General features: G+C 37.1%; 6 protein-coding genes across 8 annotated transcripts; 3 read left to right on the top strand and 3 right to left on the bottom strand.

Annotated features, from left to right (window-relative positions):
• The first annotated feature begins 3089 nt into the window (after window positions 1–3089).
• On the top strand, window positions 3090–4860 carry LOC128226212 (uncharacterized). The gene is made up of 4 exons (XM_052936104.1): window positions 3090–3272; window positions 3381–3701; window positions 3817–4050; window positions 4345–4860. The coding sequence occupies exons 1-4, from the start codon at window positions 3090–3092 to the stop codon at window positions 4858–4860; spliced, it is 1254 nt and encodes a 417-aa protein (XP_052792064.1).
• Window positions 4861–7667: 2807 nt separating this feature from the next.
• Window positions 7668–27207, top strand: LOC128229235 (uncharacterized). Its single transcript, XM_052941001.1, has 24 exons — window positions 7668–7834; window positions 11929–11959; window positions 12234–12350; window positions 13663–13780; window positions 14218–14283; window positions 14503–14568; window positions 14787–14968; window positions 15227–15303; window positions 15615–15688; window positions 16046–16203; window positions 17377–17581; window positions 18054–18115; window positions 18970–19029; window positions 19529–19640; window positions 19888–19935; window positions 20137–20244; window positions 22096–22140; window positions 22461–23126; window positions 23401–23523; window positions 23792–23909; window positions 24197–24350; window positions 24680–24742; window positions 26437–26509; window positions 26840–27207. The coding sequence occupies exons 1-24, from the start codon at window positions 7675–7677 to the stop codon at window positions 27062–27064; spliced, it is 3111 nt and encodes a 1036-aa protein (XP_052796961.1). The 5' UTR covers window positions 7668–7674; the 3' UTR covers window positions 27065–27207.
• Window positions 27208–29953: 2746 nt separating this feature from the next.
• LOC128227519 (ribosomal RNA-processing protein 8-like) lies at window positions 29954–40422 on the bottom strand. 2 transcript variants are annotated; one of them, XM_052938149.1, is made up of 6 exons: window positions 40373–40422; window positions 36869–36963; window positions 33565–34802; window positions 32838–32967; window positions 31665–31771; window positions 29954–30394 (listed from the first exon to the last, which is right to left on the bottom strand). In XM_052938149.1, the coding sequence occupies exons 2-6, from the start codon at window positions 36947–36949 to the stop codon at window positions 30187–30189; spliced, it is 1764 nt and encodes a 587-aa protein (XP_052794109.1). In that variant the 5' UTR covers window positions 36950–36963; window positions 40373–40422; the 3' UTR covers window positions 29954–30186. The 2 variants fall into 2 exon arrangements, with proteins under 2 accessions (XP_052794109.1, XP_052794110.1); XM_052938150.1 differs by having other exon boundaries at window positions 40338–40413.
• Window positions 40412–53954, top strand: LOC128227520 (integrin-linked protein kinase-like). 2 transcript variants are annotated; one of them, XM_052938151.1, is made up of 10 exons: window positions 40412–40758; window positions 45480–45645; window positions 46686–46878; window positions 47167–47443; window positions 47800–47921; window positions 49741–49862; window positions 50234–50305; window positions 51065–51164; window positions 51433–51563; window positions 52835–53954. In XM_052938151.1, exons 1-10 carry the CDS (start codon window positions 40670–40672, stop codon window positions 52985–52987), a joined length of 1425 nt encoding a protein of 474 aa, XP_052794111.1. In that variant the 5' UTR covers window positions 40412–40669; the 3' UTR covers window positions 52988–53954. The 2 variants fall into 2 exon arrangements, with proteins under 2 accessions (XP_052794111.1, XP_052794112.1); XM_052938152.1 differs by lacking the exon at window positions 50234–50305 and having other exon boundaries at window positions 40413–40758.
• A 3995-nt stretch (window positions 53955–57949) lies between these two features.
• LOC128228872 (uncharacterized) lies at window positions 57950–63081 on the bottom strand. The gene is made up of 4 exons (XM_052940404.1): window positions 62934–63081; window positions 62772–62801; window positions 60371–60634; window positions 57950–58296 (listed from the first exon to the last, which is right to left on the bottom strand). The coding sequence occupies exons 1-4, from the start codon at window positions 62971–62973 to the stop codon at window positions 58289–58291; spliced, it is 342 nt and encodes a 113-aa protein (XP_052796364.1). The 5' UTR covers window positions 62974–63081; the 3' UTR covers window positions 57950–58288.
• Window positions 63082–75964: 12883 nt separating this feature from the next.
• On the bottom strand, window positions 75965–84015 carry LOC128225642 (zinc finger protein 180-like). Its single transcript, XM_052935545.1, has 5 exons — window positions 83851–84015; window positions 83397–83672; window positions 82777–83267; window positions 79363–79513; window positions 75965–76546 (listed from the first exon to the last, which is right to left on the bottom strand). The coding sequence occupies exons 1-5, from the start codon at window positions 83909–83911 to the stop codon at window positions 76248–76250; spliced, it is 1278 nt and encodes a 425-aa protein (XP_052791505.1). The 5' UTR covers window positions 83912–84015; the 3' UTR covers window positions 75965–76247.
• Between the last annotated feature and the right edge of the window lie 24004 nt (window positions 84016–108019).

Genomic DNA, 108019 nt, shown 5'->3' with positions numbered 1-108019 from the left:
AGTGTAAGTGTCCCTCATGTTAAGCGGGTGTAGTGCGACTGTGGTTAGTGTTAAGTGTCCCTCATGTTAAGCGGATGTAGTGCAACTGTGGCCAGTGAAAATGTCCTTCATATTAAGCGGGTGCCGAGCGACTGTGGCCAGTGTTAGTATGTTAAGCGTGTGTAGTGCGAGTGTCGCCAGATTAAGTGCCTTCGTGAAAGGCTGGTGTAGTGCAACTGTGGCCAGTGTAAGCGTCCCCTATGCTCAGTGGGTGTAGTACGACTGTGGCCATTGTAAGTGCCCCTCATGCTAAGCGACTGTAGTGCAAATGTAGCCATTGTAAGTGCCCTTCATGGTCAGTGTTAGTCGCCCTCGTGTCAGAATAAGTGCCTTTCATGGCCAGTGTAAGTGTGCCTCATGCTCATCGGGTGTAGTAGGACTGCGGCCATTGTTAGTGCCCCTTATGGCCACTGTACGTGCCCCTCATGGCCAGGGTAAGTGCCCCTCGTGGCCAGTGTCAGTGTCCATCATTGCCACGGTCGTTGCCCCGCATGACCAGTGTCAGTGCCCCTCGTGGCCAGTGTCAGTGCCTCTCATTGCTAGGGTCGGTGCCCCTCATTGCCAGGGCCAGTGCTCCTCATGGCCTGTGTCATTGTCCGCGTGGCGAGTGTCAGTGCCCCTCATGGCCTGTGTCAGTGCCCACATGGCCAGTGTCGGTGCCCCTCATGGTCAGTGTCGGTGCCCCTCATGGCCTATGTCGGTGCCCCTCATGGCCAGTGTCAGTGCCCCTTATGGCTTGTATAAGTGCCACTCATGGCAAGTGTTGGTTCCCCTCATGGCTTGTGTCAGTGCCCCACATGCCGGTGACCCTCATGGTCAGTGTCGGTGCCCCTCTTGACAAGTGTCGGTGCCCCTCATAGCCAGTGTCAGTGCCCCTTATGGCCAGTGTCAGGGCCCCTCGTGGCCAGTGTCAGTGCCCTCATGGCCAGTGTCAGTGCCCCTCGTGACCTTTGTCAGTGTCCCTCATTGCCAGTGTCAGTCCCCCTTGTGGCCATTGTCAGTGTCCCTCATGGCATGTGTCGGTGTTCTCATGACCAGTTTCAGTGCCCCTCATGGCCTGTGTCATTGCCTCCGTGGCCAGTGTCAGTGCCCCTCATGGCCAGTGTCAGTTCCCACATGGCCAGTGTCAGTGCCCCTCATGGCCAGTGTCATTGCTCCTGATGGCCGGTTTCAGTGCCCCTTATTCCCTGGGTCAGTGCCCCTCATGGCCAGTGTCAGTGCCCCTCATGGCTTGTGTCAGTCCCCCTCATTGCCAGCGTAAGTGGCCCTCATGGCCAGTGTCGGTGCCCCTCATGGTCAGTGTCGGTGCCCCTAATGGCCTGTGTCGGTGCCCCTCATGGCCAGTGTTAGTGCCCCTCATGGCTTGTATAAGTGCCACTCATGGCAAGTGTTGGTTCCCCTCATGGCTTGTGTCAGTGCCCCACATGCCGGTGACCCTCATGGTCAGTGTCGTTGCCCCTCTTGACAAGTGTCGGTGCCCCTCATAGCCAGTGTCAGTGCCCCCATGGCCAGTGTCAGGGCCCCTCGTGGCCAGTGTCAGTGCCCTCATGGCCAGTGTCAGTGCCCCTCGTGACCTTTGTCAGTGTCCCTCATTGCCAGTGTCAGTCCCCCTTGTGGCCATTGTCAGTGTCCCTCATGGCATGTGTCGGTGTTCTCATGACCAGTTTCAGTGCCCCTCATGGCCTGTGTCATTGCCTCCTTGGCCAGTGTCAGTGCCCATCATGGCCTGTGTCAGTGCCCACATGGCCAGTGTCAGTGCCCACATGGCCAGTGTCAGTGCCCCTCATGGCCAGTGTCATTGCTCCTCATGGCAGGTTTCAGTGCCCCTTATTCCCTGGGTCAGTGCCCCTCATGGCCAGTGTCAGTGCCCCTCAAGGCTTGTGTCAGTGCCCCTCATGGCCAGTGTAAGTGCCACTCATGGCCAGTGTCGGTGCCCCTCATGGCCAGTGTCAGTGCCCCTCAAGGCTTGTGTCAGTGCCCCTCATGGCCAGTGTAAGTGCCACTCATGGCCAGTGTCGGTGCCCCTCATGGTCAGTGTCGGTGCCCCTAATGGCCTGTGTCGGTGCCCCTCATGGCCAGTGTCAGTGCCCCTCATGGCTTGTGTAAGTACCCCTCATGGCAAGTGTCGGTGCACCTCATGGCCTGTGTCAGTGCCCCACGTGGCCAATGTCAGTGCCCTCATGGCCGGTGTCAGTGCCCCTTGTGGCCATTGTCAGTGTCCCTCGTGACCAGTGTCAGTGCCCCGTGGCCGGTGTCAGTGTCCCTCATGGCCTGTGTCAATGCCTTCATTGCCAGTTCCGGTGCCCCTCATTGCCAGTGTCGGTGCCATTCATGGCCAGTGTCAGTGCCCCTCATGGCCAGTGTCAGTGCCCTTCGTGGCCAATGTCAGTGCCTTCATGGCCGGTTTCAGTACCATCCTCGTGGCCATTGTCATTGTTCCTCATGGCTAGTGTCGCTGGACCTCATGGCCAGTGTCAGTGCCCCTCATGGCAAGTGTCAGTGTCTTCATAGTCAGTGTCATTGCCCCTTATGACCTGTGTCAGTGTCCCTCGTGACCAGTGTCAGTGCCCCTGATGGCCTGTGTCAGTGCCCTCATGGCCAATGTCGGTGCCCCTCATTGCCAGTGTCAGTGCCCCCAAGCCAGTTTCAGTGCTCGTCGTGGCCAGTGTCAGTGCCCTCATGGTCAGTGTCAGTGCCCCTCGTGGCCATTGTCATTGTCCCTCATTGCCAGGGTCGGTGTTCTCATGACCAGTTTCAGTGCCCTTCATGGCCTGTGTCAGTGCCTTTGATGGCCAGTGTCAGTGCCCCTCGTGGCCATTGTCAGTGCCCCTCATTGCCAGGGTCGGTGCCCCTCATGGCCAATATCAGTGTCCTCATGGTCAGTGTCAGTGCACCTCATTGCCAGGGTGGGTGCCGCTCATGGCCAATGTCAGTGTCCTCATGGTCAGTGTCAGTTCCCCTCGTGGCTAGTGTCATTGCCCCTCGTGGCTAGTGTCAGTGCCCCTCGTGGCAAGTGTCAGTGCCCTCGTGTCCAGTGTCAGTGCCCCATTATGGCCTGTGTCAGTGCGCTCATGGCCTGTGTCAGTGCCCCTAATGGCCAGTGTCAGTGCCCCTCATTGCCAGTGTCAGTGCCCCTCATGGCCAGTGTAAGTGACCCTCGTGACAAGTGTCAGTGCACCTCATTGCCAGGGTCGGTGCCCCTCATGGCCAGTGTCAGTGCCCTCATTGTCAGTGTCAGTGCCCCTCATGGATTGTGTCAGTGAGCTTATGGCCTGTGTCAGTGCCCCTCATGGCCAGTGTAAGTGACCCTCGTGACCAGTGTCAGTGCCCCTAATTGCCAGGGTCGGTGCCCCTCATGGCCAGTGTTAGTGCCCTCATTGTCAGTGTCAGTGACCCTCATGGCCTGTGTCAGTGAGCTTATGGCCTGTGTCAGTGCCACTTATGGTCAGTGTCAGTGCCCCTCATTGCCAAGGTCGGTTCCATTCATGGCCAGTGTCAGTGCCCATCGTGGCCAGTGTCAGTGCCCCTCATTGCCAGGGTCGGTGCCCCTCATGGCCAGTTTCAGTGTCCTGATGGCCAGTGTCAGTGCCCCTCGTGGCCAGTGTCAGTTCCTCTCATTTTCAGGGTCGGTGCCCCTCATGGCCAGTTTCAGTGCCCTCATGGTCAGTGTCAGTGCCCCTCGTGGCTAGTGTAAGTGCCCCTCGTGGCCAGTGTCAGTGCCCCTCATGGCCAGTGTAAATGACCCTTTTAACCAGTTTCAGTGCCTCTCATTGCCAGGGTCGGTGCCCCTCAAGGCCAGTGTCAGTGCCCTCATTGTCAGTGTCAGTGCCTCTCATGGCCTGTGTTAGTGAGCTTATGGCCTGTGTCAGTGCTCCTCATGGCCAGTTTCAGTGCCCCTCATTGCCAAGGTCGGTTCCATTCATGGCCAGTATCAGTGCCCATCGTGGCCAGTGTCAGTGCCCCTCATTGCCAGGGTCGGTGTCCCTCGTGGCCAGTTTCAGTGTCCTGATGGTCAGTGTCAGTGCCCCTCGTGGCCAGTGTTAGTTCCTCTCATTTCCAGGGTCGGTGCCCCTCATGGCCAGTTTCAGTGCCCTCATGGTCAGTGTCAGTGCCCCTCGTGGCTAGTGTAAGTGCCCCTCGTGGCCAGTGTCAGTGCCCCTCATGGCCAGTGTAAATGACCCTTTTAACCAGTTTCAGTGCCTCTCATTGCCAGGGTCGGTGCCCCTCAAGGCCAGTGTCAGTGCCCTCATGGTCAGTGTCAGTGCCTCTCATGGCCTGTGTTAGTGAGCTTATGGCCTGTGTCAGTGCCCCTCATGGCCAGTGTCAGTGCCCCTCATTGCCAAGGTCGGTGCCCCTCATGGCCAGTGTCAGTGCCCCTCATGGCAATTGTCATTGTTCCTCATTGCCAGGGCCGGTGACCCTCATGACTTGTGTCAGTGCCCCTCGTGGATAGTGTCAGTGCCCCTGGTGGCCAGTGTCATTGCCCCTCATGGTCAGTTTCAGTGCCCCTCATTGCCAGGGTCGGTGCCCCTCATGGCCAGTGTCAGTTTCCCTCATGGCTTGTGTAAGTGCCCCTCATGGCAAGTGTGGGTGCCCCTCATGGCCAGTGTAAGAGCCCCTCATGGCCAGTGTCAGTGCCCCTCATGGTCAGTGTCGGTTCCCCTCATGGCCTGTGTCAGTTCACCTCGTGGCCAGTGTCAGTGCCCCTCGTGGCAAGTGTCAGTGCCCTCATGGCCAGTGTCGCTGGACCTCATGGCCAGTGTCAGTGCCCCTCATGACCAGTGTCAGTGTCTTCATAGTCAGTGTCATTGCCCCTTATGACCTGTGTCAGTGTCCCTCGTGAACAGTGTCAGTGCCCCTGATGGCCTGTGTCAGTGCCCTCATGGCCAGTGTCAGTACCCCTGATGGCCTGTGTCAGTGCCCTCATGGCCACTGTCGGTGCCCCTCATTGCCAGTGTCAGTGCCCCCAAGCCAGTTTCAGTGCTCCTCGTGGCCAGTGTCAGTGCCCTCATGGTCAGTGTCAGTGCCCCTCGTGGCCATTGTCATTGTCCCTCATTGCCAGGGTCAGTGTTCTCATGACCAGTTTCAGTGCCCCTCATGGCCTGTGTCAGTGCCTTTGATGGCCAGTGTCAGTGCCCCTCGTGGCCATTGTCAGTGCCCCTCATTGCCAGGGTCGGTGCCCCTCATGGCCAATATCAGTGTCCTCATGGTTAGTGACAGTGACCCTCATTGCAAGGGTCGGTGCCGCTCATGGCCAATGTCAGTGTCCTCATGGTCAGTGTCAGTGCCCCTCGTGGCTGGTGTCATTGCCCCTTGTGGCTAGTGTCAGTGCCTCTCGTGGCAAGTGTCAGTGCCCTCGTGTCCAGTGTCAGTGCCCCATTATGGCCTGTGTCAGTGCCCTCATGGCCTGTGTCAGTGCCCCTAATGGCCAGTGTCAGTGCCCCTCATTGCCAGTGTCAGTGCCCATCATGGCCAGTGTAAGTGATCCTCGTGACAAGTGTCAGTGCACCTCATTGCCAGGGTCGGTGCCCCTCATGGACAGTGTCAGTGCCCTCATTGTCAGTGTCAGTGCCCCTCATGGCCTGTGTCAGTGAGCTTATGGCCTGTGCCAGTGCCCCTCATGGCCTGTGTCAGTGCCCCTCATGGCCAGTGTAAGTGACCCTCGTGACCAGTGTCAGTGCCCCTCATTGCCAGGGTCGGTGCCCTTAATGTCCAGTGTTAGTGCCCTCATTGTCAGTGTCAGTGACCCTCATGGCCTGTGTCAGTGAGCTTATGGCCTGTGTCAGTGCCCCTCATGGCCAGTGTCAGTGCCCCTCATTGCCAAGGTCGGTTCCATTCATGGCCAGTGTCAGTGCCCATCGTGGCCAGTGTCAGTTCCCCTAAATGCCAGGGTCGGTGCCCCTCATGGCCAGTTTCAGTGTCCTGTTGGTCAGTGTCAGTGCCCCTCGTGGCCAGTGTCAGTTCCTCTCATTTCCAGGGTCGGTGCCCCTCATGGTCAGTTTCAGTGCCCTCATGGTCAGTGTCAGTGCCCCTCGTGGCTAGTGTCAGTGCCCCTCGTGGCCAGTGTCAGTGCCCCTCATGGCCAGTGTAAATGACCCTTTTAACCAGTGTCAGTGCCCCTCATTGCCAGTGTCGGTGCCCCTCAAGGCCAGTGTCAGTGCCCTTATGGTCAGTGTCAGTGCCTCTCATGGCCTGTGTTAGTGAGCTTATGGCCTGTGTCAGTGCCCCTCATGGCCAGTGTCAGTGCCCCTCATTGCCAAGGTCGGTGCACCTCATGGCCAGTGTCAGTGCCCCTAGTGGTCAATGTCAGTGCCATCATGGCCAGTGTCATTGCCCCTCGTGGCAAGTGTCAGTGCCCCTCATGGCCAGTTTCATTGCCCCTCATTGCCTGGGTCGGAGCCCCTCATGGCCAGTGTCCTCATGGCCAGTGTCAGTGCCCCTCGTAACCAGTGTCAGTGCCCCTCATGACCAGTTTTAGTGCCACTCATTGCCAGGGTCGGTGCCCCCATGGGCAATGTCAGTGCCCCTTATGGCGTGTGTAAGTGCCCCTCATGGCCAGTGTCGGTGCCCCTCATGGCAAGTGTCGGTGCCCCGCATGGCCAGTGTAAGTGCCCCTCATGGACAGTGTCGGTGCCCCTCATGGCCAGTGTCGGTGCCCCTCATGGCCTCTTTCAGTGCCCCTCGTGGCCAGTGTCAGTGCCCTTCATGGCCGGTGTCGGTGGCCCTCATGGCCGGTGTCAGTGACCCTCATGGCCAGTGTCAGTGTCCTCAAGATCAGTGTTAGTACTCCTAATGGCCTGTGTCAGTGTCCCTCGTGGCCAGTGTCGGTGCCCCTTATGACATGTGTCAGTGCCCTCATGGCCATTGTTGGTGCCCCTCATGGCCAGTGTCAGTGACCTTCATGGCCAGTGTAAGTACCCTTCATGCTGAGCGGGTGTAGTGCAACTCTGGCTAGTGTAAGTAGCCCTTTTGCTCCGCGAGATAGTGCGACTGTGGCCAGTGTAAGTACCCTTCATGCTAATAGGTGTTAGTGCGGCTGTGGTTAGTGTAATTATCTCTTGTGCTAAGCAGGCCAGACGTGTAAGATCCATTCGTTTTTTACAGCTAGTGTCGTACATACACACATGTTAACGCAAACGAGTGTACTTCTAGTATTCTGATTCTGCACCGAAAACAACAACAATATATAACTTCTACGGCAAACAGGAGGTGTTAACAAAAAAATGGCCATAGTATATATAATAGTATATTTTGACTAAAAACAAAGTTTCACGTCAGTCAACTCTCTATTTTCTCTGTTAACAATTGTTCTGCTCATACAATCAATCATTTTTTATTTAGGCCTCTAGAAACATAGGTTAAATACCCATGAACAGCCGCCATGTCCCTCCTCCGGGTGGGAATCATTATATTGGTCAATTTTTGGAAAAAACTTATCAAGCTGTAAACGTTCATTCTTTTGTATAATAATCATAAGTAGCAGCAGCAGCAGCGGCGGGAGCAGCAGTATTATTAATAGTGATGGTGGTGATTTTGTAGTTTGTATTGACTGCTCCGTTAGGCAAGAAATTGCCGTTTTGACCATATCAAGATCTTTATACAACAGATGCTTGTATGAAAGCGTCCACTTGAACAATGACTGCTAGAGATAGACATTTCTACGATATTCCTCTCGTTCAAGACGTAGGAGACCAAAATCAAACGTCAAACGAAAAGGATGTCTTATTAAAATATATCAATAGTAATTTGATTGGAAATGGAAAAGCGTTTAGTGGTCCTTTCGGACTAAGAAAAGGTTTGTCATATAAATTCGCGTATGTCACTCGGTGGAATTACAATTTACAGCCGATTCTCTTAAAGCTCAGAGATCGAATTTAAACTTTTTTCCTACTTACAATTTTTCAAAGGTGGGTAATATTTTTACTCGCATTTTCAAAAAGTTTCTTGCTTTTTTCCTTAAACTTTCAAATGAAGTTAATTTAGGGTAACTGGACAATTCGGCACCAAACGAATTCGGCATAGTCAATTTGGCACCAACACATTCGGCACCCAGTCGACTCGGCACCATAAAGCATAGTCATTTCGGCACATAATTCACATTATCTTTAACTCAACTTTTCTCACTTTCATTCGTTATATGGTTCGTTTATTTCAATTAAACTACCTTTCTAAAAATATTCGATCATCCAATATGAGTATCATGTATCGTTTTTTTTCAGTAATAACAGATGGCTCAAGATTATGAACATCTGGGTTTTTTGTTATACAGTGTATTTTCTTGTGTTTTCTATATCTTCCTTTACGTCTAAATGTATTTCTGCGGTTCTTATTTTAAACGCCTACGCATGCATTTGTTTATTGGAGGATATTTTGTTACTTAATTTTTGAACTATAATTAAAGTCAGTAGAATGCGTGCGCTCTGGGTAAGTAATGATTACAAGACACGTTCATTATCAAAAGTTTTATTCAAAAAAACTTTAAGGCAATTCATAAATTATCATATTAAAATAGTCATTTGTAAATACAATTTCTTCAAGGCACTGTTCATGTTGATTTTTTAACATGATATACATGTCCTTCCCTTTTGCCTAGGCCTCACAAGACGGCGACACTTTATGCTCAAATCGTCGATCATTGTTTAATCCAAATACAGTTTTCAACACCTAATCGAAACATTTAACAGTTAAATAGAAAAATTCTACAACTATAACTGAAAATCAGTCTGTCTGAATATATACGCCCACGAATATCATTTAGAAATTTGCCACGCGACCCCCGTGTACTCATTTAAACCATATGGTTATCAATTAACAATGGTATGTTAAAGATTATTATTAATTTTCACACCAGGATAGGGTTGATTAACGAGACACATGCCGACACACTATGACATGCGTTTCTACAGCTAATAATCTCATCGCACAACAAATAACTCTGTAATAAATTTAAAGTCGTCTGTTTATTTTCATTATGTTTTTAGTAGTTCATGAAGATATTTGATTTAAGTATTCTGTGCATACGGAATAAGAAAGCAATTTGTCAATAAAATGATTTAAGTTTAACTAATAATTATATTCCTTTCCGTGTAAATGAATTTACGTTTAAAATCAACTTTAACGAGTTTATTTTCATAAAAATCACATTAAATTGGGCATTATATCATAGCATCTTTATTTCATTTTTGCAAAATACTTTCATATGTTTTATTTTTATTTTTTGAACAACGAGTTTCAGCATAAAGTTTTTATGTTAACGTTTTTATTATGTCACGTATATTGTTTGTTATCTCGAACATTCCTTTTGAATTCAGTATAACAAAAAAAACCCGGATTTAAATGCTTTTAAAATATTTGTACAAGTACTTAAATTTTAGAAAACGGTACGGTATATTAATGACAATGAATACAGAAATAAGAATGGAAAACAGAATAAATATAAAGTAGCTCTATAAATATTTCGGGGAATAATTATTTTTCTTGAAAAACATGTAAACCCTTAAAGCTTGAATACACGAGCAAAAAATAAAATAAAACGGTGCCGAATTATTTTGGTATCCAGTCGGATGGTGCCGAATTGGCGGTGCCGAATTAACATAGGGCCGAAAAGGTATGTATGCCGAATTCGTTTGGTGCCGAATTGTCCGGAAACCTTAATTTAGCATTCAGCCATATAATAAAGTAACATAAGTGAATACAAGTGAGTTCTAGTAAAATGTTTAATGAACAAGTATAGGAGCTGGGGCCGCGGCCCCAATATTCTGGCTAATAACGGCAATGGGGCCGCGAATATTTGATACCGATTTTCTTAATAATCATATTTTAAATAAAGCTACAAGCATACCGGTAAATTATAGATCAATACCAGTCTGACACGATATTGAATAAACAGGTCACCATGTCATAATTAAACCTGTGACCATCTAGCTAATTGGCGTGTGAATGGCGTGAAAACAGTCAGCGGATTATTAAAGACGGGCAAGTGGAAGAAGAGGCAATAAGACAATAATTATTTGTATCCTTTTTGATAATTGCATTGCATAGAATTGTCATTAAATAGCTAGCAATATGTATTATTTCAAACTCGTCACATTAAAGTCAAAATCAGCACTCGCAATCAGTGTCAAAAAAGTGTTTTATGCCTACCTGTTATGAGTTGTTAAGCATCTATGCGACATGATATTCGTTGTGTACTCATTAGCGTTCGTCCTCTGGTATTTGTTTTGAAATTTGGGACTCGCAAATTTCAGCAAGTAGGTTTTTCATGAGGTCGCTATCGGCAAAACTGACTCGCATTTAGCGAGTGTGCGAGCGTAATTTCCTATATCAAACATTTCAATTTGATTACTTTCAATTTGTTTCATGTTTAACTTAGTGCTGCTAATTAATTTAGTTGTATATTGAAAGGGTGTCTTATCATTGCAATTATGAATTTAATGCTGTATGATTTTTTTCATAATTTATAATTAGTTCACTGTAATTTATCACAAAAACCGATTGGGTCAAGTTGGTGAAACATAAATGACAACTATTTAAATTCTGTTTTCGCTTTAATATTTTCCCCTAACAATTATATCAATTTATAAGCTTTCAAAATTTCATTTACCTACATTATGTCAATGTATTTAAGTAATTAAGGATATATACTTTAGTATCAGAGTTTCTAGAAATATATATTTTGGACCCTTAATATCGCATATGTACACAGTGTCTGAAATTCGGATTTGAAGCTACTAGCCCGCTCAGGCTACCCGATAGGAAATAGTAAACGGGCACGGGTCTGTTTCCTGCACATTTAAGACAATGTTTGTAGAGAATGATTATTTTCTGTCCACATTAAAAACTTAAAAATATCTTTCTTTTTATTTTAGCTAATAAATAAAATTTATTTAAACAAAATAAATAAAATATCAATGTTGATATTGCTATTTTAGCATTATTGATTTTCATAGCCATCTTAGTTAGCGAACTGCCGAAGTTATCCGTTAATTTACATAATGGGCAGAGTTATTGACATCATTGGGGTTGACTTATGCTTATAGACATAGTGACTGGTTAGAATCTGATCGATAATCACTTGTCACTTTGGGCGTTAATTAATTTTGATATGTGTTTGTATTCATTAATTGAATAAACAAACATTCAGCACATGGCTTAGAGGCCGCCAAATTCGAACACTGTACAGAGCCAGATGTCACGAAAGTTCTCAAGACTTTAAATGTTTTATTCTGTACAATATTAATAAATTAACATTGTGAACTTTCAAATACCCTAAATCTATCACAATGCCTTATTAATCTAAGCCCAAAGTCATCTTATAAAGCCATGAGCAAGATTAAGAGTCGATGTTTATTTTTGTAAACATTCCAATTTGGCTACTGGCTAACAGAGAACACTACAGCGCATGCGACAATATTATAGTCCATCTGTACTTCACATAAACAAAGTCCGATTTTTGTTTAAATTTGTCTGCACCACTGTGTGAGACAACTTTGGACTTTATTTAATTGGTGTTGATGTTTCATAGTGAAGAATTATCTTTTTGTTATTGGCATTGTTGCTCAACAACTTTTAATGTTTTATACCTCGGATGATTGGCCATAACTCAAAATTGAGTCATGACCTCAAATGAAACTTACTACATATGCTTTGGAGGCAATTTGGACATGTGTAGCAAGGCCCATAACTCTGACTTTAATAATCGTAAAGTTATGCCCCACGACCATCTGAATAACCCCTGATGAGCGATGGCGCTCTCTTTTTGGTGCTCTTGTTTTAATTGTATGCCATAAGTTATTAATATTTAATCAAACTATTTAACAAATTAAAAAAAATATATAATCAAAATACAAATTTTTTTGTAAAACCCCCCCATCTTTGTTGTCTTTTCAGTTCTTTACTTGGATTACACTGCATCTGGAAGGTAAAACATTGACAATGCATATTAAGAGACAATTGCCTTTTTTAGGTTATATTATTTTCAATAAGATTCATATTCCAACTTAATTCATGGTGAAGATGTCATATCTATATTTGTTACACAAAATGTATATCTTGATGAAAACCTTTTCAGTTAAAGTTAAATAAAAGCTAAACTTGCATCCCAGTAATGCTTTTCAATTATAACTGTGTTTTTATCCCAAAACTTGTCTTAGTGTTATTTGTACGTACAAAATATAAGCAAACTATTTGAACAGATCACTTGAGTTTATAGAAGATTATATCCGGGATGAAGTTCTGCCTGAGTATGGGAACACACATACAACCACCACTGTCACCTCGCTGCAGACAACACTTTACAGGCATGAGGCAAGGTAGGCTACATATATTGAACCTAGGGACAGATAATTAGCGAAAAAGAAAATGATGAAACCATTGAATCTTTGATTGTGGTTCCCTTTGTAGGTTGTCTTATCCGTGATATAAAGTGATACTACAGTGCATTGCACATTATACTTAATAATAATATAGTAACACGTTGTATGTATAATCAATATAATTCTGTGTTATTTGACACATTTTCACATTTAATACATTTCACATATTAGCCAGTATGCCATTAAATGTATTCTTGGTTATGTAAAACTTTATGCATATATAGATAATAATTTTCATAGATGGTGTAATTGCAAAGGGATGCAAACGAATGGCAAACTTGATATTCGCATATTCGGTAATTCTTTCGATCGAATATTCGAATATTCGATTACCGAAATACATATTTTAGAAGATGTAGTAAACTACTATTATTACTCGCTAAAGTAATAGCCGGGGTATTTTTATCCCGTAATGTGTTGTGATCCCTGATTTCCCCAGATGAGTTTTTGAAATTCTCCATTTTCAGGAAGAAATAAGCAATTCATTTTAATCAAACAAACAATAATATCAAAAAATATAAATTCTGTTGCCTTATTATTTGTAAACAATGTGAAATTAGATAAATTCGTAGTCAAATAGTAGTGCACCAATGGAGGGTCTTTCCGTAGGATGTGCAGCCTTGTTCTGTGATTGACCTCTAAATTTACTAAATATAACTATGGAAAACCAAAACCAACTCGGAAACTAGTAAAATAATAAATCGAAAATATATTTGGATTTGACTCATCTATTGTACAACAATAGAGGAAATATATCCTAAAACGCTATACTATGCATTTACATTTCAAAGCACGAACATTGTATCCAAACATTGAAAACAGTTTAAAGCACATGTTACAACATTATTGTAGCACATGGCATTCATATCATCACGGCGATTTGAGTTACGTTGCACAGCTTAATTTGCAGCCAAGACAACACATTGGTATTAAAGCCGATTCCTAGCCAGATATTGTAAAAGTAGGGGGACTTTTTATAGTACCCGAGGATAAGTCCCTAAATGACATATGACGCGTGTTAAATGTATTGTCATTAAATTCACACCTCTGGCATTAGGGGCCAATCGTTGTAAAAACAAGACAAACAAACTTTATAAACAACAACAGTGTTGTAGGCAAAAGGTTTTTTATTCTCTTTATTGATTTTTTCCCCCGAATATTCGAATACCGATTTTGACATTCGAATACCAAACGTTTGATCGAATATTCGTTTGCATCCCTAATTTTTATATGATTCCTTTAATTTAAGAGATATAGTGCGCAATGCTGTGCATGCCAGTGAACACGACGCAGTGATCTTTGTGGGCAGTGGGACAACTGGAGCTGTACACAAACTTATACACTGTCTAAATCTTGATCATAAACCAGTAAGTAGTGGTACAGAACTTATATGTCATGTGATCAAGAAACAAGTGATTTGATAGTGTGTCCTTTTTAAATCAAGTTATCACTGATCTTGTTTTATATTGCTGCCCACTGTTTCATCACTGATAATTGACCAGGTAGTGTTTGTCAGTCCATTCAAATATCCTTAAACACAATGTGTACTCTATTTGACCAGCTAGTGTTTGTCAGTCCATTCAAATTGCCTTATACAATGTGTACTGTATTTGACCAGGTAGTGTTTGTCAGTCCATTCAAATTGCCTTTAACAACACAATGTGTACTGTATTTGACCAGGTAGTGTTTGTCAGTCCATTCAAATTGCCTTTAACAACACAATGTGTACTGTATTTGACCAGGTAGTGTTTGTCAGTCCATTCAAATTGCCTTTAACAACACAATGTGTACTGTATTTGACCAGGTAGTGTTTGTCAGCCCCTATGAACACCACTCAAACCTCCTGCCTTGGATTGAAGTAGGAGCTAAGGTATGTCAGTTAGCCTGGAGAGATTGAAATGCTTTCCGAGTTATATGTGTTCTATTGAGAGTTATATTGTTATCACAGGCTGTATTGGAGATGTCACTTAACATTGTATTGGTAACCTCAAATTCAAAACTGTTAACATGTATGTCATCATGCCACTAAATTTATGATAAATGTGTAAAGAAGGCAATTGCTATTAACGTACATCACTTTTTCTTGCAGGTAATAAGAGTGAAGGGCAATAAGGAAGGATGTCTGAGTATGAACCACCTGGAGACTCTGCTCAAGGTAAACCTTTTGCTTTGATTTATCGAGTTGTCTCTTCAAGAAGGTCCATGCTTGTTATTTGAAAACTGTTATATTTACTTGAAGGAATTTGATAATGTTCAATCTTTGCTATGTACATTTTATCAGTAGATTTTGACTATTCGATGAATATAGGCTCTACTGTAAAATGTTATTTGATCAAAGGTTATCCCTGTATGTTAAAAGGAATTCATTTCCAGCGATGGTCGGGCACTGGGCGTCAAATGATTGGCTGTTTCTGTGCAGCATCCAATGTGACTGGGGTGCTGGTGGACGTTGATCCAGCCACAGTTCTCCTGCACAAGCACGGAGCTCTCGCCTTCTGGGACTACGCTACTGCTGCTCCCTATGTTAAAATTGACCTGAATCCTGTGATTGCAGGGTAGGCAGTTACAGTCTTACATTAGGTTGTACTAGTAGTTAGTTTACATCATGAGCAATTCGCATTTATATATGATACAAATGTATTCTCTGTTTTTTGCTTATCATTTTAGTGTTCATTTATTAATTTGAATACAGTCATAGAACATTATTGGGGAAAAATAACAATCATCATACTTTTAGTTTAGTTTTTGAAAGCTTTTATTGAAGACCTTGAAGGCTACCTTAGAATCAATTTGCAGAAATGTTAACGTTACAGACCAGACCAGCCATACCTGTCCAAAGATGCTGTGTTCATATCTTGCCATAAGTTTGTTGGGGGCGTGCAGACACCTGGTATGTGTTCACATTAGTCTTATCTATTAGAAAACCATGCCTTGTTTGAAGTGGGGTCCAAGTTTACAACTGAAAGTACAATAACACCACAAGAAATGCTATATGATGTGAACAAACAGGCATTAATTATGAACTTTCCTTTTCTCATGATTTTCGAAAAAAAAAGAACCATATACATCTATGAAGACAACATCAAAAAAACAAGATCATAAAACCTTTTTTATCCCAGTAAACCACAAATTGTTTGCCAATGACTTTAAATGAGAGGCAGTATCACAAATGGCAATTTCAATGCAATGAACTTCCTACAGGTGTGCTGATAGCGAAGAAGAAGCTGTTCAAGAACACAGTGCCAGACGGGTGTGGCGGGGGATCTGTCTTCTTTGTATGTTAAACCTTGCTACTATGCTGCAAAAAGTACAATCTGACTTAAGATTAAGATTTATGACTTTTCTAAAAATTCTAAAAATCAGATGTAAAAGTGAACTATTAATATTCGTTTTCTGGAATAACAGGAACTTCAAAAAGGCAATGTTTATCTCAGCCAACAAAAAAAACTCACTTCAACATCATACTTACAATTGTTAACTAGTAAACCCATGTTTGGATGTATTTGGTAGAAAATTTACTGAATAATTGCTTTTTTAATGCGGCCTTTAGTGTTAATACCTTCTATGTCTTCATACTTTCACCAAGATATCATGCATAATACCATTTCTGAATTCTGCTGCTGTACCCCCAGGTACGTCGTGATGGTCATCGGTACCTGCAGGAGCCAGAGTTGAAGGAAGAGGGCGGGACACCAGCCATTGTTGAGGCTGTTAGGGCCGGGCTTGTATTCCAGCTGAAGCATGCCGTCACACCAGACCTCATCATGCAGAGGGAGGAGTACATGCTCAGGTGAGTTTTGTCTCCTGATTTTAAGCTCGACTATTCGAAGAATATGGAGAGCTATACTACTCACCCAAGCGTCGGCGTCGGTGTCACACCTTGGTTAAGGTTTTGCATGTAAGCAACTTTAAGTCAATATCTCAGCAAATACATCATGTATTTCATTGTTACTTCAGATATGTATTCCCAACTATCTAACCTAATAATTTAATGAAGTTAGATAACACTTTTTGGAATATAATGCAAATTATGGGCCTTTATTATTTGACTATCTGGTTAAGGTTTTGCATGTAAGCACACATAGGTTAATGTCTCAGCAACTACTTGATGTATTGCATTGAGACTTAATACAATGGTACTCAACCATCCAATCTACTTAACTAACCAAGAAAGATAACTCTAGTTTGCATTAAATTCAAATTATGACTCTTTTTAATTGGACATTGAAATTCAAATACATCATGTATTGCATTGAAACTTCATACACAGACTCCCAACCATTCAACCTTCTTAATTAATCAGGAAAGATAACTCTTGCATATTATATATTTTTTGCCCAGGCTTTATTATGACTTAGAAATTATGGTTAAAGTTTTGCATGTTAGCACACATAGGTTAATATCTCAGCAACTACTTCATGTATTGCATTGAGACTTCATACAATGGTACTCAACCACCCAACCTACTTGAATATCCAAGTTAGATAACAGTACCGTGTATTTTGCAAATAATGGCCCTTTATTATTGGACTTAGAAATTCTGGTTTAAATTTTGCATGTTACCACATTTATGATAATATCTCAGCAAATACGTACATCATATATTGCATTGAAATCTAATCTAAGTTTTCAGTGATCCATGTTTCGCCAAAACTTTTCAATCCTCATGCTGAAAAGCGGCAGAATAGTTGAGCGCGCTGTCTCTGTGACAGCCCTTGTATTGTTTCTGCTAGTGCTACTAAATTTGGTAAAAATATTGCTCATGTTTGTATATGTCTTCTTTGATACAGAAGACATGAAAACAATTAATTAAAGATCTTTTCTCATATTCACATGAATTGTTAATATATTCACAGCAGTAAAAAAATCAAGGCCTTAAAATGTGGTTTGTTCAGGATTAGTCCTACATATGGTTATTTAAACTATTTTTTATTTTATTCTAATACTGTGTTGTAATACTCAGGAGAGCAAAGAAGGCATGGCAAGATGTCCCTAACCTAGTGTTGCTAGGTAACTCTGAAGCCCCGAGACTTCCGATATTCTCCTTCCTGATTCTTCACGAAGAGACTGGTCGGTTTCTCCACCACAACTACATTACTGCTCTGCTCAACGATCTGTTTGGTATCCAGGCCAGAGGAGGATGTGCATGTGCAGGGCCGTACGCCATGGTGAGAAACTGTTTATAGACCGTTTGTTAGTACATTCCTTAAATAGTAAATAAATGAGAGTTGTATTATATTGGTGATACTTGTGTTAGATCTACGTGATGTTTGACATGTCTCCGTTACAGACTTCTTTAAATCGTATTTATATTGTTTGTGTGTTTGAGGATAAATATGGGTGACTTATTTAAAGAACTACAAAAAAACTGTGGTTGTTCAAAAACTGGCCGTCAAATGAAGCTAAGTTCTGACCATAATTCCTTTTGTTTTAAAATAAAGTATACTTACGCTCGAACAGAACTGAAAGTTAATGATTTGAGCTGGAATGCCGGTCCAAAATACAATTATGTGCAAACCTTTATGTTTACCGCAAGGTATTAATTTCACGCATTTTACCACAAGCATGTTGAAATAAATTGAGTATTTTGAATACAATAAAGAAAACTTGTGTACCCTGTTTCGTCTCCTTTACATCTAGGATATCCTGGGAATGGACGAGGCTACAAGCAAAAATTTTGAGGATCTTCTGGCAGAGGACAGGTTTGACATTTTATTTTAATACTTTATGTATTGTACCAGTTTTGCCATAACTACATACAAGTACTTTTGATATCAATTAGTGATGAAACAATTATCGAGTACAATCGATAAATCGTCGCTGACAATGCTATGTCGGCGACAATCGATAGTGTTGTCCAAAATTGATGTTGCTAATGTAACTTCCGGTAACTACGTTATTTTTGTTATGCGGAAAAAGAAGAGTGCGGTGAATGTAAATACTTTTGGTTAAAAACTGACAAACTCCCTATACTACAAATTGTATATATATTTCATAAAACCGCAATAATCTATCGCTATGGTGTTGTTAACAAATAATTAAAATGCTTTTACATGGATAAAATGCTTAGATAACTTTCAAGATGCGGTGTGCATCATTTTGCGATTGATGTACAATTTTAAAGACAGAAAAAGGTTATGTATATTTGCTTACTGTTGCAAAAAGCATGATTATAGAATCACACATGCTGATTCCAGGTTAAACCATTTAAATCATGATTATACTATAAAGAATGTATCCTAAATGATATTATAAGCTTTCGATTATTGTCCGATAGTAAATCGAAATACTTGGTTCGATTCGATTTGATTATCGATAGCAAATGGGAGTCCGATTTTCAAACACTAATATCAATTTACCATCTGGCCTGAATTAAAAGCTATTTTGAATTACATAATTATATATGGTAAAGAAAATTGTTATAAATGAATATTAAGATCAACACTCAACAAATCACCAAACATGTCTGAATCCGCCCCAGAGGCTTAGTAGGTAGACAATCTGAAAATACTTCCATTTCAACAAATGTATAGACTGATGCGTTCTTTTATTTTAGTCGACTGGACAGAACCCATTTAAGGAGATACCGAGAATATTCTCAAAGAGAAATCATCAGGTAAGTTTGATATCAAATTCATTCTTGGTCAAGTATATCACAGATACTAGTACTCTAATATTTGTTAATATATAATACATTGTATTTGTTTTCTTGGTATTATGGAAATAGTGACATTGTTCATTTCTATAATCTGATGGCATCAGAAAATGTGACCCATATTAAATCTGCTGCTCTTTATGTTCATAAACTCATGTTAGCTATCAATAAAACATAACTTTGTTAACCAAGAGACACAACTCTTATTTAGTTACATTTATGTATTTTGTTATATATAATTTGCATTGGAACATTTAATATTGTATAAATTTTCGTTTGTTAGTTAATTGTTCATAAAATATGCACTCTTTCGATAATTAAAGTACATCTCTTTTTGATTTAGTTATTATGTTCTTACTTTATTGGTATTTAAATTAGAAGAGACTTTTATCATTTTTATTAAGTTTTCATCACCAGTGACATGAGGCCATTCTATGCACTAAATCGGCCATCATTACAGGCCTGGGTTTGTGCGGATAAACTTTCCCTACTTCCTGGATGAAGAAAGTCTGAACTTTACACTGGAGGCGGTTAAAATGGTTGCCAAACATGCATGGAAACTACTGCCTCAGGTATGGGGTAGATTTTTATACTCAGTTAATTTAAATTCAGTTTTGTGATGTATGAAAACATCAGTTTATTTGTTCTAAACATTCTTTAAGGACAAACATGTTATTCATTCAGACAGCTTTTCCATTCTTGCAAACAGCTTCTTTAGACAGTTTTTTCATTCTTTCAATTTTTTTTTATTTTTCAGACAGCTTTTCCATTATCCATGACAGCTTTTCCATCATGCAATGTAATTGTTTTCATTTCCAGTACATGTTTAACCCAGAGACAGGAGAATGGAGGCAGGTCAATTTCCAGGTAAGATACTTTTTGGGAGTATTTTGAACTATTTATAAAGATCATTGGACTCAATTTTATACCGGTAGTCAATTATCATTCATTTTAATGGAGATGGTTATCATTTATTTTAACGATGAAGGTTATCATTCATTTTAACAAAGAAGGTTATCATTCATTTAAAGGGAGAATTGTTTTTAAGAGCTGTTTCTCCTTCTCTAGGTGTTCAAGGATCGCAAGTGGCTGGGCCATATATCGTACAGCTCAGGAGAGATGACATACAAAGTGCCACCCCTTGTGGAAAAAGGACCACTGCCTGAAAACCATGAGGTATTTGGTTCTGTAGCTATGAAAAGAGAAAACATTTCAAATTAATAAGAGCATCATTATAGACAAAATTATTCTCTTGTCAAAAAATAAGTATATGCAGTCAACTGACATAAGAAATATGATGTCAGGAATTAATATCAAAATGTTCTTTTATGACAAATCAAAAACATACAATTTGAAAAAGTTACTGAAAATATAGGTAAATCTTGAAAGTTTCAAAACACTTGCATAAGTCATATATCAATTAAATATACTCATATGCCTTAGTTTTGGGTGTTATTCCAACAAATCTGTTGCTTTTTGATTATATAATAAGGCCAATATAAATTAATTGCTAGATTGCTAGATTTTCATCCCTTTTTTAAATGGGGGGGGGGGGGGCATTTTTTTGTTCTTTTTTTCTTAGATGAAACTGAATCTGTTTTATTTAATTAAACACATATTTTTGTACAAAATCAGATTCAATTGCGTTGTACATCAGTATAGAACATGCAAAATAATAGACATAATACATAAAAACAGAGAATTTAAAAGCATATGAAAGAAACGACAATAAAACCAATAAAATATACACATGTCTCAGTTATGTAATTAGAACAATGTCGAAAAGTCTCTTACATAATGAATTAACTGTTATTGGACAACTACATCTAAAACAGCACATAAAAGTCTCTAAAAAAGTGCGTTTTCAGACTTCTCTTAAAAGTGTCTAAAGACGCAGACTGTCTTATCATTAAAGGCAGTTTGTTCCAGAGCTTTGGGCCAACTGTACTAAAACTTCTATCATGAAAGGATTTTCTTTTGTTAAAAGGTATCTCAAACTGTAACTCTGTTGAATCTGAAGACCTTAACCCCGATCTCTTTTGGGTGTGTTTAGACAAAAGTTCTGTGAGGTAGGCAGGTGCATCATTAACAGAACACTGGTACATGAAACATGGCAATTTGAAATGAATTCTGGCCTTGATAGTCAACCAATGAAGTGCATATTTAGGGCTTGTTTAGAACTTTCGAATTTGCCACGTTTTAAGACAAGTTTTGCACACATATTTTGAATACGTTGCATTTTGTATAGATTACATTCTGCTATGCCAAACAGTATAGAATTACAGTAATCTAAGTGTGAGATGACTAATGAAAGTACTAGGATTTTTGTTGCATCTGCAGTAAGAAATTTACGGATTCCCTTAATTCTGAGATAGTTTAGCATTGCGGATCTGCATTTGGTTTTTACATGCTCTTTAAGATTTAGAATTTCATCCAAGTGAGAACCTAAGTACCTTATAACACTGTTTCACCGTTGAATACGAGCTCATGCTCTTTCTTATTGCATAGGAACCATATACATGTGTTTCCAGTTGAACCACCAACAGAATCTTAACAATTCTCCTTTTTACATGTGAATAATATACATCAACACTGTAGGTATAAATAAACGTTGTTCCCAGATAGTACCGGACAGATACACAAACACAGACCATACCTTAACATCTTTATTTGAGTCAATGAAATTGAATAGGCGAAGGAAAAAAGAGGAGGCTGGCGGGGATGAAAATCTAGCAATTCATTTTTAGTTGCGAAAGGAAATCCATAATTTTTTAGATCTTTTAGAGGTCTTTATGAGGACATTCAATAGTGGACTAAGGTGAACCCTAGCACATTTTAGGTTGTCCAACAATGCACTCTTAGATGTACTATGTCTTTATGTATGAATTTCATTACACATGTTAGAAAAGTGAATGTTAAACATTATATCTTCTCCGTGCCAGTGACATTGTAACTACACACAAAGCTGTTTATCTGAAGTGGTTACAGCTGATATCGAAGATAACCCCTGTACCTCTGATTTTACAGGATTGCCTAAAGAGAGCAGAGGAATTGTTCATGCAAGCAGCAAAGGTAAATCATTTTAATTACATGACTTACAATAGATGCATTTATTAAACAAAATGATCTTTTTCATTTCATTGTCATATTGAATAATTGTATATCTAATGTGTTTAATCTTTGGAAATTACTGACAACACTTAATCTTGTCACTATAATACACAACTTATGCATTAAATAGAGAGCTGGTTATTTCTTGCTTTAATTGAGCTAAGGATTTTTCAGTTGGAATCCAACTTGAGTGGCATTAATATCAGCTCAAAGTTTTTTTTTAATCTTATGCAATTAAACTTAAAAGTAACATGTACATTGTTCTTCTTCTAATTATCCAGGTCAAGCACCAGTTGACTGATCACACAGTTATGTTTGATGAGGACTCCAAGCCTCTAAGGTGGTTCCTGCTTCCAAGTGAGGCTGCTTCCTGTCTACAGGGGAACCAATCCCAGAATTCCTACACTCTACCCTTCTGTCCTCCTTCAGTTAGAGAACAGTTGGGATTATCTCCCTTTGAAGAGCATAACAGTGATGAAGAACCATCAGAAAAGGATATGAGGAAAAACAACATGTTGAGAAATGTTTTTTATACATTTGATGAAGGTGAAGTAAGTGAAAATGTGGGAAAGGTTAGTGATAGAAAATTAGCAAAGAATGAACATTCTGATAACACCAAAACATCAAAAGAATCAGGGAATTCTCCCAGTTCAAGCTCCCCAGAAAGGTCAGAGACGGAGAAAGGTGAGTCAGGGATATGTGCATTGAAATCTGTGGATAAGTTGAACAATAGTCAGAACTGTGATAAAAGTGAAAAAGTAGACAAGGATTCTACAGACATTTGTGTGAGAAAAAGAGCAGGCAGTGAAAATGTTGTTGGTAATAGTAAAAGACAGAAGGACGTGGCAGAGAATGATGGTGCTGGAGAGAATAAGGGCAAACAGAAGAAGAAAGGAGGACAGCAGTGGTTTTCTCCACCCAAATCCATCTTTACACCATTCCTCAAGGTAAATTTGTTTTTGTTGTGATCTATCTTTTAAGTTGATATGCCTAACAAAAAAATATTTGTTAAGAGTAGCTCGACCCTACTTACTAAAAGCCACTGATCATAGTAATTTTTATGCCCCAGAAGGATGAGCATATTAAAATTGCACTGTCTGTCCATTCATCTGTCTGGCTCAATGTTACAATGTAGATTATTATTAAAACACTCTTATCAATTTGATATCGCAATCAGAAATACTGATCAATAGATGTATCAATTTTTTTCATTAACGTTAGGCCATGGAAGAGTATGGCATGTTGGTGGATGGAGACAGGGTTCTGGTGTGTCTCAGTGGAGGCAAGGACTCCCTCTCTCTCCTCCACACCATCAGACAGTACCAGTTCTACTGCAGGAAAAAGGTATAGGGTCTAGACACAAAGGACTATGCAGGAGATAATATGCTCCTTTTACCATACTTCTAGTTGATTTTTAGAGCTAAAAAACAACTTGGAACAAGAAAATCTCTTATGTCAGTGAAACAAACGACAAAACTGCTGTTACTATGCTTTGTTAAAATCCACAGTTTTAAAATCTTTGTCTCTTAATGTTTGCTTATAAATGTGTATGTCATGATACTGCCATTAATTATATCAATGCTAGTCTGTACTCAGCAATTGTGGTTTTCAGAAAATGAGTTTTGATATAGGGGCAGTGACTGTGGACCCACAGACCCCTTCATATGACCCCAGCCCTCTCAAGAAATACCTGGCCAGTCTAGGAGTGCCTTACTTCTATGAGTCACAGTGTAAGTCAACCTGGGTGAAACCAAACATTGTTTGCTTTTTTTTTAAATAAGTGAAAATTGGTTTGAAATGAAATACTGGCTAATATATAAACTGGGAATTATTTGTATTTTTTGGATTAAAGATATATACAGATAATGCTTGGAATACACTGGTAATCGAGTTTACTAACCAAAATACAAAACATCGCAGTGAATATGATAATGGTGACCCTTATGATGAAAGTATAAAAAATTATATATTACTGTTATACTGATTTGCTAGAAGAAATTCTGTTTTCATGTTTAAGGTATAATGGATCAGGCGTCAAACCTGCCATACGAGTGTGCCTCAATCTGCAGTTTCTGTAGTCGCATGAAGCGGGGCATTATTTACGCGTGTGCACGCAGGGAGGGGTACAATGTGCTGGCACTTGGCCAACATCTAGACGACCTCTGTGAGAGGTCAGTGGTACTGTTCGAATGATTAATCTTTTATCATAATATGGAAACAAGTTTGAAGGTGAACTTTAATAAATCATGATTATATCCAAAAAAAGTGCTTGTTCAATGTTTGCAGAAAAGGGATTAACAGTCTTATTTGCATGTGCTTGTAGCCCTTTTGGAAATCAATCACCTATGTACATCCGATTTGGAAATTCAAGGTCTTCAGAAATTTCAATAAGTGCTGTTATTTCCCTTTCATAATTCTGCCATCTGATGTAATATGTACAAAACACCTATCTTGTCTAACATATTGGTAGGTTGACATTGTGTTTTGTTGCTGTTTTCAGCTTTTTGATGTCCATATTCCACAATGGCAACCTGAGAACAATGAAGGCTCACTATACTGTTGAGTAAGTGATTTCAGTTGACACCAAATCACATTTTTATGCCCCCGAAGGTGGGCATATTAAAATCGCACCGTCCGTCCGTCCTTCCGTGTGTCCGGCTCAATTACTCGTGTCCGGGCTGTAACTTTCCCATGTATGGACAGATTTTAAAATAACTTGCCACATGTGTTCCACATACCAAGACGACGTGTCGCGTGCAAGATCTGTGCCCCTACCTCAAAGGTCAAGGTCACACTTAGTCTTTATTCACAATGGAGTGCTGCATATAGGACATAGAGTATAGGTTGTCGTGTCCGGGCTGTAAATTTCCCTTGTAGGGACAGATTTTAAAATAACTTGCCACATGTGTTCCACATACACAGACGAAGTGTCGTGTGCAAGACCCGTGTCCCTACCTCTAAGGTCAAGGTCACACTTAGTGTTTATTCACAATTGAGTGCTGCATATAGGACATAGTGTATAGGTTGTCATGTCCGGGCTGTTACTTTCCCATGTATTGACAGATTTTAAAATAACTTGCCACATGTGTTCCACATACCAAGACGACGTGTCGGGTGCAAGACCCGTGTCCCTACCTCAAAGGTCAAGGTCACACTTAGTGTTTATTCACAACGGAGTGCTGCATATAAGGACATAAGAGTATAGGTTGTCGTGTCCGGGCTGTAACTTTCCCTTGTATGGACAGATTTTAAAATAACTTGCCACATGTGTTCCACATACCAAGACGACGTGTCGCATGCAAGACCCACGCCTCTACCTCTAAGGTCAAGGTCACACTTAGTGTTTATTCACAATGGAGTGCTGTATTTAGGACATAGTGTATAGGTTGTCATGTCCGGGCTGTAACTTTCCCATGTATGGACAGATTTTAAAATAACTTGCCACATGTGTTCCACATACCAAGACGTGTCGCGTGCGCGACCTGTGTCCCTACCTCTAAGGTCAAGGTCACACTTAGTCTTTATTCACAATGGAGTGCTGCATATAAGGACATAGAGGTTAGGTTGTAGTGTCCAGGCTGTTACTTTCCCTTGTATGGACAGATTTTAAAATAACTTGCCGCATGTGTTCCACATACCAAGACGACGTGTCGCGTGCAAGAACCGTGTCCTTACCTCTAAGGTCAAGGTCACACTTAGTGTTTATTCACAACGGAGTGCTGCATATAAGGACATAGAGTATAAGTTGTTTTGTTCGGGCTGTAACTTTCCCTTGTATGGACAGATTTTAAAATAACTTGCCACATGTGTTCCACATACCAAGACGACGTGTCACATGACAGACCCGTGTCCCTATCTCTAAGGTCAAGGTCACACTTGGGTGTTTATTCACAATGGAATGCTGCATATATAAGGACATAACAGTGTCGGTTGTCAAGTATGGGTGGTATTTTTTTATGTTTAGAGGCAATTTATAATAACTTGCCATATGTATTTGACATGTAAAGGCAAGATCAACTTTTCATGTACTGACCTTGTTCATAGGTCAATGTCACAATCGGGGGCATTCGTCACATACTGTGACAGCTCTGGTTTTAACATTATACTTAAAAGATTACATGTAAAAAAATATGCTGACACAAAACAGTAAATGAATTTACACAAACTGACTTTAATATCATATTGTTCGTGAATGATGTTGCTTTACCCTCAGAGATTATATAGTTGATTTACAATGTTTACTCTCTATATATGCAGGGAAGGAGACTTGCGAGTGATCAGGCCTTTAGTGTATGTCAGAGAGAAGGACTTACGAGAGTTTGCAGAAACAGTAGGTGTCATTTATATTTTTGTTGTAATAAAAAGTCAACATCCAAATATTTTAATCATCCTTATCTTTATTTGGGAAAAAATCTACACTTTCAAGTACCATTACAACAAGAATGTTTCTCTGTTAACAATGGATAGTTTATATTTCGGTTCCATTCATCCAACATTCATTTATCGTTAATTGTTTAACTCTTGATGTGAAATAATCTTCCATTTATATTAACCGAAGAGAGCAACACCTTGAACCAAAAAAGAACATAGCCATAGGAATTTAATTAAAACATACTTGTATTTATAAATTCGGCAGTTCACATAATGTCCATTATTTCAGAACAAGCTTCCAGTGATAGCGGAGAACTGCCCAGCATGTTTTGAGGCCCCGAAGGAGCGTCACCGTATCAAGCAGCTGCTTGCCTCACAGGAGATCATGTTCCCACGGATCTTCCCGAGCCTCAACGCTGCAATCAAACCCATCATGGCCATCAACAGGACGCAGCTCAAGCTAGCCGATATTCTCCAGGCTGCAGATGGGGATGGGGATGATATGGACATCTGATTGTTACAAGTTTTTTCAATTGTCCTATGATGTGTTATTTTGGATGATAAATAAAAGACTTAGACATTGGGGTTCTCATGTGATCATTTGGTTTGTTTGCTATATATATTTATGTACATAGTATGCTGAAATAAAACAAGAGATGTTTGTCAAACATTATGCCCCCCCTGAGCGCCATGTTGTCAGGATTATATGGACAATTTAATGAAATATGCATGGACCGAAATGACAGCTGATTTGTTGCTGTTTTAAGATTATGACCATTAAAGTGCGAGGATAAAGTGTGTTATGACCGTGATGACCTTGAATCCTAAAATCAATAAGGGTGGTCTACTGGTCAGGCTTAACATCCATGTCAAGTTTAATGATCATAGGTTCAGGCATTGTTGAGATATCAGTGGGGGAAGATTTGTTAACTTTTTTGCGTTAAAGGTTACTGTGACATTGACCTTGGCCTGATGACCCCCAAAGTGGATAGGGGTCATCTACTGGGCAGGCCCAACCTTTATGTCAAGTTTGATGACCATAGGTCCAAGAATTGTCGAGTTTGCTTTCAAGGTCACTGTGACCTTGACCTTTGACCCCTAAAATCAATAGGGGTCATCTACTGGTCAGGCCCAACCTCCATGTCAAGTTTGAGGGCCATGGGTGCAGGCATTGTTGAGTTATCACTCGGACAAGCTTTAAAAAAAAATATGGACAATCAGAAAACCTTTTTTCAGCTTACAGTCACACTGACCTTGACCTTTGACCCACTGACCTCAAAATCAATAGGGTTCATCTGCTGGTCATGACCAATAAGCCTACCTAGTATGAGGTCCCTGGGTCAAAGCGTTCTCAAGTTATTGATCGGAAACCGTTTTTCATGTTAAGGTCACACTGACCTTGACCTTTGACCCACTGACCTCAAAATCAATAGGGTTCATCTGCTGGTCATGACCAATACACCTACCAAGTATGAGGTTCCTGGGTCAAAGCGTTCTCAAGTTATTGATCGGAAACCGTTTTTCATGTAAAGGTCACACTGACCTTGACCTTTGACCCACTGACCTCAAAATCAATAGGGTTCATCTGCTGGTGATGACCAATACACCTACCAAGTATGAGGTTCCTGGGTCAAAGCGTTCTCAAGTTATTGATCGGAAACCGTTTTTCATGTAAAGGTCACACTGACCTTGACCTTTGACCCACTGACCTCAAAATCAATAGGGTTCATCTGCTGGTGATGACCAATACACATACCAAGTATGAGGTCCCTCGGTCAAAGCGTTCTCAAGTTATTGATCGGAAACCATTTGGTATTCCGACCGACCGACAGACAGACAGACAGACAGACAGACCGACCGACATGTGCAAAACAATATACCCCACTTTTTTCAAAAGGGGGCATAAATATAAAACTTTTGAAAAACTGTATAATATTGACCTCTTATACTAAAAATTAAAAATACTACAAATTGACTGAAAGTGACACAGACAAACCCTTCTTATAGTTACGCTAGCAAGACTGAAGCATATAGCTCTCCAGCAATAGGTCAACATAAGAAAGTCATGTTTTAACAACTATTTTAAAATCCAACCACGAGACACCCTAAATGGCTATATGTCAAGTTATTGGATTATTGGACCTTGATTCATGGTGGTTTGAACAGAATCCATGTTGCCTGCATGAAAAGAACATATGGCCCAAGTTTCATTAAAATCCTTCAAAGGGTGTAAGACAGATGGAGAGGAATCAAAATCACAGCACAAAACATTGACCTTGTACTTTAACCTTGACCTGGTGAGGGTCCAACATGGGTTTTGAATGTCCCCTTGATGAGAAAATCACGTAACCAAAGTTTTATTAAATTGTTTCAGGGTTGTAGGCAGTACGTCAACCATACTTTAGTCATTCAGTACCGAACAGTTATTTAGTTTTTAACAGTGACCTTGGCCCTAGGGACCCCATAAACTCTTCCTATTTACCAAGTTTGGTCACATAATAACTAAAATCTATCAATGACCAATATTTGTATTTATGGTTAATACCGAATTCTGTAATCTAATTGTGTGATAGCAGTTACCAACCGTGTGATGTATTAAGTCAATAGAATGAAATGTATAGAAGTTATTAGTGAATGTCCAAACTTGCCCTTAATCTTCACCTGGACACAATGAGCAGATTGTTAAGAAATTTGTTAAAGTAAACAATGTTGTTAACTTCGTCGTTGTTTACCGCTGTAAAGGTTGAATGGTTACACTAGTAATCTGCAATATTTCCAACAAGATTTGAGACAACTGTTTAGCTGTACTTGTTTCTATTTCAATCTTACAGCACATCAACAAACTTTTCACGTTTAAAAGTAAATGTCGTTGCCGTTAATCATGTTGTTAGCTTTAATCAAGTTCTGAAAAATCGGTCCAATGTGCCCTAAACCTTTAACCTAAGTTCCAAAGTCAATCCGGGGCAATAATTTGTATAAAGGATGAAATGGTGTTATGTTACCTAATTGTAAGATGGTCGTCGGTATTTGTCTGAAGTATTAAGTCAAGTGAAAAAAGGGTATAGAAGTAAAATCCCCACTTTTCCTGAAACTTTTACCTGACACAATGTGTCCTAAAACTTTAACCGAAGTTCCTAAGTCAATCAGGGGCCATAATTTGTATTAAGGATTATATGGAGTTTTAAAACACTCATTGTGTGATGTTCCTGAACAATTGTGTCAAGTATCAAGTGAATTGAATGAAGGGTAACGGAAAATGCCAGCTTGCCCTAACACTATAACCGGACGCAGACACCGACATGAGTAGTAAAAACTCCTTATTCTTTGATTAGTCGAGCTAAAAAGGGCATTCTTATGGTTACTTTGAATAGGAATAAAGATTTGCAAAAAATGAAACTAAATATAACTTTTTTGTATATTTATTATAAGTCTCCCTATAATTTCCCCAAATACATTATTCTAAAGCAGGATAAAAATATCTCACAATTACTTCTTTAACATAAAATGACAATTCTTTAAAAAATAATCAACAATGAAAACATGCATATGAAGGATAAAGCTAAAATGTTTATTTGACAACAAAATGACTTCAAGCGTTATACACTTAGGCCTGACTCAAAGAAAGTGCTACATGTACTATCTCTTCTTGTACACACAAGGCTTTAACTTGATATCTTCAGTGTTGCCTGACTTGACTGGTGAGGTTTTCATGAAGTCCATGAGCACAAACATCTTGTTGCTGTTATCCTGTTTGCGAACCTTGAAGCCCATTTTTTCAACTTGAAGCACAAATCGGCCTGGGTTGTCAAACCTGCTGGTCACCTCGGCTACAAGGAGTGTGCCACTGAAATGAGAATTTAAAGTTCAGAAACAATAACCTTCAATTTATATTAAAATCATTGATTGGTGAGACTTTCTAAGGATAGTATGAACATACCAGCTTAGCTGTCCTATCAATGAGCTACAGTGTAGACAATGAAAAATATCCCAGTTTGAGAATAAATGGGTCATATATGCTATTGAATGACCATACCTCGTTTAAGCACAATCAGCAGTATGGCTGTATTTTCATGTAACCGCTTTTTAGCTCTACTGGCCAAAGGCCAGAAGAGCTTATGCGATGGTAATGTGTACGTAGTATGTGCATCCGTGCGTCTGTAAACAATTGCTTGTGAACACGATACAGTCTTCAGTTTTGATTGTATCTCGATAAAACTTGTACAGTATCTAGATATCCATTAGAGCTCGGTTCCTTTCGAAAACCAGCAAGATCCGCCCATGAATGCCTAGATTATGGGCCATGAAAGTTTTAAAGAAATGCTTTTTATTTTTAGCCAGGTCTGCATGAGCGAATTCTATTTTTAGCCAAGTTTACATGTACATGTAAATTCAAGTCTAGAGTTAAGGGAGACAATTTGCAAGTCTAGGATTTTGAGAGACAATTTGTTTTTTGCTTTTGCAGTTGATTTTGTGAATTACTTTGCCTTTTCTTAGGCCATTTTTTAGCTTTAAGTTTTGTAGTTTGCGCATTCATCTAAACAAAATTGGTTGTGAATGTTTAAGTTATGCACCTGGTGTCATTACTGGCCACACCCAGGGTTCACAGGTTTGGTAAACATAAATCTGGAAAGGTTTGAAAATCTTTTTGTGTGTTCGTGCATCCATCTTAGCACAATTGATTGTGAATGTTTGTTGTTCAAATTGATCAATGTTGTCCTAGGATGCCCTATACTTTGACCTTTTGACCAACTTTTTTTAACTTTTAAAACTACAGACATTTTTACTATGAGTACAGTTTTGAAAGCATTTTTTTTTTGTCAGATGACTTTTACTTGGCACATATTAAAATAGTTCATGCAACTAATCTGCTTACAATACTTTCTGGGCTCAGATGTTGAACGTGCTACGTTTTCAGGTAACCCATACACAAAACATAAACTATATGTCTGTTGCCTTTTACCCATACATACATGGCTCTGGATTGATATGACCACAAAAGCCATGCCAGTAGAGCATAGGCCCTTTTGGGCTTCTTGTTTATAAATGTTTATGTACTTTTAGAAGGCACAGACAAGCTTAAAGGTCTAGATTACATTAAATGCAAGCATCTGTACCTGTGTTTGAGGATCCTGTTAGCCTCTAGCAGGTAGGAGGAGAGGTTGGTACCCATCAGAGACAGACAGAACACAGCTATGTCAACACTGCCGGGATCCAGTGGCACCTGCAGGTAAAACAGAACTCAAGAGGTAAAACAGTCACTGAAGTTTATCTGTCCTAACTCCAAATCTTGAATGTCAATAATCAAAAACATTTTAAGATGCACTATTACTCCCAAATTAAGATTTAACACATTTAATACAATTGTTTTAATATACGGATGAACAAATGTCGAAAACAATGGTTCTTATGAAGGATACTGAGTTTATTTTAAAAGAAATGTACAGAAAACACAGTATTGCTACCTTATGAGACTATAGTAGACCGCAGTATATCTTTTAGCATTTACCAATCATTTTATATTTTTGCATTTTCAGCTATTAAGTACACGGTTATAATATTGTTAATAGACATTGATACTTTCCATAAATGCAATATTTAATAAGTAGTTGAGGGTGTATTACTCAAAATTTATGTTTGTTCTACATGTGTATGTACTGATTTTGAATAAGAGTGTCACTTTAATAACATTCCTTTTTTATGCAATGTATTTTTAGCGCATATCGCCAGGTGATTTTGTACCCAAAGGTTGGAACATTTAGGCACTGAACAATACAGCTATAACATTTACTGTTTGTTGAAATAAATATAAGTATACAAGGGGTGTTTCTTCTCCATGTACTTTTTCATGTGTTTGTGATGGAGCTCACATGATCTGACAAATGATCAAGAAGTTTCCAAACTGTACTTGTTTTTGTTTCAGACAACACAGTTACATTTACTTAGCAATGCTTTAAAAAGGGAAGAAACGGTAATTACTATAATCTGTCATGGACATCCTGTGGCATGAAATGTTCATACAGGTACTAGTGGGTGGTGGAATATCTGGTACACGGCAAACTATTCTACCCGTCAATGCCATAGTATTAATTAAATGATGTTGCAAATTATATTGTCAGAATTTATTTGTTCATTAAGCATCAGAAAGTAATTTAGTATAATCCAACCATTTCGGGGTTTTAATCACCATTTTGGAATATTCTTGCACTCACCAGATATATACATTATAAAATATTGTCCAGGATTTTAGCTCCACAGTAAATAAAAAAAAGTCACCATTTTAAAATTACCTTTGACATATCACACACAGTCACATGGTCGTTAAGAGCCACTAGATCGAAGGAATGGACCTTGTTTGCTACACTTTGAGCAATCTTAGCATCACCACACCCAAAGTCAGCAATCACCAGCTTTTTAGGCCTGAATATAACATTCAAATATCAAATTTATAAATATGTTTGACAATCATGAGATGTGTTGGATTACAAATGGATTACAAATGCTACCATTTTCTGTATTACAATGTGTTAACTTTAACCATATCATTAAATATTGAAGTACAAAAGGAAAATTTTACTCGCATAGAAGTTATAAAAAATATTTAAGACTTATAAAAGTATCTGGGGTCTCTTAATATAATAATGATCAATTTTTTTACTAAAGTATGTATAAAGTGTTAAGCCCCTGTTCGTCGTACATGAGGTATACAACAGGTCTCCCACAGGAAATGAGGGGAATTTGTGTAGGGTCATAAGCTTATCATATGAAATTTAGGTGTTAAACACAATTGCATGTAATTCTAAGGATCATTTTGTAGGTTGTTGCTTGGTGGCCTTCCATTTTCTGATAATCTGAGGCCCTCAATATTGTCAGAATTTCCTGCAAAAGCCCGACATTAAATCCACAGATGTCTTACATCATCAACTGTTGTGGTTAATTCTATCTTATAATTGGATAGTCTTGAACAATTTTCCAACAACATAACAGCTTTTTGTAATCACAGTAAAAGACACCTACTTTGACTTTATCTGTTTGATGATGATGTCCACAGGGTTTGTGGGCCATTTCTCCACCTGTCCCTGGAACCCCTCATGGTACACACTGAACGCATCCCTGTCTTTCTTAAACAAATCAAGGGCCTCCTTACCAGTGCTCGTGTACAGCTGTTCATTCAGGTAGCGAAACCGTGCTGCGCTCAATCGATCCCTACTTTTTTCCAGTAATGTTTTTTCACCACTTTTACTTTCTTTCATATTTGCTTCTGTGATCCTTTTATCACTTTCGTTATGAGATATATTCTTGCTAAATTTACCTTCAATGTTTTCAGATTTATTTGAACTACTTTGCGCTCCTTGTCCTTTGGCTGATAACAAAGCATTTAGTTTTACAATGTCAAATTTGGGTTTGGTTTTACCACTCTGACTACCTGTTGTGTCCACAGGTTTAGAAATGCCTTCATTTTTATCTACATTCTTCTTCTTTTTTTTCTTTGGTTTCTTTGGTTCTGAAGAACCATTGACAGTTTTACTATGTACTGAAGCATCTTTGTCCTTGATTGCATCCTTTGTCCCTGATTTTTCCAAGTTTTCTTGTCCACTCAATTTCAATGTACTTTCTGAACCAGAATTAGTTTGTGAATTATCTTTAGAATAGTCCTTGAATTTATTCTTCTTACATTTTCTTTTCCTTTTCGTTTTACTTGAATTATGTTCAGTGGATTCCGTTTCCAGATGATTAACCTGACTAGTTTCTTGACTTGAATTGAGTGAATTACTGTTTTTACTAGCATCTTTTTGTTTTTCATCACTACTTGCTTCCATTTCATTTATTTTCTTCTGTTTCTTCTTTTTCATTTTACCTTGAGATGGCATGGACAAATGTGCATTGGTGTCATCTTTTGTACTGGTATCTCCATCATCTGAACTCTTTTTGTTAATGCCATTATGATCATTTTTCTTCTTTTTCATTTTCTTTTCAGGACTGCATCCACTCTTGTCGCCAGTGTCTTCAACATACCTTTTCCCTGTACTTTTCCCCAATTTTAATCCAGGGTTTATGTCAATTTTTGTTTTAACACTACTATTTTTATTCATTTCATGATTCTTGTTTTCTGTCTTCACTATCCCCGTCTGTGCTGTACTATCATTCTTTATCTTTTCCTTCTTAGAACCCATAACTGTGTTAGCACCAACAACAGCAGGGTGATCTGAACTGGCAACATCTCTGTGTTTTCTTTTCTTCGCTTTGTTTAATCTCTGAAATAAAAAATGAATTGATCACAATTAATTTGTCCATTCTGTAATCTGCAACCTTAGTAATTTACTTCCCCTTTTCATAAGTAGTCAGTAATGATGTTCCCATGATCGATTATAATTGAAAATGAATTGGTTGGGCCTGAAATCAATTGTATTTGGTTATAATTGATCATAATTTTTTTTTTTTTTAAATATGAGTTAGTGTTCAAATGTTATCTTTAACAAAATGGCTGATGAAAGCACAATGAGCAAGAAAATGAACTATTTTTTATACAACAACACTTAATAACATCAATCATAGACATATAAAGGTATATGCATATCATGATTAAGAGTTTAATACTGTACATGAATAAAACTTCAATTCAGGTACTATCTAGTATTTAAAAAAAAAATGATTGTACTATCGATAATCAGTTACTTGAGTGGAACCATTTATCGATAGTAAAATTGGAACTGATTCCCACCACTAGTAGTAAGAGCTACAGATAATGGTCGATATTGCCGTAAATACACTTCAAAATGCCTCAATTACAATATTAAATCTATATTCAATCTATCAAATTGTGCTTTTAGGATCAAGCATTTGTAAATTACATGCATGTTTGCACTTCAATGTGCCAGTTGACATACACAATTTCCATAACACTTTATTGATTGAAACTAAGGTGTACACTACACTTTACGAAATTACATATGGGCATACCCTTTTAAGTAAAAAAAGTTATCTTTGCTCTAAATGGTAACCCAGTGATTCAGAAAAAGGTGATAAATGACAATACACATACAGTTATACATGTATTAAGTGGCTGCTTAAGACATGTGACTACTTAATCCAGGTGGAAAATTAACACCACTTCAGTTTCTTTAAACAGAGGTCTATTACCAGTATATATCTTTCAAATGACTCGCACATCAATTACATTGTATTCATATCATCTATTGTTGTTGTGTTATCATTTTATTGCTTACCATTAAGACAGATTGTGAGTACATGCATCTTTTTGATGAAAACTTGAGAAAGCTGTCTCAACACTCTTGTAGGGATTCAGCTAAGGAGTTATGGAAGGGTGCTTGACCCTGTCCTTTTTAGAATTAATTGATTAAGATAATAAAATATTTCTTTTGTTTTGATTAAAACATATTATTATTATTATTATTATTTTTATTATTATTACATGTATGTATACATGTAAAAGTACAAACAAACTTTACATACTTGGCATTCAAACCTCACATTAATTCAATTAAGCACACTTTCTACTATTGTCTGTCAAATTCATAAAGTTCCCAGTTCTTCCTAATGTGCCCTTTTCTCCCTTAGCACCCTGTTCCTCTTCTGTAGCATCCTGTCCCACTTCTGTAGCACCCTGTCCCTGTTCTGTATCACCCTGTCCCTCTTTTGTATCACTCTGTCCTTCTTCTGCAGCACCCTGTCCCTCTTCTGTGGCACCCTGTCCCTCTTCTGCAGCACCCTGTCCCTCTTCTCCAGCACCCTGTCCCTCTTCTCCAACACCCAGGCCCTCTTCTCCAGCATCCGGTCCCTCTTCTGCAGCACCCAGACCCTCTTCTGCAGCACTCTGTCCCTCTTCTGCAGCATCCTTTCCCTCTTCTGCAGCACCCTGTCCCTCTTCTGCAGCACCCTGTCCCTCTTCTGCAGCACCATGTCCCTCTTCTGCAGCACCCAGTCCCTCTTCTGTATCATTCTGTCCTTCTTCTGTATCACCCTGTCCCTCTTCTGCAGCACCTGTTCCTCTTCTGCAGCACGCTGTCCCTCTTCTGCAGCACCCTGTCCCTCTTCTGAAGCACCCTGTCCCTCGTCTGTAATACCCTGTCCCTCTTCTACAGCACCTTGTCCTCTTCAATACCTGGCTCTAACCCTACTCTCGTTTCTGGGCAACATTAAATTAAGATTAGCCCCAGTCAGACATGGCTTATTGTGGGATGAATTGCATATATACTAAACAACAAATTGGCCGAATGTTGCTTGGTAACTTTTTCAATAACCTCAAGTTATGAAATCATTGTTTCACTGTCAACAATAGTAATTTTTTTCTGTGACATACCTGTGCTGACTTTTCAAACAGGTTACTGGCAAGCTGTTCTGCCTCTCCCGATACATCCCAACTTTCACACTCAAAATCCATTGGAACTGCTTAACCTGGAAAAGAGAATCCTTGTGTTAAATCTATTGCAGTTGTGGATTTGTAAATCACTCAACTTTAACATATCAATTCTGACAATTATAACCAAAAAACAGTCAAGACTTTGAAACCAGATTTATATAGAAGTAAAAGAATGTCTACTTTGGGGAGGTGGAGAGGGTCCCAGGTTAAATCACTAGTCAGATCGCACCATGCCAAAGAGCATGGAAATTTTTAGAACTTAATCCTGATTAAACCACGGAAAATTGTCTAAAATCAAAAATATGCATAAATTTCTCTGTTTTATACATATTTTATTTATTAATCATTTTAATTTGTTATATTTGTATCAAATCACAATATATTTTAGTATATCAGGCTATAAAAGGTTATAATAAGAACAACAAATAGCATTTAACAGTTTATTACATACTTTTGTTAAATACATAATACATACATTATATATAAGTCTTGATAATGTTTGGATAGACACTGTGTGAACAATACACTCACTAAAATTTAAAAGAGACCCATACAGAGAAAGATTCATCAATAGCTCAAATAAATGTACAAGTCAAACAATAGGCAATTACATATTTGGAGCAAATCACTTAACTATATCTCATGGAACCACTATCTTATATAATAACCTATAATAATTGGTCCAATTTGTTCATTACTAAATAGTAAATATGAAACCGACAACATTAACTTGTTGCATATCATTAAAACGTATTTTTTCTTTACAAATTGCACAAAACTTTTAACTGCACTTCACAACATAATATATGTTTTCGTAGGTAAATGCACCTTCCAGATAGACAAGACTTTTAGTCTATTATGCACCAGTGAAATGCAACAGTTTGCGGGATTATACCAGCAGTTTGTCCCTGAAGGACAGGGATTTTACCTGGGATTGGCTGGACCGATAGTCAAAGTCCCCACTTTTCCCTGGACCTGGGGGACCATGGTTACAACTAGAAATGTGTCCATAGGACACGGATGCCCCCACTTCGGTTTTTTGTCACAGAAAATAAGCCATAATGATTTTTGAAGTATTTTTGGCAAAAAAGGGCCGTAACTCCTAAATGACTAAAGCGATTTCCATGACTATCGAACTTGATCAAGATATTATGGTCACAAACATGTGTTTAAAGTTTGGTGAGGATTGGACAAACAGTTTTCAAGAATTAGATCGGAAACAATCTTCGGGACGTATTTTTCAAGTATTTTTTTTGCAAATAAAGGGCCGTAACTCCTAAATGACAAAAGCGATTTCCATGGCTATCGAACTTGATCAAGATATTATGGTCACAATCATGTATGTAAAGTTTGGTGAGGATTGGACACATACTTTTCAAGAATTATATTGGAAACATATATTTTTGAAGTATTTTTGGCAAAAAAGGGCCGTAACTCCTAAATGACTATAGCGATTTCCATGACTATCGAACTTGATCAAGATATTATGGTCACAAACATGTGTTTAAAGTTTGGTGAGGATTGGACAAACGGTTTTCAAGAATTAGATCGGAAACAATCTTCGGGACGTACGTACGTACGTACGTACGTACGGACAGACGTACGTACGTACGGACAGACGTACGTACGGACAAGGGCAACCCTATATGCCGCCACTTTGTGGGGGCATAATTAACTAGTGCATTATAGCTGTCTTTTTCTAATGCACCAGTTAATTGTAACCACGGCCCCCCAGGTCCGGGGGTATACCTGGGATAGCCGGGGAAATAGGCCGTGTTTTTCCCTTTCAGGTGGCCCCGCAGTGCCGGGTGAATGAGGTGGTTTTGTCTTCGCTTTAAATATAGCAGGGAATCACCCTTACCTAGGGTCCCTGGGGTGCAGGGGCATTTGGCGGGGATTTAACCATCTGTTCGTCCCCGCAGGGAGGGGATTTTATCCGGGTTGGCTGGACCGAAAGTCCCCGCTATTCCCCAGACCTGGGGGTGGGGGGGTGGGCGTGGTTACAATTGACTGGTGCATTAGCCACAATAATGCGCGTATAGGGAACTTTTTTTAACATTTGGATATTCAGTTTGATCCCTAAACGCCACAAGTTTGATTCAAACCAATGCAAAATATATTCTTCAACTGTAACTCCACAATATTTAACGCTGCATTGTTAAATAAAAACACAAAAGTTAAACATAAATTATTTTTAGCCAATACCTTTCTCTTATTACACTTAAGTGTTTTATGAAACACAAATTTAGATCAATCTGTCAACAAAGCATCGCCTTTTTTAGTTCTGGCTTCCATAACTTAAATGTTGATATTTATTTTTTTGATGTTTACAACACATTAAAGTTATGGCGTAACCCCCATATAAAAGTCAACCAGAATCAAATGAGTATGATGACGCAATTGAATGACTCTGCAATCACATGACCATGATGACGTCGCTGGATTTTATTTATAGCATCGGATTCACATTGTTCATTTAGTTGAAACCAATTGCAGTAAGGTTAAAAATACCTTTTGATAAGTAAAAACAATTAATTATTCCAAATTTGTTATTAGTTATTTACTTATTATTCGAAAAGGAAAAAATAACAGCAAAATAAATACTACATGTGTGAGGTAGGATGTAGGTCACATGGGTATTTTCTGAAAATCTTGTTATCACGTGACTAAATTTGAATACAACTATGACCTAGTTAAGGAATGCTTATAATCAGATTTATTAAAATGATAAATTAACTATCTATAAAGCGTTTTTTTTGTTTGTTTTGAAAATGTGTTTGTGAACTACATTTTATTTCATTTACCTGAAGATATAGTTATTTTGTCTGTCCAATGCATACAGATGAAATAACAGCGTGACATAAAAATGTCACGAATTCTGGTAGGGTTTGGATATGGTGTTCTCTTCAGCTAACACGTCCAAAAAGGTAATATATAACGTGTTCGCTGAAGTTCTTTAGCTACGCCTTTTTTAACTATCTAGGAGGTGCCCGTTATCTTTCCGCTCAATACACTTAGCCCTGAGATCTGTCATTCTTGGCTAGGAAAACAACAAGTGGGATATGGACACGTAGAGTCGCCAACACAAAAATCGTCAAAGACCCTGAAGCAGCTGTTTATATGGACTATCTTTTCCTTTCAGGACTGGTTAGATTTCCGTTGATGCGGAATTGGTTCATAAGGGGCAGTCTTTCATAGAATTTTCAAGTGTATTTTAAGATGGAATCTTAATTTTCTAGTCAAATTAAGACAAACGTTTACTTGCATGGGATAAATCTACCGATACATAAATAATAGTCACACCAGATACTGGATAATGTGAAATTTACAGTAAATAACTGATATCAGGTGATAAATTGGTAATTTTAAGTAATAAAAAACATAAATTTAACTTAAAGTCAATGCATACCGTCTGCCAAAACTGAAATATTGCTAAAAACCGACCTTTCCTTTTTCGTTAAACAGTACACATGGGCGCAGCCATATTGGTTCAGGGAATTGTGGGATATGAACTCTTCAATGGCCATTTCGGGGATTGTCAAAACTTGGTGAATTATTTTGCCTTTTGATGGCGTTTCGAACCTAAGAACATTTTTCTTTTCACCCATTTGATTAAAACTGTAATAAAATTTGTGTCTACCAATAATAACAGTTGTTTTATCTGGAGAGATGTGTGAGAAATAAGTAAATCTCTGATAGAAGGTCAATACAGGGACTGTTTTGGTTTTGACAGCTCAAATTATGGATGATATTTTTTCTAAAGTCCGGGAAGGAAGCGCCTTCCACGTCCGTGTGTGGTTAGACAACACGGAGAATGATCTAAATCAAGGGTAAGTGTTTATTTTCCCATTTTAGAAATCTCGTTACTGACAATTATCAGAAATGGTAAAAGCCTGATATGTCCACAGTTTTGATAGTCATAGACTCATACCAGTAGGCGAGTAGTTCTTGGACACTTTTAGAGGTTTTATCGATAAAGTATCCTTATTTTAAAAGAAATATGATATTCCAATGTATATAACAAACTTCAGCTCTTCTTATATTGAAATAATGCAAAATCAAATGAAATTATACAACTTAAATCCATTCTCATAGGCTCCAAATGTGGTGCTCAAAAGGGGTTAAATTTTAGTTCGACAAAAGTAGTTCTCGGACACTCCCTTAAATGATCAACAAAACCGGGAAACATGCGCTGAAGTGATTTTTTTATTTAATATATTTAAAAGTGGAATTTTCAAACCAGTAGGTAATGTATATCTTATTATTTTTCATTAAAAACTCATCTAATTGTACATGTAAACATATTACATGAAGCCCATAAAAATGACATAAATGGTATCTATTTTTAGCATATGTGTACTGTAATGCAAACGCTCTACTTAACATAAATATTTTAGTAAATGCAGATGGTTGTCTGCGTCAAAAAAGGAAGTGTACCAAACAAATTGTTAAATCTAACTGTTGCCCGTATCTTAAGTTGTGCTTTTTGCGCATGCGCACTACAATTGTGATTCCAAGCGGAGGTAAAATGTGATTTTGCAAACAACTGGAAACTTTTGGAATTTATCATCTTATAATCCTTACCTAATGAAAAGATTTGGTACCTGCTGAAACTTTTCAAACACCTGATTGATTTAAATCATGTGCTTGATATGTAACCTCCAAATTGAGGCGAAAATCTCGAGTGTCCGAGAACTACTAGTGTCCGAGAACTACTCGCCGACTGGTATAGTCTTATAGATGTATCAAGTTATGATAGCCATATAGATGTATCACAGTTTTTATAGATGTATCACTGTTATAATAGCCATATAGATGTATCACAGTCCTAAAAGCCATATAGATGTATCACAGTTTTAATAGCCATATAGATGTATCACAGTTTTAATAGCCATACTGGTACATATGTATCTCAGTTTTAAAAATCATATATATATGTATCACAGTTTTAGTAGCCATAACATTGTATCACAGTTTTAATAGCCATATATATCATGTATCACAGTTTTAATAGCCATAACATTGTATCACAGTTTTAATAGCCATACAGATGTATCTCAGTTTTAAAAGCCATATAGATGTATCACAGTTTTAATAGCCATAACATTGTATCACAGTTTTAATAGCCATATAGATGTATTCTAGTTTTAATAGCCATAACATTGTATCACAGTTTTAATAGCCATATAGATGTATTCTAGTTTTAATAGCCATAACATTGTATCACAGTTTTAATAGCCATATAGATGTATTCTAGTTTTAATAGCCATAACATTGTATCACAGTTTTAATAGCCATATAGATGTATTCTAGTTTTAATAGCCATAACATTGTATCACAGTTTTAATAGCCATATAGATGTATTCTAGTTTTAATAGCCATAACATTGTATCACAGTTTTAATAGCCATATAGATGTATTCTAGTTTTAATAGCCATAACATTGTATCACAGTTTTAATAGCCATATAGATGTATCACAATTTTAATAACCATACAGATGTATCACAGCCATATGATTATATATATGTTTCACAGTTTTGATAGCCATAAAGGTGTATCAGCTGGTAATGTTGGTAATGCCATTTTAAGTTCTGGGGTACATTGCTTTAAGTTGTTGGCTATTGAGTGCTTTCTGATGAAAGTACATGTACACTGTTCACTACACTAGCTGCTGCTCAATCTGATAAAAACTTGTATCCTCCATATGTTTCCACAAGTACTTAAGTCAGAATGCAGTATTGCTTTAATAATACATTGAATTCACACATCATATAAGTAACCTCATGAGATCCAGTGTGATAGGTTTCCATTGTGTGCCTCCTTTTGGAATCTGCAATGCCAATAGCATGATATCAAAGACATTTTCAAAGAGGAAATCATCTGGGATACTTACAACTGTCAGCACCTTGTACCCTGGCAAAAATATTTTAAGTTGGAAATTCTAATCAAGACATTTTAATCATATAATGGTTCAGGTCATTTTTGAACCAATAAGATGTTAGTATTTCTCAAAATATTTGTCTTTTAAATTCCATTTTCATTGACACTTTATGTGCCGTACTTATTACCTCAAGTTGAAACGTAATGGTTTGTCTGATTATTTTGTGACATTTTTGTCATACTTCTATAAAAATATACAGTGCTGTTAGATTTATGAAGGTATTTGCCATACTGTGATTTGGCATAAATATGTATGCATATGATTAAGCTTGTCCGTTAGTCAAGGAGCACAAGTCAACATATATTTTTGCCTGTTAAAATTATTATAAAACAATGGATATGTTATCATTAGTTTAAGATTCATATTCTGGTATGGGAATCATCTTAAACTGTTCTTAATTGAAACATTTTGTCATGGCTGCAAAAATGGCACATGCTTTTTTTTCTGAATACAATAACCACAATAACAATAAGGACAAACTGATAATAAAGGCGGCAAAGTGAATATAATTATTAATGTAAAACTTGTTTTAATGACAATTTCTCTCTGCCATTGAACAAAGAAGAAAACACCTTGTCAAAAACTGATAGTCCACATGAATCAATATTGATTCAATTTCTTATGCGTACATATTTCAATAGTAGGGGCAACAATTTTTCAACCACTATATATATACGTAATCATTTAATTGGATGTCATTATGAAATTCAAACGTTTGCCTAGCTGCGTAAAGCTTGAACGATTTATTTCCATAAATAATTAAAAATAAGCAATAACCTATTACTAATGATGCACTTTACCATTGCACTATCAATATGAATAAAAGATTCACCTCATTACCAGTCTTCTGCATTTATTAGTATACTGAAAGTTTCATGATCACTTGCGTTCAAATCCTCATATTATTGACATCCAGCTATCACTCAGTGATGTATGTAAGTTTTCAGCAATATTTAATTGCTGGCAATGCTCTTATGACCTTATTAAAATTTGGATTTTTTGGAATGCCCTATCACTGAACTTTATATATATATTTTCCAAATAATTCCTACTGTGTCACCAGTAGATGTTATGAGTTATATGCTTTTATTCATTCATGTTCTATGTTGACACTTAATAGTAATGTATACATATGTATAGTCATTTGTTGAAAAACAAACATTTAAATATCACCCTTTTTCAAATGAAATCATATAGTAGCAATGAGTGGGCTACTTATAACTTGCTAATTTTAAAAATAATATTCAAATGAGCTCAGTAAACCTGTAATATGAACTGGTATAAAAATAATATAAAATGCAATGTATGTACTCCTGTGATGATCTAAGGTTGAACAATGGTTGTCAGTGTGTGGGGAGAAATATGCTATTTCCTGAGTGTTGTATGAGTCATCCCCCAGGTATTTCACCACTGGTTGCAGTCAGCTGCTGAGTCTGTGTATTGTATAGCGGTCTGCCAACCCCAATTCATGTACCTGGATAAATGGCTTATGTTCAAAGTTGTTCTCATTTCCAGGAGTAATAATTTGACTGTCTTGTAATAAAACTGTTCTAATAATAATTTTAGCCTTCTAAGCAGGTGCAATTGTATTCCCAAGAACATATTAAACAGAAGTAGATTGTTTTGTGTATAACCAGTGTAGCTGATACATTATTCACTGAGGAAAAACAATGATGTTTAAAGGTCATTGAACCAACTATGCATGTTTTCATTGTGAACAGTTTCCCCGTAAGCAGATATATATATATATATATATATATATATATATATATATTGTTCTTTCGCTTTTCTATGAAAGATGAGGAAGAAAAGCTCTGACTTTAAGATTGATTTTATAATTTGATCAATGTTTTCAACAAAATGACCTAAAGTTACTTTTTAATGATAATATATAATTTAAAAATTGATGCAAAAAGATTGATGTCCATGTTTCAGTATCATACCAACTGGACTTTGTAATTGTATCTTGGTCATTATTATTTGTATATTATTTATACACAAAAACCTAAGTTATGCTTTTCTATTTGTGAAAGTCAGCTTAATATCTAACAGAAAAGAAATATAAGCAAAATTTAAATTTGGCTTTAATTCAATTTAATCTCCCGCTGGTTGATAAAAAGGGAAACTCAGTAACTGATACCCGCCATACATGAAATTGATAGGTACCTGGTCTGCCTACATTGAATGTTGTTTATCCACATGTATGCTTGTTGCATATCCAGAACAGATTTCATGACGTTGAAGTAACCTAGATTTTGAAAGAACATTTCAACAATATAACCTGTGTCTGTTTAAGAAAAATGATATCTATGATTATTGTAGTTTTTAACAATTGAACATTGTACATTGTAGCTGTTACCCTGTATAAAAATGTATTAACAATTGAACATTTTCATGTTGTACTTATTATCTACCATACTGTATCTCACTAAAATTGAATGCTTTATCATTATATTTATAGTATTTCTTTCTCAGGAAATGTCTCTTGAGTCTCTTTAAAAGGGCAAATAAAAAGGGTCCACATATTTTTTTGGTCCAACATACTACACTTAATGTATTAGTAAGTTTTTGTTGAAGCAAGGCTTTATGTATGTCTGTTTCTGTTTCAGAGATGACCACAGGTTTAGTTTACTTCACTGGGCAGCGAGGGAGGGCGGAACCAACATTGTTGACATGCTTATCCAGAGAGGGGCTCGCATTAATGCCACAAACATGGGTGACGACACCGCCCTGCATCTGGCTGCCAGCCATGGACACAGGGACATAGTGCTTATGGTAAAAATGTTGTTGTTTGCCCCATTTAAATATTGAAATAATTCTCGAACTTTCATCATTCATTTTTAAGTTTACCTAATTATAGACCTCAAAAATTGAGAATTGCATGGTAAGGTATAACATTTTGACTCTGGTAACCGATCGACAATACCTCTTTATGAACAAGGATATTTACCGCCGCAGAATACTTGACTATTTCCCATGAAGTGACCATCTCATCTTAAACACAAACAATTGTTTGTCAAATGAAATAAATCAAAAAATTATTACAGATATACACTTTTCTTTATACCTTTGCTTATACTATAAACTTAATATTATTTTGTAAGGTGCTCAATAAATGATGTCTTAGGAAAATACTTCTTTTTAGCAAGTGTGACATTTCTACCAAATATGGTTATCAATTGTTCATAGCTTTATTGTGAAATATTTTTATACATATATCATGCATTCAGAAATGAAAAGCATATTCACTAATGTAATGTAATTTCTCTACACAGTGATGTTCATATTGTAGTACATTCTTACAGTAGTACATGTAAAATATACTAGATCAAATGAATTTTTGGTGAAACACATGGAGGAACCAGCATTGACATTATGTCTATGATTTTTTAGCTGCATTGCATAATTAATTTCTGTCTTGATGAGGTACCAGGTACTAAAATTGTACCCCATTGCCCACCCGTAACCGGCTCCCAGGTATCCCTATCCAGGCCCTTATTTCCGCATGCTAAAAATTATTTTAAATGTATTCATGAAAAGAAAATATTCTAATAATTGTTCCTTTCTAACATTTTTCTTTTACCCATGGATTTGTTGGACACCGTAATATATATAGCTAATTAAAGGAAGGATGTTTGATGCTAGAAATGTTTCGTAAGTCATCATAAAGAGAAAAAATGACAATTACATATCTTTAATCTTCCGAAAAATATAAAAGTTAGTGTGACAGGCAGTGTTACAGATCAAAGTAAAAAAGCTTTTGAGCTTTACCATTATCATAAACATCAAGATTCAAATATAAACCATTTTTGCAGTTAATGCACAACAAAGCAAACATCAATGCCATCAATGAACATGGGAACACCCCACTCCACTACGCCTGCTTTTGGAACCAAGATCTAGTGGCTGAAGACCTCGTCAATAACGGGGCACTTGTGGCAATGGCTAACAAGTTTGATGAAACACCACTGGATAAGGCAAAAGATTACCTTTCTAAGAGATTAAAAGGTGAGTGATAGTATAGTGGCTTAGCCTTCATCCAAGTGTTTCCAGATTCTATGAGTAGCAGTCTAGACTCTAGTATTGAATCTAAATATGTTTTAGCTATGCCTACGGGTATGTGCATCATGATCCTATTTGCATTGTTTTGTATAATGGCTGTTATTCTATTCCAACTGTTATAATACCTTTTCAAGCAAATCTTAGTGCAAGCTGAGCAAAAGAAAAAAAAATATTTTGAAGATTTGATATTTTGTAATAAATAATTTCTAAAAGTATGACTATATCTCTCCCTAGAACGAGCAGCATCACTGGGTCAAGACCTTCAGAAGATCCCGTTCAAGGATCGCAGCTGGCTCGGGTACAAGACAAGGAGTCGTGATGCCCTCCTCTCCCGACACACAGGCATCAACATTGATCAGCTCCAGCTGAATGGTCACATGGCCACAACCCACTCGGGAGAGGTGTGGCGTGGCCTCTGGCAGGAGAACGATATTGTTGCTAAGGTGCTTAGTCTTCGAGAGTGTACTGTACGTAATTCACGGGACTTTCAGGAGGAGTTTCCCAGACTCAGGTTAGCAGTGTTGTCCTTCATAGATTAAAGATTGAAGTTATTCTAGTTTTGGTATTTGATTCAATGATAATATGAGCCTAAAACTGTTTTATTATAAGAATTTTCTAGACAAAGTTCATTGCATTGTAGAAGTAAGAAGTGGTATTGCAAATACCGATACCTTGTGCAGTATTTCTACAATTCTTTACTATTCACTGTTAGAATTGACTACTTGTTTGTTAAAGATTTCAAACCTAAATTTCTTTAAAATATGAAACTTAAATTAGATACTGAATTCAGAAGTAGTCTGTTTCTATTGGATGCCACATTTTGAATTCTGATGCGCATATTCTATATCATCGTTCGTTTTTTTAAAGAATTTTCAACCACCAAAACATCCTGCCTGTACTGGCCTGTTGTAACCAGCCTCCCAATCTTGTGGTCATCTCACAGTTCATGCCATACGGATCACTCTTCAACGTCCTACATGGAGAAACTGGTAAGATTTTTACCAGAATGTTTTTATGAATGGTAGGTACAATGTAGTATTGAATAAAGTAAAATTGCATATATATACTAATATAGTAAGATATACAGTGATTTTAAAGTAGGGATGCAAACAAATGGCAAAATTGATATTCGAATATTCGGTAATTCTTTCGATCTAATATTCGAATATTCGATGATCAAAATGAATATTTAAAAAATGCAGTAAACTACAATAAGTATTCGCTACAGATATAGCTGGGGCTTTTGTCATAGTTGGTACACGCGACGGACGCTGATTTTCCCCCAAATTAGCCCCTGCAATTCCCTATTTACAGAAAATAAATCCAACAAAAAGCCAAATATTCCTAACAAACAAAAACCCTAATTAATTTCAATTTAACAGCATTTGTATTTGTAAACTAGGCCATGATTGTAAATTTTCGGTTGAATATCGTGATGCACCAACAGATGGTCGTTCTGTAGGACGCGCAGCCTCGTTCTGGGATTGATTTCTACTAAGCATAACTATAGAAACACCAGACCTACTCGGGAATTATTTCAATAATAAAACAAAAATAACCCTGAATTTTGACTCATCTACTGTACAACAATGTCCTAAAATGCTATTCTATACAGTTACATTCTATAGCATGAGCGTACGTTATGTTGAAACATGGAAAACAGTTTAGAGCACGAAACCAGCACATGTCATTCATATAATTACGGCGATTATTGTACAGTTAAATTGGCAGCCATGACAACACTTTGGTAGCTGTTTCCGTATATCATTTATTGACATGGTCATTAAAATTTACCGAAAATAATTGAAACTTGTTTGATGTCATTTGTCTAATAGCCAGATGTCGTAAAATTAAGGGTACTGTTTACTGTCCCCGACGATGTGTTCCTTATGTGACGCGTGTATAGTGTCATCACGTTCACGCCTCTGGCATTAGGGACCAATCGTTGTAAAAACAATGCAAGCGAATATATACAACAACACAGTTGTATGGAAAAGGTTTTTTAATCAAACAAAAAACATCGAATATTCGAATACCGATTTTGACATTAGAATATTAAACGTTCGATCGAATATTCGAATATTCGTTTGCATCCCTATTTTAAAGTCATATTGTTGTGTACATGTACCATAAACTCTGAGGATATTTTTATGATCAAATTTGAGTAAAGCTGAAGAGAATTGTTTCTAAAGTAAATTTTAAGTTTGTCTTATTAAAATGGACTCGTTCATCGTTTGTAAAATGCAATTCATTTTTATTTATTAGAAAATAAAGTGTGGTAAATCATTAAGAGTGTTAACACTAAGATACTGACTGCGGGAACCCTTTTACGAATGATGATATATGCTCAAATATTGTCTTTCAAGTCCATGAATTTGAATAGCATTACTTACGTGCTTCAACATAAAAGCTGTAGCGTGATTGGTTAATTGAAAGAAGCACCTGATGCTAGCAATGTTTTTAATAAAGCTTTAAATTTCCATCAACTTTGTATGAGTCTCTGTGGTCGAGTGGATGAAGTACAGTTTTCTTTTTTTTTCTTGACTATTGCGTTGTCGGTTAATTCCCCACTAATACTAGGTTGTTTTATTAATACTTTTATTACATTTTTTCTGCTTTTCTGTATCAAAGAGGAGAATAATCATATTATGAGTGTTTTCTTATGCATTACCAGGAAAATACTTGTTTTGTGCCAAAACATGAGGGAGTCCCTTTATAGTAACAGTTTCAGGTATTTTTGTTCATAGATTCCAGTATGTTAAGCTCCAGGATTGTTGTTACGGTGAATTTCATTTCCTTTATAAACAGGTATAGTGGTAGACCAGAACCAGGCATTGCGGTTTGCCATCGACATTGCCCGGGGCATGGAGTTCCTGCACACCCTGGAGCCCATGATACCTAACTTTGTCCTCACCAGCAAACATGTCATGGTATGATGTAACCTCTAGCACTGTTAGGTGGTGGATTTTTATTTGTTGAAAATAGTTAACATTATGCTAGAAATACTTAGGTTGTTGAATCTGGTGATTTTTAAATACAAATAACTAAATATCAGAGCAGTAGGTTACTTCACTTTAACATTCACATTGCATACAGTATTGAAAAGTACTTTTTCTTTAAACAAGTTCCACTATGATTTTGATCAATTTCAAGGAAACAATATATATATGTTTGTGTTTATACTATAAAGAAATATACTGCTGATACTATAATGTATTTTCAGCATCAAAAATGGAATTTTAGTATTAGAAATATTTGAAGAAACCTTTCAGTGAGTTTAGTTGCTAGCTTTGCCTTCTAGATTGATGAAGACCTGGCCAAAATTAATATAGACGACCCCAAGTATCGGTCACCTGAGGGTACAATTATCGGGGTAAAGGGAATGCCATGTTTGAAGCATCCATTTGAACTAGACTGTACTGCGAGTGTTACATCCCTTGAATCATTTTGACCATCTCTCTGCATTGACCAATCCTCATTACCATTGTCATCAATTTCATCATCACCAGTCATTTTTCTACCATCACAGTATATAAGAGTGTCCACAGTTTAGTACCTATAGTGTTTGATGTTGATAGCCCGATTCTGTTGTTGAAAATGAATTGATAATTTAACAAAAGTTACAGCCCTTACTAACACATTTAGGTAGATATTATTATTCCTACATATTATGAGTATAGCAGAGGAAAGTATTTAATATTTGTTTACGTGCTTTCAGTTTATAGTGAAATTTAAGCATTGAATTTCTGCAAGTTTCATTTTGAATTATTTTCTTCATGATTGTATATGTTTATTTGGTTGATGCATGTTTTTTTTCAGTTTTATATTGCTTTAAAGGTTTTGTTTGATAAAGGCGTTATGTTGATATAAGAAGACTGTAAAATACATGCTTCGCTGTGCATGATTTAATGCAGAGAATCTTATTGTCTTATGGAATTTTTATATGAAATATGAGATTAAGATTTTTACTAACAATTCTTTACTTGTCCTTTGTTAGTTTGGTTCCACGTTCTTATGTCTGCCTAAATGAAAAAATTTACGGTAACTTACACAATTGATTTTGATTTTAACACGAATACATTTTGCCACTTTATTGACACCCCCTGATTACCTGCCCCTGTATTTAACCCAGATTGATGAGGACTTGACGGCCCGCATCAACATGGCTGATTACAGCTTCTCCTTCCACGAGAAAGGCAAACTCTACTCCCCCGCTTGGATGGCTCCGGAAGGTAGGTGGAAAGTGGGACAATTCTTGTGTCATTGCTTTACAGTGATGAGTGTAATACAAAACTGGTGAGTCCTGTTTGGCACTGGTAAACTTTAAGAGTTACATAAGTGTAGAATGCCATTTAGTCACATTGTATAGGAGTAAGTGACAATGAAACTAATTTCCGATTCTTTTATAAAATTTCCTTCAGATGAATAAAACAGACATTTTATCATTAAGTGTTGTATGTCTAAATGCCTTACACACATGTGTTTGATTTGCTTGTATAGCCATGCAGAAGAGGCCCGATGAGATCAATGTGCGAGCTTCCGACATGTGGAGTTTCGCTATTCTGCTGTTCGAGCTGGAGACACGGGAGGTGCCCTTTGCCGACCTCACATCCATGGAGATTGGCATGAAAGTATGACTTAAACAAATATTATCAACAGGGTTGTTTTTTTGATAACTGCAGTTTATTCTATTTCAAGAAATCCTTTTTCAGTCACTTTTATATAATCTATGAAAAACATTGAACAAAATTAACATATAGCTATTACCAGATTGATTTGCCCTCATCTGACATCCTATATTGAAAACAAGAAATGTCATGAACATTACTGATGTACATGTATCCTATTTTTTTTTACAGCTCAACAAACCATTAGTGTAAATGACATACACATAGTATTTAGTTTTTGTCATTTTCTTTTGGTAGTGTAACGGTAGTATTCATTTTTTACTTCAGTATATTTAGGGTTTTAGCTAGAAGGTTATAGGAGCATGCTGCACCCTATTCTTTTTGGAAGCACCCTTCTGCTCTCATGGAGACCAGAATGTGCACCCTCCTGCCTTCGAAGAATTCAAAGCTTAAGATAATCAGAGATTTCTTTTGTTTTGACTAAAACTTGAAATGTCATTATGAATTCAAACAAACTATACATTTTTGGTAGTTGAAACCTAATATTTCTTCAAATTTTTAACATTTTCTATGAAATTAATAATGCTTTAATTATTCACTGCCCATCAAATTGTGACCTTTTGTCCCTCAGCACCCTGTCCCTTTTCTGTTGCACCCTGTCCTTTTGTCCCTCAGCACCCTGTCCCTTTTCTGTGCACCCTGTCTTTTTGTCCCTCAGCACCCTGTCCCTTTTCTGTTGCACCCTGTCTTTTTGTCCCTCAGCACCCTGTCCCTTTTCTGTGCACCCTGTCTTTTTGTCCCTCAGCACCCTGTCCCTTTTCTGTTGCACCCTGTCCTTTTGTCCCTCAGCACCCTGTCCCTTTTCTGTTGCACCCTGTCCTTTTGTCCCTCAGCACCCTGTCCCTTTTCTGTTGCACCCTGTCTTTTTGTCCCTCAGCACCCTGTCCCTTTTCTGTGCACCCTGTCTTTTTGTCCCTCAGCACCCTGTCCCTTTTCTGTTGCACCCTGTCCTTTTGTCCCTCAGCACCCTGTCCCTTTTCTGTGCACCCTGTCTTTTTGTCCCTCAGCACCCTGTCCCTTTTCTGTTGCACCCTGTCCTTTTGTCCCTCAGGACCCTGTCCCTTTTCTGTGCACCCTGTCTTTTTTAAACCCTGGCTTAAACTCTGTTATATTGTTGTACACACACAGTAGTAGATAAGATGAAGAAATTAAGCATGGAATTATTGGCATTCACATTTCACCAAGGTCAAACAATTTTATGTCATTTTTTTCAGGTTGCGTTGGAAGGACTGCGTATCACTATCCCGCCCGGCATTTCCACCCATATTCTCCGACTTCTCAAGATCTGCATGAACGAAGATCCCGGAAAAAGGCCACGTTTCGATATGATCATACCAATCCTTGAAAAGATGAAACATGCCAGCTAAACTCTCAACCTAGCTCCTTTGTGTTCTAATTGTAGACCATCAATGCTTAAACTTCAGGTGGTTATTTGCAGACATGCAACTGTTTTCGTTTCATTTTGTTTTTTATAATTTTTGAAAGAGTCAAATTATCATTTTCTGATGACTGAAAGTGTGTGTTAATTCAAAAACTTGTATTACCAAGATAGCAAAGAAGATATATTTGACAGATTATTGTTGATAAGCAATTGTGAAAACGAAAACTGAGATAAATCTGACAGTTCTTTCACTCAAACTTTGTCATTGTAGAATAGGATATTGAAGAGCTCATTGCAATAGCCGTACGTTTGTATGGTGAAATAGTTTGATTTTTACTAGAAAAGTAGTTTTAGGTGATACCTACTACACCATTGGCAGTGTTCATATTTTAGTGGTTTTAAATAACAAAACAGTAAAATATTCTTTAAATACACCAATACTTTATAATTGTAAATACTGTATTCTGTAAAACTATCCCCCTTTTTTTATAAAGTTATCACAAGTGCCATGATATATATTTACTCTTATTTTGTGTACACATTTGTTGTTATAGGAGTGTAAATTACGGTTGTCATATTACAACTTCTAAAATATGTAGTTGGTATTCCATATTACTATAGTATGTTATCAGAAGATACTCTCCTATTAAGAGTAAACTAGGCATTCAGTCATTAAATTCAATTAGTGGTTATGCTTTTATTTCCACCAATGAGATAGCTGTAAAGATTCTGATTTGATAGTCAAGAAATCTTCTGACGAAAGTTCCATTTAGTCATTAGTTTTGATTTATTAAGATATTTGTTCATTGGGTCCGTTTTTTTCGTCAGCTAGTAAAGGGACGGTTCGTGCAAACACTCGGACAGTTATTGTTAACTTGTGCCTTGCTAAATGGGCTGTACCCGTCTAATGCCAGTCTAATGATTAAGTAAAACAATAAATAACAATCACATTACTAGTGCCTAATTTCAACAGGTCGAGAGTTATCAAATGGTGTAGTCGTTTGACTGCGCACCCAAATGAGCCAGGTGTTCAAGTCCTACAAGGGGCTAGGGCATATGTTCTTTGCCTCTCAAAAAGGCCCCAGTACTGGGTCTGCCCAGGATAAAATAATATAAGATTTTGTTGTCTTGACAATGAAGATAGAATTAATTAGTATAAACTAACTTTAAACTGACTCTCAATGTATTTTACTAAACTTATGGTTAGTCATAGTTCTGAAAGATGATCTGTTTTGTTACTCGTTACGCTTATATGGTGCTGTTTTATTTACTTCTGTATAAGTTACATTTAAACTTTTACTTGTGTTGAAATGCTTTCTATAGCCCAAATACATCATGCTCTTTTGATATTGTATTAACCTCTTTGTTTTCAGTAAACCTGGTACTCATTCTTGTAATCAATATTATCATGGGTTGAAAACTGCATAAACTGATATTCAGTATTATTTAAACTCAAAACACACCCATTTTCTTTTCATTAAACATACTTATGCATGGGATGCATCTATCTAGTTCATAATTGGAGGTGCATTAAGCATTTGATGGATCTATCCAGTTCATATAAGGTGATGTATTAAGCTATCTGTTGTGCAATAATGTGAAATTTTGATGCTGTAAGGGTTTAATGTATAGTCCATAGAGGAAGAATATGTAGGTAGTATACCAATAACACTAATGCAACCACACTGTTTTGACCTTGATACATTGAAAATCTGTCACTTCACTTGAAATAAAGAACAAAAATACAAAGTGCCATAACATTACCTGTAATGCTTTTTCGGCCATTTATTTTATATATATTTTTACATTTGAAATGGGGCAATGGGCAGCAACATTTCACATCAAGCACTGGGCAGCAACATTTCACATCAGGCACTGGGCAGCAGCATTTCACATGGGGCACTGGGCAGCAACATTTTCACATTATTGCCAATGGGTCACTGAAATGAAATGCTTATTTCTACAATGGTTACGTTTATATATTTAATTTAGTCCATGTGTGTAAACATGTTAACTATGAACCAATTAATTAAATAACTGGATGTGTAGTTATTTCAATAAGAATGTATAGATTTATTCTAATAATTTGAAAAGACTTTCTAAATCCCAGAGAGCATTTGTTTTCATTAGCAATCACACTATGATGTTGACAAATCAGTGATAATTAAGGTATATTTGGTTGAATCTCACCATTTCAAAATACCAGTGATGAATTAGGATTTGTTCATGTTTAAGAAATGCCTTATTGGTATTGCCACTGATGAATTTACATCAAACATATTTTCATTATAGATGCCTTATCTTTAGCTGTGAATTATTTCAATAAACTTTTATAAGCTAATCTACTTTTCTCTTATATTCGGATCCCATTCTTTGTCATTTTAACATACCTGATAAGCCCCATCACTTGTAATGATGCAATGTCTGTTCTACTTTTTGTTTCTTTAAACTCTTTTTATGGCACTGTACTACCATTATTTTTAGCAAGTCGGTATTAGTGAGCTCGACCTAGCTGCCGAGTTAACCGCTTAGCTTTTCACCTAGGTGATTCGGGTTCGATTTCTGACCTGGGCGCCATGTGAGTTTGGTTTGTGGTCACCCCGGTTTCCTCTACAACACAAAACTGAACTCGCGTGAAATCCTGCCAACAAGAGATATTAATTATTATAAAAATGTTGTGTAACTAGTTTTACACTCGTTGTAAAATAATTTCAAACTAAACCTAGTTGCAACAATGGTGGTCGGTCATGTGTATGCTAGTGCGTTCGTCCGTCCGATGATGGCTTACTCGGGATGTAACTTGGCCATGCATTGGATAATTCTACAAGTGTTCACCATGAAACGACTGCGTGTCGCATGCAAACCAAATCGGTGTGTCAAGGGTCGGCGGTCGGTGGTCAAACTTCCATGTTGTTTGTGCTCTTTACACTGTCACACATAGCTGCTTCATCAAGGTTTCACCAAAGACAGCATGTACATTATTTTATCACGTATGATTTCGCTATACTTCCACTTTTTTCATTCACGATTTTCCTGCATATTGCGGTATGTCTATGACATAGGATTATTTAAGACTTATGAACAATCTATGGACCAATTATTATACATTCTTTGGTCGAGTGACTTCGAAAAAGCCCGGTTGATGTTGTTTTTAACATGTTGCAGAAATTTAATTCATCTGCCACACGGAACAGCAACAAAATATGAGCATAAATTGATACAATTCACGTTTCAGATAACGATTATTTTTCTTTTGCTGAGCTAACGATATATTCAAGTACATAAGAATGTTTATATTATTAACCTTAACCAGCATCCAGTTTTTCTTTTATTTCGGGCGACATGGCAAAAAGATGAGCTGAATCTGTAAACCCATTAGTCTCAAAGGCACGAGATTGATCCGACTGTTAAAAGTTACTACGTAGTGTATAATCATCACAGGAAGTTGATGTGTCACCTACATATCCAAGGTGTATAGGTCAAGGTTACAGGAGTGTATGATCATCACAGGAAGGTGATGTGTCACTAACATTACCAAGGTCTATTGGTCAATGTCACAGTAGTGTATGATCATCACAAGAAGGTGATGTGTCACTAACATTACCAAGGTCTATTGGTCAATGTCACAGTAGTGTATGATCATCACAGGAAGGTGATGTGTCACTTACATTACCAAGGTCTATTGGTCAATGTCACAGTAGTGTATGATCATTACAGGAAGGTGATGTGTCACCTACATATCCAAGGTGTATAGGTCAAGGTTACAGGAGTGTATGATCATCACAGGAAGGTGATGTGTCACTAACATTACCAAGGTCTATTGGTCAATGTCACAGTAGTGTATGCTCATCACAAGAAGGTGATGTGTCACTAACATTACCAAGGTCTATTGGTCAATGTCACAGTAGTGTATGATCATCACAGGAAGGTGATGTGTCACTTACATTACCAAGGTCTATTGGTCAATGTCACAGTAGTGTATGATCATCACAAGAAGGTGATGTGTCACTAACATATCCAAGGTGTCTAGGTCAATGTCACAGTAGTGTATGATCATCACAGGAAGGTGATGTGTCACTTACATTACCAAGGTCTATTGGTCAATGTCACAGTAGTGTATGATCATCACAAGAAGGTGATGTGTCACTAACATTACCAAGGTCTATTGGTCAATGTCACAGTAGTGTATGATCATCACAAGAAGGTGATGTGTCACTAACATTACCAAGGTCTATTGGTCAATGTCACAGTAGTGTATGATCATCACAGGAAGGTGATGTGTCACTAACATTACCAAGGTCTATTGGTCAATGTCACAGTAGTGTATGGTCATCACAGGAAGGTGATATGTCACTTACAATAACCAGGTTTATTGGTCAATGTCACAGTAGTGTATGATCATCACAGGAAGGTGATGTGTCACTAACATTACCAAGGTCTATTGGTCAATGTCACAGTAGTGTATGATCATCACAGGAAGGTGATGTGTCACTAACATTACCAAGGTCTATTGGTCAATGTCACAGTAGTGTATGATCATCACAAGAAGGTGATGTGTCACTAACATTACCAAGGTCTATTGGTCAATGTCACAGTAGTGTATGGTCATCACAGGAAGGTGATATGTCACTTACATTAACCAGGTCTATTGGTCAAGGTCACAGTAGTGTATGATCATCACAGGAAGGTGATGTGTCACTAACATTACCAAGGTCTATTGGTCAATGTCACAGTAGTGTATGATCATCACAAGAAGGTGATGTGCTACCTGCATTACCCTTTAGGCCAGATTCAGGAAACACAGTTAATTTCACCGACTGTGCACATGTTAAGAACCGGAACACAATATATTTGACACCGCAACTAGTACAATATGGGTAGGTTTCATTGTATGGGTTCATTATTCTTATTGTGTTATGAAGCAGGAAATTTTGGTTGAATCGAACAACTTTACTTTTTATCATCTTCTTGTCTGTAAAATATGCGTGTCTCCATAAGCGACAAGAGATATCAAAATGTCATATACATACCCCGTCGAGGGTACTTCCGCTAAATTAATACACTTATTACTGTTTTTTTTTTCTTTCAGATCAACACTTTTAATCAACTTCTTTCATTTACGCATACGCGTATATTTATATAGTCGTATCAATTACAAAACAGTTCTTCATATTTGTTGATTAAACATTCCTGTGGCGTAATAGGGAAACAAACATACAGGAAAACAGTTTAAGGAAAAGAAAACGTCAGCTTCCGATGGCGACTTGGTCAGCGGCATTGGTCTGTTTTAGTAGCCTGCAAATTAAAGTAGAGTATAGTTCGATGAGGACATATTCGTAATATTCGTATGCTTGTAATGTCCTAAAATAATTGTAAACTTTTTATCTTTTTGGCAACTACCTCACTTTGATGCTTGACATTTGACTCATGACTATTGACTTTAAATTCATTTGCTGTAAGACAATGATACTAAAGAAAACACATGGATAAGCATATAAACGTATAAAAAGTATTTGAAATTGAATATATTTTTTTTCGAGGGAACACCAGCGCACATCATATTTTCAAATACGTTTAACTTGATTAAGTGCAAACGAGCCTTTTAAAGGAGTTTTGATACCAGATACAATAATTATAAACTTTATTTAAAGCTGCACTCTCACAGATTGAACGTTTCGACAACTTTTTTTTATTTTATTTTTGTCTTGGAACGAGCCAATTTTTGCGAAAATCTATGGAAACCAGTTATATAAGACTGCTGACAAAAATCAGATCGCAGATTTTTAGATTTAAGTTCAAAAATTGATGTTTTATTCATTTTTCATAAACCTTTGATAACGGTTTAAGCCATAAAACATTAATTTTCAAACGGAAATATGAAAATCTACGATCTTATTTTTTGTCAGCAATCATATATTATTGGTTTGCAGATATTTATGCAAAAAATGCTCTTTCCAAGACAAAAAAATATGTAAAAATGGTGGTGAGAGTGCAGCTTTAAAGTCGGGTATATGATTACAAGAAACTTAAGTTCAAAGAGCTATTTTCCGACATGAATAACAAACATATATAACATTACAAAACTTAACAATGAACATGTGACCTTGAAATAAAAGCATATAGTTTTAAATAGGCAACGCATTGAAAAAGTATTTTCAAAGGCCGTTTCTTATTGTATTCATGCAAAGAATGTTCTCCCACCTCAGATAAGTAGATCCATTAATTTAAACCTCGGTAAACCTCGTTTCCGCAAAACACCCTACGCTCGGGTCGGAATGAACCTATCTTACACTCTCGACCATCGAAGATACTTATATTCTCCCACCTCAGATAAGTAGATCCAATAATTTAACCTTGCTAGAAATTATTTCCTCCCACCTCAGATCAGTAGATCCAATAATTTAATCATGCTAGAAATTCTTATCTTGCCCACAGGCGAAGATAAAATGCCCGTATTGAACTCCTTTTTAATGGTCACACATTGTAATTTCCTCCCTTGTTGAAGAATGTCGTCTGTAGCATCATGGAAACCTTGTCTTGTGACAATATTTAGAACGCTAATTAATTATTTCTCGCTTCAAATGTCACCATAAAACAGTTTTAACGCACATTTCAAGAAATAATGCTTCACTCTCCTTAGAACTATTTAAAAACCGATTTGACTAGTAACATAATCTGAATCACTGCGCGCATATCCATGACAACCACGATTTATCGCATATCCATACGCAATTATTTTCACCCAGCACAAACAAGTTCCAGCAAAATATACATGTTTACTTTATTTTGTTTAACTGAGGTGGGAGAAAAAGCATCTACCATAGCTGCTCGTATAAGATAGGTTCATCCCGACCCTTGCGCAAGGTATTTTGCGGAAACTCGGCAAACCTCGTTTCCGCAAAACACCTTACGCTCGGGTCGGAATGATCCTATCTTACACTCTCGACCATGGAAGATATTTAAATTCTTTGATTAATCTGAGCACCAGCTGTATACAATGATTACATCAACTAGTCTCCCGGCTTTACGGTCAGTCCATACGAATACGTAAAATGGTTAGTTTAAAGTTTAAATTAAGAATAATTATAATCATATTAAATTCAATATATACATATTGTAATGTGCGACACCAAAGTCGCAACAGCTCCCTTCAGAGAAAAGCATGTTCGACCCTGACGGGGTCCACTGGTCTGTATATACAGTAAATTCTCAATCCACACGGAATCCTGGCTTTGCTAATTTGCATATTACCAACCAAGTAAACATACGTACTATGAACGTACTTATGTCTATAACGGAATGTTATATTATGAACGCACATCCGCCTACAGCGGACCGTTACATTATTATATAAGTATAGGTTACTCACCGCCAGGTCGAGATGGGCAACAGACGCCTAGACCAATCTGGTTATTTATTGCCTTAACACAGCGCCCGCGTCTGCCGCAGCTCCTACTATTCCGGCATTTCTGCGTGGGTTGGGAAACGTTGGGACCACACCCGACACAGCAGTTGCCAAAGTCGGAATTCGGGAGATACGGACAGTCATCAGTGTCGGAAGGGCACCGTGCTCCCACAATTCCACCGCATTGGGTAGGATGTCCGTTCTGGTCAACCGAAGAAACCAAACAAGCTGAAATGCAAGAGAGAATTGTTTTAAATGCACTGTCAATTAAGAGTGTGAGACAATATTTTAACATGTTATAAAGATATTTTATACACAGATGTAGACTTGTCTTACGCGAAAGGGATGGGTTGCTTCAGTGATTTGAGTCTGTGGCAATTAATAATGCAACCTTTTGCCTTTGTATGCTGTATCATATTTTGCCATGTTGCTCTGAAGATTGAATACAGTGATGGTGCGATATGGGGATTTTAAGCGAACATTGCGTTATTGTACATATATTCATTTAACTACTCAAACTAACAATCGATTCCACAATTACATGGTATTTGAACTGCATTTTTGGCCAGTCGAGCTATCTGATTCGAGCGATTCGGTCCCTAGGGTGATCTCTTGGACTGAGAATTATAAAAAAATGTGTTATTGTACTCTATGATACACATAATAAACAAATAATCCAATTTTGGTCGTATATATATTTTAAGCAGGCAAGGGGAACAAAGGCTAAAGTGATGTTGAAAGAAATAGTTTTTACACAAAGCTGGTTCTGTTTTTGAGCTAAAACATTTTGAATAACAGTCTGAAGTATCGAAATAGTTTCAAAGTTTTACAGACTTAAACCTTTCCGACGAAGTACGTCGGTATCTCTGTATGTAAAATTATTTGTGTTCCTAAAACAGATTTAGGACATCACAGTGACGTAGCATTCAATATTAAGCCCGATATTCAGAATTCTTACTCGTCAATACAATTTAATAAATTATTATAAAATACGTGAGAGCCGAACATTTGTCTAATTTCTTTCGCTTTCGTCTCAATTAGGCAACATATTATTGGCACTAAACATTTTATGCCAATCAATCAGATTACACGGACTTAATAATTTATTACAAATCATAGTATGATTTCCATATACTAGCATCCACGTCTAGAATCATTTTCGCTTTCGGCTCAATTAGACATTAGGTTATTGGTATTGCAAACAATTATAGATTAATGAAATCATTATATGCACTTGTGTTATTATATATTAAGCAGGCGCTTTGCTGCCTATACGCGAGTATGCGGCTGAATCCACATGCTTCTGACAAAAAATAGCCAAAGTTGCAGTATGCGTACTTGACTACATGATCTTTAAATTGTTCATTTTACAGTATTTTAAATAAAGCACCCCAGAATGCCCAGAATGCACCAGATTGCACAATGGTTTTCAAAAACGTCCGAGGTAGCATGTCCCTGGATCCCCCTAGCACAATTATAAATTCACATGATAAGAGGGCTAGCTACGCCCCTGTTAATGATAATTAATTTAACACGAATTAGCTAACGCAATTATTTTCCTTTAATCGATATAGTATTGATGCGTCGTAAGTGCTTGAAGAAACGAAGAAACATGTAAGTATTTACTTATAGATAAATATTTAATACTTATAGACATTGAAGTTCCATTTCCATTGTCTTATAAATCACATGTAATTAGGTCATACAGCTATGTTTCATGTATATATGTACATACTCGATCTCACTTATAATTATGTTTATGTATATGTACGTAATGCTATATTCAAACTATTCGTCAAAGGAGGAAAAAAGAATCATCTCTCCAAGTTTATTCAGTAAACTCATATGCATGTTTTGCATGACCAAATCAGCATTGCATTCAATCAAACATGCTTCGGTTGCCTCGAAAACCAAACTGCGCGTCATTAGTTTTATTTTCAGTTTCAAACAAATTATAAGTCTAATTCCTCAACAGAAGAGAAAATATATGGCACTAACATTAACGAGTGTGATCCCTTTATAATAAGCTGGGTTAGTTATATCACCCTTTTTATGGATAGGCACAATAACACCTATTAGTCATTGCTTCTGGGTGAATTTTATTATCAAATACAGATAGCTGTATTTTTAATGCAGGTTCAATAAGTCACCTGGCAAAAAACAAAATACACAAATAAACATTTACAATTTATCAAATATATGGTTAAAATAGTTGCCAAATATCGAGCGATAAACATTTTGCATCAATGTAAAAGTAACAATATTGTCACTAATATCACAGCTTTGTGTCTAGAGAGACACTGACATAGAGCTATTGTCATTGAACTATATATTATACTATATTATTATTAATACATATACTCACTGTTAAACACTCCGCCGGCTGTACAATAGTCTGCAAATATACAGAAATACATGATTATTATATGTAACTGAACATCATTTTATTTAAAACTCGCAAGAAACACATGTTTCCTTTAACCATATTTACACCTATAGCTGAGGAATACAAAGTTAAAAGTCTTACATATTAAACACAGAAACACAGTAAGTTGAGAAATCTCCATATTCACAAATAAGTATCCTTATTCTTTAGAATAAAGCTCTCAATGATAAACAGCCAACGTTTCGCTCAAGATCAAAAACGTAAATCGAATCATAACATCATCAATCCAAACTAGGCGTGTCCTCTCAAAATAATGGATTGTGATTATTAAGTTATCTTTTTCGCATCATTTAATCAGGCAATTGCAACAAAACTGTATTCACAATTTGTTGAAAGTCGATTTATTTTAAAAAGCAGCATAATGTCTGACCTTTATGACTTTCTTGTTCCATATGCTATTGCCGTTGGAAGCTGGCTGACAAGCACCTGTCGACGTTCAAGAAAAACCCACAACATTCATTTGAACTTAAAGATGTGTAGCTGAAAGGAATACTGTATCCTATAACCAATGTGTTGAATGGCCTTACATTTAGAAAGGCTACTTCACTGATTTAGCTTTCATTTGATTGTGTATGCAGTTATTCCCCATAAATCACGACTTGATTGCTACTTTAATTTCCTACAACATTTGGTCCCAAGACTGCATGTATTCCTGCCATATCATAAGCATGTCTTGTTTATAAAAATCATAACAACAGCAACCAGTACCCTTTTAGAGAGGAAGATTGAAATTAGCATTACCTAGTTTTTAAAAGTAACACGCATATATATGAACGAATAACACAATGGAATCTCCAGGGACAAGCCTAGTAGTAAATAAAATCACTCATACACTTATACACACTTATACACGCACGCACGCACGCACGCACGCACGCAAGCACTAGTTAACTAGATCAGATTTGTGTTACCAGTTATCTATAATTGCATTTCTGGCCTCCAACATTGTCTATTTCTACACGCACACACGCACGCACGCACACACGCACGCACGCACGCACGCACGCTAGCACACGCACGGTCGCTGATATCTGGTAACACACATCTTGTTTACTAGTTGTTATGTTACATCTTAAGTGGATTTCGCAAACCATAACTAGATAACCTGTAAGTATTGTACAGCACGAAAATGTAACAGGTGGCAGTTCTGGATCTTCAAGCTTTTTACCGAAAATGTTTCGCGAGAATATACTATACAGCTAGATAATCATCATGGAAATTAAGTGGTTAACGCAAAACAATTCACGAACGTTATCAAAGTATCTTACGGCAGTGTTATGTCACCATAAATATGCCACCACACAACTCTGATAAATAAATGATGAAGTAAATTGACAAAACAAATGCGACAAAAAATAAAACAAAAAAATAATATCTTTTATGGCTCTTACTCACATGATGGTTTGTAATGATTGACTTTTTACATGTACCCCATCCCAATTAAACATTAAATAATCTTATCTTGATTTATTAAGCATTAACGGCTTCATGAAGGAAGGTGGCCCACCCCCTCCCCTCCCCCAAACTTAAAAAAAAACGTTCAAGTTTTCTTTTTATCTCCATATGGTAGAAAAAACTAATTCAATACGCTCAAATGCACAATTACCGACTTGAATCGTTCACAATTTCTGGGTGGAGTACCCCCTAAACCCTGCCAACATTTTAAACCATTAAAAATCGTTTCCGAGGGAGGTGGGCATGTCAAAAGCTACACCCCCTTCAATATAAAATCATAGAACCGCTACTGAGGCTAGTAAAATAAATGTTTTCACACGTTTTGACTTTTTTTAAAAGCAGTATATAATGCCTCACCATACTGGCCTTCTGTTGCCAAATGTTGTTGCTGTTACTATGTGTGTTTACTGTTACAATTCTTTTACGTAAACGTGCGTCAAGATGTTTAAAGGCATTCGTGATGAAGTTCGTATCAATGTTCCAAAACAATACATCATACAGCTCATACAATATATCTGAGAACGTTTCTCCATCCATAAGTCAATGGCGCTTCGAGTCTACATTTTAACAAAAATGACATTAAAGTGAACGCAAAGAAGAGTACTTGAAAGGAGTTTAGGGAATACATCCATTAAAAAGGAGCGATGTATCATAATTAAAGTAAAACGAGTTTGTTGAATAGCCTTACATTTAGAAAAGTTACTTTATTTATAAAGTGGATAAGTGTTAATGGATTATGTATGTAATTATTTTCTATAAATGATGTATTTATTTCAAGGCTGTATGTTTCCCTGCCGAATCATATGCATGTTGACACTCTGTTCGCTGTCGTGGTTTATTCTTGCACGATATTGAAGGATGAACAGAAAACCAAAACAAAGCCTATACCAAATATCGACACGTAACTGAACAGGTTGTTTACAGAATCTTTCAAATTGTACGTTGTCTTTCGAATAGTACGTTGTCTTGCCTCTAGACCATGTTTGACAACTTGACCTTGACTTTCAACATGACTATGGCTTTACAAGTAAAACATTATCTTATTTCAACTAGACAGTCTTTCAACGTTTCAGTGTTAAACTAGACAATATAAGTATTACTTGGCACACGCGTTCACCGTGACAAGACGGTGTGTCATGTCCAAAACAATGTCTGTATACCAAAGTTTAATGTGACACCACTCAAAGGGTAAAGGGTCATTGGTCAACACTCCTTGCATTTTGGCTTGTTTGGAATGTAACTTGGCCATGCATGGGGGGGATTCTACAATAGCTTCACACAAGTAACCATGAAAATACTGTTTGCTGTGTACAAGACCATTGGAGCAATGGCTAAGGGGGTAATTGGTATTTTGGCGTATTTGATAGTGGCATCAAGTTTGCACCAATAAGGTCAAAGGGTAATTTCAATAAAACAATGATTTACATATCCATGAAATTAAATTGAAGGACCTCTCAGTTCTTACTGTTTCATGGCGTTTATGCATCGTTACTTAGACAAACGTCTAGTAAGGACAGACCTACATGAAGGGAAAGGGCCTAGTCATTCGGTGGGCCAATACAGCTTAATTCCAAGGTTTCTTCCATCTTACTCCTTGCCCACTGCAGCCTCACTGTACGCCTCTGTCAAATGTCAATGTCATTATTAGTCCAGCCTTAATTCCCAGGGGCGATGTATATTCTATTACCCCGTCTGTCCTTCCGTTCGCTCATTCACACACCCGCTGGACGTCATAATTTGATATTTAAATTATATTTATTTCACTATATATTGCACAAATCAGCAGGATACCGAAGTGTCACATACAGCACCCGAGTTTGTATGTGCAAAGTAAAAAAAATAAATTTAATTTAATAACATGAACATATACTACTACATATGTGTGCTACTTATTAAAATCCGCTCTGTGATTTCAACAGTAAGTTAAATATCACGTGTCACATATTGGCCCCAAACGAGGATAATGTATATAACGTACCTCACATCAAGTGTGTCGATTCAAGGTAAAAGTCGCAAACTTGGGCTTATTTTCCTGCAGTTAACATATAATTAACTCGTATTCGCTCTGTTAATTAAGCCATGTCCACCTAATTTAAGTGAAACTTGTTACAACCACTGTTGACCACGGTGTCGAACATAATGTATATGAAAAAGTTTCTTGCTTGGTTGCCCCATTGAAAACGTTTATTCATTTCATGATTTCTATTAAGTATTAATTATTCAATTGTGAATGACTTTTATAGAGTTTGCATGTGTGTTCACAAGTATGGATACAAAACATCGAGGAAAACAGTTTATTGAAAAATAAAACGGCAGCAGTTTATTGTTTTCGTAGCGACTGTTCCCATTGGTCTTTCTTAGTAGCCTGTAACATCAGAATAGTAAGATTGATAACATTAGTATGATTGCATTTTCATAGATTATTGTAAAGTAAACACCATAGGCAAAAGTACCTCACACAGATAATTTTACACACGAATATTGACCTTTACCTATTTGCTTGTAGACCGATGATATTGTTGAAAACACTTTTTACTAAGATAAAAGTACCCACTGCATAAAGTATTTAAAACTTCAATATAATATATTAATATATAAAAAATCAGAGCATATCTTTTCTATGTATATTACTTTTAACATTCTGGCAGTAGTGTAACGGTCCGCTGTAGGCGGCGGATGTGCGTTCATAGTATAACTTTCCATTATAGACGGAAGTTTATTCATAGTACGTATGTTTACTTGGTTGGTAATATGCAAATTAGCAAAGCCCGGGCTCTGTGTAGAACGAGAATTTACTGTATATAAAGACCAGTGGACCCCTTCAGGGTCGAGCATGCTTTTCCCTGAAGGGATCTGTTGGCCTTGTTTGACGTCGCACGTTACAATAGCATGATGGGTAGCTTACCGCCAGGTGGCCTTGGGCAGCAGACACCTACTCCATTACTGTGGAATCTTGCCATAACACAGCGCCCTCGTCCGTAGCAGTCAGACTTACGCACACAGGTCTGCGTTGAAACGGGGGCGTTGGTGCCGCATCCAACACAACAGCGGCCAAAGTCGGCGCCCAGGATAATTGGACAGTCATCTGTGTTGGATGGGCACCGGGCTCCTGCTGTCGTTCTGCATATGCCCTGGATTCCGTCCTGTCCAACCGAAGGAACCAAACATGAATACATGTACAAGGCAACTGTCCCATTGTAAGACAATTTTCTTAATAGTTTATATTTTAAATCATGGATAAAGACTTGTACATCTATCTATAACGCAAAAGCCGGTTGGCTAATTTCACCGAAGTTTTATTCAGTCTCTGGCCAATAATTAACAGGGTTTTTTTTACATCAATCAATACAAGTTTGGTCTTCTGTATGCTTTTATTCATTTAATGCATGTATATCAAATAAATCGACTGATATATAACCATGTTTTCATACAAAACCCACTAAAACAGTGGTTATGGAACAACGAATGCTAACGCATTAAGACCTCAAAATATGTTGCTTGATAGAAACAAAGGAGCAGAGAATGTTGATATACCATAGATCTAAAACGCATTAACCTGTAAAAAGTGTTTAAATTTTAATATCTGCATGATATTTATTATTATCAATTTAAGGATCTTCTTAAAATCTTAAAACTGTAGGAACGCCACTGACGGCAACAAGTTGATCATTTTATTTGTTTTATTTGGTTTCAATTTTAATAATGACTAAAACTTTGATTCAGCTAAGACTAAAAATGTTGGCCAAACATTCAATATACGTACTGTTTCAAATAAAACTCATATTCAGCCACTATATACCTTTATAAACTAAAGAGTTTGTGTTGCAGAAATGGAACTTAAGGGGATCATTTACGGACAACTAGTGATTCCCACCGACAGGCAGAATTTCGGCCACCCCGCCACCGTGGGAAAATACATGGCCGGATATATTTTCAAACGATTTTTTGGTGCCAATAACTACTCCAAAAAAACTAAAATCACTTCTACAAATTTCACTTCTTCAGGGTTGGGATTAAGACAATAACTTATGCAGTCGTAAATTAATGATATATTTTTCTTATCATAAAAAAAGAGAATGAAACAGATTTATTTTTTCGTCGATTCATATGCAGACATGCCTATTTATCATCATTTAAGCATGTATACTTGCGAACACTCTCCCGGCTGTACAATAGTCTGCAAATATACAGATATACATGATGACTATTATGATTATTACGTTTATTATTATTATTATTATTATTATTATTATTATTATTATGATGATGATGATGATGATGATGATGGTTAAACCCCGGCCAAATGCCCTCGCACCCCAGTGACTCTATATAAGGCCCAATCTCCGCTAAATTTGGCGCTATGACAAAACCACCGAGGTCACCCGGCCCTGGGGGGCCACATGGAAAGTAAAAACACGGCCCTTTTCCCCGGCTATTCCCGGTAAACCCCCGGACCTGGGGGGGGGGGGGCGTGGTTACAATTGACTGGTGCATAAGTATCTGGTACGAAGTGGTACAAGGTATTTGAAGATAGCCTTAAACAAAACATGAGCCTAATTCATAACTAAGTCAAAATGAGGCTTTTCTTCACAAGATGAAACAAAATGATTAGTTTAATCATCTTTTATTGCTCTTTTGTAAAGAATTATTTTGCATACAATTTACATGTACATTTACAATCAAATAAAACAAAAAGAACAATTGGGTTGGGCTACAAGTTATTACAACATTAGTTTCAGCCCTTCCCAGGCGTCAATATAGCGTCAATGTCGTTTAAATCTATGATTAAACGTAACTAGAAAAAAGAAATAACGTTAATTACTTTAGAAAAAAGAAGAAAAGAATTGGTTGCCACCAAAAGAAAATACAATGTAATAACATCCCAGACCGTTTATAACGTGATTGAGGGTGATATCAAAAGAAACGTTTCGTTAATTTTATGTACTTTAGAACTTCAATAAAAAGCACACTATTTTCATCGACTGTGTTATCTTTTACCCAAAATAATAATTTAGATGTACTTAAAGGATGAAATATTCGAGTATTTCGAAAAAATAACACGCGTTCTTCGCCGTATCTACTACATTTAAAGAAATAATGTTCTGCATCTTCTGTGCCTTGTCCACAGTCACAAATAGGAGTATCACGAAGAAAGTTTATGTGGAGATGTGTATTAAGGTTGCTACAAGCATTTCGGATTCTTGTATGGTGTATATTTGAAATTCTGTCCCCGACAAGATAATATTTCGGAACAACTGTGCCTTTGTAAGTATCTTTTAAACGTGCCTTCAATTCGTTAAGCGTGTTACTGTTACGAAGGTGAACATCAAGCCGGTTCCACAAATCTATGGAAGATGGGATTGGTGATTTCGAGTAAATACTTAAACGTCTAGGTATGGTGACATAATTATGTCTGTTTCGAAGCGGATAATTGGTTGTTTGTTCAATTGTCTGTGGTATTTGTTCGCGAAGATACTGTGGCAAGCTACCGAACTTTTGACGATACATGAAAATTAACTTTTGCATTTCCCTGCGCTCACTTATTGGAATCCAACAAAATGATTGATTATGATATGAAGCTTTATAACTTCACATGCAATTACACAATTTATAATCTTGCTTTATATAGGCCATTTAAATAAAATACGTTGGTTCGAGTCAATTTTATTTTCACGTAAGCGGCATAAGCCTTACCATATTGGCCCGTTTGATGTTTCTTTTTATAATTGTTCTTTCCATGGTAAAATGAGTAAGTAACGATCTTCGGTGTAAAGTTCGAAGTCTTCAGTTAAAGGGAATCTGGAAGACAAGAACATGGGCGATGTTCCGAAATAGTGTATCACTTTAGTTTTACGTATTGCTCAAGTATTCAGTGTGGACATACCACGTGGTTTTTGACGTCACATTTGTGTATCGCAAGAAGCAAAATACATCTCGCTTCAGATTGCAAAATCGCTGTAAGTAAGTTATTTTTATATCAATTGTTCTCAAACATAGCGCAAGGTAAGGTAAATATTTGACATTATACTCGATTCATGAGCGATATGTTTAGGAACTTATATTTTTATCAAAAATCGTGGGCAAATGCTCAGAACTTATAAAATAGTGTTTGTTATTGCGAAAAGCAAATTACTTTTCTGGTACGAAATATGTTAATATTTATATTTTGTTATTTCGACTGCTTTCCTATCAATCCGATGTTCCGGAATGCATATTCTTTCAACATATTATACCTACAAATGAGCCACAGATACTATAGAAATATGTTTTTTTTATTACGAAAAGAAAATGGTTTTGGGAAACGTAGTTTTTGGAGTTACAAAGTTTTTAATGTTTTAAAGATTCAAAGTTTTATTTCCATAACATCCAGAAGGCCATGACCCATGCGGACAAATTTTAAACTCAGTATTTACAAGTGATCGGATACGCAGTAATACATACATAACAAAAACAACAAGCAATAAAGCATAACCGTTCTGGTCATTTTACATGTTTACTATCTATACTTTATAACGATTTGTTAGATGACTTAAATGACTTATTAAACGAGTTATTTCCACTGTAGGTCTTTAGCTGATTTCATATAAAACTATATATTAATAATGACATTAACTTATGTTCTTCTTACCCGAATCAAATTATATGATGTTATGTCATACTAATATATATATGACGAAAACATGTATTTCATATATATATATATATCATTTTTTAGTTATAAACTAATTTAAACTAGCGTGCTATTACCTCTTAAAAAGCAGTTCTTCTGTTTCAGGTATGAGTTTCAACACATAATATGTTGAAAATAACTGACAGTTCGGCCATCGTTGTATATTTTAATTTATGATAAATATGTTAATTAACAAATATCGATTAATCCCTATATGTGGCCATCTACACGAAAAAGAAATTATAAAGAGCCTTAGAGAACAATTATTAAAAATCAGTAAATGAGATTTCTAATACTTTACGAATATTTTGTATAATTGCTATTATTACACACATGATATATGACCTACTTAACATCTCATTTTAAATTTTATACACGAATATGGCTATACACACGATATCATATTAAGCAGCATTTATGTTAAGTGCCCTCATTAAGACGGCATTATTTACAAAGATAATAAGCTTTCTTAACATCCCTTCATTGTTAGATGAAACTAGTTGTATAAATCTTTGTACATTTTGTCTCCTTCTACAATTTTATGGAAAGTAATTACCAGAATAATTATATCAGAATAATGATAACATTCTAAAACAATATGGTATTCGTCTTCTAAGACTTGGCATACGTTACAAATTCTCTAGTAAAATGGTATTGGGTTTGGTTTCGCCCATCTTCCACTTACGAATTTAAGTCTATGTGCTGATACACGTTACCTTGATAAACTGAAACGAAACTTTTCATATAACAAAAAATTAAATAAGGTTGAAGTTTAAAATTTGTTATATTCTAGTAAAACAATCCTCTATTATATTTATCTAATCTACCATTCTAGTTTTGAATGCTTTACCAGCCACTGTACTTTTGGCACCGGAAACCATTTGTGTTTCATTTCCGTTGGAATAAAGGATATGGACCAGAAGTCGTCCACCTTGCATTTTACCTCAGTTTAAGCAAAAATAACAATATCATCAGCAAACCGAATAAGATAATGCTTAAACGATTCTATACAAATGCCATCAAAACCTTTTCACAGAAAACAGATTCTAAATAATTAAAAAAAATACAGGGAACAGAAAAGGAGATAAACATTCTCCTTGTCGTACACCTACTACACAATGCTATTATATTACACTCAACTTATTTCTATATTCAACATTAGACTGACGAATACAAATATTTAATTATATCTCATATTTTCCCACGAAGTCCTAACTAAATAGATTACGATTATGGTTTAAATGATGATAAATCTGGGCTGATGATAAATCTGGGCTGCATGCAGCCATGCCAAAATCATTAGCATATCAAACAATATTATACTCTTTAGTATGTCGTGTAATCCTTGCTATATGATGAGGGGTTAACGAATAGCCACAACACACACTAGTCTAAATGTCGGCAAGTAACTGAAATAGGCCGTTTTCGGAAGATTTGGACAGAAATATATAATTTTACATTTAAGGCGTTAAAAGGAAATTATAAACAAAATGTTAACTTTCAAAGTATCGAACGATACCGCTGTAAAGCTATGTCTTTCAGGAAATAACACGCCTTTCAACTAGACCATGCATTTCTACCAGCTAGATCAAGACAGTTTTTCCGAAGACGTTGAACTAGACCATATCAGTTTCTGGAGACATGAATTTGAATTAGAATTTCCAGCTATATACTGTCTGTTTACTATAAGTTGTATTCCTACCTAGACATTGAATTTCGGCTAAATGTTTTATTATTAAACCTTGTCTTTAAACTAGAAATTGCCATTCAACTTAAATCATGTATTTCGTTGTCAAATAGAATTGTCTTCATCAAGACATTATCTTTCAAATTTGACATTGTCTTCCCACTGAACATTGCTCGTCAACTATACATTATCGTTCATCGATTTTGCATTTTAACTTGGTGGTGTTATTCATCTTGAAATAAAGTTCTGACGTGGCAATTTCTGTAATCTTGACCATGGCGTTTTGACTAGAGCGTCGCATTTCTTCAGCTACACACAGTTAGTTCACTAAGTCTTTTTCGGACTGTGTACGTTGAACAATACCATAATACCAGTAGCCCGAAAATGGCGGGTTAGTCTAGGAACTGATCTGGTCTCGAACGTAGTTTTATGGTCACTTAATTGGAGCTGGACCATGTCTGTCAAGAAGATCATGTACATTTACTGGATTGTGTTTATTTTACCAGTTATAGACGTTAATTCATCATAATCATCAATGTCGTTTTGCTTGGCCACGTCATACTACTTTATAATGTCTTTAAAATAGGCCATACTTGTCAAGTAATTACCATGCTATTCAGCTAGACCATGTCATCTGACTTAATCATCCATTTCTGTTTCAAACTGGACAATGAATTTCCTTTACACTTAGTCTTTCAAGATGAACGTGTTCAACAAGAACTGACTTTTTAATTATGCATTGTATTTTAACCCGTTTTGGTCTTCTAACTAGACCTTGTCAATCAAGCCGATCTTGTCTTTCAACTCGACTTTGTCTTTCAACTCGACTTTGTATTATAACTCGATTTTATCTTTATATCCGATCTTGTCTTTCAACTTGATATTGGCTTTATACTCGACTTTGTATTTTAACTCGACTTTGGCTTTCAACTCGATCTTGTCGTTCAACTTTATGTTGTCTTTCAACTTAACATTGTATTATTTCACCTAGACTATGCATGTCTACCTGGCCATGTCTTTCATCTTGAACATTTGTTTCATTTAGACCGATATTTCACTGGACCTTGGGATTTAAATGTGCATAGTATTTAAAGTAGACTATGTTTTTCAAGTACATACATGTATATCATCCTTACAAACTCGACTGTCTTTCAACTCGACTGTGCCTTTTAATTAGAGAAAGTCTTTTAACTCGTTTATAAATTTAACTCGACTATGTTCTTTCAACTCGACTATGTCTTTTAATTCGACTATGTGTTTCAACTCGACTATAAATTTAAACTCGACTATGTCTTTTAACTCGACTATGTTTTACAACTGGAGTATGTCTTTTAATTCGACTATGTCTTTTAACTTCAACTCGACTATGCCTTTCAACCGGAGTATGTCTTTCATTTAAGCTATTCATTTAAATTCGACTATGTCATTCAACCCGACTATGCCGTTCAACTCGACTTTGTCTTTTGACTCATCTATGTTTTTCAACTGGAAACTGTCTTTTAATTCGAATATGCCTTTTAACTTGACTATGCTTTTCAAGTGGACTATGCCTTTCAACTGGACTATGCCTTTCAATTGGAGTATGTCTTTCAATTGAAATATCTATTTCAACTAGACCACTTTTGACTTGAACATTTTTTACCAACTGGCCTTTACCTAAACCTTGTCGTTCAAATAAACAATGTATATTTCATACAACTGCATTATTCATTTTAACACGGGCAAGTTTTTCATCTAGATAATGTCTTTCATCCATTTGCACCATTGATTTCACCATGGTATACTTTACCGTTTAGCTAGAACATGTATTTTACCAACATACATGAAATGTTTACCTTTCAAATGATTGTCCATCTGGCTGTATGTATGAGGAAATACTACAAAGCTTTAGGGCATTGATTTTACTTCTCAATCTAACCAGATGTTACAAATGCTAAGTCTTAAGATTTAGTAATTGATTTATTAGCAGAAGACATTTAAAACTGTTTTATCAACAATTTCAATATTTTGATTCTAGCGATTCATGCCTCATTGAAAGACTTAGCAGTATGACAACAAGTCCGTCATAATGTTGTAGAAATATTGTATGTTATTAAGTGGAAACTAAATGAATAACAATTAGAATAAATCTGGCGCAAGTAAATTGATTTTTGAACACACTGGGTAATTGGTTCTTCGAAGAACAGAAAAGAAAACTAGTTTTTGTTTACATTTTTATTTATTGGGTCATCTACTGTTTCTTCGAATGTTCATTTTCTTTAATTAGCATGAAATGTGCACTTCTAGATTTTACAACTGGCTCTATCATATCAATTTTGAAAGTCAGGGTTTAAAACAAAAACTTAAACAAAGTTTCCTATTTTTAAGTATACGAGGAGTGTCCGTAATATTTGTGGACGCTTGAGATATACGAACTGTTAACGTAATAATCTAAAACAACTGATTCAGTATCATACATTATTACATATAGGGATTGTATATGTTTGATTTCGTGTCCGAGACGAACACAATTATGATGAAAAATTCATAAGAAAATTGTGAGCGTGGCAGGTCATAAGCTGTATATATTCGAATAAATTGTGCAATACGCTAAATATATTAATTAAACTTTCAGGTTCAATGCAAGCATTGTTTTGACATTTATTTCAGAATGTTTCAGAGCAAGCGCGTTTAAAGCAAGCGTATAGTGATTTCTCAATCCGAATTACACAAAACAAAGGAAACGGCATTGTGACGTCATGAATCAGCAGACAGATGTACTGTTCTGTCTTATCATAGTATAAGCACAATCATCACGTTGTTCATGCGGAGAGCACATAAAACGCCCATATTACATCAGTAAATTACATATCCATGCCAAGGGACATTTTGGAATAGAAAACCCTCACGTAATAACTCTCAACTCACAGAAATGACCAAAATAACTTATGGAACACTGGTGACGTCGCGGAAATAGTGACAGGGAGTTTGGGCATATGATGAACAATTCATATTATATGCGCAAGCTTTTCAAAATTCATTACCGAATAACATTATTTTGCATAATGTAAAACATACAATAAAACATGCCCCTTGATATGATTTTCATCCAAAATGGGATCGACATTCAAGGGAATATCTTTTTTCGATATGCATTGGTGCCGTTTTGTATCGAGGAACAATGCAAAGCAACTTTATAGAAATTACTTTCGTAGGCACAATGTTACACGCGAATGAGGTTGTATATTGTTGGGGAAGTTAAAAACAGAAGAACACATGCACATCTACTCAACGAGTTAGAAAAACTGTGGGTTTTATAATTTTATTTATTAATAACATCATAAACCATGATAAAACTGTAGTGTGTAAGAGCTCGGAAACGGAAATGTGCAAAATCGTGATTTGTAGAAAGACTTGACAAACAATTTATATCAAAACATTGATAAAGTAAATAAAAACAGCAACTTTTTAATAATGTATAGTTATGCAAACTATTGACAGAAAGTTGTTCGATTGCTAGAGCTGACACAGCACTAACCACCTCTAAAACACTGGTACATGTACACAGCTAATAAATACGTGTGTCCGTCAACCCATTGATGATTCAGACTAGAACTGTAGGTCGCCGGTTTCCATAGTCTCCTGTTATTACACTATCACGTGACACCGATATAACCGAATCACGTGACACTGGCACGGGAACCGGGAACCCGGGTGGTGTTATTTTCGCCTCGCCGTGCTGGGTCTCCGCGTGGCGGCGCATGTCGACCTTGCGCTGGAATGCGCGACCACATTGCGCGCAGGTGAACGGTTTGAAGCCCGAGTGTTTGCGACAGTGGGTGATCAGGTTGGAGGACTGGCTGAACGCCTTCCCGCAGTGAGAACACTTGTACGGCTTCTCGCCTGCAATGAGATAATAAGTTATTTCCTTTGTGTGTGGGTTTTCTTTTAAAAAATATCGTGCAGATTACTAACTAATTATGCACCTAACAAATGGAGTAACATACTTATATCACTCATACAAATGGAGTAACATACTTATATCACTCATACAAATGGAGTAACATACTTATATCACTCATACAAATGATACTCATGTCAATGCCAGAATGTTGTCGCCATTAACATTTCGTCAGAGGCTCACATATAGGAGTAGATGATAAATACATAGCGGACCTTTTGATGGATACTATCGAAACGAAAGGTTCACCATCCATTACTGAAACGCATGTGTAAAAATAAATTATGTCAAGACGAAGGTATTTTGTAGCATTCATTATACTAGTGTCCTAGATATACTTCTTTAACGATGTATGAACGTATGTAAGGTCGAGGGGAATCTATGTGTGCACAGCATCAAAATAACCAAATGTGTATCTTTCACTGCTGCATTTTATGTGGAAAACCTTCATGACTGTATTGTACAGTAAAGTTTGGGTCCAGACATCAGGCCCGCGGATTAAGCTAAGACAACTGTACACCAGACTTGAAGTCAAAGACATCAATAAAGCAAAATTTGACAATTGAATAGCACGGGTTTCCTAATAAGGTACAAATCTTAGGAACGAGGGCTCTGGAATCCGTCAGGTTTGCTTCTAACTTAAATCAGTGTGGAAAAGGCCGGTATCTTGAGTTAATAAGCCCAATTTCTCCGAAGCCCCACGTCGTTAGGGGAGATTCTATCAAGTCGGATATGCCGTAAATCAAATATTGGAACCGACATAAATTTGTTCAGGGAATGACGCTTCTAGAACGCCTATCAATGAACATAAGAAATTCAATTTATCCTCGCAAATATTTGTGATAATCGAGAGGAAGCAAGAATCAGCACTGTCAAATAAAGCGCAGCATCGGGATTTGTCCCTTTGGACCGCGACAAATAATTATACCGTTACAAGACTAATTGTGTTATTTGTTGACTCCGGCTGAGTATTCCCAAAGTTAGCAAACATCGGGCATCATTGCTATTTCATTACGTCGTTTTAGCGGCGCTGAGACGGATTTATGCAAATTTCGGATATTTACGATCATTTCTATTCTGCTCAGATTGTGGGGTGAGTTTATACAGATTCTTCCCCGTTTTGGGGTGGGAAAACAATTTACTTTTCGTTCAATCATTTTGATTGAGTTTCTACAAATCTGAATCCCCTGAAGACCGTCTGATGGCCAGGGGTTGGTTTTGACGGCTTCTAGAAATTGCTTATGACAACTTAGGTTTCTATCCAGTGCATTTTTGGCCAGGATTTCTAGATTATATTCATATCATACGACCCCCTAATATATCACATGGCTAGAGTTCTGGTGTCTCTCTCAGCAATGCCCCTATGGCTGCATTTCTGTAAATCAGGTTTTATTTCACGGGTTTTGTTCTGGGTGTGAAATCTTATTTTCTGAGAATTTGAAGAATCATTTCAAACGCAAGTTCTTAAAACGCAATCTTTTCCTGTGGCAATCACGATTTTTACGTCGAATTTATGTCTTTTCCATCGTAAGACGTACCAATTCAATTGCCCGGATTAATTTCCACTGTAACGAAGTTTCGAAAAGTGATATATTCGGTTTTATTTACACTCACTGCGTGCCTTAATTAGGTCCCTTAGTAAATTAGCTACGCGCACCTTGCCATAAGGAGGCGATCTTTTCACAATTTAAAGTAATAATCTGCTAAGAAGATTGACAATTAGTGCAAAACCTTTATTAATGAAGCAATAATTGAGTTAGAAAACACTCTGGTTACATTTGGTGGTGACCTTTAAATCACAGAGAGACAAACTGTTTGGCAACAAGAGCGCATTTGCAGCAGGGTAAATTAGTGCTTAATTCATGAAAGTAGCACCGTTTTAAACCAGTCTCTTTGCCTGCACCATCTGCGTTCAGCATTAACCTGATTTGTGTCGTGGAGTCCTATTCAATTAAAAGCAGGGGCTTGCATATCTTGCAGACTTTATTTTCTACTGATTAGTATTATTTTTTTAATGATAATTTGATTTTAAACCTAAATGACGTTAAGTTTATGCTAAGAAATAACTCTAATTTGAAAAAAAAATAAAATAAAAAAAATATGCTGACAATACAAATGTAGTGATCGACTCTAAAAGATGGATCCATTGTTTCTTACTGGAATACGTAATTTAAGAAATACTGAACTGCAGTCAAATTTACCTTGCGTATATCAACAGTTTAGTTTTTTTTGTATTTATGTAATTACTTTTTTGTCGTTCGAAACAATACATTTATCATGTTCGGCAATGAGTTATAATTTAGTGAATGGTACACCTAAAGCGGACTGAATCTCTCTTTCTTAAATATATATTTATTGCGTGCTAGACATTACTATTTTTTTTAATTCAAATTTAAGACTATAGGTAAAATAAGTATCCACTTGAATTACCAAACGCTTCATTTTCATGTAAGTGTGTAAAGTGTTTTTTGTGTGTTTTTTTTTCTCTATAACGGAAGCTAAAGAAACTCTATAAATGCATATTTTTTTAGAATATTAGTTGAGTTTAATGCCTTATTTTATTAAGAATATAAGTTCTATTTTTTCCGAATTACTGATTCATGGAAAAGGACTTGTTGTAGATACAAAAAAAGAGAAATAGTGAACTGCTCTGAAATGCAAGAAAAAGTCGACGACTTAAAGATATTTCCGTTTGTTTGTTTAAACATAAACTCTAAAACAACAAAGCCCAGGATAAGCCCGTGCAGTCATGTCTTACCTGTGTGTATGTACGTATGTTTCTTCATGTCTGACTTCTGGTGGAAACGCTTGCCACAGTACGGGCAGGGGTAGGGCCGCGTGTCGCTGTGGATGAGCAGATGTGTGGACAGGGTGGAGGAACGCTTGAACGACTTCCCGCACTGTTGACACTGCGGACGGACATATATACGATCAATATAAAATATCATATGTAGGCGAAGTAGCTGCCGAACTTTAGATAGGTATCACGGCCCCGGAATGTCGAAATTATTTAATAGTAGAATGCTATGAGGCGCAACGCGGAACATGTACAAGGCATCACTATCAACCAAGGTGATACTTCTATACACAAATAAATAGTTCCAGACTTTCTGTTGTCCATAATACATCGCCACAAAAAAACAACAACATTGTCCCAATTATTTAAAAAATATTACTCCTAACCCTTAAATTCAATTGCGAAAAAGAAACAAAAATATGATGCTTAGAATGCTTCCGGGTCACGGGTATTTTCGAAGTCGGTCTAAGGGTCAGGCCAAACAAAGTTCACCATTTATTTATTGTGGTTCAATTGAAGATGCACTCTTACTCCCAAATAAGATTTACCACGATTAGTAAAATTGTTCTAATATACCAAATATGATAAATAAATGTCGAAAACAATGGTTTTTATTAAGGATACTGAGTTTAATTAGAAAGAGTGATTCAGAAAACACTGTATATCTACCTTATGAGACGATAGTAGATCGCAGTAATTTTTTAGCATTCACCAATTATCTAATATTTTTGCGTTTCCAGCTATTGAAAAAAACACGGTTACAATCTTGCATCAGTAAATAATATTTTCCATTAATGCATTATTTAGTAAGTAGTTAAAGGTTTATCACTCAAAATGTATGTTTGTTATATATGTGTAGTTATTGATTCTGAATAAGAGTGTCACTTTCTCGTCCATCGTTAGGATGCTTGGTTGTCCCAGATAAATCTGATATCATTCATGCAAGTATTCGTTCTATAATCGTTTATAAAAGCATTACAAATAGGATCAAAACAATATAAGACCCTTTGTATTCATAGAACTAAACTACATACGACACAAATGACAATGAGTATATTACAAATAGTTAATTGGAGTAACATTCTCGTGACCAGCACTCTTATATACGTGTAGGTTTACTCGGCACCAAAATGAAATGAAACCATTTATGATGGAAACTAGAATAAGAAAGGAACAAAGATTTAGTTTTGACTTAGGCATACAAGTTCATGGCCACATTTCACACACTACACGCACATACAAGAAATGCATGCGTTATTACATTAAAGTAAATACACGCATACTTACAATATAGTAAATACACGCATACTTACAATATAGTAAATACACGCATACTTACAATATAGTAAATACACGCATACTTACAATATAGTAAATACACGCATACTTACAATATAGTAAATACACGCATACTTACAATATAGTAAATACACGCATACTTACAATATAGTAAATACACGCATACTTACAATATAGTAAATACACGCATACTTACAATATAGTAAATACACGCATACTTACAATATAGTAAATACACGCATACTTACAATATAGTAAATACACGCATACTTACAATATAGTAAATACACGCATACTTACAATATAGTAAATACACGCATACTTACAATATAGTAAATACACGCATACTTACAATATAGTAAATACACGCATACTTACAATATAGTAAATACACGCATACTTACAATATAGTAAATACACGCATACTTACAATATAGTAAATACACGCATACTTAGAATATAGTAAATACACGCATACTTACAATATAGTAACTACACGCATACTTAGAATATAGTAAATACACGCATACTTACAATATAGTAAATACACGCATACTTAGAATATAGTAACTACATGCATAATTACATTATAGATAATACACGCATAATTACAATATAGTAACTACACAAATATTTACATTGTAGTAACTACACGCATAATTACAATAAAGCTGATATACGTATAATAACAATATAGTAACTATACGCATAATTTCAGAATTGAAAATACATGCATAATTACAATAAAGTAACTACACACTATTCATTATCGGGGATATGAACGCAGTTGGGTTGGTTAAAGTGCGCGTGGATTCCTTCGGACTACACACGCTTAAATCAGCCCAACTGCGTTCATACCCGATACTGACATCAACCACGCAATTCATTTCTTAAGTAACTACACGCATTATGACAATATAGTAACTACACGCATAATTACACCATAGAACTGGGGCGTTTGTTTAGAACGTTGTCAAATTTTACAACCTAGTTAACTTTATCGTTGATAACTTACAGAATCGTTACTGCATTGCAAGTTCCGTTGATACATTTGTGATCCGTCGTACTTTTAACAAGATTTGAGTGAACTATTTCAGCTGTCCTTGTTTTATATAAACGTGTAAACAAATCTTCAACTATTTCGCGTTTAAAAGTTAACAACGATGTTTTTAATCACGTTGTTAACTTTAACATAGTTCTGAACAATCGGCCCACTTACAACTACACATTGTTACAATATAGTAACTACACGCATCATTTCAATATAGAAACTGCACCTATATTTACGGTAAAGTTATTGCACGCATATTAATTATATAGTAGCTACATATATAACTACAATATAGTAACTACACGCATAATAATAATACACGCATCATTATATTCTATGATTATAGGTCAATGGCAGACTTAAATCGGGATGAAACACCTTAAACAAACTAAATATTAGTGGCTTATTCCTAGCTCAATAATAACACCGACATAATGTTTTGTCTTTTGTTCAACCAGTGTTTGAATAGAATAATTTTATCTAACGTTTTGTTACCCAAAGGCAAATTCAAGAATAAATATGTTTAGAATGAAGAGCGTCCGAATAGCTTGCAGACATAATATATGCAGCATTATTTTATGATGGTAAATTAATAGTTATTTTATATAGAATGTATTCAAATCATCATTTGAACCAGAACGAACTACATGTCAATCTATAAAACATCTGTTATAAAGTAAAGGACGATATTAACTTAAATTCTCTTTGATGAAATCGCATCATTTTATTTGTATTCTTAAATGTTAAAGTGACCGCCTGTGGTAAATAAAATACGAAAACGGATTTCATACTTTCTTTTCACTATTTTATTTTGATTTTTTTTATTATTTTTTTTTTTGACGGAAAACGTTTCTGAAATAATTCGAAGTGGAAAAAATGAATATTACACATTTTAAAGGTCAAAATATAGTTCTGAGAAAGCAAAAAAAAGATAACATGAAATTGTGGAATTTAAATACAAAAAATATTAAAAGAATAACACTACAATGACCGAGGAAACATGGTGTAAGGAAAATCCAGCCTACCTGGAAGCTTTTCTCCTGTGTGTGCACGGCCCGATGCTGAGAGAGGCTGACAGAATGGCCAAACGTCTTGCTGCAGATATCACACGCGTACGGACGCTTGCCACTGTGAGACCGCCGCACGTGAACCTCGAGCCCGTGAGGCGTGCTAAACTGCTTTAAACATTTGACACATTCATACGTCCCTTTATCGTAGTTGGCCATGTTCTGATAGTCTTGCGATAAAGGCGTCTCCGCGACGTGGCCGTCATATCCCACGTTCATGTTCATATTTAGGCCCATGCCAAAGTTGGTTATGTTCGTGAGGCCTTTCGCGCACAAATAAGGGTACATTCTCGGGTCGGTCCACACGCCAGAGAGGCCCGACCTTGCCATTGCCACGATGTTGTAATGGTTTCGATAGAGGCCCTGCAGTAGGTTATATCGGTAAAGTTCTGCCAAACACATCTTTGAATCTTGATACTGCACCGTCGCAGGTTTCGGAGACTTCACATCTGAAAGAACACAAACAATTTAATAATACAATTTAGCTGGTTTAAGTACAAATGAAATAAAATATATCAATTTAAGTCGTCAAATGTTTGAAAATGGACATTTCTTTTACACTTTATTGATATACCAACCATCATTTTGTGTTTTATCATCTGTAGATTCCTTGTCTGTTTCCTCATCATCACTCTTGATGTCAGAGACCCAGGGTCGAAACACATTCCCCTGGACGCCTTCTGGTCGGAGATCCCCGATGGACTTCTCCGGGTCGGGCGACAATGCAGACCGAGAAGATACGGGTGAAAAGTTGACCGAGAACGAGGCTCTTGGTTGGTCCGGTGACGTCAAGATAGGAGACGTCGTTGACGTTATGCGTTGTGGAATCGTGAGGTTTATCGCTGTTTCATATTCTGAATAAAAAGAAACGTTTATAGTCAGTTGTTTTATTCAATCACATTTGGCACTTGATATGCCGGTATTTTAGTTTGTAGGAATTCATTTTAAAGCATCATTAATCTTAACTTAATACAACTTTATTTGGAACAATTAATTAGCAAAATAATTACTTAATTTAATACAAATATTTACCTTTTGCCTTTGGTGTCACCATTTTAAAAGCACTTCCATGGTCGAGTTGTTGGATATCCATGTTTTAATTTTAAAATAAATCACATTGACAAACTTTGAAATTCATAAAATAATACTAAAATGTTATATTTTCTTTGATAAAATAGCTTAGTTTATTTGACAGTGTTTTCGTCTTACATGAAGAAGTGACAGTGAGTCAAAAAGCAAAGGAACTTCTTTAAATTCTAACAGAAATCAAACGCAGCAAAATATGGCATTAGTAAGTTGACGCATGCGCAGACAGGCGCCTGTCGAAGTATTTGCTCCAGTGAAAAGCGGCGTGATTATCTGGCGCTATCGGAAGCAGTGCTCTATTGGACATAGGCATTGTCAGTGATTATCATGTGGACCGCCCACCCAGGAGATAATGTTCGATTTGAAGTTTAACCAAAAGCATAACCGAAATTGGTCAGAACGTTGGAAAAAAGAAAAATATGTTACTTTATATAAATGTGTATACATTTTTGCAGTTGAAATTAAAGTTTTTATTGGCATTGTATTAAAATCATGCTTTACACCATTTTTTTTTTTTACGTTATTTGTAATGTTACATGCCATTTTTCACAACCATTTATCGTTTATTTATTTATTTGAGTGGAGGGGGGTGCTAATCAATTGATATTTAAGAAGATGTACTATTTATGAGTTCAATAAAGCTATTAAAGAAAACCTTCCTAAATTAGGGGGAAAACAACTAGATGTCTTAAATAGGATGACATTAATGAATCAAGTAGTTTCATTAAGCCATCAAAAGGCGGAGAAATATTAAACTTTAATAGAATCAGAGTTTTTGGGACATCTGGAGTAAAATATCGGCCCTGTTTCCGTACCATCCATCTTGTGTCTGATGACAGCGGTGGTAATCTGTTGAAAATTATTTGAAGGGTTCGTCAACATCTCTGATTTGATCAGTTGCTTTAATTTTAGGAAGCGTTCACCTCTATCTAGCTAATTAGATGAATTAAGCTAATTAAATCAGGAGAGTCAAGCGTCTCTAGGACCGGTACATGATCCAGATGTACCCATAATGCACCAGGGTTAAGTTTGATTACAAATAAGCCGCGAGCCTGTGGTTCCCTAGAGTATCAAATCGAGCACGCGGAAACTTTCCAGGCATTGAAATAAAATTCATGTTAGAAAGTCCGCTTTGATTAAAATGAAACAATCGTATTGAAAAAAACAGTAACGAGATTTTGGACTCGCTGGTGTAATAAATTCATAGTCATCGCTTCTGCTGATTTAAAAGCAAATCAATGTGCATTGTTTTTATCCTAAATACACTTTAAATTTTGATACAAGTTGACTTTCAAATAGTTGCAAAGTAAGATAAGAAGCAAACCATTAGTGTGTTTTAAGAGACACGTTTCAGCCCGACATTTCACCGTGTTGGTGTTATTCCGTATCTCAGTACATAAATGGAATCCTTTCTGGCTTATGCAGTTTCTGTAATCAGACCTTTGTTTTACGCAAACAAAGCTTTATACGGAGATGTCTGATTTAATTTCCAGGATTGAACATGGCCAGATACATGAAAATACTCCCGGCGGGGACCAACTTGAAATAAAAGCCGAGACCCGGGAGGTTCACCGGAGTAATTGTGTATGTAAGATTATTCAGCGCGGGACCATTGCGCGGCCCTGGTTAATATAAACCAACAGGCAATCGGCTAGCGGCCGGGTGACGGGGATACAGCGGCCGCCACAGGAAGCGTGGTGGAACTGACGGGGAAATAACCGTCCCAGATTAATTGGCCATCTCCGCTAAAGACAATGGGGAGCTGCCGGACGGCCCGGCGCCCAGCTTTATAAGATATGATGAATATTCGGATACGCCAGTAATTTAAGTCGGGGGAAAAGAGAGACAATTCGAAAGATGCAGCCAATTCTGCCAAAAACTCTGCTCCAAAACTGTATTTTCGTTATAAAAACTTTAAGAGTACTTGGAACTCGAGAGTGTGGTTCGCATTACACATAACCTAAACATTATACACTAATAGGTACACATGTTCGCCGGATTCGGGTCGAAAAAAAGGAGTATTCGGTACGTAAGGGGACGGGATTGTCGTTCACCCCCCGAAAATGCATGGTTACATTTTATTTCAAATGATGATCAATGGCACCAACGACATACTGATGTAGTAAAATAAAATCCCCATTAACGTTACGCAATGACTATAAATTGAGTAGAGAAAGCGGCAAGGATCACAGAATTATTGCGATTATAACAATAGCCCACTTTAGTATTGTTCGCTACCCTAATCGTACATAAAAGGGAACAAAAGCCCGAAGGTCACATGACGCTAGATCCCGCGAGAGCGAGACATCTGGCGCGTGCCGAGTACCGTTACCGTGACGCTACAAGTGGGGGCAGAGATAAATTGAAATGATAATATGGATAAAAATAACGATACAAACAATTGATACAGTGAAATTCGTGTGGCCCTTGTTGGCTTGAGTACAATAAATTCCATATGAAAGATTTATTTATCAGAGTGAAGTGGGTCTTTAGACAAAGATTGTATATCGGGCGAGGAGATTTGGGAACTTTTCTAATCGCAACAGCCTGGCGTTGTAAAGTGAAGACTGCAGGTGAATTAAATAAAATGGAGTTTAAATTTGATAATTTGTGGGGTAAGATCAGCAAACTTTTGTTACAAGGTGTCATCGAAACACGATTTGAAAGATACGGAGGAAAACAATAATGCGATTTGGTAAAAGTTTATCTGGCCGTGCACGGTGTCAAGGATTAGTGGAAGATGGCTTCTGGGCTATCAAAGTCGTTGTTTTCAGAAAAGATAACATTATGGCTCAATCCTAATTTTCCAAAGTACATTGTTATAAGTGTAAGTGCATATTAATTAAAAGTATTATGGAAAATAAACCAATGCGCATTTTTAACATAGGTTCAGACGCACATTAAATTGCATTTTTACTAATAAAATAAATCATTATTGGGTCAAAAGATTTCAACTCAATGTAATCCTTTTATAGTTTAAAACAAGTTATGTTAAATATTACGTCAATAACTTTAAATAATATCCAATGTATTGGAATGAAATTTGAAAATCGCCGTCCAAACGATTTATTTTATTTACGAAAACAGTTATTACTTAATGTAATCGTTTAAAATATTTTATCAAATTTATCATTTTATCCTATTACAAAGGTCATCCAAGGGGTATGTATCTGTAGACCGTGGATTAATAAACAATGCTTAAAATGTTGATCTTACAGAGTAGCCAAGATAAGAAATTATGACATTTTTGCACACTCCATGTTTTGATTTCCTATTAAGAAAACAATTGCTAAATGCCTAAAGTTGTCTGTGGAACCACTTATATTTTTATTTACGTTAATCTAGTGTCATTCGAATATGTATGAGGTCTAATTCCACTGATTTAATCCAGATTTACTACAAATAAAAGAGTTTTCAATCGATTAAGAAATTGAATAAATAAAGCGCGCTGTTTCAACAAAAATTCACAAACCATTATTTTCAAATTAAAACATGACCAAGACAAGTATACGGCAATTCATCAAGTGTCAAATTTAAGTTAGATTTATTTAATTTAACAACAAATATTTTGGAAGATTACACTGGTGAAAGTTCGAAACTAATCTTTGATTGTTTAATAGATCCAGAAGTAGCAGTTCACGGGCTGTTCACCTTCAGTTTAAGACAAAACATAAACATGACGCGTGGCATGTCACGTCTGTTTAGCGGTAAATCAAGGAATTATTAATACTATTTACAAGGACCCGGTTGGACAAGATGTATTGCACTACATCAGAGTCATTGCGAATCACGACGTGTGCCTTTACTTGTATGTGAAGCTATGGCGTAAAGTTGTACTTTTAGGCACGCAGATTTTCGCAAAATCACATTCCTCGTGCTATTGTACAAGTTAGTGTTCACTTGTACACATACCCGGATGACGTAGTACGCAAAAAGTAGCTCACAAAATACAAATAGTGTTTCGCAATCTACAGGCGATTATGGAACGATGTTATAAATGTTGATGAACACAACTGGTTGTAAAAACCGATTATTGAGCATCTAACAAATGCATCCCTCATATAAAAGCTTTTTTGTGTGCGGGGTCAAGCTCGACAGTCGACCTTACTGAAATAATTCTTACATTGCCAATACCAAACATAGTACCCGGCTTTTGTGATTCTCGACTATGTCCATACAGTGGCATATGCGACACTCATAAGCTCGTTATTTTATTTAATGAAAGCCTTCACAGGCATTCAGATTTGAAACAATGTCCAGTGCTCACTTGAGTACTTTAAAATGGACAAGGAGCATTGGTTCTGAACTATCATCTCCTAGAATACTTTCAAGCATCGAATGCCACCACAAGTCCAGAAACAACGAAAGTTTGAGTTGAATTTCAAAGCAGGAATGACGAATCAATAATCTCCAATCTTTCTCGCCCAAGGTCTGACACCTTAACATCTGACTGAAATCTTTTTGCCGGATTTGACGGTTTCGGTCGGGCACGGGGTTCTATTGCAACTGACGCTGCTTTTTCCAATTATGTAGAAATGAATATTCTCGCCAGACACCGCTGGTCAGAGCCAGGAGTAGATTAGTTTTTACACCATCCAACACTTTTTCGCGCCTTTAGACCTAAAGAGCACTTCCGTTGTAATGTCGTCTGCTGATTATCTCCAACGTGTTCATATTCTTTGGCGGGAGGGCCAATGTCATTCCCCAGTAATAAATAAACTACTACTTAGAGGGTCGTTAGTGCTGCTTTAAGATTACGATGAGCGACATGTAATCAGGGATTCCGTCCACCTTAACTCGATAACTTTGTTTTGTGTTTTAATTTTATTTCATGCGATGCCATACAATGGACGTTGTATAGATAATGAGCGGTATACGTGGGCGACGTAAATGCCAATATATTTGTCAAACCCTGAAGCTGAACCATATGAACAATACTTATACTAACGCAAGCTTAGGTTAAATTTTGCTGAGAAAAAAGATGTATTATAATAATACAAACTCCCCATCCCTACCACAAAGCAGCCGACACCAGACAATCCGCCTTCCCTTTCACACAGCAACGAAACCAAACAATCATCCATCTCTATCACATAGCAACGATCACCATTACCAATTTCTACCGCAGAAAATACGACATCAAACAATCACCCATATATTCCACAGAGCAACCATCACCCGTCCCTTCCACAGGGCAACGATCATCAACCAATAACCATCTCTTCCACAGAGCAACGATCGCCAAGCAATCACCCATCTCAGCCACAGAGCAACGATCGCCAAACAATCACCTATTTCTACCAGAGAACAACGATCGCCAAACAATCACCCATCCTTACTACAGAGCAACGACATCAAACAATCATATATCTCTACCACAGAGCAACCACCACCAAACAATCACCATCTCTTCCACAGAGCAACAATCACCAAACAATCACCATCTCTTCCACAGAGCAACAATCACCAAACAAACACCATCTCTTCCATATTGGTCATCAACCAATTAGCCATCGCTACCACAAAGTTACGACATCAGACAATCACATATCTCTACCACAGAGCAACGATCACCAAACAATCACCCATCTCTACCACAGAGCAACGATCGCAAAACAATCAACCATCTCTACCACATAGCAACGATCGCCAAACAATCACCCACCTCTACCACAGAGCAACGATCACCAAGCAATCACCCATCTCTACCACAGAGCAACGATCATCAAACAATCACCCATCTCTACCACAGAGCAACGATCGCCAAACAATCACCCACCTCTACCACAGAGCAACGATCACCAAGCAATCACCCATCTCTACCACAGAGCAACGATCGCCAAATAATCACACATCTCTACCACAGAGCAACGATTGCCAAACAATCACCCATCTCTACCACAGAGCAACGATCACCAAGCAATCACACATCCCTACCACAGAGCAACGATCACCAGCAATGTTTACTTCGCCACGTACACAACGCTATGAAAGTAGCGTGCCATAGTTTGAAGCAAATCTTTCCTTTAAAGATCAGTAAGTGCATGGGGAGTTTTACAAATCATCTTTATTTATGATGTTTTCATTATCGTATTAATTTACGATATTGACGTATTTAATATATCTATTTTCTATCATTTCGTATATTTGTGTGAACAATCGACAAGTGGCGGGGCGAAAATATGCCCCGCCACTTGGCTTATTTTCGTATTCTCGCGGCTAAATCAAACAACGTCTTCTACTGTTTCAAGTGGCTTAAATGTTTGATTTACCACAATTCGTTTAGTTTTATAAATGAACTAAATACATCACACCCTTGTGAAAATCGTATTCATGTTATAGAGTTTCTTAACAAAACTATACATTTTTATTTGTTACTTTTTGAAGCGCCCTTTCACTTCCGTTTGGACATTTTTGTCTGCCGACATGCAAATATCGCTAAGCACTCGATCGTCGCAGAATACTGAATGGTAACGATATTTATCGAGATCATCATACAAGTTTTGGAGAATTAGCTTCATAAGTTCACATATGGTTATTGTAAGGTCAGTCATTACATTAAACGATTGTAAAGGAAAGCTTTTGTGATGCACCCGTATACATTGGACTAGAATATGGACCCATTTAAACACTTAAACAGTAATAGTGAGTATACAGAAAGTTATAAATAATGGAAATGTGTGTCAAATGCTTAGGCAACGACTTTGTCACAAGCTATTTTCAATAGGGCATTCATGAAGCAACTAAAATATGAGCCAATTTCTAATTGGTTGACTATGTTCCTTGCCTTGAAAAAAGGTAATGTTTGTTTTCAAAGGTCGGAGCGTTGACTAATTCTAAGATAAATAAAATGCTGGTTCACCTTCAATGCATAAATAAGTTCCTAACATGCATATTCAAAGCCAATCGAAATAATTGCATTTTGTTGAAGAATAGAACAGCGGACGTTAATACTCACAAAATGAAAATGTTTCAGTCCATTCTATGACAAAAGCTGTCGTAAGAAAGCGCGTTCGACTTTACACCGCTTTGTCTTAGAAATGAATACAATTACTAGTACTATGTAATATGTGCCTGTCAACAGCAATAAAAAGACAAGTCAATGAGTAAACGAGAAACTTCGCAATTCGACGAAACCAGGTTTTCAATGATTGACTAAATAACTTCAGCCTTTGTGGTGGGATTCAGTATTAAAGTTTTTTTAATTTTTTATTACCAGTGACCTTGACCTTGATCCTAAGGGCCACGTGGAAGTCATCCATAAACACTTCCTAGATACAAAGTTTGGTCACAATATGAAAACCCTAACTAATGTTATTCAGCTGTGTAAAGTTAGCTAAACATAAGACATTGGACATTGGACATTCAAAAATAAAAGTCGTGCGAGCAAAACTTTGGACATTGGACATTCAAATATGAATGTCGTGCAAGCACAATATTGGACATTGGACAGTAACATTCAAAAAGGAAATAAACGACATTGGGCACTTGAAAATAAAGGTCGTGCTGGCACAACATCGGACATTGAACTTTTGAAAATGAATGTCATGCCAGCACAACATTGGACATTGGACATTCAAAAATGACAGTCGTGCTGGCACGTCATTGGACATTTGGCATTCAAAAATGAATGCTGTGCCAGCACAACATTGGACATTGGACATGCATAATGAAAGTCGTGCTGACAAAACATTGGACATTCGACATTCAAAATTTTTAATGAAAGTCGTGCTAGCACGACATTGGACATTCAAAAATGAAAGTCGTGCTGGCACGACATTGGACATTTGACACTCAAAAATAAAAGTCGTGCTAGCACAACATTGGACATTGGACATTTAAAATAAATGTCATACCAGCACGACATTGGACTTTAGACATTCAAAAATGAATGTCGTGCTGGCACAACATTGGACATTATACATTCAAAAATGAATGTCGTGCCAGCACAACACTGGACATTGGTCGTTCTAAAATGAAAGTCTTGCTGGCACGACATTGGATATTCAAAAATGAATGTCGTGCCAGCACAACAATGGACATTGGTCGTTCCAAAAGCCTTGCTGGCACGACATTGGACATTGCGATTTCATAAATCAATGTCGTTCTGGCATGGCATTGGACATTCAAAAAATAAATGTCGCGCTCTCTCGACATTAAAGTGTAATCGTCGTCTAGTGAATAATTGACAATTTCGGACCCAAGACAGACAGAGACATCGTACGGGATTTTAAGATATATATATTTAAGCAGTGCACGCGTCCATGGGATGAATAATACGGGACCACTACTGTAGTCGATTTGAACTTTTATATATGCGAATCTGTACTGGTAACTTTTATTGAGCACGGTATATATATATATATATATATATATATATATATATATATATATATATATATATATATATATATATATATATATATATATATATATACACTGTATGAAATGTCGCACCAATAAATTGAAATCCAAATTGTGCAGATAGACATTGTATACATAAAGGCAGTAGATATATCACTCGTATTAAACATTTACAATTGTAATTATATAAACCTTATGCGCCAGTCAATTGTAACCACGCCCCCCCCCATGTCCGGAAAATAGCGGGGACTTTGACTTTCGGTCCAGCCAACCCCGGCTAAAATCCCCGCCCTGCGAGGACGAACAGATGGTAAAATCCCCGCCAAATGCCCCCGCACCACAGGGACCCTAGGTAAGGCCCAGTCCCCGCTATATTTAAAGCGAACACAAAACCACCGCATTCACCCGGCACTGCGGGCCACTTGAAAGGTAAAAACACGGCCCATTTCCCCGGAATACCCCCGGACCTGGGGGGGGGAGCGTGGTAACAATTGACTGGTGCATTATTATGAATTCTTGTTTGGTGGAACGCATTGTTGCAATCGAATTTCGTCTTTTACTCGTTAATTGTGTTGTTTGATATTATTGCTGGTATACGTCTTATGTTAATTTTGTCATCACATGTTTCATCAGGGTGTCCATTTCTTTTGAGACAGTCTATGGAGGGAGTAGTCTTTTGGAATTTGGATATTTTCTATCCATTAAAGGTGGACATCCTTTGCTGAGCGCCCATCGTAGAACATCGTGTAAAAGCCCTTTTATCACGCAAATATTCTCCAGACCCATTATAACAATTCAAAGTTCTGTCGTTCAAGATGAGATTGGACATTCGAAACGGAGCCGGAATATGTTCAGTTAAGGTGTATTTTTCTTTGCTCAATATAATCGCTTAAACATTAACTTTGACTAGCTCTTTTATTTCACATTTTATAACTTTTATGATCATCACAAACTTTTGCTTGAAATATAACTTATACAAGGTATACATAATTTTGGTGACCAATCAAACACCTGATCATAAAAAGGAAGCGGTCAGATCTTAGTTAACCTCAGAGAATGACTGGTTGTCCAGCGGAGGATTTCAAACTGTTATTATGGTAAGATGTACTATTTTTATTTATTTTTAAAGCTCAATGTCCAATGTCCAATTTCGTGCCAGCACGACATTCATTTTTGAATGTCCAATGTCATGCCGGCAGATCTTTCATTTTTGAATGTCCAACGTCCAATATCGTGCCAGCACGACATTCATTTTTGAAAACTCTATGTCCAACAATGTCCAATGTCGTGCCAGCACGACTTTCATTTTTAGTGTCCGATGTCCATTGTCACCATTTGTCAACCTTATTAAAAGTATCCTATACCATACCGCCCTCATGCCGGTCTGCCCCAGCAACGGCATACATCATTATTATAACCAGATTTCACTATGGTTAAAAATATAAATAAAATGTGCCTATCAAAAAGCAATAAAAAAGAAGTAAAAAAGTCAATCAAGGGTCATAATTTGTTTTTATAGTTAATATGGAGTTATGTAACCTAATTGTGTAATGGCAGTTAACACCTGTGTGAAGTATGAAGTCAATCGAATAAAGGGTATAGAAGTAATTAGTGAAAATTCCAACATGCCCTTTATCTTTTACCAGACACAATGGGCCCTAAAACTTTAACCTACGTTTCTAAGTCAATCAGGGACCATAAATTGTACTTACGATGAAATGGTGTCATGTAACATAATTGTAAGATGGTCGTGAATAATTGTGTAAAGTATTAAGTTTATAGAATTAAGGGTATAGAAGTTCTTAGAAAATAAATCCCAACTTGTCCTAATACTTTAACCTGACTGAATATGTGCTTAAACATTAACCCCTTTAAGTCCCTAGTAATTTAGGGTCCAATTTTTTTTATTTAGGGTAATATGGAGTTATGTAACCTCATTATGTGATGGTCCTTAACAACTGTGTGAATTATTTAGTGAATGGAATGAAGGGTATTGGATTTATAATTAATATGCCAAACTGCCCTGGCATTTAAGCGGACGTCGACGACGTCGCCGACTACGGAGCGAGTAGTAAAGTCTCCTTTTTTCGATAAGTCGTGCTAGAAATCAAGGTCACTATGCAGATAAAACTATATTATTAAAAAGTAATGTGCAGAAGTTATGTATGTAAACGTATTTTAATGGTATAATTTAAAGCATAAAAACGCTCTGTGTCCTAATCAGATATATACGCTGAATACTATGCGTACGAACCATGTGTATGAAAAACATTGAGTAAGCAACAGGGCTTCGTTGAATTTGTTTGCATGTTTTGTCAAATGCAGCATTATTTTGGATGCCTGAGGGTTTAAAATATGGTAACTACATATCTACTTGCATTCAAAATATAAATTATTAATTAAGAATAAATAAATAGAATGCAAATCGCTTTCAACTACGAACAATTTGATCATTCTTTAGATCGTGATTTAATTTCTGCTTGAGCTTAAAATGTTTAATGGGTTCCGTTCTAACTTTCTGTCAACAAACTAAAGTGTCCCGCCTGGACAAGTGACTATGAGGCCCTCGAGACCTTCCATGATGTTTGGTGACCAAGGGATCCCCGATCACAGTAAGTATCGAACGCTGCATTTTGAAATATATATAACATTATAAGGACCGTCCAATCTGCGCATCCTCGCCATTCTAAGCACTATACTTAAACATCTTCCTCTGGACTTGTTCGCATATAACTGTTGTTAAATTACCCAAATTGGTTGAGACAATTGGTGTATTTTGGTGTAAATGTCAATGAAACTAAGAATAATATGTTTTGAATTTCAAACGCTTTGGGCAAGGCTTTCATAACTATGCCGAAGGACTGTACGGGTGAGAATGCGGCGAGTTCCATCCAGTCGAACGTTTCTGAAGACGTCTTCACCAACATGTTTCCACACGTTCATGATAGATCTGTCCTCCAACTTTTGTGACACCTCGACTCACCCGACCAAGAGGCGGGGCTTGTTTATCCAATTTGGCTTTATTGAACACGTGTGTGACACCTCGAGTCACTCGACCAGGAGGTGGGGCTTGTTTATCCCGTTTGGCTTTATTGAACACTTGTGTGACACCTCGAGTCACCCGACCAGGAGGCGGGGCTTGTTTATCCCATTTGGCTTTATTGAACACTTGTGTGACACCTCGAGTTACCCGACCAGGAGGCAGAGCTTGTATTATGCCGTTGGGCTTTATTGAACAGTTGTGTGACACCTCGAGTCACCCAACCAGGAGGCGGGGCTTGTTTATCCAATTTGGCTTTATTGAACACTTGTGTGACACCTCGAGTTACCCGACCAGGAGGCAGAGCTTGTATTATGCCGTTGGGCTTTATTGAACAGTTGTGTGACACCTCGAGTCACCCAACCTGGAGGCGGGGCTTGTTTATCCCATTTGGCTTTATTGAACACTTGTGTGACACCTCGAGTTACCCGACCAGGAGGCAGAGCTTGTTTTATCCCGTTTGGCTTTATTGAACAGTTGTGTGACACCTCGAGTCACCCGACCAGGAGGCGGGGCTTGTTTATCCCGTTTGGCTTTATTGAACACTTGTGTGACACCTCGAGTCACCCGACCAAAAGGCGGGGCTTGTTTATCCCGTCTGGCTTTATTGAACACTTGTGTGACACCTCGAGTCACCCGACCAGGAGGCGGGGCTTGTCTATCCCGTCTGGCTTTATTGAACAGTTGTGTGACACCTCGAGTCACCCAACCAGGAGGCGGGGCTTGTTTATCCCGTTTGGCTTTATTGAACACTTGTGTGACACCTCGAGTCACCCAACCAGGAGGCGGGGCTTGTTTATCCCGTGACACCTCGAGTCACCCAACCAGGAGGCGGGGCTTGTTTATACCGTTTAGCTTTATTGAACACTTGTGGCAGAGTAAAAAACCGGAAGCTCGATATTAGGAATAATTTTACTGAAATTAACCTTAGGTCACTCGCTACCAAAATTGTTTAAGCTTCTGTTAGACAAAGTGTTTTTTTAGTGTGATCATAATTGTTTGTATGGTATATTTATACACTCATGAATGCATACATCGCACTTTAATATACCGGTTCACTCTTGAATGCATACATCGCACTTTAATATACCGGTTCACTCATGAATGCATACATCGCACTTTAATATACCGGTTCACTCATTAATGCATACATCTCACTTTAATATACCGGTTCGCCTATGAATGCATACATCGCACTTTAATATACCGGTTCATCTATGAATGCATACATCGCACTTTAATATACCGGTTCACTCATTAATGCATACATCGCACTTTAATATACCGGTTCATCTATGAATGCATACATCGCACTTTAATATACCGATCTTTATTTGACACAGTATAATTTTGTCTGTTTTAAGAAGCAACACGTTAAATCTCCCCATGCTCTAAGGCAGAAAAAAGAACAGAGAAACAGGATGTTCTCTGTAAAATTCAATTCATTAGTTTAAGTAATGATTACAAATTACGGGAAGATACGTCTCACGTGATGGAGGTAATATGCCGACAGCTACTTGCGATATTGACATATGAACATGTCATGTCGACAATCATCTTAGATCCCCCAAAACACATTTTCGCCAAAACAGGTCTCCTGTAACTGCCTATGTTCGTGTCTTCGAGATTTATGACCTCGTCCACCACACCCGGGCCCGCTCCCATGAGCGGTGAAATCGCGGGAAAACGGGGCCCAATGACAGTTACGGATTGTGAGCGAGCTTTACGAGTTCTCGAGGTGCGAATTCGATTGATTCTGGCTCAATAGCTTGGGGAAAATACAAAGCAGAACATCTTCTGAAGCTTTGTTGCATTTTTTTTCGAAACCAGCAAAGGCAGGCAGAATCAACAGTTTTGTAATAAGGGATGGGAATATAACCTTACAGGGTTGATTGAATTGTCAACAGCTTCAAGTTCTCTTAAAACATGACAGTGTCATGCAATAGTCTACTTACAAGATGCAGTTTGATTATTTCAATGTTTTGCCTGCGGCATGTGATTCTCGTGAATGAAATTAGCATAATTCGTGGGGTGGACGCCATAACTATAACATGTCGATTAGGAATGCTTGCAAGGTTGAAATTTACCGACGAATGAACCAACTTATTTTACATGAATTTCAACTCTTCGTAAATCGAGAAAGTCCGATGAATTATAGCATTCGGAGCTCCTCGGCCATTTTTATCGAAAACAAACTCGGATGTATAAGGACGGTTTACAATGTCAGAAATTGGTACAACTACGCTGCAAGTAAGTCGCGTATTAAATTCAATTTAGCAGTTAAACTTAATGACTTAACTCTTTGGAATCTTAATTATGTTTGTAATTATACACTTCACTGGCAATCAATTTAAACTTAGATCTACAAATACAAGATAAAACACTACATTTCATTATAATATTATATAATTCAAAACTTTACGAACTACTTCTACTGATGTACCGGCATACATCAGAGGTTGTTTTCGATAAAATTGGCCGAGGAGTTCCGAATGGAATTATAGGTAAATTCCGATTGCCAGTTCACCAGGATTTGTATCTCGGCGCCTCCCGTGGGACACGGGCATGCGGGGAAAACATAAAGATCAGCTAGATGTGGAATAATGGCTGTAATGTGTTATATATCAATTCCAAACTAAACTCTGATAGATACTTCGTTTGTCCGCAGTAATTCCATCGTGGCAAAATAATTTACAGTCTCGTGCTCCGAGATCAGGAACGCAATTACGGCTAATGTTCTGGCCGGCACCCAAGCCGTCGTATGTTCGTGACTTCTTACGTCTGCTTTGTGTTTCTTTTGTTTAAGTTTATTTATTTTGTGACGCCTTAAGGGTATGGGGTATGTGCACTGTTACATTCACACAGTTCACATGCAAACACACAGTTATATATGTTTTATGTTTGTGTATAGGAAACAATAATTATAATTGTTTTAACCTCTTATTATGTTTCAATATACGCACGTGCGTAGTCACATATGTACATGTTCATTGCCTTCCGCAAGAGGTCGCTATTTAAATACTCCAATGTTCGATTCCCTGTCGAGACCAGCATTGATATAATGATTTTTCAGACTATATCATGGACAGATTTGCCACAGTCTGTTATTAAGGAAACATGTATTGTAATAAAATATTTAGAATTACTCCGCGCTGAGTGAATTGTTCCATTTTGACAAAGCGCCGCTCGGCATGAAAGGCGATATGTATCGTTTTTAGTTGTTTTTTAACAGAACCGAACAGAAGATTTTTTAGACTTATATAACATGGCATCTCGTCAAATATTTACAAGAAAATAAAATATTCATGGCAAATGATCATAATGACAAGGTAGTAAATATTAAAAACTATTCAAAGATGCACTCTTACTCCCAAATGAGATTTATCACAATTAATAGTATTGTTTTAATATTCCAGAAAAATAAATGTCGAAAATAATGGTTTTTATGAAGGACACCGAGTTTAATTTAAAAGAAATGTGCATAAAACACGTTATTTCTACCTTACGAGACTATAGAAGATCACAGTAAATCTTTTAGCATTCACAAATCATTTAATATTTGTGCGTTTTCAACTATTAAATACTTGGTTACAATCTTGTTATCAGTATTTAGTATTTTCCATAAATGCATTATTTAGTAAGTAGTTAAAGGTTTATCTGTCAAAATTTATGTTTGTTATACATGTGTATGTATTGGTTTTGAATAAGAGTGTCACTGTAAGGATAGCTAAGGAATTTGGAGAATGTTCATATATGGAAATTATCAAAATAATAAAAGATTCAAGAAAACCGTAAATATAGTTAATTAGATATATAACTGAAGATAGCATTCATTTCTATCTTTGACATGACAGGTTGAAGATTCAAGATTACACACATTTATTAAGTAATTTAAATAAAAACGTATTCCTCATTACATGATCAAAAGATTCATTTAATTAGACATACATACAACAATAAAACAATAGGTTTGAATGTGATACACGACATATGTAATATGATCACTATTAATAATCAGTATTTTACACATTAAATTTGTATTATATTTCAAATTGACATTGAGGATGGACAAACAAGCGTTAAGCAAAATATCTTAATTCTATTTGTCACGAAAAGAGATATATCATATCAAATGCATGTACTTTGTAAAGAACTATAATGTATGAAGAAATATTATATATGTAAATGAAATAAATAAAAACGAGTCAAATTCTAAACGTAAGGCTTAACTAAGTGAAATTGGTTAAGAAACAATATTAACGATGTTATCGCGACGTTCGAATATTTTAGAAATAAATTTGCACAAATAAAGTTGAATAGTATAGCTCGTATCTTGCAGGACTATCACCCCAAAGAAAGGTCAATACCGTCTAAGTGATAAAACAAATCCTGAAAAACTTTACATGTGCGATAATCAAGACTCATGTAATTGCCTTCTAGGAAATAATACATGCATATCAATGTACGTATAAGTGTTCATGCTGTCAGGGAAACACAAATGGTAGAGCCTCCTGAAGTCTAAGGACACCTACAGACATCAGAGCTCAGCTGGGCCACAAAACCAGCGGTTGTATATAACCGCAGCCCACAGATTTAACGGGTCATTAGAGAGTCAAAAGCCGAAGAACTGTAATTATCGAAAATTGGCAATTCTCTGAAAAGGACCTTAAACGGTCTCCAACGGGACTTAGTTGGTGGCGAAGTTTTTGAAAAGCTCCCTTACCACGATGAATCGGTGTAGATTTCCTTGAAATGTGGCGTGTTTAAGTCTCGGCGTCCGACAATATTTTGACATTTAATTACTTAAAGAAATCTTTAACACAAATGGCCATCATTCTTTGAACCAAAGTGATCAAAATGTGCGTGCAATACGGAGATTTCTGAGAAATATTTATGACGGTGTTTTATTACCAGGGGAATAGCGATTTAAACACATTTCGCGTGTATCTCCTGGTTGAATAATTGACAAGTCATTGTTTCAAATGAAAAGATTTCCAATTTTAAACAAAGAACAATACTTCCGACGGCTAAAGGAAGATTAAAACATAAATGCAGACATGTTCGTCATGGATGCAAATGTATGTAAAGGCGTTTAAACTCACTCATTCTCTGTTTTTGAAAGCATACTCGTTAAAGTTGTAAGTACAATAATGTCACTGTCTATTCAATTAGAAGTAATTGTATCCATCGGCGAACATGTGTACATCTTTTTTAAAAAGGTTTTTAAGAACAAACACTCCGTTCAATGAGATTTCACTGTCAACCTTGTTTTGTAAAAAATCACCCCACGCATTTTAGAGATTACTTGTTGATGTTGCGTTATTCATTGCTAGACCTCGGCCTTATAGTACTTCGAGCTACAATTAGCAAATTGCCCCAAAAAAGAAACAAGGAAACAGTGTTTCTTTTGAAGAGCCTGCAATTTCATCAGGTTCAGTCTACTGTGAATAGCTACGAGAGAGAGCGAGCGATCGTTGGCCTAATGATCGAAGAAACCAGAAGCACCCCAAACAGCAGTTATTAATTAATTCTGATTGGTGAAAACACGGTGTCGAAATCCCGCGGGATTTCGCGACATTGCTTTATTCGAAAATGGCTGCTAACTATTAAAGCGAGTTGACTGTTACGCGAAACAGATAACGGTTTGGAAGCTAATTTGGTTTTTAAAAGCAGGTGAAATGTTGTAATTAAGTAAATTGGTTGCAGAATGTAGAGTTTTCGTGCCGACAGATTTCAAATCTTTTCCGATTGTAATTTATACGTATCATTCTCAGTTCTAGCGACTGCCGTTGACGCTTAGCAGACCACCGCTAATGGATGAAAGGCGAATCTGTCACATTAGGGACGGTTTCTAGATTTAATTAATGTCCAATTAGTGCTTGTGTTAGGCCAAGTGAATACGTAATAGAATGTCGGGATTGATGTAAATTAATTTTCATTGAGCACGCTGTTTCCGTAACACGGAGAATTCTGTCACCGTGAGGCAAAGCGCATTCCGTTGATTTCACTTAACAGGACTGATATCGCTTAAAGCAAAACATTGCTTATAATATAAGATCCTTAGAGTTATTTCTGTCATAGAAAATCATTTTTGGTAAATTGATGACGTTTGGTTCAATTTCCTTTTCTCCTATTTAGACATTTTGATTAATAATGCAATGCATGTATTTTGAGAACCAGACGAAAAGAGCAGCAAGTTTAAATATTTTGCTGTCTAGTGTCTCGAAGATACATACATCTCCATTTAGAAGTCTAAATTATTTACTTTGTTACAGTTATAACTATACTGGCGAAATCGTATTTGAGAATAAAATTAGAAATAACGGTTTGAACTTAGTTTCTGACAATAGTTTTCTGATCATTATACCTACGAAATACTTTGATTTATTGGATTTAGCCTATTTTTTAGGTTTTATTGTTCCCTCTTTCAGACCATTCATTACATATTCACGTATAATATTTGCATATGACCCAGTCTGACAATAGTTTTCTTATCATTATACCTGAAATATATCAACTACTTTGATTTATTGGATTTATGTTTTATTGTATACTCTTTTCAGACCATTCATTACCTATTCACGTATTATACATGCCTATAGACCAGACCCTGTTCATAGTTCTCAATGATGTTATGATGCCATTGGGATGTCGAGTTTGTTATGTCTTGTCTCTTTAAACAAAGGAAAACCCTTTATGAGTCGTTTATGCAAATAAATTCAACTTTACTACAGAAATCTGGTTCCAATCTGTACGGTAAGGGTCCATCGTATTTGTCAGTAACTCAATTTGGTACGAAAAGAAGCGATAGCAAATAATCCCCTTGGTACGAACTATCTGAACATCCTGGCCTTTGTTTCCGTTAAAATCAATCAAACAAATACTTTTATGTTAATTTTGAACATAGTGTTACAAAGAAGTCTACAGCACATTGTCGGATTTCAACCGCCATTGTTTTCTCTATTACCGCTGATGGCTGTATGGAGAACAGGAACGTCTACAAAGTTCAAGTGTATAGACTGAATATGTCAGTGCTTGGCATTTCAAAGGTTCTTGTCGAATCGTATTTTTTTCGGATTGATCGGCAAAAATTGATGTAAAGATGGTCGTCCGGTTAGCGCATTATTCAAACCAAGATACCCTGCGTTCCATTCCCGGGCTTGGCTCGGTAGACACCTCGCATTATGATAAGGTTGTTGTAATTTGTTTCACATTTTGTTACATAGTCGAATGTGACCGTTGCCAAAGCATCCCGACAGAAGGCACGATTTCAGTGTTCATAAAGAAATCTGTCCTAAAATATATTTTCCATTTGCAGATCAGTCTAAATAGGAATCAACTTAAACAAACGCTTTAATAAAACTTTATATACTTAAACGTGAAATAGATACAGGCGCTCATAAAAATAACACGGCCGTGATGATCTACAATCGCATTGATCGTGTCTGGTGGCCATACAGAGGTAAATCATAAATATATTTATAGAGTTGTGGAGTTTGAGTCTTGCATATATCTGTCATTCATACGTACGTGCTTGTATCCGAAGAATAGAGGCGATTTCTTCTTTCGTTTTATCACAACACAACAGTAAGATTCGTGGTCACAGGTTTGTAGTATTCCGTTTGTGTTTGAATTGGAAAAAAAGTCCAGGCTGTATCAGTTTGCTCCATTCGGAGACGAAGTATTCGTTCGGGTCAACCGTTAACCAGTTCTTCCAGTCCACGACCTTACCTTAAACACAAGATAATAACTCCACATGACATGATCTACACAGTAAAATGTATTACAGTCAGGCTACAAATATTCACTTTTTCTAAAGATTCAGAAGTTTTTTTCCGCAACCAATTTGTGGAAGCCTCACTAGTCGAGAATATCTTGCTTCAAACTATCCCGTATATCAATCTCTAGAAATTTGACCAAACTCTCTATACCTTAATTTTCCGTTCTAGAAAAATTGATAACTTCAATTTGAATTTTCTTTAATAAAGAAAATTAAATTCGTTTCGAAACCTTATCGTTAATAATCAAGTGTTTTCATACGGATCAACATTATGGATGTGAACTTTGGGTCGACTAAAACTGCAATATGACGAACTTTTGAATTTCATTGAAATGTGTCATCCACAATAACATAACATTGTTTATGGGAAGAATACACATACATTGTAGGGCAGCTACCCGGCTTCTAGTTGACTTTTTACACAGTGGCCTGCGTCTCGAAATAGATAAAAACTATTTAAAAGTAGACATAACTGAAACAAGCTCCAGTATATTAGGAACTAGCTGTGTGTTCGTCAAATTATAATGGAGATCATCATCAGTAATGGAATAACTATATTTGAAAGATTTAATAATCTCTTATACAACGCAGAACGATGCCTTACCATTTTTAGGTCCTCGAAGTACATGACGTGTAGCGGATTCCCTAGCCCCAACCTCCATCATCTCCTGCCTATCGTTTTGGTAGGCCCGTATTCATCTGAAAAATATACAACTCGCTCTATAGTTTCAATAATAAAACAACTTCTCAGGCATATGTGACTTTTTGTATATATTGCCTTATATAGGAATTCCATAAAATGATAAAATAAATTACTTAATCTTAATACCGAAGCAGTGGCAAATACTAAGAAATGTAAACGCATGTTGAGGCACGGAAACCACACATTTTCCCTGGACGAACGGCCGTATCCATTTTTCCATTTTTTTCAATTGGCCATTGCCGTACTCATAAATTTGAATGCCCCGTACAGGATTGAAGGAGGAAACGACTGTATCCTTAAGGTTTTGCACACACGACACTGTCTTTATCATCCCTGTAAGAATATTACCTAGAAATCTATAGAAATAATGTGAGTACATATTTAGCTCAGGCAAAGACAATTCTTCCAATGTGTACGAATTCGAATTTATAATCGTGGTATGAATATCATGGACGGAATGATCCCAATTACGGACGAGACATGTGGTACAAACCCTACTCCTACGGTTGGGTATCAAATCTTGACGACAGCCCTGTTTGAAGGTTAAGAAATACATCTGATTGCTGGGAGGTATTACATGTAGTATGTAGTGGAAAGATTGATCCATGGTGAGTATAAAGCGGCAAATGCAAACGAAGCAATATATGAAATCCACGGAATAACCGATACCCTTTCCTGACAATGACTGGAAGACGTAAGACCTTATCTGACTGTTGTTTAAGTGGGAAAAATAATGTGTTATGGGGCACCAACCTAGGTGGGTGTGGAACACTTAACATATGTGTGTCTTTGTGACCGCCTAACCTAGGTGTGTGGTTGCGCGTAACCAATGTATAAGATAGCACCTTACCTAGGTGTTAGATGGCAATTAATGACCTTAGGGGAGAGAACCTTGTCCACAACTTCCGCCGTCTGCAGCTCCAACATGGTTTGAGCTTGGTGATGTCCACCCGCTTCAGCTTTCACCGTAACGACATTATCAACACCTTGTACATCCAGTTTGTACTTTTCCGGATGTACAGTATACGCATGATACTTATAAGGTTTAAGACCTATATCATGGTAGTTAGGTGTCATGTCAATTTGACATACCTGTGTATCGAATAGTATGCGTAATTTTAACAGAACCTAACTTGTATTTTGTTGTCCTTATTTGATCATGTTTTTAAACCATTATTGAAAATACTAGAACTAGAATATGTACATATGACCAGACACGGATGCCCCCATATGCCGCTTTTGTTATATAAGCAAGGGCCATTATTTTTTTTCCATTCTCCATAAATGTGCATCAAACTTATGAGTTACAAACTAAGAATAACGGGAAACGAACTTCCAGGGACATAACTTCATCACCTAGAAAACATCCCGCCAAGAATTGTTGACTCTTGGATATATAGGTTTTGGAGTTTTGAGCGACACAAGTCCACAAGTCCAGAAATGCCATTTTTGCTCATTTCAAGACAGTACCTTTAGTCATACCGAGTGCTACAGAAATAAAACCGCAGGTGCAAAACTCCATCACCCCATTATCATTCCCCTAAGGATTCATGACTTCAGGATATATAGTTTAAAAATGCGCAATAACCAAACATCGTTTTATCGTAAAACATATTTATTGTACTGCACCGCATTGCACTGTATTGTAAAAGACTGAAAATGACCAAACTATCTAAACAATAATAATAATAAATATTGTATCTTGATGTCATAAATAGTCTGTAGAATTTGCACAACACACATGCAAAAGGTATGATATATCGCGAAAATAAGATAAGCAATGCTTTACACTATATTAATCGTTTAGTCTTCCATCTGCAAAAGTGTTTAATATAGATACATAGGCAAAAGGGACAAGAGTCCTTCTGATCTGAAAACCATACACATCTATTTCGGCCACCAGTCAAACAGTCAACGACTGTCCCGTAACTTTCCATTTAATGATGGTCAGGACACATCGAAAAGGTAATCTTTCACGAAAGTTATATAAGCACGTACTGCCTTACACAATGTTAATCATAAAGACTCGCTATTGCAACCAGAGATAAATAAAGAAACATATTCTTACTCATATTTCTCACTCAACTCTTTAATCATTAATTCTATTGCAATTAGTAATTCTTAGAGAAAATACATATTCTTACCCATATTTCGCACTCTAGTTGCTTACAGCTGCACTCTCACAGATTAACCATTTTGACGACTGTTTTATTTTTTTGGAACGTGACAATTTATGCGAAAATGCATGGTGATATAAGCTAGACTGCATACAAAAACCCAGATCGCAGATTTCAGTCACAATTAAGTTAAACAAATCTTGTTTTATGCATTTTTCTTAAAGCGTTAGTAACGCCTTTAGCCATAAAACATTAATGTTCGAATGGAAATATGAAAATATGCGATGTGATCTTTTGTCAGCAGACTTATGTCACTGGTTTGCAGATATTTACGCAAATATTGCTCATTCCAAGACGTGGCAAAAAAATAAAAAAAAGTTGTCAAAACGGTAAATCTGTGAGAGTGCAGCTTTAAGATGTTTTTGATTGGTAGTAACCAATTAGTTGTAATTTCTTGGAAGAAATTGCACCACATCTTGAAAGGCTGGTTCCAGTATGTAACACAAAGTTACAGTTTATTTTCATGTTTACATACATTTTATATACAATTGTGAAAACGGGCGACAAAAATGTTGTAAAGATAGATTATAGTGCTTTTTGACCAATGTACATGCATGACGTGAAGTGGTATCACAGCCTGGCCTCTACAACATCCTGTGACTCTTTTAGATCGCTTCTCATATGAAAAGCATACATTTAATCATACATATATATGGCCATACTAATGCCATGTTGTCAAACAGTCTAATATAATTATATTCACATGTGTAATAAGAGGTTTGTCCTGCCTACATAAGTACATTCCTATTTTGGATCATTTTCTATGTATTGATAGGCAATTCCATTTTCTTTTATGCAATTCAATTCAATATATTTAACAATATTAGCATGAATAGTTTGTGTTCAGATTTTCGTACAATTCTAAAAGTATGTAAGGGGAGTAACCCCTGCGTAGATTTGATAAAATGAATCGCTTTGGGCGGTCCTATTTCCCAGTCTCTCCCGGTCTCCATACTCCCGGTTTCTATAGATATTGAAAAACCTGATGGCTTCAGACAACAGATTGTATTGCCGATGTTTAGTAAGCAAAATTGGCAATGTTATTCGCTCCAAATTTAGTCGGTAATTAACAATAAATATGCTGTTCTCTTCGCAAAGAGTTAATAAGTTGTCACCAAGGCCATAAGATTGCGTATCAAAAGACGATCTATACGGTAAATGCTCAGTGTGTATGTCAAAAGTCGGCATATCGATACAATATTAATATTCTGGCTAAAATTGATTTATTCCCTGTTCTAGAGTTAAAATCGCCCGTGAGCAGTATATCACCAAGTTCATTATAGTGTCTTAATATGATATACGAAATATCTTAAAAACATCTCCATCGGTACCAAAATACCGTTTGTCTAACTCAAACCAGATCAAACATATTGCTATCATTAGAGATCAGGCTTCAACTGTGGCGTTTCGCCTTTTTGTTATATTTAGGTCTAGAACAGGAACAATTTAAATAATTCTCAATATCAATTTTCGATATTTTCGAATGCCATGTAAAAAATATCTTTTTACAAGGGTATTACTGGTTTTGAAGTAAAATGAAATTTTTGATAGACTATCAATAAGCATAATTGATTATTGTCGATACAGGGATACTGTTCATTTAGGATAACAACACCTTTATTATATGGAGGTTTAGTCATAGACTTAATGTTTTCATCTTTGGCCTCTTGCGCGAACTTTCCTATTGGCTTTTAATCTCGAAACTGTTATAGGTATTCCCATGAAACTAGGTGGACATATCAACAATAATATGATAATTTGCCAGGTTTATAATAAATAATAAATATTTACTTATATTAATTGTCGGTATGGACATCGCTTAGCTAACATAACATATCACAACGTACATATCTTTATTTAGCATTAAACGGTTTATGCACACAGCTGAATCCCAGGGGCAGGTTTATAAAATGGGGGGAGGGGCGTGGTCAAAGCTAGGGTGTGTCAAAACAACGCCCCTGTAAGCTTTATATAAGTTTCCGTCTTTCTTATTTTACATGATAACCAAATATCAGAAGCATTATATAACCCTTCTCAAAATAAACATGTAC

The sequence above is a fragment of the Mya arenaria genome, chromosome 3 (genome assembly GCF_026914265.1).
Source record: "Mya arenaria isolate MELC-2E11 chromosome 3, ASM2691426v1".
NCBI lineage: Eukaryota > Metazoa > Mollusca > Bivalvia > Myida > Myidae > Mya > Mya arenaria.
The sequence above is the reverse complement of the archived record's forward strand: the minus strand, read 5'-3'. Positions and strand labels throughout refer to the sequence as shown.

Coding starts and splice junctions, on each gene's coding strand:
- LOC128226212 (XM_052936104.1), top strand. CDS start 3,090: ATGGCCTGTGTCAGTGCGCTCATGGCCTGTGTCAGTGCCCCTAATGGC. Junction 3,273..3,380: donor TCAGTGCCCTCATTGTCAGT/GTCAGTGCCCCT, acceptor CCTAATTGCCAG/GGTCGGTGCCCCTCATGGCC. Junction 4,051..4,344: donor CCAGTTTCAGTGTCCTGATG/GTCAGTGTCAGT, acceptor GGCCTGTGTCAG/TGCCCCTCATGGCCAGTGTC.
- LOC128229235 (XM_052941001.1), top strand. CDS start 7,675: ATGACTGCTAGAGATAGACATTTCTACGATATTCCTCTCGTTCAAGAC. Junction 7,835..11,928: donor TCCTTTCGGACTAAGAAAAG/GTTTGTCATATA, acceptor TTGTCTTTTCAG/TTCTTTACTTGGATTACACT. Junction 15,304..15,614: donor TGGGGGCGTGCAGACACCTG/GTATGTGTTCAC, acceptor AACTTCCTACAG/GTGTGCTGATAGCGAAGAAG.
- LOC128227519 (XM_052938149.1), bottom strand. CDS start 36,949: ATGGATTTTGAGTGTGAAAGTTGGGATGTATCGGGAGAGGCAGAACAG. Junction 34,803..36,868: donor TGTTTGAAAAGTCAGCACAG/GTATGTCACAGA, acceptor TTTTTATTTCAG/AGATTAAACAAAGCGAAGAA. Junction 30,395..31,664: donor AACAGGATCCTCAAACACAG/GTACAGATGCTT, acceptor TTCTCATTTCAG/TGGCACACTCCTTGTAGCCG.
- LOC128227520 (XM_052938151.1), top strand. CDS start 40,670: ATGGATGATATTTTTTCTAAAGTCCGGGAAGGAAGCGCCTTCCACGTC. Junction 47,922..49,740: donor CGTCCTACATGGAGAAACTG/GTAAGATTTTTA, acceptor CTTTATAAACAG/GTATAGTGGTAGACCAGAAC. Junction 49,863..50,233: donor TCACCAGCAAACATGTCATG/GTATGATGTAAC, acceptor TTTGCCTTCTAG/ATTGATGAAGACCTGGCCAA.
- LOC128228872 (XM_052940404.1), bottom strand. CDS start 62,973: ATGGAGATTTCTCAACTTACTGTGTTTCTGTGTTTAATAT. Junction 62,802..62,933: donor TGTGTTTCTGTGTTTAATAT/GTAAGACTTTTA, acceptor GTATATTTGCAG/ACTATTGTACAGCCGGCGGA. Junction 60,635..62,771: donor AGCCGGCGGAGTGTTTAACA/GTGAGTATATGT, acceptor CTTGCATTTCAG/CTTGTTTGGTTTCTTCGGTT.
- LOC128225642 (XM_052935545.1), bottom strand. CDS start 83,911: ATGGATATCCAACAACTCGACCATGGAAGTGCTTTTAAAATGGTGACA. Junction 83,673..83,850: donor GGTGACACCAAAGGCAAAAG/GTAAATATTTGT, acceptor CTTTTTATTCAG/AATATGAAACAGCGATAAAC. Junction 76,547..79,362: donor ACATACGTACATACACACAG/GTAAGACATGAC, acceptor ATCTCATTGCAG/GCGAGAAGCCGTACAAGTGT.